This window comes from Schistocerca americana, chromosome 9, assembly GCF_021461395.2.
Source record: "Schistocerca americana isolate TAMUIC-IGC-003095 chromosome 9, iqSchAmer2.1, whole genome shotgun sequence".
Taxonomy (NCBI): domain Eukaryota; kingdom Metazoa; phylum Arthropoda; class Insecta; order Orthoptera; family Acrididae; genus Schistocerca; species Schistocerca americana.
This window is the reverse complement of record NC_060127.1, coordinates 100,794,366-100,920,005: the sequence shown is the minus strand read 5'-3', so window position 1 is coordinate 100,920,005 and position 125,640 is coordinate 100,794,366. Positions and strand designations below refer to the sequence as shown.

At 44.6% G+C, this 125,640-nt stretch overlaps 1 protein-coding gene across 1 annotated transcript; it reads right to left on the bottom strand.

The window, feature by feature from the left end:
* Positions 1 to 15,941: 15,941 nt before the first annotated feature.
* LOC124551250 (organic solute transporter subunit alpha-like) lies at positions 15,942 to 101,441 on the bottom strand. Its single transcript, XM_047126246.1, has 7 exons — positions 101,309 to 101,441; positions 73,241 to 73,453; positions 46,583 to 46,734; positions 43,742 to 43,980; positions 42,105 to 42,201; positions 32,440 to 32,692; positions 15,942 to 16,621 (listed from the first exon to the last, which is right to left on the bottom strand). The coding sequence occupies exons 2-7, from the start codon at positions 73,356 to 73,358 to the stop codon at positions 16,467 to 16,469; spliced, it is 1,014 nt and encodes a 337-aa protein (XP_046982202.1). The 5' UTR covers positions 73,359 to 73,453; positions 101,309 to 101,441; the 3' UTR covers positions 15,942 to 16,466.
* Positions 101,442 to 125,640: the final 24,199 nt, after the last annotated feature.

Sequence of the window (125,640 nt, the reverse complement as noted above, 5' to 3'; positions counted from 1 at the left end):
GTTAGTCAAACTGTCACTGACATTAATAAATGGTTTAAAGCTAATTCACTGTCATTAAACTTTGAAAAGACCCACTATATGCAGTTCAGAACCTGTAAGAGATTTCTCCCAGCGTGTGTATAACATATGAAGACATGCAGATCGAAGAGACTGACAGTATGAAATTTCTGGGCTTACAACTTGATAATAAATTCAGTCCGAAAGGACATACCACAGAATTGCTGAAGCGCCTAAATAAGTCTGTATTTGCAGCGAGAATGATGTCGAATGTACGAGATATAAATATAAAGAAACTTCCATATTTTTCTTACTTTCATTCTATTATGTCATACGGAATCATATTCTGAGATACATCGTCAAACCGAGCAAAAGTTTTTAGCGTGCAAAAGCATGTAATAAGAATCTTTTGTAGTGTAAATTCAAGAACATCATGCAGAAACCTGTTCAAGCAACTTTGTATCCTAACCACTGCTTCTCAGTACATTTATTCCTTAAGGAAATTTGTTGCAAGTAATATGTCACTATTTCCTACCAATACCTCAATAAACGGTAGCAATCTTAGGAATAAGAATAATCTACATAAAGATATAAAATCACTTACCTTGATTCAAAAAGGGGTCCAATATTCGGGAACACACATTTTCAATAAATTGCCAGTAACCACTAAGAAGTTGGTTTCAGGTACAACACAATTTAAACAGATTTGACGGACTTTTTGATAGGCAACTCCTTCTACTCTGTAGATGAATATCTTAACAGGGACTGTTGGACCATCGTCTAACACGACTGTTAGATTTAGGTTTTGGCAGCTCTTGATCACAACAGTCAAGATCAGGTATTTAGTGTATGATAAATTTATCAAAAGTGCATAACTATGCTTCATTCTGACAGTGTATTAATTCTGTAAATATCAGCAGTTCCAGTTTACTCTCATGTATTCACCTACACTCAGGCTCATAAATTAAGGATAATTGCAAAATGCGGCGCCACACAACGTGGCACTACACAAAACTGGCGCTAATAGCATAGGCGCATGGGGAACACACACGACACAGATCTGTAAGTCCACGATATTGGTGATAAGTTGAGAAAACCATCCTCAAACACATGTGCTACAAAACGCCACTGTTTCCTGCCCATGTACCCCGACATAAATGTGGGATATGACCAGCATGCACACGTACACAGGCCGCACAACGGGTTGGCATACTCTGGATCAGGTGGTCGAACAGCTGCTGGGGTATAGCCTCCCATTCTTGCACCAGTGCCTGTCGGAGCTCCTGAAGTGTCGTAGGGGTTTGAAGACGTGCAGCGATACGTCGACCGAGAGCATCCCAGACGTGCTCGATGGGGTTTAGGTCTGGAGAACAGGCAGGCTACTCCATTCGCCTGATATCTTCTATTTCAAGGTACTCCTCCACGATGGCAGCTCAGTGGGGCCGTGCGTTATCATCCATCAGGAGGAAGGTGGGACCCACAGCACTCCTGAGAAGGCAGACATACTGGTGTAAAATGACGTCCCGATACACCTGACCTGTTACAGTTCCTCTGTCAAAGACATGCAGTGGTGTATGTACACCAATCATAATCCCACCACACACCATCAAACCACGACCTCCATTCAGGTCACTTTCAGGGACAATTGGGGGTTGGCATCTGGTTCTTGGTTCACGTCAGATGAAACCCGGCGAGAATCACTGTTCAGACTATACCTGGACTCGTCCGTGAACATAACCTGGGACCACTGTTCCAATTACCATGTACTGCGTTCTTGACATCAGGCTTTACGGGCTCTCCTGTGACCAAGGGTCAGTGGAATGCACCTTGCAGGTCTCCAGGCGAATAAACCATGTCTGTTCAGTTGTCTGTAGGCTGTGTGGCTGGAGACAGCTGTTCCAGTGGCTGCGGTAAGGTCCCGAGCAAGGCTACCTGCAGTACTCCGTGGCCGTCTGCAGGCACTGATGGTGACATATCAGTCTTCTTGTGGTGTTGTACACTGTGGACGTCCCGTACTGTAGCGCCTGGACACGTTTCCTGTCTGCTGGAATCGTTGCCATAATCTTAATATCACACTTTGTGGCACACGGAGGGCCCGTGCTACGACCTGCTGTGTTTGACCAACCTCCAGTCGCCCTGGTATTCTACCCCTCATAACGTCATCAATATGCGTTATTTGAGCCATTTTCAACACACAGTCACCATTAGCACGTCTGAAAACGTCTGCACACCTACTCGCTGCAGCGTACTCTGACATACAGCAGCACACCTCTGCGTATGTGGACTGCTGCCAGCGCCACCGTGCGACGACCGCAGGTCAAATGCACCTCATGGTCGTACCACGAGGTGATTTAAATCCGCAAACCGCCCACCGGAGCATTGTTTCACCACGTATCATTATTATCCTTAATTTATGAGCATAAGTGTATTTTGGCGATATCCTGACAAATGATCATGGGAGCCAGAATTACATTCACATGTTTCATTTTTTTGTTTTATCCTTTCTGACACGTTCCACATTCACGAGAATCATCTCATTTTTGGGTCTATTGAGCGAAAACTTAATCTAATCTAATCTAATCTAATGCATGAGGACGCACGATTTCGATGACGCACAGCTGTGCCTTCAGAGTTCCCTCAGTCACTACCAGCACATGGCGGCCTGGATGGTCACCCATCCAAGTGCCGGCCAGGCGTGGTCCTTACGCGCGATGTATGTTGGCGGGAGCAGAATCGACAGTCAGCTTCAAATGGCAGTTCTGTAAATGTTCTGAATAGTGTTTCCCGAAAAGAACGCCGCCTTCCCTCCAGGGATTCCCATTTGAGTTCCTGAAGCATCTCAATAACACTTAAGCACCCCTCCTCTGAATTGCATTAGTGTCTTCCTTCAATCCGACCCGGCACGGGTCCCAAACGTTCGACCAGTACTCAATAATAGGTCGCACTAGCGTCCTATACAAGGCCTCCTTTACATATGAGCTTTTTTTTTTTTTTTTTTTCGGTCATCAGTCTACTGACTGGTTTGATGCGGCCCGCCACGAATTTCTTTCCTGTGCTAACCTCTTCATCTCAGAGTAGCACTTGCAACCTACGTCCTCAATTATTTGCTTGACGTATTCCAATCTCTGTCTTCCTCTACAGTTTTTGCCCTCTACAGCTCCCTCTAATACCATGGAAGTCATTCCCTCATGTCTTAGCAGATGTCCTATCATCCTGTCCCTTCTCCTTATCAGTGTTTTCCACATATTCCTTTCCTCTCCGATTCTGCGTAGAACCTCCTCATTCCTTACCTTATCAGTCCACCTAATTTTCAACATTCGTCTATAGCACCACATCTCAAATGCTTCGATTCTCTTCTGTTCCGGTCTTCCCATAGTCCATGTTTCACTACCATACAATGCTGTACTCCAGACGTACATCCTCAGAAATTTCTTCCTCAAATTAAGGCCGGTATTTTATTAGTAGACTTCTCTTGGCCAGAAATGCCTTTTTTGCCATAGCGAGTCTACTTTTGATGTCCTCCTTGCTCCGTCCGTCATTGGTTGTTTTATTGCCTAGGTAGCAGAATTTCTTAACTTCATTGACTTCGTGACCATCAATCCTGATGTTAAGTTTCTCGCTGTTCTCATTTCTACTACTTCTCAATACCTTCGTCTTTCTTCGATTTACTCTCAAATCATACTGTGTACTCATTAGACTGTTCATTCCGTTCAGCAGATCATTTAATTCTTCTTCACTTTCACTCAGGATAGCAATGTCATCAGCGAATCGTATCATTGATATCCTTTCACCTTGTATTTTAATTCCACTCCTGAACCTTTCTTTTATTTCCATCATTGCTTCCTCGATGTACAGATTGAAGAGTAGGGGCGAAAGGCTACAGCCTTGTCTTACACCCTTCTTAATACGAGCCCTTCGTTCTTGATCGTCCACTCTTATTATTCCCTCTTGGTTGTTGTACATATTGTATATGACCCGTCTCTCCCTATAGCTTACCCCTACTTTTTTCAGAATCTCGAACAGCTTGCACCATTTTATATTGTCGAACACTTTTTCCAGGCCGACAAATCCTATGAAAGTGTCTTAAAATTCTTCCAATAAACGGAAGTTGCCCATTCACCTTCCCTGCCACAGTTTTCACATGCTTATTCCATCTCACATCGCTTTGCAGCGTTACGCCCAGATATTTAAACCACTTGACTGTGTCAAGCTGGAGACTAGTAATACACATCCGAACATTACAGCTTTCTTCTTCCTACTTATCCGCATTAACTTACATTTTCCTAAAAGGGATCGGTTGGTAGGATATATTCTGAGGCATCAAGGGATCACCAGTTTAATATCGGAGGGCAGTGCGGAGGGTAAAAATCATAGAGGGAGACCAAGAGATGAATACACTAAACAGATTCGGAAGGATGTAGGTTGCAGTAAGTACTGGGAGATGAAGAGGCTGGCACAGTATAGAGTAGCATGGAGAGCTGCATCAAACCAGTCTCATGACTGGACCACAAGAACAATCCGTATGCTAGGACTTTCGTTAACAGCCTGCAAAGGGGCACCGAGTCAAATGCTTTCCGGAAATCTAGAAACACGGAATCTGCCTGTTGCCCTCCATCCACAGTTCTCAGTAAATCATGTGAGAAAAGGTCAAGCTGAGTTTCGTACGAGCGATGCTTTTTAATACCATGCTGATTCGTGGACATAAGCTGCTTAGCCTCAAGAATGTTTATTATATTCGAGCTGAGAATGTGTTCAAGGATTCTGCAGCAAACAGAAGTTAGGGATATTGATCTGTACTTTTGCGGATCCGTTCTTTTACCTTTCTCATACACTAGAGCCGCCTGCCCTTTTTCCCAGTCACTTGGGACTCTGTGCTGGGCGACAGGTTCACGACAAATGCAGGGTAGGTAAGGGGCCGATGCCGTAGAGCACTCTCTGTGAAATCGAACTGGGATTCCATCCAGACCTGATGATTTATTTGATTTCAAATCTTTAAGTTGCTTCTCTACGCCAGGTATGCTTATTTCTATGTCGTCCATACTATACTGTTTCTCCTGGGTGGACTTCGGATCAAAAAAAATGTAAACTAAATATTACGATAAATTTTATAAATAGTCGACAAGTACGCCAAAGAAGAAGAGATAGAACTACAATGGACATGTTATTCCATGGACTCTTGCGCTTATATGCATGAACTATCTTTCCTTTGTCTTTCACTTATCTTATCTGCTTGGATTCGGAACTAAGAGGACGTTCTTGTGTAAAGCTCATCTTGCTGTACCAGCTGATAATGTAAGTTGTACGTAAAACCCGAAAAATATAATGGTTATTTTGTCAAAAGAATTTGTGTATGTGGTCAATCAATTGGTAGTCTGATACCTGGATTGTCTTACGTGGATATGGGCCTTAACAAAGAATTTTCATTGTTAGGCGCCATCTTAGAAACATCTTTAACATTTTTCTTTTGGCTCATCTACGAGACGTGTCGTCGGTTAGGACAACTAACTTTACTTCAGATCCCACGTGACCGGTGGCAGCTACTGATAATTTAACAATTTTAGTTACATATTTTCTTTATATGACGAGATAACATCCCAGGCAGAAAAGATCTGGTCACAGGATTCCAGTTCCATTATAGGATTTCATTTGTAGATGCTACTGTTGTTATCTTATATTGGGGAATCGAGACGAAACCACGATGTTAAGTTACGCATTGCAGTAGTGTACATCGAACAGACTTGGCAAATATTCTTTGGTGCAATAAGCACACGACTTCTCACGAGCCGGCCGGGGTGGCCGAGCGGTTCTAGGCACTACAGTCTGGAACCGCGCGACCACTACGGTCGCAGGTTCGAATCCTGCCTCGGGCACGGATGTGTGAGATGTCCTTAGGTTAGTTAGGTTTAAGTAGTTCTAAGTTCTGGGGGACTGATGACCTTAGAAGGCAAGTCCCATAGTGCTCAGAGCCACTTGAACTTCTCACGAGCCTGGAATAATACCTGTAGTGTTGGGTAAATAAGAAAAGGACAATTAATTATCGACGATTACGTAACTACCCTGAGAACTGAGCTAGTTTACTGAGTGCTTATACATGTCGGACTAAATTAAACAACATATAACACTGTTAATAATATTCCTACTTTAGTTATTTCTCTTTTATGCTGAGCCATTGCATTAATGTGAGTTTCTTTTTTATATAAGTCACGGCTCATATTCATTCTATTACATTACAATGATTGCAAAGAAAAAGAGTCACAAATAATTTTTATTTTATTACATTACAATATGGGAGTCTGCCCGATGATCAAATGACGGTATGTTGGTATGGTTCTCCTGCGTGAACGATTTCTTGAATGTGAAATTTAAAACTTCGGCTTTCGTTTTATTATCTTCAACTGCGACACCACTGTACTCACGTTCTTAAGCAGTCGAACATTGGGCCACTGTCACATCCGAATATCCCACAAATCTGGATGCTGCACGATTCGACCAGCTGGCCAGGTAGAGAGCCGCGATGAGGCTGCTTTCAAACTCTGTCAGGCGCTGATAACGCTGTCTCACACGAGTACACAGCATCTCCGTGTCCATCATAGTGATCACTCAACGCCTGAAGCTGTTCACGCCTGTTATACACGCTACCAGGCCTGGTAACAACATTAAAGGCGAACAACACTAATGCAATGCAGTGGATATTATACCTGTCATGGAGAATTGCAGCTCTAATCAATTACTTACCCATTGACGGTGCGTTCGTATACAAAGCTACATTCACATCTGAGCATGTCTTCTAGGTGGTTCACTTTTTTGGTCAGAAACTGTACAGTCTGTGGTACTTAGAATAATTTGTCTTCTACATATCTGTAAAACGCCGTGCTCAGCCTAAATCGGTCTTCTTCTTCTCTCTTTTTTTTTTTTTTTTTTTTTTTTTGCTGTGAATAGGCCATCTGAAGACCACGTTCTGATCTTAGTTCTCCATTCTTTGTTGTTTTCTTTTCTTCCAGTACGCTTTGATCTGTTCACAACGTGTCTTCTTTCTGTCTTCAGCTACCCTGCTTTGTAATCCTTCCACTTTCAATACTTTTTCCCGAAAGGCTTCTGTTGTTTACATCTTCTGTTCTTATATTGTTTCTTTCTAGATCCTTTATCACTTCGTTGACCCAGCTTATTGCGGACTTCTTGCCCCACAAATATTTGAAAACATTGCAATTTAATCTACTGTTTTGCATCCGAAATAAAAGTCCAAGGAACATGAGTCTTCTTTTCAACTTCCTGGCAGATTAAAACTGTGTGCCAGACCGAGACTCGAACTCGGGATCTTTGCCATTTGCGGGCAAGGGGTCTAGCAATTGAGCTACCCAAGCACGACTCACACCCCGTCCTCACAGCTTTGTTTCTGCCAGTACCTCGTCTCCTACTTTCCAAACTTTACAGAAGCTCTCCTTCACAGGAACCGGAATAACATTGCTGTGAGCGGAGCTTGTGTAGTACGCATACCTGCCGCTAGGCGTGTATGGCACAACTCATTGGGAGGTCGGTACCGCCTGTGTTGTCGACCTGGCTTGTTCTGTTCATCTGCTGTGATTGTTTTTGTTAGCGCTGTTTTGTTCTTGTTTCGTCTTTCATGATGCCAAATTTAAGTGAACGACGTGCAGCTTTGAAATTTTGTTTTCAACTCGGTAAAAATGCTTACAAAACTATTTTAGTGTTAATAATGAGCGTATGGCATTGGTGGCCAGGAGACCCCTCGCGGGGGGGTTCGGCCGCCGCTCCACAAGTTCTTTCACCCCACTACGGCGACTTGCGAGTGAATGAGGATGAAATGACGATGAAAGATACACAACACCCAGTCATGTCGAGGCAGAGAAAATCCATGACCACGCTGGGAATCGACCTCGGAACCCCGTGCGCGGGAAGCGAGAACGCTACCGCAAGACCACGAGTCTGACAACAGCTTACTGAGATGACGCTATGGGATAAACTCAAGTGTATGAGTGGTTTGCTCGATTTGAAAATGGCCACATGTCGATTGATGACAAATCTCGTTGGAAATCCATCAGCTAGCCGAATAGATGAAAATATTGAAAAAATTCGACAGCCTGTGCTCACAGACCGTCGACAGAGAACTGATCAACTGTCAGAGAACAGTGGGTTATCCTGGAGCTCGGTTCAGCGAGTTTTAACAGAAAATTTGGGAATGAAAAGGGTTGCTGCTACCGTTGTTCCTCGGGGTCTGACTGACAACCAAAAGAAATGTCGAGTTGAAACATGTGCTTTGTAACATCAGCTTGAAAATGATCCACATTTTCTGTCAAAGGTCATTACTGGAGATGAGTCATGGTGCTATGGCTACAACCTAGAAACAAAGCAAACAGTCAAGCCAATGGAAGACGTCTTCGTGACCCCATCTCATCGTTACCACGTCCAAAAAAGTGTCGTAAGTCAAATCAAGCATCGAAACAATGCTGATCTGCTTCTTTGGTACGAAGGGTGTAGTTTATTCAGAGTTTGTTCCCCCAGGTGAGACCATCAATCAAGCCTTTTATTTGGAAGTTTTAAGAAGATTGTGCGACTGTGTTCGTCAAAAAAGACCCGATTTGTGGCAGACAGGAGACTGGTTCTTCCACCACGACAACGCATGCGACACACAGCCATCTCTGTTAGGCAGTTTTTGGCTAAAAATGGCAGGATTCCGCTGCTCACGTACCTTACTCGCCTGATATGGCTCCGTGTGACGTTTTCTTATTTCCACGCATGAAAAGGGGCATGAAAGGACATCGATTTGACAAGATTGAAGAACTCAAGAAAAAAACAAGGGAGGAGCTGTCAGAAATTTCTAAAGATGGCTACAAAAAACGTTTTCAACAGTGGAAGCACGGGTGGGAAAAATGTGTTAGTTGTAATGGAGAGTATTTTGAAGGGGATAAGGTTGTTTTGTAAACAATTTCAAAATGTATAGCTTTTGAAAAATACGTGGGTTGACTGAAAAGTAAAGCCTCCACCTTCGTAACTCTTCAACAGTTGGCAACATTGATATGCGGCAGGTACTAGCTTGTTCCGTAGCCTCTTCTCTACAGCTCCAGTTGACGGAAAGCCTTAACATTGAACGGTTGCGTTGTTACAGTGTAAAGCATGAAGCTCTGCGCAGACGGTCGGTCAATGCGATTTAAGCAACGTGCAGTCATTGAATTCTCGACAGGAGAAGGTGTCACTCCAAAGGAGATCCATCAGGGAATGAAAGCAGTTTATGGTGATTGTGTTGATGTGAGTACCGTGAGTCGTTGGGTGAGTAAGTTTAAAGTTGTTGGGGCGGGAACATTTGACCTGCATGACAAAGAAAGAGTTGAACGTCCTGTGACAGCAACCACCGAGTTTCACAAGCAAAATGTTGATAGTTTGATTCAGGACAATCGTCGCATCACTTAGAGAGAAACTGAAAGCACAATCGGCATTTCACAAGAACGTGTGGATCACATTATTCCTTTGCTTGGCTATTGGAAGATCTGTGCACGATGGGTACCCAAAGATGGTGACTCCTGAAGTGAAAGCGCACAGACTTGAAATTTGCGAGGAACTCCTCTCGCGTTACTAGAATGAAGGTGACGCCTTTCTCCATTCTATTGTGACAGGAGATGAAACGTCAGTCTATAGAATGTCGACACAAAGACTCGCCCCAGAAAGAGAAATTCAAGACGCAGCCCTCAGCTGGAAAAATCATGGCCACAGTGTTCTGGGACGCAGATGGTGTTATCCATGTTGATTTCCTTGATCGTGGAACAACAGTAAATTCAGAGCATTACATCACAACAATGCGAACCCTGAAACGACGGCTAACACTGACCGGAAAGGAAAAGGGAAATGTTTTCCTGCAGCATGACAGTGCCAAACCACACACTTCACGTGCCACCACAGCAGAACTTCAGAGACCGAATCTCACCACCGTATGGCTTCCTCCATACTATCCAAAGTTAGCAGTGTCTGACTTCCGTCTGTCCCTGATAATGAAAGACGATCTGCGAGGATATCATTTTGCTTCTGATGAAGACGTTGAGGGAACTGTGAGAGTGTGGTTGTGGAAACAGAGTGTCGACTTCTTCCGTGACACCTTCAGAAAACTTGTTCATCATTGCCAGAAATGTATCCAATTGGCTGGTGATTATGTGGAAAAGTGACTATTAGTAATTAAAGATCACATTCAAATGATTATTTCTACGTTTGATTTATTAAAATATTTCCATCCAGACCCGGTTAACGAAGGTGGAGGTACTACTTTTCATTCAACCCTCGTAATTCCAGCTTTTTGGGTACCCACTTGTATTTGCTCCTGAACTAAGTGGTCCATTTATGTAATTCTTTGGTCATAAAAGCGCCATGAAAAACGCAGTCGTTGAGAAGAGTGTTGTTCTCGTCAGACTGCCACGTGATAAATGCATGTTTTGCTGCTGTGAACCATGATGTTCTTTTCACGTGATCAGGGCGTGACTAGCAGGCGGAGACACCGCACAAAGGTAAGCGAGTGCGATAGTCCGAAGGTCGCAGTCTGGAGGAGTCGGGAGGCGACGGTGGACGAGGAAGAGGCAGCAAGAACAGCGTGTGATCACAGTTGTGTGTGTGTGTGTGTGTCTGTGTGTGTGTGCTGTGTGTTGAACTGACAAAATTAGCTATTCTAAAAGTACTGTCGAGGATGCAAAAAGGACGTGAATGGCACGAGAGAACAACAGGTGAAGTGCTGTGTTTATTCCTGTGTTCACTGAAGTATCTGATGCCATTGACAAAGATGATGTAATTGGTAGGGGAGAGTGTTGTACCTAGTGGATATTGTACCTAGGAATTCACTATGTTTTTCGGTCGGTACTTCACTCTAGTGACTTCATTATAGAATCGCATGATGGAATGTGCACTAAAAACCACCATAAGCAGTTCTTGCCATTTTCTACAGTCTCTGTCGCTGTTAGAGATGAGGTCTTGTTTTGTGGTGTATTTCTAAATATTTCTCATTTTACACATTTAAATGCTGTATAATACATTTAAGTTATTTGGATATGTTGTTATTTCTTCATGTTCAGAATATTTTGGTGAGTAAAATGCTATACATCTTCAGAAGCACTTATATAACATGTGGACTCTTAGCTCTTTAAGGGACAAGTAAACGCCATAAAAATTTATGCTAGAGGGCATGAACAATAATTTACATACTTAGAATTTGATCCACTTGTAACACTTCAGTTTTATTTTTATGATATGTTTCCTACAGTAGGTTTGTAAAAATTCACCTTAACAACTACAAAATATTAGCATTAAATGTGGTCACCACAGCTAATCATCACCCCATTGCAGTAAACAAGTTCGGCAGTTGTTGGTTCAATTTTGGTATAACTTTTTTTAATTTTCATGGTATCTCTTGAAACAGTTCTTGCCTGCTCTCAGGCAGAATGGTACTTTGCACTCTGAACACATCCACACAGTACAGGCGAGAGTTTCTTTGAAGTGTAAACTGCACCTTTCGTTTCGAATGCCTTCAACTACGTGTGACATTTGAGATGGTAAATTATTTTTGTATACAGAGGATGAAGCAGTAGCCACTGAAACTATCTTTTTTTTTAGCCAACGAACGCTTTTACATCTATCAACAAAAGTAAATGTTGGATCATAGTCATCAATTTAATAACTGTCAACATTGTTATCACCAGAAGGAATTTCATCAAATAATATTCAGTAACATTGTTCCTGCGGAATTGTTTTTTGGCGGGACATACTCGGTGGAGAAGGAAGGCGATGGTCACCACTAAAAATACAGAAATCCATCTGTGAAGTATAGAAAATCCTAGTCGAATAAAAAGTAATATTACTTTTAGATTTATGGAAGGTCAGTATAAAAATATAAAGAATTACTATCAAAAGTAGCTGTATGAAGAGGAGGTACTGAGGGAAATGCATACCACTTCCACAAACAACACCAACGATACATAAAATATCATCTTGTGTCGTAAATACATGGCAAAAGTACTGCACTGTGATTGAATTTAGTCAACAGTTAGTTGATTAGTTGAGGGAAGTTCCGCCCATGAGCGGTAAGCTCAGAAAAATTATGGTGATAGCCACACTGACCACTGCCTTTCCAAAGCGTCTGCATAAGTGGTATGTTACAATGAGGCCTGCACTTCAAATACTTAAGCATACTTCGTTCAAATGGTTCAAATGGCTCTGAGCACTATGGGACTTAACATCTATAGTGATCAGCCCCCTAGAACTTAGAACTAGTTAAACCTATCTAACCTAAGGACATCACACAACACCCAGCCATCACGAGGCAGAGAAAATCCCTGACCCCGCCGGGAATCGAACCCGGGAACCCGGGAGTGGGAAGCGGGAACGCTTCCGCACGACCACGAGCTGCGGGCAAGCATACTTCGTCAGTTGTGTTTCAACATAGGAAGGTCTTTTAGCATGGAACATATAATACTTGCAAATGAATTGAGTTTCTTTAATGTCTGAGTAATTCTACCTCTCTTGGTTTTAGTTTCCAAAACCTTCTACTTTAAAATGTACTTAACGTGTAAACTTGTAAATCTTTGATAATACTTTGACTTAATTTGATTTCACGTACCGATTGTTGGTGTGTAGTAGTCTAACAATGTAACAAATAGATTGCTTAAATACAAAACTGATCAGAGTTTCTCGATTTCAGTGCTTTTAAATTTGGATAGAATATTTGTTCCTAGGTAATTTATCTTGTAACATATTTCCATGTTTGAAAGAAACTTTAATTTTCGTGAGAAATTATTGTAATATTAGAAAAAGACTGCAGCACATAAAAATTGAATGATATGATTTTTTAAAAAATTTTAGCGTTCTCGCTTCCCGAGTACAGGGTCCCGGGTTCGATTCCCGGCGGGGTCAGGAATTTTTCCTGCCTCGAGATGACTGGGTGTTGTTGTGTCGTCTTCATCATCATCATTCATCCCCATTACGGTCGGAGGAAGGCAATGGCAAACCACCTCCACTAGGACCTTGCCTAGTAAGGCGGCGCGGGTCTCTCGCGTCACTCCCCTACGCTCTGTAAAGGAGTATGGGACTCATCATCATCATCAAGAAGATATATTAAACTTGTATTTTAGGGCTGGCTAGAGGCAGAAGTCTTGAAAGTGTTCCAATATAGGAGATTCTCCTCTACTATCCTGTATATTAACAGGAGGTGCAAGAAATATTCTCTTCTTCTTCTTGTGCCTTTTCCTATTTTGACAGAATAGCATTGTTATAAGGGTTTGGCACTTTTGGTGGTATCTGGTGGCTGTATTGCTTCCTGATGCCATCAGTCTCCCTGGGACAGAATGCGTGTACTCCATTTGCCTACATCTAGAGAAAACTTGTGCTCAAGTGAGAGAACGTTTGCTAAATGTCTGACTAGCGTGTGTCTGAAGTTGGTTGTGGCTACCAACCCTTTCACTGCCACAGACAAACACTCTGTATTCTGTGCTTAAGCTGCTTTTGTTATGGCTGCACTGCTCGCCAATTGCTGGTACATGTTCTGAGGGACGGCGTTCCAACCGATATGAAATAGTTATCATCCGAGTTTTCGAACAACTAGGTGAAAAAATTTGATTTTTGCACATCTTACAGTCTGATGTCTTCACTCAATGAAGGACTAGATTTCTCTTTGTTACATGCCATATTTACTGTGCTACATCAAATTGAGTGTAACATTTCGCGAAATTTTAAAGATTTTTGCGGAGGCAAAAACACATTGAAGTAAATGAAATGTAGGTAATAGATCTAAATTTCATTTAAAATTAAGAGCAGTTGATTATCTCATTTAATTCTTGAGTTATTGGGTTCTGTATCTGAGGGATTGTAGACTCAATGAGCCCATTTGATTGCATAGCTTCTCTTATAAAATGTGAAAACTAACCCATTCCTTTTATGTATTAGAAATGTGTGCTATGTTTTTTTAAATGTATTATACGTAATTTCCTTATATATCTTAGTTGTAGTTGTTATAGGCTTATGTTCCTTGCTGCTGGCACAACAACATGACATACATGTAAATGTGATTCAGTAATTGTAAATTATCAATCTGTCAACCTGTGTTTAGGGTATCGCATAATATGTGCATTTTTATGTCTCATGGAACTATGATTCTATAAAGAAGATATTGAAATCTGCTAAACCAGTACTAAATAGCTTTCTGTAATTAACTTTTGATAATATTCGTAAATATACAGACAAGGTCTAAATACTTATAATATTCCTAATTTTGTAGGCTTCTGAAGAGGATAAATTAACCAGTCGAAACCTGTAAAGGAAAATAAAAATATGTTTGCAACTGATGGCTGAATTTTAATACATCAGTCACTTGTGAATAGCTATTATGGTACTACGTATCACTTCAGAAGAGTGCTGTGGAACACTATGTATACCTTTCTGACGAATGATGCTCATCAACAAATGCGATTTTGTTGTGCATTCAGTATGGGACGAGTCATCTCGAGGGACGTAATTAGTTTTTGAGATGAGACAGTTATCAAAGTAACTTCGCGACAAAAAGTACCTGTGGGTGCATTTCTGCATGCTTCGTGTATCATCAGCCAAGGCTGGAGTGGAGCATCAGTCCTGGAGCAAGAGCGACAGTCGACAATGTTGAAATCGGATGGAGGACACAAGCAAAGATTTTGAAATTTTTGTTGTCGTATATGGATCTGTCAAGTTAATGTTTACTGTTCATACTTCAGATCTGTTAAGAGAAGTTATGGTAATGTTCTTGTAGAAGGAATGGCTTATTATGAAAAATTAACTAATTTTTACTCAAAGATAATTTGTGGCTACATCTGCAAAAAATCGTCGCATTTATTCCAAATGTATCTGATAATGTGCTACACAATGTAAGTTTCAGCAATATTACAGATTGCAAAATCTGGTGAGGAAAAAGTCTGTAAAGGTATACAACCACGGCCATAGGTAAATAAGAACGCGAGGTGAATATTATCCAATAATTACAGCTCACAAGAGAATTAGTCATCAATAGGACAACATTACACTTCACAGCCAAAACTGAGCTGTAGTGAAAAATAAAAATAAAACGATATTATAAACTATGTAACGACAATCAGTACAGCAGTAAGTGGCACCACACATCCATACATGGTTGTACCGTGGTAAGTGGCGCCCCACATTGGACGCTACTTATCATGGTGTAGCTCTGTGTGGATGCACTTATCATGGGATAATTATATATTTTATTACTTGTTTTGGGTGACTTTAAATATTGTGGGACGGCATGAGACTTTTAATTAACTTATACCGCGATAACACTCGTACAGACATCGGCTGCCCTGAAGTACATACGATATAATAATTTTCAAACACAACGCACGACTCACCGCCTTCTAATAAACAGTTTGCGTGAGCGCTGCTATTTAGAAAAGAAAATATGCATATTCTTACGCAAACTGTAATTATTAATGTGGGTCTCAGGGGCTACTGGTTATTTATGTAGCAAACTGCACAAAGATTAACTGAGATATTGCTGAGCTTATTGACTAGAATAATTTTCAATATTTCTTGTTCATTATTTGCAAGGAAAAACTGGAGAGAATCTCATCTGCCGTTAAGTGGCCAAAATGAACATAGTGAACTCATTAAGTGCTGTGAATTTTGGTAAATGAAATCTATCACTACTCTTTTTAACTTTGAAATTAATGAAAGATCAAAACTGAGAAGTCTCTCGCATTTGCATTTAATAACGTGAATCGTCTGTGTAATGGCCGACCAATTGCTGCTAGGGGAGAAGAGCTCCCCACATCTCGAACTTCTGAAAAAAACTTTGTTAATTATAATTAATGATTACTATCATGAGAGGTGCCCACTAAGTCAATAATACACACTTTCTAATAACAATTTCTATTATGTTTTGCAAAAATACAGAAAAACTTACATTAATTATTATCCAATGCTACAATGGCGGTCTACCTCTAGACAAAACAAAAAAGGAGAGAGTTCAGTCAAAGCATTGTCTCTGATCTTTATGGCCTATGTTACACAGAGATTATACAAAAAACGGTGTTTTGTTAATTACATCGATATTTATGTTTTGATGATAACTTACATTGTTTACTGTTGCTATACATCGCGCAGACGTACTTAGTCTTAAGACAATTTATGGTTCACACGTCACGTAACAAAAACTTCTCTCCTCTTTCTCCAAATGTTCATTTATGTGATGTACCGTCACAACTGCCGGAAGAGTCTTTGCTCTCTAAGGGGATTCAATGATTCCCCACAGAAAGCTACCTCAGTAACAGCTTCCAGCTGGTCATCTGCTGGCACCTCCTGGAGACAGTAAAATGGAAGTTTGTCCTCCAGCATAGTCCTACTAGGCCAAAACAGGCCCATCAGATACCATTTGTGGCAGATCGTCTGTCAGTTCATCCTGCAGACAATCAAAGTGGGCTGTCCTCTCGTGTCTAGCCGTTCTGTTAGGCTGAAGTTGCCTCACCAGAGGCCACCTCCAGCTGGTTGGGCTCCGGTTCCTCTTCCAGGTGGTCAAATGGGGCCGCATCCGTGCAGTACAGCCTATTGGCCCACAAGCTGAGCGCCACCAGTTCCAGTAGGGTCAGCACGTTCACTCCCACTGTGGACAAAAGGGCAGAAATCCCACACTGCTTGTATCACAAATGGCTCAACAGGCTGAGATTTAAATGCACCACAGATGCTTGCCACTAGAAGTGAGTTGTATAAAAGATCAAAACACTTTCATCAGATTTGTTCAAGCCAGGGAAAGCACTGAACAATGTCATTTGTGCAAAGTATTTAACATCTGCACAAAAATGAGTGTACATTATAGAGTGAGAAGGTTTCCAAGAATTCGTAATGAATAATTACAGGATGGGGATGGAATGTTATGAAACTCATTGACTTATTCAAGGCTGTAAGGCGAAAATGCGTAAATTTACAAAAAAATCGATGTTGGTTGATAATTAATAATTAACTGACTATTACTATATTTTGTAACATGCAAGTTACTTGAAAAGCTCAAATTTTTGTTCTGTTTGCCACATCTACTCAAAAAAGCTACAATAAAGAATGTGCACTGCCTGACCAAACAAAATTAAGCACCCAAAACATGTGTTGGGATGTCAATGTAACTTCACCCAGGTACATACCATCGATATGTGTGTAAATGATTAGAATTTCAATTCTCTGTGCCATGTAGAATGGCCACCAGAGTGTCTTAAAGTTGTTCATGTTTGGTGTTGTGAAGAGACCTGGTTGGGTATATAAGGGGCGTGAACAACGTCAGATGCTGAATGACCACTGTGGAGGACACATGCCACATACTCGTGTGAGACAGCATTGTCAGCACCTGTTACAGTTTGAAAGGGACCTCATTGTGGTTCTCCATTTGGTCGGGTGGTCGAATCATGCAATATTCAGATTTAATTTTATCCACATTTTGCAGCTTCAAACGTGACTGTACTCAATACACTCGAGGTATGAATTAAAAAACTCCTTCAGTCAAAATTTTTCGTGTTTTATTCAGTACACGATGCATTTAGGACCCTGTGGGTCCATCTTCAGGTGTAACTCGTCTTATACATGCTTTATTTGTTCTCTTGAATAAGATGAAATGCTTATTCCTGTCACGAAAAGGTTTGATGTTAAGTTGCGAATTTCGTAAGTCAGACACAGAAAGTATGTGTGAAATACTGGAAAAGATGAATAGTGTAAACTTATCAAATAAATCAAGAAAAGCGTTTTTAACGTTTTAGCAACAGCATAAGTTTTTTTTTCCTCCATCATTTTCAAACATATTACTTCATTCAAGAGAGACATTCGCATGCCCCAGTTGTCCTGCCTGTCAGACATTGCACAACATATGTTGGAAACGAAACATGTCATCAACACTCTAGAGAACAATTTGGAAGTAGAACATAATGAAGCCGCTGGTAGGACACTAAATCTATTAGAACAACTGGAGATATACCTCCACAAAATCAAAAAACCAGGATCGATGTTAAATGATTTCGCAAGCCACAGCTATTTCAGTAATTTTAAAGATCTGTTCTAAAGTTATTTCCTGCATATGTCAATTGTTTCCTGCATATGCCAATTGTTTAATAATTATATCATTAGTACTATGAAAAATTCATCTTTGACTATACCATGCACAAAACTTCTGTGAAATGTTTACAAACATGTGTTTGCGAATGTGCCACTTGAATGAAGTGATATGTTTGAAAACGGTCGAGGAAAAGAAAAATTTATGCTGTTGCTAAAACGTTAAAACACTTTTCTTGGATTATTTGGTAAATTTACACTATTCATCTTTTCCACTATTTCGCACATATTTTCCGTGTCTGACTTACGAAATTTGTAACCTAACGTCAAAACATTTCGTGACAGGAATAAGCATTTCATCTCATTCAAGAGAACACTATGTTCCATACATCCTCCTAAACCACTGGACCAATTTCAACCAAACTTGGTACACATATCACTTACCGTCTAGAAAGGATCGCTATGTGGGTACGATCAAGCTACCTCTCAAAGATGTGGGAGTGGAGGTGAAAAATCAGTGTAACCCACTATGGGTGAATTCCCATACTGCAGTATTGGCGAATCAGAGCACTTAGTGAAATGCAACAATCTTTACACATAATTTCAAAGGTTTACGAAACTTTTTAACGCTGACAACCCCAATAAAATGATAAAAGCTGAGAAGTTTATCGGTTATTACATTTTCGCTGTTCATGCAGTAAAACTGACGCATGAAGCATGACGTTTTAATTTATTAGACCCTACTTTTTTACTACTGGTTGTTTTCGCGACAAATTTGGCAGACAATATTTACATATACTACTGAAAGTACCAGCAAAATTCAATCGTTGAAAGACAGATCGCTCAGGAGATATGTGTCATAAACAATGAGATGCACGAGAAACTACCGCATCATGCAACACTTTTAATTTATTACCTTTATACAAATAACTATATTCACAAAACATTCCGCAGACGGTAGTCACAAACACCATTGGATGTACCTGCAATTGTAACATTCTACATCATATAGTTCAGGAAATACGACGTCATAAACATGGAGCTGCCTGAAGATGAAACTACACGGCGAAATTTGTTAGAGATACAGATGAAATATGGCTATAAATACCAAGTGTAAGAAGCTCATCCTAAACCTTTGGAACAATTTTAACTAAATCTGGAAAAAAATACACTACTGGCCATTAAAATTGCTACACCACGAAGATGACGTGCTGCAGACGCGAAATTTAACCGATAGGAAGACGATGCTGTGATATGCAAATGATTAACTTTTCAGAGCATTCACACAAGGTTGGCGCCAATGGCGACACCTACAACGTGCTGACATGAGGAAAGTTTCCAACCGATTTCTCATACACAAACAGCAGTTGACCGGCGTTGGCTGGTGAAACGTTGTTGTGATGCCTCTTGTAAGGAGGAGAAATGCGTACCATCACGTTTCTGACTTTGATAAAGGTCGGATTGTAGCCTACGGCGATTGCGGTTTATAGTATCGCGACATTGCTGCTCGCGTTGCTCGAGATCCAATGACTGTTAGCAGAATATGGAATCGGTGGGTTCAGGACGGTAATACGGAACGCTGTGCTGGATCCCAACGGCCTCGTATCACTAGCAGTCGAGATGACAGGCATCTTATCCGCATGACTGTAACGGATCGTGCAGCCACGTCTCGATCCCTGAGATGGGGACGTTTGCAAGACAACAACCATCTGCACGAACAGTTCGACGACGTTTGCAGCAGCATGGACTATCAGCTCGGAGACCATGGCTGCGGTTACCCTTGACGCTGCGTCACAGACAGGAGCGCCTGCGATGGTGTACTCAACGACGAACTTGGGTGCACGAATGGCAAAACGTCGTTTTTTCGGATGAATCCAGGTTCTGTTTACAGCATCATGATGGTCGCATTCTTGTTTGGCGACATCGCGTTGGACGCACATTGGAAGTGTGTATTCGTCATCGCCATACTGGCGTATCACCCGGCGTGATGGTATGGGGTACCATTGGTTACACGTCTCGGTCACCTCTTGTTCGCATTGACGGCGCTTTGAACAGTGTTACGACCCGTTGCTCTACCCTTCATTCGATCCCTGCAAAACCCTACATTTCAGCAGGATAGTACACAACCGCATGTTGCAGGATCTGTACGGGCCTTTCTGGATACAGAAAACGTTCGACTGCTGCTCTGGCCAGCACATTCTCCAGATCTCTCACCAATTGAAAACGTCTGGTCAATGGTGGCCGAGCAACTGGGTCGTCACAATACGCCAGTCACTACTCTTGATGAACTGTGGTATCGTGTTGAAGCTGCATAGGCAGCTGTATCTGTACACACCATCCAAGCTCTGTTTGACGCAATGCCCAGGCGTATCAAGGCCGTTATTACAGCCAGAGGTGGTTGTTCTGGGTACTGATTTCTCAGGACCTATGCACCCAAATTGCGTGAAAATGTAATCACATGTCAGTTCTAGTATAATATATTTGTCCAATGAATACCCGTTTATCATCTGCACTTCTTCTTAGTGTAGCAATTTTTATGGCCAGTAGTGTACTTAGGGGGTAAGAACCACCAGCCTGCAATTGGGGTTAGTGTCATAACATGAAGAGAGAAGGACTGTGGAGAGATGGACAGGCAGCAAGGGGGCAAGAAGGGATGCCCACAGATGGGGAGGGGAGGAGGAGATGAACAGAGAGAGTGTGAGGAGGAAATGGACATAGAAGGGACAGAGGAGCTGGTGGGCAGAGAGAGGTGAGAGGAGGAGATGAACAGAAAGGGTGGTGGAGAAGGTGAATAAAGGGAGGGGTTGGAGGAGATCGACAGAGAAGGGATGAAGAGGAGATGAACAGAGGAAGGGGGAAGGAGGAAGTGGACTAATAGAAAATTGGAATAAATATATACCCGAACAGCTAATAAGAATGCAGAGGAAGGTATTTCTGCTAAGGAAGAGCGACAAGAGATGCATTTCAGATGGTCTCTAGCAAACCGATGTTAAGCGTATTGGTCTGTAATTTGTCGAGTCCCGGCTTTTATCTTTCTTATATAGGTTGAGGCATTTAAAACAGTTTTTGCGAATATCTGGAAAACTACGAATCGGATTAAAAACAGGTCGTAATAAAATTCGCCTTGAAGGTGACAACCAAAGTAGAGCCCCCTGCTCCACTCCCAGGGAGCAGTAGTGGACTTAACCTTGAAGTCTTAAATAGATTCGGATTTTCTGGGAAAAAATACATAAATGATGTTTTTAGCGTATTTCTCATTGCGCAATAGTGGGCGCTGTAATCGACAAAAATCAAAATGGGTTAAAAACCGATGGAAAATGATAATATATCAAGAAATACACATCAGATTAGCATCCCAAATGGTTGTAAAGGCGGTTAGAGGTTTGACAGGCAGTTATGCTAAAATCTTTAATGATAAACCGAATTTTGTAGGAAAAATAAATTGGTTCTCGATATATCGCAACAGGTTCAGGAATTTCGCAAATTTCGCAAATAAGTGTTCTGCGGATACTGCATGAACACAAATTCCATTCACATAACTTATGATTGCATAAAGAACTACATGTCGTTGACTTTCCAAACAGTTTAGCATAATATGCATTATTGGTCAGTGGGGAATCGCCATTGGTTAAGGTGAGTCGATCATCATCTGCGAAAGAAATTGCACCATTGTGTAACGAAAGTAATGTATTGTGTCCTGGAGAATCAAGTTTCTTTTCTACTATAAAAAATCGATTTCTCATCAATATATTATAGAATAACTGCCTTTCTAACCTCCTGGCATCCTTATCTGGTGTGTATTTCTTAACATCATAGAATGATGGCTTTCACGACCGGATGTTTCAGCTGCCGAGAATTCTTCCGGTTTGAATGACCATGGTCCATGGAACTCTTCTATCACTGACGTTTCGTCCAAAACTGCGTTGGACATCTTCGGAGGTTCTCCTGATTGTGCTGAGTCTTGCCGAAACGTCAGGGATAGAAGATTTCCATGGACCACCGCCATAAAACCCGGAAGTGTTTCTTAAGATATTAGGATTTTTCAACGGTTTGTAACTCAATTCGCTTTAGCCTAGATCGGTCTATTATTGTTTATTGAAATGAGAAAAACAAATCTATTTATGTTGATTACAACACTATCACGCAACAAAAAAAAATGTTAAACACCAAATTTAAGTATTTTCTCCCGGAGAATCCGACTCTGCAATACAACATGGGGGTTCATGTGGTGTCGTCTACATCTCCATCTACACGTCTATTCTGCAATGCGCACTTAAGTGCCTGGCAGAGGGTTCTTCGAACTAACTTGATACTATCTGAGCACTTAAATCTTTCGGTACAACTTCTGATTTATCTTTTTTTATTATGATTATCATTTCTATGTGTGTTGGTTGGTGACATTAAAATATGCTCACATTCAGAGGAGGAAGTTGGTTCGAAGAACGATGTCCCATGGCAAAATTGGTACCTCACGACGGGACCACAAGTAAGGGCAGTCGCTGCATCAGGCAGCGACGAATCAGAGACGTCGGCGCAGACACGCCCTCAAGAAGTTCAGCATACCGCCGCTGCTGGAGGATTACTTACGTCAGAGCGCAGCGACGTTCAGCCGCAGACCGCAATCATAGCCCAGGACGACAGTGTCGCCTTATTTCAGATCCGGCAGCGCTAATTGTATTACAAGTCACAACTGGATAACAAGTCATGACTATTTCTGTATTGCATCAAGTGAAAAAAGACACAGAGTCCAGCGACGTAACAAATACGTATGAGGCATGATGAAAAAATACGGTAAATGATTTTATTTGAAACAAAGTAATAACCTTACATGGAATTTGCTTTAATCTCCTTCAAATTACTGTCCTTGGTAAGCAATGTGCTTATCCCAACGTTGAATCCACGACTGGAAGGCTTCTTTGGAAGGGCGTTCAGTTGCTCTGTCGTGGCCCTGTCAGTGTCAGGAATGGTGTCAAAACGTTTACCTTTAAGCACGGTTTTAACTGTTGTGAAGATACAGAAGCCGCACGGTGCTAAATCTGGTGAGTAAGGCGGATGTGGACAGACAGGAACTCTCTTTCCAGCCAAAAAAATAGCGAATCAACAGTGAGGTATTGCACGGAGAGCTGTATTGATGAAGAAGGAAGCCTTTGGCCCATTTTTCTCCTCTCTTTCTTCGTGCATCGTTTCCCAAATATTGCAGTACGCCCTTGTAAAACTCGGCGTTCACAGTCGCTCCCCTTGGAACGAACTATGATCACACTATGCCCTCAATATCGAAAAGAAACCCAACGAACATGACTTTGATATTTAATTTTGGCTGACGTGCCTTTTTATTGTGAACCGTAAATTTTGGTTTCAGGATAATACCAATAGACCAGCTATAATTTTGGACATTACGTCCAGATACGAATGCAGACGACCCTTCAAGTCTGTGCAAAATGACACACAATTTTCCTTCTGTTCATCACTCAAAAATCGGGGAACAAATTTTGCACTCACTCGTCTCATTTGCAAATTATCGGACCCGTGCAAGGCGCTAGTTTCTTCGGTAAGCTCTTAAATAGTTATTCAACTGTTTGAACCGACAATTTTTGCTACTTTTTGTGCGTTTTTTCTGTCTGAGGTTAATCTAGGTCCCGAACGGTCTTCCTCTTGTACCGACTCATTTCCACTTTTAAAATCGCTCATCCTACTTGTAAACAGAGTTACAGCATTACTGCCATAAATCAGTTTCAACATTTCATTAGTTTCTTTAGCACTCTTTTGCAACTTGAAATGTAACTTAATGTTAACGCGTTGTTCGAAATCCAAGATGCGCGACAGACACAGAATTCACAATCTCATTCGAGGATCTCTGGACATTGTGTGTCAGAACGCGTTCCAGCTTGCCGCTGCCTGTTTCAGCGGATCAGGCTGTCGGCAAATTACGTCAAATGGTTGTAGCGTCAGCAGTTACTGCTAAGAAATTTTGTTCGCCGTATTTTTCGATCATACCTCGTAGCTTCCTGCGGACATAGTTTGTAGTTAGGTGTTACAGATTGTTCAAGTTTTAATAAATTGATCTAGTATTTCGTGTATGTTGCAGTATCCACTCCACCTCTTCCAGAAGTAAGTCTAGGCTTGCTAGAACCCATTACAGTGCCGACTCAAATACCTTTAATGTACTTTAGTTCGGCGCTATAGTTCCTATTTGAGATTTCAAAGTTGACCTCCCCCTTCTGCACCTTCGCTGTCGGGCCGAGGGTCGAGTTTGGTCCCGCTGAATGTCCCCTTTCAAGACGAAAATCTTTTGCACTACTTGACAATTGCTAAATACCAGAGACAGTGTTTGACAAGAATAATCACAGGGAATGATGGACGAAATGAAACTCAGCAGATACGTAATAGAGGTTGAGCGCTGTATTTATAATGAAGAATGGTACATATTTCACCTGATGGGAAAGCAGAATAACAGAAACAAATAACTTTCAAGTCAGACTCCCAACATAAAGGTCAATATCGGACTCTCAGTGGGGAATATGCCCTACACGGGCACTAATGCACATTTTCCACCTGTTATTCGTGCTGATTACCACATTGTTGAGGAGTCCTTAGGAGATATTGTCCCAGTCCTCTCTCAGAGCCGTTTTCAGTTCTTGCACTGTTGGGGCAGAGGTTTCGTTGAGAGACACGCCTGCCAAGAGAATCCCAGGTATCCTCTATAGGGCTTGGGTCAGGAGAGTAACTGGGCCATTCCATATGTTGAATATCTTCAGTTTCCAGAGTGTCTGACACCTCAATGTTACTGTGTTGGTGGGCACTGTGGAGGAAGTAAACTGGAAGTCGGGACCTATTACACCCCTAAACAGACGGACTTGGACCAGAATAACCTCCATGTAATACCGCTGTGCTGTGACGGCAAAGATAAGCAGCGGTATTTGGCCTTTGTGCAGAATGCCTGCACACACCGTGACACACAGGCTGTACCAAAGACTTTCATGAATATTCCGTGATGTGTAAAGTGTTCCTGTCTCTCTCTACACTAACTGGTGACCAGAATCACTTGCCACGGTGAAGCGAAATTCGTCGGAGAACATCACTCTGGACCACTGTTGCTGACCCAAATTAACATGCGCCTTACACAAACGGACGATGGCATGGTTGAAGTGGTATGCATTTTACAGACTTCTGAGCATACAAAACCATGCTGATTTAATCGCTACGAAATGGTTCTGGCGGAGATATGCGTTCCAGTATTGGTTGCAAGGTTTGCAACGATCTGTCTGAAGGTGGAAGGACTGTTTCTTTTCGCCACTAGTGGTATGTATCGATTCTCTTGCAGTGTGATAGTCCGCCTACCAGCAGCGGCATGTTTTCGCATTGCATTTTCACCATTAACGGCTTTTTCCCAATCCCGAGATGACAGTTTTGGACACATCCATGACCGTGGCCACAGTAGTGACACTTTGACTGCCTTTTTAGCCGTCCAGCACAACACCCTTCGTTCAACACTATACTGCGTGAACTGTGGAATGCTAAGAGGATTCATCCACTGGCTTCGCTGCATTAATAAGTCCCCCCATCTATATATTTTTTTGCTAACATTGGTTGGGTGTTGTAAAGCGAATTGACGGCCGTTCAGTAGCAAATGACTATTGTTTCTTAGCAAGTGTCAGCAGTTCCTTAGCAGCTGCCGAGAATTCTTCCGGGTTGTATGACCGTGGTCCATGGAACTCTTCTATTACTGACGTTTCGTCCAAAGCTACGTTGGACATCTTCGGAGGTGCTCCTGGTTGCCGACAAGATTCAGCACAACCAGGAGCACCTCTGAAGATGTCCAGCGTAGCTTTGGACGAAACGTCAGTGATAGAAGAGTTCCATGGACCACAGTCTTACAACCCGGAAGAATTCTCGGCAGCTGAAACATCCGGTCGTGAAGGCCTTCACTGTACCTTCCGTAACAGTTGTAAAGTAGTGTACAGTGAGGCAGTATGGCGTACACGAGAATAAAAAAGGGCAGTGCACTAGCGGAGCCGTCATATGTACTCAGGAGATTCATGTGAAAAGGTTTCTGACATGATTACGGCCGCACGACGGATTAACAGCCTCTCAATGCGGAATGGTAATTGGAGCTAGACACATGGGGCACTCCATTAGCGAAATCAGTTCAAATGGTTCAAATGGCTCTGAGCACTATGGGACTTAACTTCTGAGGTCATCAGTCCCCTATAACTTAGAACTACTTACACCTAACTAACCTAAGGACACCACACACATCCATGCCCGAGGCAGGATTCGAACCTGCGACCGTAGCGGTCGCGCAGTTCCAGACTGTAGCGCCTAGAACCGCTCGGCCACTCCGGCCGGCTGGGAAATCAGTATTTTGGGATCCACAGTGCCTGGGGTATGCCGAGAACACCAAATTTCGGGCATTACATCTTTCCACGGACAATGCAGTGGCGATGGCCTTCACTTAATGACCGAGAGACACGGCATTTGCTTAAAGTTCTCAGTGCCGACATACAAGCAACAATACATTACATAACTGTAGAAATGAGAGACGTACGACAGTCGTATGCGTTAGGACAGTGCGGAGGAATTTGACGTTAATGGGCTGTGGCAGCAGACGACCGAAGTGAGTGCCTTTTTTTGTAGCAGCACGACTTCGCCTGCAGCGTCTTTCCTGGGCTCGTGACCATATTGGTTGGATCATAGACGACTGGAAAACCGTGGCCTGGTCACATGAGTCCCGATTTCAGCTGGTAAGAGCTGATGGTAGGGTTCGAGTGTGGCAGAAACTCTATGGAGCCATGGACCCCAGTTGTTAACAAGGCACCGTGTAAGCTGGTGGTGGGTACATAATGATGTGGGCTGTGTTTACATGGCCCAACTGAACCGATAACTGACTGGCCACTTGGACACCTTCTGCAGCCATTCATGAACTTCACGTTCCCAGACAACAATGGAATTGTAACCGGGCCACAATTGTTCACGATTGGTCTGAAGATCGTCCTGGATGGTACAGGTGAATGATTTGGCCGCCCGACGTGAATCGTAACGAACATTTTCAGGACAACCGAGAAGTCCGTTTCTGCACAAAATCCTCCACTGGCAGCACTGTCGCAGTTATGCACGGCTTTAGAGGCAGCATGGTTCAATATTTCTGCAGAGGACTTCCAACGACTTGTTGAGTCCACGCCAGGTCGAGTTTCTGCAGTACGAGGGTCTCTCCAAAAGAAATGCGCGGTATTTTTGTAAAAATACAGTTTTCATTCTGCATGTGTGAAAGTCTTACAGTGTGTAGATACATCCTTCCCGCTTGTTTTCAAACTTAGTTCAACCTCTTCCCGCGAGTGGCGCCGTCACAGCATGTCTTCAACAGGGCTGCTACACTTGAAGTTCGTCAGAAGCAACGTTATGTCATTCCTGTGCTGTGAAAACGAGACAGTTGGAAACATCCACAAGAGGGTCAAAAAGGTGTACGGAGATGCTGCTGTCGATCGCAGTACAGTTAGTCGGTGGGCAAGGAGGTTACGTGATGAAAGCGGGCACGGCAGCATTGAGGATTGTCCTCGCAGCCGCAGGCCTCGTACTGCACACACTCCAGACAATGTGCAGTGAGTTAACGAATTGGTGACTGCTGACAGACGCATCACAGTGAACGAATTGTCACGCTACGTTGGGATAGGGGAAGGATGTGTTTGCAGAATACTGAAAGTGTTGGCGTTAAAAAAGGTTTGTGCCAGGTGGGTTCCCAGGATGTTGACAGTGCCTCACAAAGAAACAAGAAAAACGGTATGCAGCGAACTTTTGGAACAGTACAAGAACGGCGGAGATGAATTTCTTGGAAGAACTGTGACAGTTGATGAAACATGGCACCATCATTTTTCACCAGAAACGAAGAGGCAATCAATGGAGTGGCATCATGCAAATGCATCCATGAAAAAAAAATTCAAAACCACGCCTCCTGCTGGAAAAGTTATGGCTACGGTGTTTTTCGATTCCGAAGGACTCTTGCTTGTGGACATCATGCCAAGTGGAACCACCATCAATTCTGATGCATATGTGACGACACTGAAGAAACTTCAAGCTCGACTGAGTCTTGATAGAAGAGATAGAGAAGATCCAACGGAGAGCAGCGCGCTTCGTTACAGGATCATTTAGTAATCGTGAAAGCGTTACGGAGATGATAGATAAACTCCAGTGGAAGACTCTGCAGGAGAGATGCTCAGTAGCTCGGTACGGGTTTTGTTGAACTTTCGAGAACATACTTTCACAGAGGAGTCAAGCAGTATATTGCTCCCTCCTACGTATATCTCGCGAAGAGACCATGAGGATAAAATCAGAGATATGAGAGCCCACACAGAGGCATACCGACAGTCCTTTCCACGAACAATACGAGACTGGAATAGAAGGGAGAACCGATAGAGGTACTCAAGGTACCCTCCGCCACACACCGTCTGGTGGCTTGCGGAGTATGGATGTAGATGTTCGACCACATCGGCAAAAGCAGGATGTTTTGCTGTTGCACGACAATGCACGGCCACATGTCAGTCAAAAAACCATAGAAGCAATCAAAAAACTCGGATGGACAAAACTGAAACACCCGCCTTACAGTCCTGACCTGGCTCCATGCGACTATCATCTCTCTGGGAACCTGAAAGACTCTCTTCGTGGAACAAGGTTTGAAGATGGTGACTCCCTTGTGCACGCTGCCAAACAGTGGCTGCAACAGGCTGGTCCAGAATTTTACTGTGCGGGTATACAGGCGCTGATTTCAAGATGGCGTAAGGGTGTTGAGAGGGATGGAAACTATGTGGAGAAATGAAAATATTGTTCCTAAAGGATGTATCTACACACTGTAAAACATTCAAATATGTAGAATAAAAGATGGATTAAAAAAATAGTGTGTATTTCTTTTGGAGTGAGCCTCGTTGTTGTTGTTGTGGTCTTCAGTCCTGAGACTGGTTTGATGCAGCTCTCCATGCTACTCTATCCTGTGCAAGCTTCTTCATCTCCCAGTACCTACTGCAACCTACATCCTTCTGAATCTACTTAGTGTATTCATCTCTTGGTCTCCCTCTTCGATTTTTACCCTCCACGCTGCCCTCCAATGCTAAATTTGTGATCCCTTGATGCCTCAGAACATGTCCTACCAACCGATCCCTTCTTCTTGTCAAGTTGTGCCACAAACTCCTCTTCTCGCCAATTCTATTCAATACCTCCTCATTAGTTATGTGATGTACCCATCTAATTTTCAGCATTCTTCTGTAGTACCACATTTCGAAAGCTTATATTCTCTTCTTGTCTAAACTATTTATCTTCCACGTTTCACTTCCATACATGGCTACACTCCATACAAATACTTTCAGAAACGACTTCCTGACATTTAAATCTGTACTCGATGTTAACAAATTTTTCTTCTTCAGAAACCCTTTCCTTGCCGTTGCCAGTCTACATTTTATATCCTCTCTATTTCGACTGTCATCAGTTATTTTGCTCCCCAAATAGCAAAACTCCTTTACTACGTTGTCTCATTTCCTAATCTAATTCCCTCAGCATCACCCGAGTTATCTCGACTACATTCCATTATCCTCCTTTTGCTTTTGTTGATGTTCATCTTATACCCTCCTTTCAAGACCCTGTCCATTCAACTGCTCTTCCAAGTCCTTTGCTGTCTCTGACAGAATTACAATGTCATCATCGAATCTCAAAGTTTTTATTTCTTCTCCATGGATTTTGATACCTACTCCTAACTTTTCTTTTGTTTCCTTTACTGCTTCCTCGATATACAGATTGAATAACATCGGGGATAGGCTACAACCCCGTCTCACTCCCTTCCCAACCACTGCTTCCCTTTCATGCCCCTCGACCCTTATAACTGCCACGTGATTTCTGTACAAATTGTAAATAGCCTTTCGCTCCCTGTATTTTACCCCTGCCACCTTCAGAATTTGAAAGAGAGTATTCCAGTCAACATTGTCAAAAGCTTTCTCTAAGTCTACAAATGCAAGAAACGTAGGTTTGTCTTTCCTTAATCTAGTTTCTAAGGTAAGTCGTTGGTTCCGTATTGCCTCACGTGTTCCAACATTTCTACGGAATACAAACTGATTTTCCCCGATGTCGGCTTCTACCAGTTTTTCTATTCGTCTGTAAAGAATTCACTTTAGTATTTTGCAGCTGTGACTTATTAAACTGATAGTTCGGTAATTTTCACATCTGCCAACACCTGCTTTCTTTGGGATTGACTATCGTATCTTTGGGAAACTGAAAGACTCTCTTCGTGGAACAAGGCTTGAAGATGATGACTCCCTTGTGCACGCTGCCAAACAGTGGCACCGACAGGTTGGTCCAGAATTTTACTGTGCGGTTATACAGGTGCTGGTTCCAAGATGGCGTAAGGCAGTTGAGAGGAATGGAAATTATGTGGAGAAATGAAAATATTGTTCCTAAAAGATGTACCTACACACTGTAAAACTTTCAAACATCTATAATAATAGATGTATTTTTAAAAAAATGGTGTGCATTTCTTTTGGAGTGACCCTTATACACACCTGGAAATGGAAAAAAGTACACATTGACACCGGTGTGTCAGACCCACCATACTTGCTCCGGACACTGCGAGAGGGCTGTACAAGCAATGATCACACGCACGGCACAGCGGACACACCAGGAACCGCGGTGTTGGCCGTCGAATGGCGCTAGATGCGCAGCATTTGTGCACCGCCGCCGTCAGTGTCAGCCAGTTTGCCGTGGCATACGGAGCTCCATCGCAGTCTTTAACACTGGTAGCATGCCGCGACAGCGTGGACGTGAACCGTATGTGCAGTTGACGGACTTTGAGCGAGGGCGTATAGTGGGCATGCGGGAGGCCGGGTGGACGTACCGCCGAATTGCTCAACACGTGGGGCGTGAGGTTTCCACAGTACATCGATGTTGTCGCCAGTGGTCGGCGGAAGGTGCACGTGCCCGTCGACCTGGGACCGGACCGCAGCGACGCACGGATGCACGCCAAGACCGTAGGATCCTACGCAGTGCGGTAGGGGACCGCACCGCCACTTCCCAGCAAATTAGGGACACTGTTGCTCCTGGGGTATCGGCGAGGACCATTCGCAACCGTCTCCATGAAGCTGGGCTACGGTCCCGCACACCGTTAGGCCGTCTTCCGCTCACGCCCCAACATCGTGCAGCCCGCCTCCAGTGGTGTCGCGACAGGCGTGAATGGAGGGACGAATGGAGACGTGTCGTCTTCAGCGATGAGAGTCGCTTCTGATTTGGTGCCAATGATGGTCGTATGCGTGTTTGGCGCCGTGCAGGTGAGCGCCACAATCAGGACTGCATACGACCGAGGCACACAGGGCCAACACCCGGCATCATGGTGTGGGGAGCGATCTCCTACACTGGCCGTACACCACTGGTGATCGTCGAGGGGACACTGAATAGTGCACGGTACATCCAAACCGTCATCGAACCCATCGTTCTACCATTCCCAGACCGGCAAGGGAACTTGCTGTTCCAACAGGACAATGCACGTCCGCATGTATCCCGTGCCACCCAACGTGCTCTAGAAGGTGTAAGTCAACTACCCTGGCCAGCAAGATCTCCGGATCTGTCCCCCATTGAGCATGTTTGGGACTGGATGAAGCGTCGTCTCACGCGGTCTGCACGTCCAGCACGAACGCTGGTCCAACTGAGGCGCCAGGTGGAAATGGCATGGCAAGCCGTTCCACAGGACTACATCCAGCATCTCTACGATCGTCTCCATGGGAGAATAGCAGCCTGCATTGCTGCGAAAGGTGGATATACACTGTACTAGTGCCGACATTGTGCATGCTCTGTTGCCTGTGTCTATGTGCCTGTGGTTCTGCCAGTGTGATCATGTGATGTATCTGACCCCAGGAATGTGTCAATAAAGTTTCCCCTTCCTGGGACAATGAATTCACGGCGTTCTTACTTCAATTTCCAGGAGTTTATATGTCCAGCAAAATGAGGTCCGAAACGATACATGGAGGTACAATCTCAGTTAATTATGACCTTTTTTGAATCTGATTTATAGTTCTCCAGATATTTCAAAAACAATTTTAAATACTCAACCACGTGTGCAGGGAACCCCATGCGCTTTTTTCCAGTCGCGATAGGCGGCCAGTGTGGCCGAGCGGTCCTAGGCGCTTCAGTCTGGAACCGTGTGACCGCTACAGTCGCAGGTTCGAATCCTTCCTCGGGCTTGGATGTGTGTGGTGTCCTTAGGTTAGTTAGGTTTAAGTAGTTCTAAGTTCTAGGGGACTGATCACCTCATAGTGCCCGTAGTGCCCAGAGCCATTTCAACCATTTGAACCAGTCGCGATAACTGAAAGGTCCCCCTCCATGGTCTCCCCCTCCCAGAAGAAAGAAGAGGCGTTAGTGGGTACTGACTGCGGCTCCAGAAGGACGGCGAGAAGGCCCCAGAGCAGGGGAACAGCGCCGCGATGCTGTCCGCTGCGGCACCCTGCAGCTCAGCCGCCAGCATGGTGAGCTCGAGGGCGAGGAACTTGTGCGAGGCGTTGCCTCCGCCGGGCAGCTGGAGGCGCGCCAGCAGCTGCACCACCATCTGCGTGCCCCAGCCCGCCACCAGCACAGACGCCACCTGCACGGGCTCCATGTACGGCCACACCCTGTCCAGCAGCCTCTGCAACACACCGTGCACCATGGGCTGTCGGATGGATTGTTTGGGGGAGGAGACCAGACAGCGACATCATCGGTCTCATCGGATTGGGGAAGGACAGGGAAGGAAGTCGGCCGTGCTCTTTCAAAGCAACCATCCTGGCATTTGCCTGGAGTGATTTAGGGAAATCACGGATGTTATAACCAGGAATAACACAATAACCTCGTCAGTCTGGTTTATTAAATCACAAATCACTTTTTAACAATTATGTTAGCCAAGTGTCTACCCAGGCTCACACTCAGAAGTAATGCATAATTAAAGTTTGGTTATACCAATGTCCAAATGTGCATAGTGGGGTGCACGTCCCGTAATTATTCCCAAGTCCAGTGAAGTTCGTTAGATTTCCGCCGAGCAGCCAGGTAACCTCGAGTGGTGTGGGGAGTCATCCACAAGCAGCTGGAACACGGTGTACTGCACTTCCCGATGAGAACTGTCGTTTGCGGCGGCGGCCGGGTTTATATAAGGCTTGCTAGTTAATGGAGCCGTCGGCTGGGGCGCTGTTTTCCAGGGAAAACCAATCGCAATGTTTCCTGGCGTAGCCAGTTGCTGTGTGCTGACAAACGCGCGCGCGCGAAGGCGGCCAGCGATGGTAGCCGCGAGCCGCCCGGAGAAGTGCGGCCAGCGATGTATTTGGCGGCCGCGTACTGGAGCGCGTTGTTCGGTGTTTGTTAGAAGTGGTGTACACAAATCCGGATGGCTGGACCCGGGATGGAACCGTCGTCCTCCCGAATGCGAGTCCAGTGTGCTAGCCGCAGCACCACCTCGCTCTGTCCCATGGGCTGTGACAATCTTGTATGGTAGGTGCTCTCCAGTATGTAAGTACATGGTGGACAAAATTAAAAGGCGGGTAACATTTACCCTAATGATGTGGGGAAATACTGGAGAGAAATAAATGAAAATAGGTATGGATGTGGTTTATTGTATGACAGTCATTTGTACAAAACAACAGTTCAAATGCTATTGGTTAGCATGAGTAATGGTTAAGAGTCCAGTGCGGTTCATACGACAGGTTGCAAAATACACTACTGGCCATTAAAATTGCTACACCAAGAAGAAATGCAGATGATAAACGGGTATTCATTAGACAAATATATTATACTAGAACTGACATGTGATTACATTTTCACGCAATTTGGTCGCATAGATCCTGAGAAATCAATACCCAGAACAACCACCTCTGGCCGTAATAACGGCCTTGATACGCCTGGGCATTGAGTCAAACAGATCTCGGATGGCGTGTACAGGTACAACTGCCCATGCAGCTTCAACACGATACCACGGCTCATCAAAAGAGTAGTGGCTGGCGTATTGTGACGAGCCAGTTGCTCGGCCACCATTGACCAGACGTTTTCAGCTGGTGACAGATCTGGAGAATGTGCTGGCCAGGGCAGCAGTCAAACATTTTCTGCCCGCATCTCGTGGTCGTGCGGTAGCGTTCTCGCTTCCCAAGCCCGGGTTCCCGGGTTCGATTCCCGGCGGGGTGACGGATTTTCTATGCCTCGTGATGGCTGGGTGTTGTGTGCTGTCCTTAGGTTAGTTAGGTTTAAGTAGTTCTAAGTTCTAGGGGACTGATGACCATAGATGTTAAGTCCCATAGTGCTCAGAGCCATTTGAATTTGAACATTTTCTGTATCCAGAAAGGCCCGTACAGGACCTGCAACATGCGGTCTTGTATTATTCTGCTGAAATGTAGGGTTTCGCAGGGATCGAATGAAGGGTAGAGCAACGGGTCGTAACACATCTGAAATGTAACGTCCACTGTTCAAAGCGCCGTCAATGAGACCAAGAGGTGACCGAGACGTGTAACCAATGGCACCCCATACCATCACACCGGGTGATACGCCAGTATGGCGATGACGGATACACGCTTCGAATGTCGCCAAACACGGATGGACCGGCCGTTGGTGGCCGAGCGGTTCTAGGCGCTTCAGTCTGGAACCGCGCGACCGCTATGGTCGCAGGTTCGAATCCTGCCTCGGGGATGGATGTGTGTGATGGCCTTAGGTTAGTTAGGTTTACGTAGTTCTAAGTTCTAGGGACTGATGACCTGAGATGTTAAGTCCCATAGCGCTCAGAGCCAAACACGTATGCGACCATCATGATGCTGTAAACAGAACCTGGATTCATCCGAAAAAATGACGCTCTGCCATTCGTGCACCCAGGTTCGTCGCTGAGTACGCCATCGCAGGCACTCCTGTCTGTGATGCAGCGTCAAGGGTAACTGCACCCATGGTCTCCGAGCTGATGGTCCATGCTGCTGCAAACGTCGTCGAACTGTTCGTGCAGATGGTTGTTGTCTTGCAAACGTCCCCATTTGTTGACTCGGGGACCGAGACGTGGCTGCACGATCAGTTACAGCCATGCGGTTAAGATGCCTGTCATCTCGACTGCTAGTGATACGAGGCCGTTGGGATCCAGCACAGCGTTCAGTATTGCCCTCCCGAACCCATCGATTCCATATTCTGCTAACAGTCATTGGATCTCGACCAACGCGAGAAGCAATGTCGCGATACGATAAACTGCAATCACGTTAGGCTACAATCCGACCTTTATGAAAGTCGGAAACGTGATGCTACGCATTTCTCCTCCTTACACGAGGCACCACAACAACGTTTCACCTGGCAACGCCGGTCAACTGCTGTTAGTGTATGGGAAATCGGTTGGGAACGTTCCTCACGTCAGCACGTTGTAGGTGTCGCCACCGACGGCAACCTTGTGTGAATGCTCTGAAAAGCTAATCATTTGCATATCACAGCATCTTTTTTCTATCGGTTAAATTTCGTGTCTGTAGCACGTCATCTTCGTGGTGTAGCAATTTTAATGGCCAGTAGTGTAACTGTGAGAACGTGGCTAGTATGGTGTGTGGTCGCCTGAGACAGACACACAGCATGCACTACAAATGGCCATACTGTTAACAAGCGAGTTCAGGAGTGCCTGTGGAAGTCGCACCCACTCCTCCTCTAGAGCTGAATGGTTTTGCGTTGAGTGCGGCATGTTGCAATTCAAAGAGCATCCCAAGCATGTTCAATAGGGTCAGGTCAGGTGACTTAGTCAGCCAAGTCATAAGGTGAATGTCCCCACTCTGCAGATATTCATTAACCACTTGGGCTCTATCTGGTCTTGTCGTTCAACCATAAAAATGAACTGAGGCTCACAGCACCACTGAAAGGTCACACATGACGCTCTAGGATCATACGGTGAATGTCCCCACTTTGCAGATATTCAGTAACCACTTGGGCTCTATCTGGTCTTGTTGATAATCCACAAAAATGAACTGAATCCAACAGCACCACTGAAAGGTCACGCGTAATCCTCTAGGATCTCTCGCCTGGACCTCTGAGCATTCAGAGAACTAACACATGTAGTGGTGTGCGGTTATCATGCACGATCCCTGCCAAATCAGCACATCACCAGCACCATATGTGTTCCTTTGCTTGATGTTGCAGGGATGGCATCGTGTCTGAAATTCCCTCCATATGAAGACTCGCGCAGAATCAACTTATAAACTATCTGGACTCAGCCATAAAGGGAACATTAGCCCACTGAAGCTGTGTCCAATGCCTGTGTTGTATTCACCATTGTAAATGCTCTCTTTTGTGCGAGGGTGTGAGTACGATGGACATGGCTGGCTTTCTGGTGTACGGCCCTGTCTAAATATGGAGCCTTCGGGCAACTATCTTCCTGGTTACTGTGGCAGCAGCAGGGTCGCAAGAGATTTGTGTGGCTGAAGTCCTCCTCCGGCACTTCGCTGAGAGCACGAAATTCCAGTCGCCATTGGCTGTTGTGGCTCTCGGGCACCGTTATCCTGGTCTTCTGGTGACTGCCGCACTGATTTTAAACTGTTTCCACAAACTCGAGACAAAACTTGGTGTTACATCCAGTTCTCTTGCAACCTGAGCTCGGGACTGCCCTGCCTCAATCTTTCGATGATTCACCATTTTATACCGTCGTTTAAGTAATCTAGCGCACTCATTTCACCTAAACAAACAGAAAGAAAATTACATTATTCACGGAAGGCAATAACAATCTCTACTGTACTGCAGAGCGGGCGTAGGCTGTAGCTACATAGACTTTCATACCTCCTGCTGGCGTTGGATTGCCCACACCAATATGTAACCTTATCTAAACAATTTCAGACCCACACTGTTTTCATATGACACCCACAGTCCCAGTTTTGTGAGTTTTTTTTCGGAGAAATGCGGGAAAATGTTACCCAGCTCTTAATTTTGTCTACCAGTGTATTTGTTAAAAGACGCTTTGTTGTACAACATGAGCTGTATGTAAAAATATTTATTTGCCAGACCAGTATTCGGGTACACAGCTTATCGTCAGTGGCCACTGATACAGCAGACAAACAACTAAATTAAACCAGAAAATAATCTCCAACGACGGAACAATGTCATCGCTACCAAATTTGGCAATTTCAACAATGTAGTTCCTTTGGACAAATGAGGTAGCACAAGTTTCGTGAGTTTACATTATTGTTTGGGGTTACTTACGATTTCCAATATTGCTAGTCCATGTATACGGCCATGGAGATGTATTCATTCGGTCTCCATATTCCAGCTGGCCTATTTCTGACGTTTTGCCCCCACATTTATTACAGCACAGCACTTGCACTTTTCATTGTGTGATCAACGTGTGAGTGTTTACAGTGTGTAGTGTTGCGAGCTGTCGTTGGGTGTCTATCTTTTGTCTTTTGTTTGTGTAGAGTGTAATATTTTTCGTTTGCTTTGTGTATGTGCAATTTTTTAATGTGTGTTTTACTTTCTTCATGTAAGTTGATATTCATGTGTGTGTATATGGAGAGGTGTGTGTGTGTGTGTGTGTGTGTGTGTGTGTGTGTGTGTGTGTGTGTGTGTGTTTGAGAGAGAGAGATAGGGGAGATAGGGTGGGAAGAGGAAGATTCATCAATTATTTATTACACACACACACAATTATCCACTCAAATAAGGAATAACACATCCACACATTTAAAAAAAGCAATCTTACAAATAATGACGTATTCACACACACACGCACACACATACACACACACACAAATGAGAACTATTAAGCCACACACGTTACACAAACAAAAGACGAGAGATAAACACACAGCGACAGCTGACAACACTAAACACTGTAAACACTCACATGAAAAGTGCAAGAGATACACTGTAATAAATGTGGAGGAAAAACGCCAGAAATCGGCCAGCTGGAATATGGATACCAAATGAATACATCTCCATGACCGCACACACGGACTAGCAACAATGGAAATCGTAACACCAAACGATAATTTAACCTCCCGAAACTTGTGCTACAAAAGTTGTTTCTAATATGAAAAACAAGAGAAAATCATGAGAAAATCTAGCGTAGTAACATGTTTGTAACCACTACTCAATGCATTTATTATATGTATAAAATCAGACATGCATTACAGGCCACTGAAGATGCTTCATAAATCAAAGAAGCGAAGATCATATGGCAAAAAATAAACTACCTTTCATTTAGTTGTAAACACAGAACTTACTTCCATGAATTTTGAAGCAACTATGGAACGACGGAAAACGGGAAAAAATGACAAAAGTGTGATTACAAAAGTGAACCAGTTCCTTGATAGTTCCGACTACTAATATCTACAAAAAGATCCGATTGTAGCTTTCAATGAACAAAGAAAAACCACCATAAAATCATGTAAAACTATTATGTCGGAAACCAACAGTCGTATGCTGGAGTATATGGCATATCCAAATTACATGAAGATAGTGTTCCTATACGCCCAGTAGTGTCATTCTTCTCTATTCTATGTTACCTACTAGGGAAAGGGATTGATTATATCATTAAAAAGAAAATCAGTTCTAAACCTATGGCTCTTCTTGACAAAACCCCACCCAGTTCTAAGCCAGTATTATTCCATGTCACTAGCTCTATAAACACATTAACACATCTTTTACACAAATCCAAAGCAAATCCTGCAGAATTACATGACACAATCGATGGTGCTCAAATGTGTGTAAAACAGAATTGCTGCTAGTTTCAAATCAAATATTATAATCAGTCTGATGTCCTAGCTGTGGGTTTAACTCTTGGTCCTATACTATCTTCAATTTTCATGGACAATTTTGAACAATTTTCCAACTGAAAGTGCCAATGAACTAGGAAATTATGTACAGGTTCAGATATATCGACGATGTGCTTTGTTTGTGGACCGGTACCACTACAATTTGATACAGTACTACAGCATTTGAACTTACGATATAAAAAAAAAATTTAGTTTACAATGGAGCTGGGAGGCTGTTTTACGAATATCTTTTTCCTTAATATAGATATTAGTATAAGAAAATACATATTCAGCGCTTACAGAAAAAATATAGCTACTGATATAGTAATCGCTGCAGGCTTTCAACATCCACACAGCCACAAACATGCAGTCTTCCATTCAATGGTGCGTCGTGTCATATCTGTTACATTATCCAATCGAGCTTTTGAAACAGAACTACAAACCATCAAATAAATCGCTTCTGGCAATGGCTATAGCTCCGCACTGATCGATAATATTCTACGAAAATAGAAAATGGGTAAAATTACACCAACAGCCCTCTGTAGTTACAAAGCCTGTTGCAAAATTCCACATATTGGGAACATTTCAGACAATCTTGAAAAAAAGGTATAGTCTCACAAGTACAGACCTGCACTTTATTAGACAGATAACCTATCAACATTTTTGTTCACTAGTAAAGACAAATTGCAGCCCTTCTCATAGAGTATTGTATACAAAATTACTTGCAAACCTTGTGATAAAGTGTATATTGGGCAGCTAGGCAGAGCTGTGGCAATTAGGCTACATGAACATCAGAGACCCTAGCGGTTAAGGAAGAAGAATTCGACCTTTGCTGATCATCTTTCAGCAGCAAACCATTTGTATGATGTAGAATGGGAAATTCTACATTCTGTCAAGAAAAGGAGAGAGATGACCCTACAGAAAACAAATCAACAAACTCGTGGCACAGAACGCCAACCTCAGTTTCCATGTACCCCTTTGTTAAATTAATTTTTTGTTACTGGATTCAAACTGTAAATTCGCCTTATTTCTCATGATTTGTTCAATGTATCTCCCATAAAAGCTTTTTTTGCCCCTTTTTAGCTAATGTAATGTTGTAATATTTTCCTGTGTAAACACTCTTTTATTTTCATATCTTCTGTTCAAATAATATCTGTGTTTCTGACATTCAATTGTCACCTGAATATCACCTGAATATGACCTGAGAAGCCGAAAGCCGGTTCCCTATCAAATAAATATAATTCTGCAGAACATTAGCAAATGTTTTTTTTCTTTATGGCGCTCTGCAGCTTTCAAATGTTTATTAAGGACATTTTCTATACTGCATGAGCAGCACTAGAAAAGTTTTATTTGTGAGTTGCACTAGAAATATTTTATTTACTAAGGTTTCCAGTTTCACAACCCATCATCAGTGGCATCTGATATATAGGAACAAACAACTGTATGTAGTTCGATTTCTACAAAATGATAACTGTATATATAGTAACAGTAATATAAGTCCTTTTACATTGTGTACCTCTATAGCAATGACACGCTTGTTATTTAATATGGCAGAATCTGAACTCTATCGTATAACATAGTACACAGCTTGTCACATATGTTACTTCTGTCAAATAATAGGCTGTGGCAATTCTTGATAACGTTTGACATAGCTGTTACATAGTGTAAAGATGGGAGTGACATACCGAAGAGTCTACATTACTTGTATTTTGTTATTTTTAAGGTAATATTTATATTTTTTAATTTTTTTCCTTGGCATTTGGTAAGTAGTGCCATACAGTTCACTCATATTAAATTTATGAAACATGGTAAAACAACAAACTCACACGTTTTTTAAAATTCCTTTCCAGAACAGCTAAGTATGATTGATTTAACTTCTACTGTAATTTAAACTGATGTTACAAATTTAAATATTGTCTTATATATATAAATATGGGCTTGCCCCGAAGGATACTTGGAAAACCACAAAGTAGCGGGACATGTGCTTTCTTTAAGTCTTCCACAACCACTTACATATGCATACTGTATATTGGACAACTGAAGAAAATATGGTTTAGATCTGCATAGGAGATTTTCTCACAGTTACAATAAGGAAAATTCGAGATACCTGTTTGGTGAAGATGGGCTAGAAAATATCCATGACTTAACTGCATCCCAATTACACTAGTTATTAATTTCCTTAAAAACTTTTTGTCTGGGAACCAAGGTTTACGTGGGGGAGACGCTTGCATCGATGCATACCGTTTACCTATACTATAAAATTCCTGCTGTAACTGTTGACTTTGCAAGCTGATCTGCCCTCATTCTATAAGATGCCTGAGTGAAATAAAATCCAAATGAAAAAAGAGGCGTTTCCTTTGTCATTCCTTTGCATCGCCAAGTGAAGAATCTCAGCTATATATATGTATGTATCACAGTTATATTTTGGGTTTTCAATGGATTGAACAACACTTTTCGAATCTGAAATAACTGCAATGTTGCAATGTGCTATTTATGTACATAAATCTGTGACATACATCAAATATGTAAATTACAATTTTTTTGACAGTTCATATATGAAGATAGAATATAAAAATGGTGTAAAATTGCGAAATAATGCAACGTATCGCATTATACTGGACAATTTTACATGTGCTACATAGACTAGAAACCAAAATTATTCGATTAAAACACTGTTGAAATTTAGTACGTACATCTTATTCTTGTTCGTTAAATTGTTGTCCAGTTGTTTTGTCATATGATGTATATTTCAGTTTCTTCTAGAATATTTAATAATCTACCTTTCTCTGCTTTATGGAAAATGATGACGCTTTTGTTACTGTCGTCAGCAGAATGCTTGTATTCTGTTAAATGTGTAGTGAATCCTGAGGCATTGGCTTCACTGACATTAATATGTTCTCTATATCTCGTTTTGAAGTTTCTCCCCGTTAGCCCAATATACAATTTATCACATTCGCTATATACTTCACACACATCTGACGTGATATATGTTTGGTTCATGTGTATATTGTGTAGAAGACATGATGTTACATTGTTCTCTGTCATGAAGCTAATGTGCACTCTGTTTTCTCGAAACAAACGGGTTAATTTGTCGGAAGTATGACTACAGTATGGTAAGGCTGTAAACTTTCTTTTTTTTTGTACTTGCTCGCTCTTTTCTAATGTGACTGATTTCTATTCTCATTATGCATTTCTGCTTTTTGTGTATAATTTCATAACTAGTTTCGGGTCATCCTTAATTATTACGCATCTAACGCAGTGCCATGCACCAGGACCTCGCTACATCGTTTCTATGGAAGAAAAAATTAAGTAAAACAAAACGCTAAGTACCTCATCCTCTGCCCACAGGACATAGCAGACTGTGTACAGAATCCACATCGCTATGGGCAGCTGTAGCACCAGGATCCGTAGCTTCAAGAGTGTCTTCCTGAAACAGAGAGAGATAATTAGGTTAACACTTTCTCTGCTCTTTCCACTTCATTCCATTATTCATATAGTTAGTAGTCAATTTGTTAGGCACACACTTCCAGGAATGTAATTTATGTGTAGATGGAGTTGTTATGATATCCAACTTGAATAACTAATTTACATTAACTTCATTTATCAAATGTAAACAATCAGTAACAGATCACTGTGCTAGGTGTGACACCTGCAGGACTGAAAACAGGGCAAGCCTAAACTCCTGGACAAAAACTGTAAGGCACTCAGTAGACAGGATCGGATATCAATGTAACTTCGCACGCCTGCACAGTATGGCGAGTATGTAAACGATTAGAGTTGATTTTCTGTTACTGGAAGAACGGCCACCATAATGCATTAGTGTTGTTACCAGGCCTGGTACGTTATATAAGGGGCGTGAACAATGTCAGATGTTGAATAAACACTGTGGAAGTTATGGAGATTCAATGTACTAGTGGAGACAAATTTATCAGCAACTGAAGAGTTTGAAAGGGGCTTCATTATTGGTCTCTATGTAACCTGCTGGATGGGGCATTCGGATGTGGCCATCGCGCATGGAAATATGCGGGCAGGTATACTCGTCGTCAAGGTTCTGGTCGACCTCATCTGACCACCTCAAGGGAGGATCGCAGTAATGTGTACCAAGCACACGGTATCCCTTTCACATTTGCTCCTGCTATAACAGAACAAATAATGGACACCCGACAACATTATGTTCCATCCCATACCATTGGTTGGAGACTAGCCAGCTGCCAGACTGGGGAGGCTGCCATTAACACAATGATGTACACAGCTCTATCTGGAATAGTGGTGTGACCAGGAAGAATGGACTGGTGCCATCGAGTATGGTCATGACTTGGAGAGAGGTTCAGTGTTTTGGAGTGGCTTAGTGGCATTTTTCAAGGGGTCAAACAACACAGAATGTACACAGCAGCTGACTGGATGCATTTATTCAAACGATGTAAAGTGCCGAGTGCACTGTCAGCTAGATGAGCGGTTTAACTGCAGAGTGTGGAGGGCCTAGTTCAAGATGGGTATGAAAATGTGATATACGAAGTGTTGCCTTTTTTTCTGCATCTTCGTGATGAGTGTACTGTGAAGAATCTCAAGATGGCAACAACTGTCTTCATAGAGCTGAGGGTATACATTTTTGGTGTGATGAACACCATGACTCCTTAATTGGTCACCTAATTCACCCAACCATACCCCCATACAAAATGTCTGCTACTATTTTGAACAGCAACTGGAACATATTAGTTAACAGTTCTGTAATTTGGTAGCTCTGAGGAGTCTAATCATCGATTAGTAGCTTCAGCTTGATACGGGTTACCTGAAGATTGTGGTCTCCCTTCATTGATGAACTGAATCTGTCTGAAGGCTAGAGGTGGTCTTACACGGTATTAGTGAGATGTCATCTCACTGTCACCAATTTTGTGTCCCATGTGCTTATCTGAAGCATGATCTTTGAATGGTCGCCTTGCCCAGTGTATCAAATAGACGAGACATACCAGGTTAGTGGCACAGGTCTGCAGAGCCAGTGACATCCTGGTAGGCAGCAGAGGGGCCCCGTGTTGAGCTGGATCATGGCCCCATGCAGCTGATCTCTGGAGCCCTCCTGCTCGCAGTAGGCGACCAGCAGGCAGAACATCTGATACAGGCATGTGGCATACAGGTCCTGGAGGCCAACGTCGACCAGGAAGGATGCGCGTGGGATCATCACTGACAGGTAGGCCAGCACTGCAGCTACCTGCCAACACATATTCCTGTAGCCTAGGCAGCTGAGTTGGACAACAGTCTGACATAGAGAAATTAATGGTACATCATCAAAATATGCATAAATTGTCAGTATGTGGTGTGGTGATTACACAGTCCTGTCAACACTTACAAACAGGATGAAACCATTGTTCTGTACAATATTTATGTGTGGGAGAACCCATTATGTTTCCATCAGTTATCCGTTTAACTTGCTCTTCAGACCCATGAGTGCTGTATAAACTATCCAGCAGGACAACAAACGCTCTTTATAAGAATGTATCTGGAAGAACAGATAACACTTGGAATCTGCAGCTGTGATACCTATGTAAATTGACGGTGGAGAGGTGAGGAAGGAAAGTAAATGCAAGGAACTATTGATGTCAGCTCCGTCGGAACTTTACACAGAATCAGGGGCGATTAATGAAAATGTGTGCTGGGCCCGAATGCAGGAACTTCTGTTTACTAGGCAACTGTATTAATCACTGCACTATCTGGACACAGTATTTATTGCAAATATTCGGACTATCTAGGCATGCTCACCAGCTGATTCACACACCCACCTATCACTACCTATCTGCAGACCCATCGACCTCCTGTAGGACTCTGTCATTAGTGAGCATAAAGGACATGGACCGCCACTGTGGATAGATGGTGGTATGGGGGAATGTGGGTCAGCTGGGGAGTGTACCAAGTTAGTCCGTGCATTTGGATTAAACACTTTGTCCAGATTGTGAAGTGGTTAACACAACTGCGTAGTAAGCAGGAAATCCTGGGCTCAAATCCCAATCCGACACACATTTTCACTCATTGCCAGTGATCCGTATAAAGTCCCGATGTAGCTGACATCAATAGTTCCTTTCCTTTCCTTTCATCTACATCTGCATCTACATGGTTACTCTGCAATTCAAGCTTAAGTGCCTGGCAGAGGGTTCATCAAGCCATTTTCATACTACCTCTCTACCATTCCACTCTCGAATGGCGCATAGGAAAAAGGAACCCCTAAATCTTTCCGTTCGAGCTCTGATTTCTCTTATATTATTATGTTGATAACTTCTCCCTATGTAGGTGGATGTCAACAAAATATTTTCACATTTGGAAGAGGAAGTTGGTGATTGAAATTTCGCAAATAGATCTCCCCCCTCCACCTTCAATTTACACAAACTCTTCTACTTTTTATATTTTATCTTCCTTCTTTCAATTTCTCTTTAGGTGCTTTTCTTCATGTCTAACATTTTCAGGTTGTATCATTTTATTTTATTTTCTTCTTTTCTTTTTTCCTACTCCTCAAATGATACACTGGTATTTGCGATTCCTTCTGCCCCACATTTTCTCTTCTTTGATCTTCATTCTCACCTCTTTTCCCTTGCCTTGCTTCTTCATTAACTCTTATCTCCCTTCACCTTCACCTCTCATCCACCTTCACATCCACTTTTGTTCTACTTACACCTTTGTTTCCTCTCTTCTACCTCCACTCTCATCTCTCATCCCTTCGCCTAAATTTCTTCTTCAGCCTCTCCTCTCTTCTACCCTTATTTTCCACCCTCTTCCACATCATCCTCACTTTTCACCTTTACCTTCACCTCTATTCTACCTTCACTGTTACCTCCAAACTGCCTTCACCATTCTCTCTTCCACCTTTATCATCAAAGCCCTTCCACCATGTCACAGTTCTCTTCTACCATTACCTTCACATTTCTTCTGCATTAACTCTCACCTTTCTTTGGTTCTAATCTTTTCACATTCTCTCTCACCTTTCTTTTACCTTTACCCTCACCCCTCACTTTCACCTCTCTTCTACCTTCACCTCCCCTTTACCTCTGTTCAAGCCTCACCTTTCTTCCACCTTCTCTTTCTCCTTCTTCTTAAATACTTTCACTTTCACTTGCAACACCTTGCCAACCTTTCCCCTTTGACAAAGAGCCTTGTCCAACATTCCTTCGTCTCTACCTCTTTTCTCCCAATATCTGTCACTTCCTATATTCCTTCCCTTCCCACCTCACTATTATTTCTCCTCTCTCTCTTCCTCTCCTTTCCCTTCATCTCTCTCACCAAGTCCCTCTCTCTCTATACATCTAAATCTACGTGTTTACATCTATACAGCTACCTCCAAATGTCTACTTCCACACCTCCACAGTTCCACACCTCCACATCTCCACAACTCCACGCTACCATACTACCACACCTCTTTCTCCACCTTCATCTCTACCTGCGTCACTCCCTGTCCTTCTCCCTGTCCTCCTCTTTGTCTCTGTCACCCTTCCTCTCCCCCCTTCTCTCTCTTCTGTCTGTCTGTCTCTCTCTCTCTCTTCCTTTCTCTTCCTCTCTCTCTTCCTCCCTTCCTGCCTCTTTTGCTTCCCTTCACCCTTACTCTCACTCCCATTCTTTTCCTCTCTCTCCCTTTCCTTCTCTCTCTCCCCATAGGTTTTGAAGAACAAAGTAATTTCTACTGGTGTACCACATTCCGGTAAGTTATCATAATGCCTTCTTTAACAAGCTTATTTGTAACAGTTTTTCCAGTCTTCGATAGGTTATCTGATTCTGTTGTGGGAATGCATGATCAGAGCTGTGGTAGACAAGAAGAGAGGATGACTGACCGGGTGGATGGTGAGTACCCACGCAGTGTGGCTTCGTAGCTGTGGGGCAGTCCTGGTCACCACGTGCCTCAGGCTGAGCGTGTACGTCACACACACGGACACCAAAGCCACTGTGGAGACTGCTATGGCCACGCTGAGCAGCGGTGTCAGGTCTGAAAGCAGAAGCAACACACTATGCATTAAGAAAGATAATACTTTGTGTCAGATATCTACGTAGCTACTGGGTATTTCAAGACGAATTTTGGAATTTTATGACTATGTACATATATTATATACACTGTTGTTCTCATCGACTGTACTGGTGATCACGCCCAGTTTGTTTTTATTGAATGATGGTACTTCCGTCTCCATTGTTCGAATAAGTGAAATGAACTGACGCAGTCTATATTACGCAAGCACTACATGCGTTAAAGAGGGGCTGTACATTACAGAGAACCGCGCTCTCAAAATTCTGAGAGTCGACGTTTCAGACAGATATTCTAAACTGCTCGAAAAACTTTTTGTACCCCTTGGATACCTATGATAGTTTCTGGGTTTAGTCTGGAAGTGAAAATGGAATGTAATAGCTAATTTTATGAAATTGAGAAGAAAATCTTTAATATTAAATGAAAAGAAAACAATGTGCAAAGTAAGAGCAGTCTGTTTGAAAGTACAAATTTTTGCACATTTCTGAAATTACAATCCGCTATTGGGTAAGTTTCAATATCATTGTGCCCCGCTCTGTGCGCTGCGACAAGCTTGGGTTCTGCTCAGCACGCTGTCCACAAGGTGGTCGGCTTGTGGCTGTGCACGCCATTCCAGTCTTCGACAGCGACCCTCCGAGAGTCATCCAAAGAGTGAGAAGGATTCCTACACTGACGTACTGCAAGTTTCAACTGGCCTGAAGCATGCTTAATCGGGTTCACATCAGCAAATACCGTAGGCCGCCCCATTTGGTTCATTCCAGCCATCTACAACAAAGAGCTCACGAAGTGAGTGCCATGTGGTCGAGCATTATGTTCTTGAAAGACGAACCCATCAATGTAACGTTCACCGTAGGGCTGCACAATAGGTTAAGGATCCTTAAATTAACCTCGATATCTATGAGACATCCGTACATGATTCTGGAACGAAACATGACTGACCCTTCTCTGTGCTCAACCCGTGGGAATCCATGATCAAAGCTGAATTGACAACAGCCGCCTCCACATGCTTCTATGACGAACATCAGGCAAATCCTGCACTCGTTGGTGAGGAGAACTCGATGTCATTCGTCCAGGTTCCCAGCCATGTGTTCCCTAGCTCACCTTCTTCGCGCACCACAGTCGGGAGGTTTGAGCTGTTGCTCCTAATGGGCGCCAGAAAGTGAACCTGAACTAGCGGGGGCAGTTAGTAACGTCTCGGTCGACACAGTGATAATCCTCCTAGCTGCCTATAAAAATGCAAAAAGTAGTTCTGCTGCACTCTTCTCAGGGTACATCCCAGCCATAACGCAGTCTCTTGTCAAAAGTATCTGGACACTCCTACGTAATGCAGAATTGACAACTAGATGTCCCGACAGGTGGACTGACCACTATAAAAGCAGGCGGAAGTATTGTGTTGTCAGTAGAGAAGCAGTAAAAGGAGAGTTTAGTCAGTTCAATTGTGGACTAGTGACTGGATGTCACCTGAGTAAGAAATCCGTTGGGGAAGCTGCAACCCTTCTTAAGCTGCCCAAATAGACTGCTGGTAATGTGACTGTGAAGTAGAAACGCGAAGGAACAGCCAAAGGTACACCAAGACCAGCCTACCTTGTGTGCTGATGGATAGGGATCGTCGAGCATTGCGGTAGGTGGTTGTAAAAAATCGCGTGAAATCACCAGAAGGAATCACTAGTGAGTGCCAAAGTGTTACCAGCAGTCCAGCTAGCATTGGGAGTTAGGGAGTTAAGAAGAATGGGGTACAATGTCCGAGCAGGTCCTCATAAGTTACACATTTCCTTAGTCAACACTGTAAAGTGGATAACTGGAAAAGTGTGATTTGGAGTAATGAATCACGCTATACCCTGTAGCAATCCAATGGAAGGATTTGGGTTTGGCCAATTCCTGGAGAATTGTATCTAGCATCTTGTGTACTAACAGTGAAGTACAGAGGACGGAGTGTTATCGTATAGAGGTGTCTGTCTTGACTCGAATGTGATCCCCTTACTGTGCCCAAGAAAACCCTGAATGTGGAAGGATATGAGCATATTTTTCAGGATTGTGAATTGTGGATGGTAAAGGAACAGTTGCGAGATGAGAACTGTAGAAGCATGACAATGCATCCTGTCGTGAAGCCGCACTTGTGAGGCAACGGTTTGTGGCCGACAACATTCTATGGCGAACAGGTCTTTAAGAGTCCTGCCTGAACCAGAAAACATTTGGTATGAGATAGAACATCAGCTTCGGTTCAGATCTTGGCGTCCAACTTCACTACGTCCTCTGGTTTCGGCTCTTGAGAAAGATTGAGCTGCATTTCCTCCACAGACATTCAGACGCCTCACAGAGTCCCCAGCAAAGTTCAATCCGTCATAAAGGTGAAGTGTGCACACACCTCATATTAATGTCCACTAACAGGTGTCCGAACGCTTTTGATCAGCTAGTATATGTACACTATGTTATCAAAAGTATCCAGACCCTCCCGCACCCCCCACCCCCCCCAAAAAACATACATTTCTCGTATTAGGTGCATTGTGCTGCCACCTACCGCCAGGTACTCCATATCAGCGACCTCAGTAGTCATTAGACATTGTGAGAGAGCAGAATGGGTGCACCACGGTACTCACGGATTTCAAACGTGGTCAGGTGATTGGGTGCCGCTTGTGTCACACGTCTGTACGTGAGACTTCCACACTCCTAAACATCCCTAGGTCCACTGTTTCCGGTGTGATAGTGAAGTGGAAACGTGAAGGGGCACGTACAGCACAAAAGCGTACAGGTCGACCTCGTCTGTTGACTGACAGAGACCGCCGACAGTTGAAGAGGGTCGTAATGTGTAATAGGCAGACATCCATCCAGACCATCACACAAGAATTCCAAAGTGCTTCAGGACCCACTGCAAGTTCTATGACAGGCGGGAGGTGAGAAAACTTGGATTTCATGGTCAAGCGGCTGGTCATAAGTAACACATCACACCAATAAGTGCTAAACGACGCCTCGCTTGGTGTAAAGAGCGTAAACATTGGACGATTGAACAGTGAAAAAACGTTGTGTGGAGTGACGAAATACGGCACACAATGTGGCGATCCGATATCACGGTGTGGGCATGGCGAATGCCCGGCGAACGTCATTTGCCAGCGTGTGTAGTGCCGAAAGTAAAATTCGGATTTTCATGAAGGGGGCTTGCACCCCTTGTTGTTCTTGCGTGGCACAATCACAGCACAAGCCTACATTTAGTTTTAACCACTTTCTTACTTCCCACTGTTGAAGAGCAATTCGGGGATGGCGATTGCATCTTTCAACACGATAGAGTATCTCTTCATAATGGACGGCCTTGTAATGGACTGGTATGCACAGAGTCCTGATCTGAATCCTATAGAACACCTTTGGGATGGTTTGGAATACCGACGTCGTGCCACGCCTGACCGACCGACATCGATACCTCTCCTCAGTGTAGCACTCCGTGAAGAATGGGCTGCCATTCCCCAAGAATGTTTGCAGCACCTGACTGCGAGAGTGGAAGCTGTCGTCAAGGGTGGGCCAACGCCATATTGAATTTCAGCAGTACCACGAACTTGTAAGTAATTTTCAGCCAGGTGTCCTGATACCTTTGATCAAATAGTGCAGATAGCATTCATTAGTTACTGTTCCTGGCTGCAGACGACCAGTATGACACAAGTCTTCCATGTCTTATGTCGCACGTCAGCACCTGAATGTTGGAATGACATCCCAATGGTGGGCAATTGCCTGTAGAGACAACACTTAGAAACGATGCTTTCATTATTTTAATAGTTTTGGTTTCAGTTAACTCGCGAGCTGGACTTGTCCAACAATCTGTAAAGACGTTCTGTAATCGGTATCGAATTTCAGTGTAGGTTCTTTCAGTTGGCTATCTCTGACGTGCAGCAAAAATGGTGTCACCTCTAGTCATTTCCGTACACTCCTAGCGAATCGGATCGCTGGCATTTAGATCGGCATCCTTGCGAATAAGTTTGAAATCCAATTGTTCCGCGAGACACAGGTCAGAAGCGGCATAAGCATGTTCGACAGATTTGGTGAGAGAGTTCCGTTTATTCAAAGTGGTTGCTCCCAGGCAAGTTGTTGCAGTCAGTACTTCTGCGTCGTATTCGTATCGCACAGGCTATTTTTGCTACAGTTGAGCGTGTTAAACTTGTGATGAATTGGAAGGCGAGATGATATTTAGGCGTGAGGTGTAACAAAAATACACTCCTGGAAATGGAAAAAAGAACACATTGACAGCGGTGTGTCAGACCCACCATACTTGCTCTGGACACTGCGAGAGGGCTGTACAAGCAATGATCACACGCACGGCACAGCGGACACACCAGGAACCGCGGTGTTGGCCGTCGAATGGCGCTAGCTGCGCAGCATTTGTGCACCGCCGCCGTCAGTGTCAGCCAGTTTGCCGTGGCATACGGAGCTCCATCGCAGTCTTTAACACTGGTAGCATGCCGCGACAGCGTGGACGTGAACCGTATGTGCAGTTGACAGACTTTGAGCGAGGGCGTATAGTGGGCATGCGGGAGGCCGGGTGGACGTACCGCCGAATTGCTCAACACGTGGGGCGTGAGGTCTCCGCAGTACTTCGATGTTGTCGCCAGTGGTCGGCGGAAGGTGCACGTGCCCGTCGACCTAGGACCGGACCGCAGCGACGCACGGATGCACGCCAAGACCGTAGAATCCTACGCAGTGCCGTAGGGGACCGCACCGCCACTTCCCAGCAAATTAGGGACACTGTTGCTCCTGGGGTATCGGCGAGGACCATTCGCAACCGTCTCCATGAAGCTGGGCTATGGTCCCGCACACCGTTAGGCCGTCTTCCGCTCACGCCCCAACATCGTGCAGCCCGCCTACAGTGGTGTCGCGACAGGCGTGAATGGAGGGACGAATGGAGACGTGTCGTCTTCAGCGATGAGAGTCGCTTCTGCCTTGGTGCCAATGATGGTCGTATGCGTGTTTGGCGCCGTGCAGGTGAGCGCCACAATCAGGACTGCATACGACCGAGGCACACAGGGCCAACACCCGGCATCATGGTGTGGGGAGCGATCTCCTACACTGGCCGTACACCACTGGTGATCGTCGAGGGGACACTGAATAGTGCACGGTACATCCAAACCGTCATCGAACCCATCGTTCTACCATTCCTAGACCGGCAAGGGAACTTGCTGTTCCAACAGGACAATGCACGTCCGAATGTATCCCGTGCCACCCAACGTGCTCTAGAAGGTGTAAGTCAACTACCCTGGCCAGCAAGATCTCCGGATCTGTCCCCCCTTGAGCATGTTTGAGACTGGATGAAGCGTCGTCTCACGCGGTCTGCACGTCCAGCACGAACGCTGGTCCAACTGAGGCGCCAGGTGCAAATGGCATGGCAAGCCGTTCCACAGGACTACATCCAGCATCTCTACGATCGTCTCCATTCGAGAATAGCAGCCTGCATTGCTGCGAAAGGTGGATATACACTGTACTAGTGCCGACATTGTGCATGCTCTGTTGCCTGTGTCTATGTGCCTGTGGTTCTGTCAGTGTGATCATGTGATGTATCTGACCCCAGGAATGTGTCAATAAAGTTTCCCCTTCCTGGGACAATGAATTCACGGTGTTCTTATTTCAATTTCCAGGAGTGTACATGGAAGCTGATTACAAAATTATGCCATGGTCGTTTAATCTGAAGCATTGCGCACTCACTTTCGTTACTCTGTCCTGCAGTTTAGGTCTTCCTAATGTAATGGTGCAGAGCCACAGCCCAGTACCAGCTCTGGGACATTCACAGCCCCTCTGCCTGCCGAGTGAGGTGCTTCCACGTCGCCAAGCTACTGCGAGTCAGCAGTCTGGAACGTTGACCGACCTTCAGGAAGTTTCTGCTGTTCGACCCACTGCTGTGAGACAACAGCTGGATCTCGGTCACTGGTCCCTGTTCCAGACACTTCACTTTGCGTCAGAACCGCGGGCTTTTCCACACTGTCAGCGCCGGACAGTGCTATTTAAACCCCTCGGAAATACCCCATTTTCATTGAGCAGTGGGCGGTAGTATGACACGCAGTCTGTGCTAGTCAATGTCATACCAAAGATGCTGCCCTCACTCCATTACCATTGGACCGTGCTGCGGCTCGCGTTGGTGCCGTGTGTAGGTTTCTGCCAGACCGTATTGTTTACTTGGCATGGTTGCGTTGTTTGTCATGTTCTCGTGTTCACTGACTCCACTCGTTTTCGTAAGCGTTGCCTGTCTGCTAGTGGCAGCAGCTGCGCTTATCGATATGTAGTACTGTTGCCCCTATCTTTGGGGCGACCTCGTGCTTCTTCCATGTGATGTGGGTCTGGCGGTTCAGTTGGGGACGCAGGAGCAGCGAGGTCCGCGCAGAGCGACAACACGCCAGGACCGCGGGCGGCGTGAATGGACTGCCGGATCGAAGGGCGGTGGTCACGAGGGTGTACGACCTTGTCGAAACCGTATCCTGCATGTTTACGTTAAGTGCATTGCAATTAGCGTAGAGAAACCTCCACCATTGTGAAATCTCGCGATTCTCCAGTGACTTGGGTTCGTGTTGCTGCTCGTAGTGTCGCCGAGGCGGAAAACGGCGAGTGGAGTACCTGGGGAAGGCGGATCTGAGTAGCCTTCCTGAGCTTCTAATTATTATATTCAGCTTCTTACATGGCCGCTAATGCCCCAGTTACCTGCCCTGGGGGTTAGTGTATGTAACGGCAGTGTAGATTTCCTCGCCTTGCCACCGCTGTCTGGTGAGGCGTGTAAGTTTGACAGCTTCTTGACTGTAGGTTGGTTGGCGCTTTTCTACCTTAGTCATTGCTTCTTGTTCCGGGCGCTCTAAGCACAGTATTCTGTGGGCAGAGCCCAGGCCACCGGTTACGGCTTTGGCGTAATTTTACATCTTGCATTCGTTTTGTTGGATGTCAGGTAGCTTCACCAAGATTATCATTAATCGCTCGTTAGACTGCCACTAGTCCGAGTTACTATCTTGTGATCTGAATGCAACTCTTTGCTGCCTTTCTCTTCACCCGTGAAAGTGCTTTTGGTATGACCTACTCAGAGGTCGATTCCTGGAGCACCGTCTGGCACTGACCCTTGTGGTTTATTATTGTGTTATTATTTTATTATTGTAGTATTAAGTTACCATAATTTGTCTCACCTGTTTGGTGATATGTTGTTTGTTTTTTAAAGTTAACTTTTGCTATGCCATTCGCGAGTTTGACAGCATATTTGTTAAATTTTTTTATAATTGCCATTTTGGCGTAAAGGCCTTCAGCTGTGATTGTGGTTATTTGCCTTAAAATTCTGATTGCGACCACATTGGCTCATCTTCAAAATTATTGGCTGTCTATATTTTATGCATTTGTTAAATTTTAAATTTTTCGTGTTAAAGGCCTTCAGCCGTGATTGTTGTTCATTTCCTTAAAAGTCTGACTGCGACCTCATTGGCTAGTTTTCAAAAATTATTTATTAATATAAATGAGTGAAATTGCAAAGCAAACCAATAGTAAATTATTCGGGCCTTGTCCACAATCATAACCCAATCCTGCTATCCTTAATTACCAGGTATCAACCACACCTCAAATCTCTATGCGTTTCCTCACAACCCAGGGGTTCAGGTAGCTCAGTACTCTACCGCCTTCACGGGACTACGATGATGGGTGTCCAGCCACCCATGCATCTCCCGAGGTCGTAACGGGGGACTCCTTCAACCTGCGTCACTGGGGGCGAGACACAGTGTCCCATATTCCTGGTGACAGCAGCCTACACCACAACCAGCATGCTATGGCTGGAAACAGGAGACGTCATCTAACGTGGCAGTAGGTGCTCAACACTGCTGCCAAAGCGAGGCAGGCCGCTGTGGCCGAGCGGTTCTAGGTGCTTCAGTCTGGAAGTGTGCTGCTGCTACAGTCGCGCAGATTCGAATTCTGCCTCGGGCATGGATGTGTCTGATGTCCTTGGGTTAGGTTTAAGTAGTTCTAAGTCTAGGGGACTGATGACCTCAGATGTTAAGTCCCACAGTGCTCAGAGCCATTTGAAACATTTTGAGCCAAAGCGAGGTTAACACACCAATGTTGGTATATTACTGACAGATGTGAATAGCCTGCGATAAAGAACTTCTTGCGACCACAAGCTCCTTCTTCCACTGTCCCCACATGCATATCTGGCAGAGAATCACCGCCGACAACAAACCATCTTGGATACCCCATTATACACTCTGAGACAAAAAAAGGACACTCCAGTTAGTAGTGTGTTCCACTGCTCCGCCAGTGCGGCTGACAACTGTTGGATGGTCGTTGGAGCATATGGACATGCTGCAATACATCTCTGCAAAGCATCCCACATGTGCTCCATGGGAATGGGCAGGCCAGCCTATTCACCGAACATCCTTTTGTTCCAGGTGTTCCTTCACCCGCGGCGTCTGATGCTGCTGTGCACTTTCATCCATGAAAACCATGTGAAGGCCGAATACACCCTTTAAAAGATGCACTTGGGGAAGGAGTACAATGCGACACCTCGACCACAAAAACGATTGTGTTTGACAATGCTGGATGTACCTCCATAAGGCGGCAGGTGGAAACATGTTATACACCAAAGGACATTGTCAAGCACGATCGTAATGGTGGCCCAGGCGCTATAGTATGGGGAGACATAATGTTGCAAGGGTATTATGACCACGCTCACTGGTCAATGCTATTGTGACACTATGCTCTGAGCCGTGCGTGGATCGTGTTCCCGCCATCATCTATTTTCCACCCTGTTTTTAACGTACTTCCACCTCGATACGTTAATTTAAATTACTACTTTCACATTGCCGCTTTGCCTGACCGTGAGCGGCGTTATCAGCGCGTGTCGATGTATGCCCTCTCGTAGTATCTTCGCTCGGCTGCTATTACTACCCGCTCGTTGTCTGTCGTAAGCGAGGACGGGTCGCGAGTTCGGAATCGAAGTTCGGGTCTGCCAGACAGTTGGAACGCGTCTGGAGCGCAGTCCCGGCCTGCCAATCAAGAAGTTGCAATGCGGCGCTAAAGTGCGCGTCATATATCTTGGCGGCCGAGTTTAGATCGTTCTGCGCATCTGACGTCACAAAACACAGTCAGCCAATGAACAGAGAACGACGTTGCCAGATCTCGACAGCAGTGCAGAGCACGGACGAGTGTCTTAAGTTTTAGAAACGTTCAGTCATAAACAAAGTAATAGAACAAAAGCAATGTCTTGATAGCAGACTTTCTTTTACAGAAAGTTTGGAAAAAGCATTCTTTATACCAATTGATTCATATTCTATTAATTAATTAAACCAAACAAGCAATAAGACTCCTAATTCAGCCGATAGCAAGGAAAGGTGTTTGTTTCAATCTCACGAACTGCTTTTTCGCTATAAAGAACAGCGGTAATTGTTTATTTCCTATTGTACTTCGACAAAGCGTGAGTAATTCATAGTCATACCAACAGTGTTTATAAGTGGTTGCCTGAGATGTTAGAGTCCGTATTGAGTTACACTGTTTGATGAGGTGAGGTAGCGGAACGGTTAAGGTGTTGGGCTCAAACCTTGTGCGGTGCGTAATTTTTTCTTTATTTAAAAACAATATTGGAGTGCCTTACTTCACGAATTTTATTAGTTTGAATGAAATTTCTAGTGCTTTGCCTCTTCATTAACTTTTTCGCTGCTGCAGACACGTGCTCCCCGCATTCCGCACTGTGCGCGATTTTGTCATCACTGCACTTCTCGCCTGTGCAGACACATGGTGTTCCCACTGCTTTGACACACTTATCATTCGATTTCACAAAAACTATTTGGCCAAAAAATTTGATTTTTACACGTCTTCTTGCCTGATACCTTCCCCCCATAAACGACTTAATTTTGTTTTGATGTGCAGCATTAAATGTGGTAAACCACTGCACGAAATTTTGAAGAGTTTGCAGAGGTAAAAGTCCATAGCGTATACTTTCCGTATGGTCGATTTTAGTTGCCACAATGTTGAGAATGAAATGTGGACAAGATACCTAAATTTCATATAATATTTACTGTATAACAATATCTCATTTAATTTAAGTACCACATAGGTGTCGTATGTAATATTGAGAAATATTCCGTCTTTCGCGACTGTAATAAAAGTTTTATATACACACGGCGCGTTTGGCTTTATTTTAAAGCACTTCCATCGATGAAAGGTATGGCAAATACACAATGGTATTCATGTTCTATTTCTTGTTTTTGTTCCACAGTCGCAGTTTTACCAATGGTATTGAAATATATCCCTCTTCTGCAACTGTAATAAGCGACTTATTTAGACCAGACGCTTTTCTCTCTTTTGAAGCATCATAAGAGGACTGTATTTTGTGTCCTCCATTGTCAAGTCACCTTTCGTAGTTTTGTGCTGCGGTAGCACAATATTCAACGTTTGTGTTGGCTCATCAGTGTTTTAGCAAATAAATGCTGTTTGTGTGTGCCACACACAAAATTATATTTGACATAGCTCTGAGCACTTCACTGACAGACGGTATATTCAAGTCCTAATGTTTTTGTAAGTCCACAGTTTTGTTTAATCTATTTTGTCTACTTCCTTTTGATTGATTGAAGTGCTTTAAAATAAAGCCAAACGTGCCCAGTGTAAGTAAAACTTTTGTTACAGTCGCGAAAGGTGGAATATTTCTCAATATTACATACGACACTTATGTGGTACTTAAATTAAATGAAATATATAGGTATCTTGTCCACATTTCATTCTCAACATTGTGGCAACTAAAATCGACCATACGGAAAGTATACTCTATGGACTTTTACCTCTGCAAACTCTTCAAAATTTCGTGCAAAGGTTTACTATATTTAATGCTGCATAATAACTGCGTTGAACATCGAAACAAAATTAAGTCATTTATGGGGGAAGGTATCAGTCAAGAAGATAGGTAAAAATCTAATTTTTGAGCCAAATAGTTTTTGTGGAATGGAATGATAAAGAGTGTCAAAGCAGTCGGAACACAATGTGTCTGCACAAGCGAGCAGTGCAGTGACAAAATCGCCCACAGCGCGGAATGCAGGGAGCACGTCTTCGTAGCAGCGAAAGTGTTCATGAACTGCGCGCTCCCCCCTACACGTAAGCTTGCGAACTATGCTATACTATGGCGCTGCTTCTATTGGCGCGTGCGTCGTGTGCAACTGCCAACGCGGCAATCTCCAGCGTCTGGGCGGGCATGCGCGAGCCGCCAAGATAGAAGAATTGAACTACAGTGCAGTCGGGTTGGAGCAGCAGTGAGGCCTGCGTCGACATGGCTCGCCCGACCATTGCCGCCACGCATCACTTGAGCCGGGCCACGGTCTTGGTGGATCGTCGGTCGGTCCCCCTACCGCACGACGCGTTTTTTTTTTTTTGCTCATCAGTCTACTGACTGGTTTGATGCGGCCCGCCACGAATTCCTTTCCTGTGCTAACCTCTTCATCTCAGAGTAGCACTTGCAACCTACGACCTCAATTATTTGCTTGACATATTCCAATCTCTGTCTTCCTCTACAGTTTTTGCCCTCTACACCTCCCTCTAGTACCATGGAAGTCATTCCCTCATGTCTTAGCAGATGTCCTATCATCCTGTCCCGTCTCCTTATCAGTGTTTTCCACATATTCCTTTCCTCTCCGACTCTGCGTAGAACCTCCTCATTCCTTACCTTATCAGTCCACCTAATTTTCAACATTCGTCTGTAGCACCACACCCCAAATGCTTCGATTCTCTTCTGTTCCGGTTTTCCCACAGTCCATGTTTCACTACCATACAATGCTGTACTCCAGACGTACATCCTCAGAAATTTCTTCCTCAAATTAAGGCCGGTATTTGATATTAGTAGACTTCTCTTGGCCAGAAATGCCTTTTTTGCCATAGCGAGTCTGCTTTTGATGTCCTCCTTGCTCCGTTCGTCATTGGTTATTTTATTGCCTAGGTAGCAGAATTCCTTAACTTCATTGACTTGGTGACCATCAATCCTGATGTTAAGTTTCTCGCTGTTCTCATTTCTACTACTTCTCATTACCTTCGTCTTTCTCCGATTTACTCTCAAACCATACGGTGTACTCTAATGAGTACACAGCAGATCATTTACTTCTTCTTCACTTTCACTCAGGATAGCAATGTCATCAGCGAATCGTATCATTGAGATCCTTTCACCTTCTATTTTAATTCCATTCCTGAACCTTTCTTTTATTTCCATCATTGCTTCCTCGATGTACAGATTGAACAGTAGGGGCGAAAGGCTACAGCCTTGTCTTACACCCTTCTTAATACGAGCACTTCGTTCTTGATCGTCCACCCTTATTATTCCCTCTTGGTTGTTGTACATATTGTATATGACCCGTCTCTCCGTATACCTCACCCCTACTTTTTTCAGAATCTCGAACAGCTTGCACCAATTTATGTTGTCGAACGCTTTTTCCAGGTCGACAAATCCTATGAAAGTGTCTTGATTTTTCTTTAGCCTTGCTTCCATTATTAGCCGTAACGTCAGAATTGCCTCTCCCGTCCCTTTACTTTTCCTAAAGCCAAACTGATCGTCACCTAGCGCATTCTCAATTTTCTTTTCCATTCTTCTGTATATTATTCTTGTAAGCAGCTTCGACGCATGAGCTGTGAAGCTGATTGTGCGATAATTCTCGCTCTTGTCAGTTCTTGCCGTCTTCGGAATTGTGTGGATGATGCTTTTCCGAAAGTCAGATGGTATATCGCCAGACTCATATATGCTACACACCAACGTGAATAGTCGTTTTGTTGCCACTTCCCCCAATGATTGTGTGTGTACTTGGCGTTATTTCCACTGAAGACTATTTTAGATGTTGTCTGCATTCTGAGGAGTCGGTCGGTTGCTGCGGACCAGGGAAGTTATCTCCTCGCGGTGCAGTCGGCTGGGTCCGCTGGCAGTCCCCGCCCAGTGTCCGATCGCTACGGGCTTCTTGGTTCACCGATCCAGGACATCAAAGTTGAGTAGTGGTTTCACTACCCAAGCCACGTGCATTCATGTTGTGGTGGTTCGTTTGGGTGGTTCGCTGTTGGAGAGGTTTTCCTGTGAGTAACACCGAGTGTTTCTATTGCTGAAATTTAGCCGCCATGCGGTGCAGTTATTGGTTGACTACAATTGACTACAATTCGAATGCACTAGCGGAATTTTCTGCCTCGTGGCCGTTAGTGTTCCGGTTACCTGCCCTGGCCACTAACGTAATTTCACGCAGCGTCCTTTCCTCACCTGTTGTCGCTGTTCAACATGGTGTGTAATTCTGACAGCTAATAAATACATCATTGTGGATTATCACTTTCGTAACCTTTGGCGTTTGAGTTCTCATGTAGTCATTGATGGCAAGCAAGTCGTTGTGTCGGTCGGCCCTTAGCTGGCCCCTGGTTGGCTTCCGACGGATCGAGTGTAGTTGGGCTCACCACCTGTCTCACCTAAGTGAACGAGGTCAGACCGACCTCCCTGGAGGCTTCTAAGTGACATTGTCTTTATTGTCTTTCCCACTGGTGTTTAGTGATCTGTTTTCAGCTATTTAAAATTTAAGTCTTATGGTTATATTTTTTTTTAAATTTTGGAAAATTAATTGTGGGCTTTCAGCCTTGCAACTTTATTCTTAAAATTGTCTTTCAAGCTTAAACATTGCGGCCTTCTGCCTTTGAAAGATTGTGGTAACATGTTTTAAAATTTTGAAATTTAATTGTGACCTTCAGCGATTTGTATTACTGCTAGCATATGTTTGTTCTATCTACTTTGCCTTGAGGCTTTCCACCTAGCTGTGATATATGTTTTTTTAATTATTTTATTTGCTATTTCAACTGCATTTTTATCTTGTTGATTCTTAAGATTTCTTGTTTGGAGGTAAAGGTTCAGCTATGTGCTGTTTTGGTTGTAAATGTGTTATTAAATTACAATAAGTTACAATTAGAAGGTGAATCTGACCTCAGTTTTATTTGGCCCTTTCCTCAGTCTTAATTACCTGTTCTGCCCAGTGGGCTTAGCGGGCGTTTCATGCTCTTTTCCCCTGAGAGTTTTTTCCGGCGTGAATCAACCTCTGACTTCGTTTTTATGGATGGCAGTGGGTGACAATTAAATACGTAGATGAAGGAGCTCCTGGAACTAGAGGATATTCGGCAGGTGAAATGGATTGCCTGTTCCTCGTGCTGAACTCCCATTGAGCACGTGTGGAGCGCATAGTGGAAACGCGTTACAGCATATCGACCTGTACCAACGACCTTCCAGCAGTTGTCATACACACTGGTGGAGGAATAGAACGCCCCACCACCACAACTTACCAATCTTGTGGCCAGCATGGGAGAGCGTTACAGAGCTTTCTTTGCTGTCCTTAGTAATGATATGGCAACGGCCTTGCCGCAGTGGATACACCAGTTCCCGTCATATCACCGAAGTTACCCGCTGTCGGGCGTGGTCGACACTTGGATGGGTGACCATACAGGCCGTCATGCGCTGTTGCCATTTTTCGGGGTGCACTCAACCTCGTGATGCCAATTGAGGAGCTACTCGACTGAATAGTGGCAGCTGTGGTCAAAGAAAACCATCATAACGACTGGGAGAGCGGTGTGCTGCCCACACGCCCCTCCTACCCACATCCGCCACTGAGGATGACACGGCGGTCGGATGGTCCCGATGGGCCACTTGTGACCTGAAGATGGAGTGCTTAGTAATGATACACCCTGTTAAAAACCACGTCTCGCCTGTTGTAATGTCCACGGGATGACTTCAATGTAATTATTGTTTCTGAATGAAAGGGTCATTTCCGTTCATCTCACTGCATCTTTGTTTCATTTACCTCCAGTAATATACTGAAACAGTTCTTCGTTTGTGTGGTCCAAGAGTCATTGTGCTATATCACTTGACAATGGCAGATCACACGCAGGTTTTGCACGAGTCTACTTCCTCAGTCATTTATTAAATATTTATGTATACAGGGTGTTACAAAAACGTACGGCCAAACTTTCAGGAAACATTCCTTACACACAAAGAAAGAAAATATGTTATGTGGACATGTGTCCCGTAACGCTTACTTTCCATGTTAGAGCTCATTTTATTACTTCTCTTCAAATCACATTAATCATGGAATGGAAACACACAGCAGCAGAACGTACCAGCGTGACTTCAAACACTTTGTTACAGGAAATGTTCAAAATGTCCTCCGTTAGCGAGGATACATGCATCCACCCTCCGTCGCATGGAATCCCTAATGCGCTGATGCAGCCCTGGAGAATGGCGTATTGTATCACAGCCGTCCACAATACGAGCACGAAGAGTCTCTACCTTTGGTACCGGGGTTGCGTAGACAAGAGCTTTCAAATGCCCCCATAAATGAAAGTCAAGAGGGTTGAGGTCAGGAGAGCGCGGAGGCCACGGAATTGGTCCGCCTCTACCAATCCATCGGTCACCGAATCTGTTGTTGAGAAGCGCACGAACACTTCTGAAATGTGCAGGAGCTCCAACGTGCATGTACCAGATGTTGTGTTGGAAAAGCACATGTTCTAGCAGCACAGGTAGAGTATCCCGTATGAAATCATGATAAAGTGCTCCATTGAGCGTAGGTGGACGAAACTAAAATGAGCTCTAACATGGAAATTAAGCGTTTCCGGACACATGTCCACGTAACATATTTTCTTTATTTGTGTGTGAGGAATGTTTCTTGAAAGTTTGGCCGTACCTTTTTGTAACACCCTGTATTTCTGTTGCCCACTCTGTACACTAATTTTGCGATATATATCATTTTGTCTAATGACTGTAAATAGTGCAGATAAATAAAAAGTTCCGTTCTCACGTACTAGCTTCTTCGCATTAAAGTGATAAATACCTTATTCTCTTAACCCAAATTTTTAGGTTTGAAGGTAAGTCTTGTAGTTGGCGACTGGTTGCAGAATTGCTGTGGCAGATTTTATACAGTGTGTGAGCGGTGCACGGCTCGTGTTCATGCCATTTATTGTTTGTCATCTTCTATTTCGGTATTGCCGCCTCTTTTTCTTATTCCATTTACTGGCGTCACTAACTTCCTGCCTTACTCGCCTGTGAGTGGCAGCAGCAGCGCGTATCGATAGTGCACTGTCACACCATCTCTGGAGCGATCGATAGTACACTGCTGGAAATTGAAATAAGAACACCGTGAATTCATTGTCCCAGGAAGGGGAAACTTTATTGACGCATTCCTGGGGTCAGATACATCACATGATCACACTGACAGAACCACAGGCACATAGACACAGGCAACAGAGCATGCACAATGTCGGCACTAGTACAGTGTATATCCACCTTTCGCAGCAATGCAGGCTGCTATTCTCGAATGGAGACGATCGTAGAGATGCTGGATGTAGTCCTGTGGAACGGCTTGCCATGCCATTTGCACCTGGCGCCTCAGTTGGACCAGCGTTCGTGCTGGACGTGCAGACCGCGTGAGACGACGCTCCATTCAGTCCCAAGCATGCTCAATGGGGGACAGATCCGGAGATCTTGCTGGCCAGGGTAGTTGACTTACACCTTCTAGAGCACGTTGGGTGGCACGGGATACATGCGGACGTGCATTGTCCTGTTGGAACAGCAAGTTCCCTTGCCGGTCTAGGAATGGTAGAACGATGGGTTCGATGACGGTTTGGATGTACCGTGCACTATTCAGTGTCCCCTCGACGATCACCAGTGGTGTACGGCCAGTGTAGGAGATCGCTCCCCACACCATGATGCCGGGTGTTGGCCCTGTGTGCCTCGGTCGGATGCAGTCCTGATTGTGGCGCTCACCTGCACGGCGCCAAACACGCATACGACCATCATTGGCACCAAGGCAGAAGCGACTCTCATCGCTGAAGACGACACGTCTCCATTCGTCCCTCCATTCACGCCTGTCGCGACACCACTGGAGGCGGGCTGCACGATGTTGGGGCGTGAGCGGAAGACGGCCTAACGGTGTGCGGGACCGTAGCCCAGCTTCATGGAGACGGTTGCGAATGGTCCTCGCCGATACCCCAGGAGCAACAGTGTCCCTAATTTGCTGGGAAGTGGCGGTGCGGTCCCCTACGGCACTGCGTAGGATCCTACGGTCTTGGCGTGCATCCGTGCGTCGCTGCGGTCCGGTCCCAGGTCGACGGGCACGTGCACCTTCCGCCGACCACTGGCGACAACATCGATGTACTGTGGAGACCTCACGCCCCACGTGTTGAGCAATTCGGCGGTACGTCCACTAGCCCTCCCGCATGCCCACTATACGCCCTCGCTCAAAGTCCGTCAACTGCACATACGGTTCACGTCCACGCTGTCGCGGCATGCTACCAGTGTTAAAGACTGCGATGGAGCTCCGTATGCCACGGCAAACTGGCTGACACTGACGGCGGCGGTGCACAAATGCTGCGCAGCTAGCGCCATTCGACGGCCAACACCGCGGTTCCTGGTGTGTCCGCTGTGCCGTGCGTGTGATCATTGCTTGTACAGCCCTCTCGCAGTGTCCGGAGCAAGTATGGTGGGTCTGACACACCGGTGTCAATGTGTTCTTTTTTCCATTTCCAGGAGTGTATTTCCAGGTCGTCGTGTGTCGGGAAGTAGGTGGGAGACGGACCAGCAGTGCAGTCGAGAAGCAGCAGCAGCAGTGAAGTCGGGTACGGAGCGCCGGTGAGGCGCCGACAGCCAGTGCTCGCCGACCGCTGGCGACACACATGAACTGTCCGACGGAGGGAGAGTGGAGCGGAACGACCGTTGGTCGCTCGTTCGGCTGGTCGTCTCATCGGCCGACGTGTATTTGGTCCTTTGTTTCCGGGCAAGGCAGTTGGTAGGTTGGCGCAGAGCAGCGAGGAGGTTGCTGTCGCGCGGAGTCGGGCCGAAGCTGCTGGCAGAGTTGTGAAGTGCTTCTTGCGAGGGTTACGACGTTCGTCGCCCCAAAAAAAAAAAAAAAAAAAAAAAAAAAAAAAAAAAAAAAAAAAAAAAAAAAAAAAAAAGTTCAAATGTGTGTGAAATCTTATGGGACTTAACTGCTAAGGTCTACTTAACCTAAATTATCCTAAAAATGGTTCAAATGGCTCTGAGCACTGTGCGACTTAACTTCTGAGGTCATCAGTCGCCTAGAACTTAGAACTAATTAAACCTAACTAACCTAAGGACATCACACACATCCATGCCCGAGGCAGGATTCGAACCTACGACCGTAGCGGTCGCTCGGCTCCAGACTGTAGCGCCGAGAACCGCACGGCCACTCCAAATTATCCTAAGGGCAAACACACACACCCATGCCCGAGGGAGGACTCGAACCTCCGCCGGGACCAGCCGCACAGTCCGTGACTACAGCGCCCTAGACCGCTCGGCTAATCTCACGCGGCGCCCACCAATCCTGGACACTAAAGGTGAGTGCTCACTTAGCCTACTATCAAGCCTCAACTGCTATCACTTCTCTTCGTTTGATCCTGGTTGTTGTTTTCTGCGAGATTGCCGCTAGCAATAACGTGTGTGCATTGTAGTCGGCTAGAATTGCAGCCGTTTTCTTGGATGGGTTTTAACTTATTTAATTGACTCGTTCACTAGTGAAGTGCACCAACGATATCTTCTGCCTTGTATCCGTTAAAGTTCTGGTTACCTGCCCAGGGCGTTGCCGTAGTTTTGGGCAGTGTATTTTTCTCGTCGTGTCGTTGCTGTCCAGCACGGTATGTAGTTCGACAGCTGAGATGTTGTTGGTAGTTTTGGGCGTTTATTCTGACTTGGCTGGATTGGGCAGCAATATCCAGAACGTTGAGCTATTGACATCTTGTTGTCGTTTTGCTCGTCAGGTGGAGCAGAACTGATTTGGTTGGTTGGTTTCTCGGCTGGCATTCGGTTGGGTTGCCTTTTGATTATGAGGTTGTCGGTCTGGCTGCCTGTCTCACCTAAACGGTGACTTCCCAGGCCGACCCTTGGAACCTTCTGATCGCTGCTCCTCGTGTTTTACGTAGTGATTTCCTTTTATTCTTAAGTACTCTGTGTGGCCTTAAGCCGAGTTTTAGCTTATTAAAACTGTAAGTTTTTTTTTCTCTTTAGGCCTTAAGCCGTGAAATTGTTTTCTCCATGGCGTGTGGCCTTCAGCCGAGTTTTAAACTCTCTTAAACTGAAAATTTAAAATCTTGCTCTTGCCATTAAGTAAGAACGTTGTTTTTTTTGGGGGGGGGGGGGGGGGGAGGGGGTGCTATAAGGCCTTCATCCGTGTTTGCATGAAATATTTTAAGCTAAGGGGCAGCCTTTTAAAACTGAAAGCTCTTCTTCCTAGGCCTTAAGCTGTAAAATTATTTTGACATGGTGTGTGGCTTAAAGCCGAGTTTTAATCTCTTTTAAATTAAAATTTCAAAATTTTGGTCTTGCCCTTAAGTCATAAGATTTTTATTCTTTAGTATGTGGCCTTCAGCCAAGTTTTAATCTCTCTTAAACTAAAAATTTAAAATCTTGCTCTCCCCTTAAGTCAAAACATTGTTATTCTTTAGTATGAGGCCTCCAGCCGAGTTTGCATGAAATGTTTTAAGCTAAGGCCCTCAGCCTGTTAATTTGAAAGCCCTTCTTCCTAGGCTTTAAGCCGTTAAGTTGCTTGGTTGATATGCGGCCTTCAGCCAGGTTTCAGCCTATTTGGAATTAACAGTGAAAATCTTTGTTTTGGCCTTAAGCCGTAACACTGTCCTTGCTTAGTGTGTGGCCTTCAGCTTATTTTTATTGAAGTAAATTTTTTGTTTTTTTTTGTTTTTGAAAGAAGTGAACTTCCAGGAGAGCTCTTGGACCTCAGTTCCTTGCTTAGGCCTTGGGCCCTGGATTTTCGTATGCGGCTTTCAGCCACATTAAATCAAAGGAGCTCTTTCGTTAAAACCTTGAGAGATTTTAATTCTTGCTTATGTTATTGTGTGTTTTAACTAACAAAATTTATGTGTTGAGTGTAACTGATTGCAACTTATTTTGGCCCCTTTCCACAAATATAACCTCACCCGCTCTGCCCCGCTAGTCCAGGTATTTCAGTGTGTGCTTTTATGTTCCAAGAAATAACTTACACAGAGCGTTTATTTACGTGTTCATTTCTTCTGCACTGCATCGCTATTCAATTGTTTCGGAGCAGTATTATTTGGGCTAGCCATTTTCATGTCTAAGTACAGTAGTTACAAGCAAGGGGCTTGTTCCAGTGTTCATTTATATGTTGGCCACTACTGCACTATTGTAAGCCCGCATCTCGTGGTCGTGCGATAGCGTTCTCGCTTCCCACGCCCGGGTTCCCGGGTTCGATTCCCGGCGGGGTCAGGGATTTTCTCTGCCTCGTGATGGCTGGGTGTTGTGTGCTGTCCTTAGGTTAGTTAGGTTAAAGTAGTTCCAAGTTCTAGGGGACTGATGACCATTGATGTTAAGTCCCATAGTGCTCAGAGCCATTTGAACCACTATTGTAATTTTACAGGACCTTATGTGTTAGCTGTCCAGTTATACAAACTATCCACATCGGTTATTAGTTGCGCTCTTTGTTGTAAGTGTTGCGGCAGTACTTTCACATATTACTAAACAACATTTTTTGCTACGAGTTGATAGTTATTTTCGTGAGAGTACCAGACAAGTGGACTTGGCAGAAAGGTTTTGCCCTTTTTGCACTGGGAAGACGTACTTCCGGTGTGGTCTCTGCGTCCTATTGTCAACAGAAGGCAGTCTGTGAATCTCATTAGGATAGGTGAGAGTCCCCAGGGAGGTGGGCAGTTCTCACGGAAGCGAAGCCGCGGCCTGCTTGAACCTATTGTGAGCAGACCCTGTGTCTGATCTGGCTGAGGGCAGGACGTGGCATGACTGCTGTCGCCAGAGAATGATTGAGGTCCACATTTTTGCCATTTCTGCACAAAAAAACGAAATGATGGTCTGGCATTGTTGGCCGGGAGGCACCATTCGGGTGACGCCACACTGGGCGTCTTGCGCGTCGGTCATGATGAGGAGAGCACAACACCCAGTCTCCGAGCGGAGAAAAATCCCCAGCTCGATCGGGAATCGAACCAGGCCCGCTGCATTGTAGGAAAGCACATAACCACTGAGCTAGACAGGCGGACTGGACACTTTTTCTGGACAAACATCAAAGGTCGAGACACGGCTATGTTGTCCAGCAAGCGTGAGCAAAACGTTTGCATTCACTCCAAAGTTTTGGTCATCCAGTCGGACTGAGTGAGTCCACCAATAGGCTTGACGCGAAGAAGATGACCAATCGTGAAGACACTGCAACAACTCAGTACCAACCGTGAATTTGGTAATGTGTGTCTTGTACGCCAATATTTTGCTGTGTTCCCTTTTTTTTCATGAAATATGCGATATGCTCGTCCATCACATCGGCAATAGCAATGAGTCATCTCCTGCATGTGGAGTTTTCAAAGTTAGACAGTTGAGGGCCATGAACTAGGATTCTGGACTATTTTGCTCCCTACTGCTGAACTGGGCATTTCCTCTGCGGGCTACCATCTTGACCTCGTCGGCGCACGGTACCTGTTGTTCGGGAAATATAACAATTCTGGTAATATTTTAAACAAGGGGAACTCCAGTATTGTTCGTCTAAATTTGAAACCGCTTTTTGTTATTGTATATTGATTTCAATCACAGAGTGATCGTCTTCAATACAAGACTACGTCCAGTGGACTCTTAAATCCGTGCATAAGATATGGCTTCAAACATAGGTGCTTACAGAGAAGAACACGTCAAGCAGCAGATAAGACTCAGAGTTTGAATCTTACCTGCTAAATGGCACGTTATTGGCAGTGAACACCTAGGTTTCAAATGTTCGTCTGTGTGTACTCTTAAGGGATCAAACTGCTGAGGTCATCGGTCCCTAAACTTACACACTATTTAATCTAACTTACGCTAACGACAACACACACACCCATAACTATTTTCAGCCATAGTGGCTTGTGTTGTGTGCATAACGACGAAGCAATTTGTGCAGTGAATTACGTTGGCAATCAGTGACAAAATAGAATGTGCAATAGTGTAATGTCAATCAACAGCTCCGCCATTACACCAGTGATGCAAGTGAAGCAGCAAGATGATGAAATCGCTGTGATATCGTACATAGTCAACCACAAGGAAGAAAACTAGCAGAAAACATCACTGATTTCGATTTCTAGCCATACACTGCCCCCCTCCCCCAACCGAAATGCCACACCAGCCGCTACAGTAACAAACAATGGACAAAGAATTATAGATTAATGTAGTTTAAGACTGTTTAACTTTAAGTAACATTTCTCTGTATGTATGTATGTATAAACGCCTGAAGATGAACAGAACATGTTTGAAACGCATTGTATTATGTTAGATTAAACAAAACATAAAAAGGTGACCGGTAGCAGAAACTAGAAATAAATAAACACACACCCATGCTTGAAAGAGGACTCGAACATCCGGCGGGAGGGGCCGCGCAATCCGTGACATGGCGCCTCTAACCGCGCGGCCACCTACGTTTTAGGTTATGCGAGGTCTGCTCAAAAAATTCCGGAACTTTGTCCACAAAATTTTTCTACACTTACCTTTTACTTCTTGCGCGTCGTCTCCTTGAAATACCGTCCTCCACAATTGATACAGTTCCCAACTCCGTTTGCACTTACGGAAGCAATCTCGGTACGCCTCTTGCTGGATCGCGACAAGCGCCATCTGCGAATTTTCTTTTATTTCCTCCATCGTTGCAGATCTTCACACTTTCAACGGGGTTTTCAACTTTGGAAATAAAAGAAATGTCCACAGGGGCCAGGTCGTGAGAGTACGGACCATGAAGCAGCATAGTAATTTCGTCTTCTGTGCGTTAGTCACGCACCAACAGGGGTGAGTGTGCGGGTGCGTTATCGTAAAGCAATACCCATACATCGTCTCGCCTCATTTCAGGCCGTTTCCCTCTCACAGTTTCTCGCAGGCGTTGCAACACGTCCCGATAGTACCATCAATTAACAATTTGTCCCTGTGGCTGGAATTCATAATAAATTCAATATCCACTCCGTCTTCAGACCACAAGTGGCCCATCGGGACCATCCGACCCCCGTGTCATCCTCAGAGGAGGATGCGGATAGGAGGGGCGTGTGGTCAGCACACCGCTCTCTCAGTCATTATGGTGGTTTTCTTGACCGGAGCCGCTACTATTCGGTCGAGTAGCTCCTCAATTGGCATCACGAGGCTGAGTGCACCCCGAAAAATGGCAACAGCGCATGGCGGCCCGGATGGTCACCCATCCAAGTGCTGGCCACGCCCGACAGCACTTAACTTCGGTGATCTGACGGCAACCGGTGTATATCCACTGCGGCAAGGCCGTTGCAATTAATCTTCAAAGTCAAAGAAAATTATCAGCATGGCTTTGACATTTGACCTGACGAGCTTTTTTTCGTCTTGGAGAACCTTTCCCGACCCATTGCGAAGACTGAAGCTTGGTCTCGACAACATAACCGTAGACCCATTTATCATCACCAGTTATGATTCTCTTAGTTCTCATTTGCGCGATCTGTAAGCTCTTTACAGATTGCGAGGCGAAGTTCTTTGTGGTCTTGACTCATGAGCCGTGGGACGAATATGGGGCAAGAAGATGCATTCCAAGACTTTTGGTCAGGATTTCATGACATGATCCAACTGAAATGTTACATTCCTCTGCAATCTCTCGGATAGTCACGCGCACAACTTCGTTGACGTTCCTGACACGAGTGTCGTCGGTAGATGTTGAAGGGCGTCCTGGACGAGGCTCACTTTTAACTTCCGCCTGGCCATTTTTAAACAGTGTGATCCATTCGTAACACCGATTGCGGCCATCGCGGTAGGCTTCCTGCATCATTTGGTGTGTGTCTGTAAAGGTTTTCTTGAGCTTCACGCAAAATTAAATGCAAACGCGTTGGTCGTCTAACTCTCCCATCTCGAAATGCGCAAACTGTGGGACACAACGTTCCAGTGAATACAGCAAAGAATGACAGCCAGCAGACATACAACAATGTAACTTCTTGAAGTAACATACGAGGCTGAGTCAAATGAAAACCTTAAATATTTTTTTAAAAATCTTATTTATTGTGCAGAAGTGGTACAAAGCTGTATCACTTTTCAACATAATCTCCCCCACGCTCAGTGCAAGTCCTCCAGCGCTTACAAAGTGCATAAATTCCTTTAGAAAAAAATTCATTTGGTAGTCCGCGCAACCACTCGTGCACCGCGTGGCGTACCTCTTCATCAGAACCGAACTTCTTTCCTCCCATTGCGTCTTTGAGTGGTCCAGACACATGGAAATCACTTGGGGCAAGGTCTGGTGAGTATAGTGGATGAGGAAGACACTCGTTTCTGGTTGGTGGAAGTGAGTCAGCTTTCGTCCCCAGTAACGATTCTTGCAAGGAAGCCATCACCTTCTCGTTCAAAGCGCCGAAGAAGTTCTTCACAAGCATCAACACGTTGTTCTCTCACTTCAGGAGTCAGCTGCCGTGTCACCCATCTTGCAGACACTTTGTGAAACTGGAGCACATCATCCACAATGTGGTGTCCTGACCCATGACTAATCTGTAAACATGCTGCAATGTCATTCAGTGTCACTCGGCGGTTTTCCTTCACTATGGCTTCAACTGCCGCAATGTTCTGCGGACTCACAACTCGTTGTGCCTGACCTGGACGTTTCTCTGCCTCGTGATGACTGGGTGTTGTGTGATGTCCTTAGGTTAGTTAGGTTTAAGTAGATCTAAGTTCTAGGGGACTGATGACCATAGATGTTAAGTCCCATAGTGCTCAGAGCCATTTGAACCATTTGAACCTGACCTGGACGAGGAGCATCTTCCACTGAAGTCACACCATCTGCGAACTTCCTACTCCATTCGTAGACGAACATGCATCACCGTACTGAACCTTTATTCGTCGATGGATTTCAATAGGTTTCACACCTTCACTACGCAAAAACCGAATAACAGAACGCTGTTCTTCCCTGGTGCAAGTCGCAAGTGGGGCGGCCATCTTTATGCTGATACTGCGACGGTATGTGTGCATCTGCACTATGCTGACACCTACAGGCCATTCCGCACGCTGTTTGTAGTACGTTTACCAACTTACAGGACAGCGGCGCGAAATTTCGATTTGTTATTACAAATTTAAGGTTTTCATTTGACTCGCCCTCGTATTATAGACGTAGGCATTTGCAGGGATGCCAACCGTATTTCGCTTCAACGCACCATTGGCGCGAAATCACAAATGTTCCGGAATTTTTTGAACAGACCTCGTATATGAGTCTGGATTTAGTCTTGCACTGAAGATGATCACTCTGTGATTGAGATTAGTATGCAATAATAGAAAACGGTTTCAGATTTATACGACCAGAGCTGGAGTTTCACTTGTTTAAAATACTTGTTGTGTTGTCGTAGTGCACAAATTTCCTAATTGAATCCAGTGTGGTGGTGCGATTCACACTCTAAGCAGCTTGTTACTTGCTTACTTTGCCACACAGCTTCTATGGCTTAATTTGGTTATAACTTGTGGCTTCTTGTTGTAACGATAAATTTGATTTCCATAGCTGTCCATATGAGTGGATCTTTTTGTGCTTTATGTAGTCTTCAATATTTTTTGGTACCTCCCAACGGTGTTAGCTTGATTTCGTAATTTGATTTTAGTTTTAGATAACTTCGTTCTTCGGTAATTTTATTGTAATTTATATCAGTCATTAGAGCAAATAAACATCTGTTAATCTATGTCCTGAGTTAGATTTAAAGATCGTTTAAAGTGTCCTACAGCTTTTCCATGGTTCGGCGACCCACTGATAATAAATATAGCCGGGTGCACACCTAAGCTTGTTGTTCTCAACACGACGGGGAGTTATCAGTGTGTACAGTAGCCAAACTCAACGACCATTCTCTTAATATTGATTGAAAGTAACGAGCGTTGCAGTCGCTTGTCCTGTTTGATTGTACATCTTTTTGTTGACTAGGAAGAGCTGTGTCGATTTTCCCTAGAATTATAAGTTTGCTGGGTGTTGTTTTATGACTGTTAACTGACATCTTGCAGTGTTCAAACGTAGTAAACAACAACTCTGCTTACAAACTTCGATCAAAAAGAAACTTTCTTTGTCAGGTACTCAGTTAATTTTTTATTCAGTTTCTCTCAGATAAAGTTACAAAATGATTATTGGTTCATGACCTTGTGTATAACAAAGTATTGTTTTACTACATCACGGTCTAATATTACCATGGAAATGTTACTACTTGCTTTAGTAGTCAGATTTCTAATAGAGTAGCGACATTGTAGCATCTCGCCGTAAAGTGATAGTGCTCACGGGGGGATGACCTTGAAATGACCCTCAGAGACACATTGGTAGACTGAAGAACGTACACAAACCGCATTGTGCGTTGGCGTTTGGCAACACCGCTGGACTAGACGGAGAAGGTACGTTTACATTCCAGTAACCAAAAAATGTCGAGAAAGGTGATTTTCGACTTAAAAACAGCAAACAGACTATGCAGTTAATCGCGGTGGAGCACAACCTTGTGTGAACACTATACCTTGCCCAGCGAGCACGTAGTTAAACTGAGGGACACTTACTGGAGTAGAACTCTTCGACTGTCGGCAGCTGACTGTGAGCGCATCCTTCTCCAGGCTCCAGACGGTCCCCCTGTGTGCTGGAGAAAACGCTGAAAACCGACGAGAACTCCGTGACCATGCTGGAGCGGTTCGGATCTTCTTTGCTAGCGGTGACAACCGCTCATCGGAAACACTCGTGCCCCGCCTTTAAGTTCTCTCGCCCGCTGTCGAAACCTGCAGAGAAATGGGCGAGAACTGATCAAGGACACATTCTGAGGCATCAAAGAAAACTTGTTAATGTGCAAAACCCTGTGACGATGAATTTCCCTGAACCCTCCAACTGATTCTTTAAGAACTGATCCCTAAATGGTTGTGCATGAAGTTAAATGGATAACGCGAAAATTATGGCCTTAGGTATAGCTAAAATGGGGAATTTGGGAAACAAATATCTCATTATGACTAACGCTACCTGATTGGAGTATTGTATTGGTGATTATTTTAAGATGATTGCCAATATCTTCCAGTATATACAGGGTGATTATAATCAAAATTAAACTTTCAGACCACTGCAGAAATAACACCACTGGTCAGAATGACGTCAAATTGCAACGGAATATTATCGGAGAAGCGGGAAAATGTATGGCAGAAGAAAAATAAATAGTTGCAAAATATAGCAATAGATGGCGTTGTAAGTAGAAAAATTTAATAGTGGTCGACTACAAATGACAAACTTATCATACAGGGTGATTCAAAAAGAATACCACAACTTTAAAAATGTGTATTTAATGAAAGAAACATAATATAACCTTCTGTTATACATCATTACAAAGAGTATTTAAAAAGGTTTTTTTTTCACTCAAAGACAAGTTCAGAGATGTTCAATATGGCCCCCTCCAGACACTCGAGCAATATCAACCCGATACTCCAACTCGTTCCACACTCTCTGTAGCATATCAGTCGTAACAGTTTGGATAGCTGCTGTTATTTCTCGTTTCAAATCATCAATGGTGGCTGGGAGAGGTGGCCGAAACACCATATCCTTAACATACCCCCATAAGAAAAAATCGCAGGGGGTAAGATCAGGGCTTCTTGGAGGCCAGTGATGAAGTGCTCTGTCACGGGCTGCCTGGCGGCCGATCCATCGCCTCGGGTAGTTGACGTTCAGGTAGTTACGGACAGATAAGTGCCAATGTGGTGGCGCTCCATCCTGCTGAAATATGAGTTGTTGTGCTTCTTGTTCGAGCTGAGGGAACAGCCAATTCTCTAACATCTCCAGATACTGTAGTCCAGTTACAGTAGCACCTTCGAAGAAAAAGGGACCAAAAACTTTATTGGCTGAAATGGCACAGAAAACGTTCACCTTAGGCGAGTTTATACCAACGTTTAATACACCACCTATCAGGAGGTTTAACACCATACGTCGTTCGAAATGCACGCTGAACAACTGTCGTCGATTCACTTCTGCCGTACTCAATAACACAAAAAGCTTTCTGTTGAGCGGTCGCCATCTTAGCATCAACTGACGCTGACGCCTAGTCAACAGCGCCTCAAGCGAACAAATGTACAACTAAATGATACTTTATAGCTCCTTTAATTCGCCGACAGATAGTGCTTAGCTCTGCCTTTTGTCGTTGCAGAGTTTTAAATTCCTAAAGTTGTGGGATTCTTTTTGAATCACCCTGTATAACAATGCCTAAGGTGTACCGTTTGACGTTTAACAAATGTACTACTCAGTGTGCATGGGTGTACAGGTGTGAATGCTGTTAGTTACGTAAGCCCATCCACCATGGCAAGGCCATATCACACCGGATGGGAAAGATCGGTTTTTAATTGCCCTGAGGCCAAAAGCCTCATAAAAAGCATCAATCACATCGGTTTTTAATTGTCCTGAGGCCAAAAACAGCATAAAAAGCATAAATCAAAATTAAATTGTATTATTAATTTCCGTGTGACTGGCGCAAAACATGTTCAGTATGCTGTCCATCGTTCTGCAACAAGATGAAATCGAGAAACAGCATGTTCCACAACTGATCGAAGTGTTTCCGGCGTCACCTTCAGAATATGTTGCGCAATGCTTGCCTTCAGTGCAGCTAACTTTGCAATCGGAACACTGAACACAACATCTTTCAGATAGCACCACAGCCAGAAGTCACACGGATTAAGATCACACGGATTAAGATCAGGTGATCGGGACGGCCAGGCTGTCGGGACATGGCGGCTGATAATTCTAGCGTTTCCAAAATGGCGTTTCAGCAGCTACTGAACTAGGCTTGAAAAAAAAAAAAAAAAAAAAAAAAATTATCTCACGCACATATCCACGCTGTTGGAGAGCTGGAATGACGTGGTTGCGTAAAAGACACTCATAGCGCTTACCAGTGACGGTACAAGTAACAGGAGCGGAAGTATCTGTCTCTTCGAAAAAAATATGGCCCTATGATAAATAAAGCTGTAAACCCGCACCACACAGTCACCTTTTCAGGATGAAGTGGTACTGGTTGATTTGCGTGTGTATTTTCCGTTGCCCATATTCGACAATTCTATGTATTGACATGTCCTGTCAGATGAAAGTAGGCTTCGTCTGTCCGCACCTCGTGCACATGGGTAATTTTGAATGGATAGCAAAGAAGGATGTTCCGTAGGATTTTACGCACCGTGCTCACAGGTATGTCCAATGTTGGGGCAATTCTCCGTGCACTACACGTTTGCACACCACCACTCGTCTCCTCCCGCACTGCTGCGGCCGTTACTTCCACAGACGTCGAATCAATTCGTTTCCTCCCTCTGCCAGGCTGCACACCAAACGAACCCGTCTTTTTGAATTTCCGAGTCATTTTCTCCCTACCCACGGCAGTCATCGGACTAACGCCTTTTTTCAAATCCTTCAGTGTCTGGTATTTCTGCAGAGCGACGTGTGCACAGTCATCATTCTTGTAATACATCTTCACAAGCAGAGCGCGATCCTGCATTTAGACAGTCATGGCAAACGTCGCAGACGCAAATGGAGGAAAACCCGTGTAGCTGGCGTGTTTATACAAACATCAATGAGTCGTGTGCATGACAGGTGTTTCCATTTACGTACTCTGACACATACAGCGTCATCTGTTAATCAATTTTTACACTATTTTTTTTTCTTCAGCCGTACGTTTTCCCCCTTCTCCGATAATATTCCGTTGCAATTTGACGTCATTCCGACCAGTGGTGTTATTTCCACAGCGTTTTGAATGTTCAACTTTAATTATAATCACACTGTAGATCAGAAGCCTACAGCTCGATGTATGTGAAGAAGTCGAACAGTAACACACATTAAACTCACATTCACATTTATTCATAAACACATTTATGAAATTAACATATGAGTGAATAACCAAAACCTGTAATAATTAGCTCTATCCTAATTTATACAGGGTGGTCCATTGCTAGTGACCGGGCCAAATATCTCACGAAATAAGAATCAAACGATAAAACTACAAAGAACGAAACTCGTCTAGCTTGAAGGGGGAAACCGGATGGCGCTATGGTTGGACCGCTAGATGGCGCTGCCATAGGTCAAACGGATATCAACTGCGTTTTTTTTAAAATAGGAACCCCCATTTTTATTACATATTCGTGTAGTACGTAAAGAAATATGAATGTTTTAGTTGGACCACTTTTTTCGCTTTGTGATAGATAGCGCTGTAATAGTCACAAACGTATAAGTACGTGGTATCACGTAACATTCCGCCAGTGCGGACGGTATTTGCTTCGTGATACATTACCCGTGTTAAAACGGACCATTTATAAATTGCGGAAAAGGTCGATATCGTGTTGATGTATGGCTATTGTGATCAAAATCCCCAACGGGCGTGTGCTACGCTGCTTGGTATCCTGGACGACATCATCTTAGTGTCCGGACCGTTCGCTGGATTGTTACGTTATTTAAGGAAACAGGAAGTGTTCAGCCACATGTGAAACGTCAACCACGACCTGCAACAAATGAGGATGCCCAAGTAGGTGTCTTAGCTGCTGTCGCGGCTAATCCGCACATCAGTAGCAGACAAATTGCGCAAGAATCGGGAATCTCAAAAACGTCGGTGTTGAGAACGCTACATCAACATCGATTGCAATTGTACCATATTTCTATGCACCAGAAATTGTATGGCGACGACTTTGAACGTCGTGTACAGTTCTGCCACTGGGCACAAGAGAAATTACGGGACGATGACAGATTTTTTGCACGCGTTTTATTTAGCGACGAAGCGCCATTCACCAACAGTGGTAACGTAAACCGACATAATATGCACTATGGGCAACAGAAAATCCACGATGGCTGCGACAAGTTGAGAGGAATGTCGTTACACGTATTGCCAAATGCATTGAGGTTGACGGACGTCATTTTGAGCATTTATTGCATTAACGTGGTATTTACAGGTAACCACGCTGTAACAGCATGCGTTCTCAGAAATGATAAGTTCACATTGGTACATGTATCACATTGGAACAACTGAAATAAAATGTTCAAACGTATCTACGTTCTGTATTTTAATTTATAAAACTTACCTGTTACCAACTGTTCGTCTAAAATTGTGAGCGATATGTATGTGACTATTACAGCGCCATCTATCACAAAGCGAAAAAAGTGGTCCAGCTAAAACATTCATATTTCTTTACATACTACACGAATATGTAATAAAAAATGGGGGTTCCTACTTTAAAAAAAACGCAGTTGATAACCGTTTTACTTATGGCAGCGCCGTCTAGTGGGCGAACCATAGCGCTATCTGGTTTCCCCCTTCAAGCTAGACAAGTTTCCCGCTTTGTCATTTTTTCGTTTGATGCTTATTTCGTGAGATATTTGGCCCAGTCACGATCAATGGACCACCCTGTATAACGATTTAATGGAAAGCTGTGTCACTTCCCTATCAGTTATTACTTCTTGCCCCCTTAAGAATTTACTCTCTCCCGATGTTTGATGATGACTGACAACTTTTAAATTCAACAATGCTTGATTGGATCTCCCCTCCCTCACGCGGATCCCGTATGACCTTATTCCGTTCTCCCACCTCCTCCTTTTCCTCGAACGCATACGGATCCTCTACACCTCCCGCAAGCTCAATCCTCCTCACCCGCTGGTCTCTCCCATCGTCTCCCGCCCCTGTCTTCTGCCACGCCTGTATTCCCACGTCCCACCTGCTCTCCATCTCTCCACTTTCCTTACCCTCTCCCAAGGTGGCTACCAACAGCTCCCCCTCCCTGATGATGCCCTCCTCCCCTCCATCTACCCGTCCTACCAACTTTGATCCTCCCCTCCCCCTTCCTGTGTTTTTTCCTTTGGGCACCCTCCTTCCCTTCTCTCTCCTTTTCCCTCCATCTCCCCTTCCTCCACCCCTCTCCTCCCAGGCTTCCCCTACCCCCCCCTTCTTTCCTCCCCCCTACCTCCCCTGCCCGTGGCATCTCTTCTCTCCCTCTCCCACCCCCCTCCCCTCTCTTAGCAGGTCCCTGGGCTCGCACACATTAAGTGGACATTCGCGCGCCGGAGATCATCGCCATCAGTTTCTCGTGTGTGTGCCATCGTGTTTGTGTTTAGTGTTCTTCGCTGTCACGCTCCTTCGTTCACCTGTGCTGTCGAAGTTGTCAGTGTTCGTGCGCTGTGCCGACAGTTTTTAGTGTTTTTTTTTTTTCGTCGAGTGTGAACAGCTTCATGTTCTTTGTTTCTGTGTCTACGGTATTTTTGCCCACTGCTTTGTATTGTATCTTCTGTGTCTCCTTTGTATTTTCATTGTACAACTTGAGGCTGAAGAGCAGCATAATATGCTGCTGCCAGCCCACCTTATGTAAGGTGTTAAAATGACAATAAAGGAAAAAAAATACTTGATTGGAACAGTGACTAGAAGGTGGTGACTAAAATCAAGATGATCAGACATTCATTATCAGTGCAAAGGAGATGAGACAGGCGATCATCCTGGATTCTCCAAATGTGAAATCAGTTTAAGTATTCTAATGGTGCTGACAATTATACGCAGTATAAGACTGGGATGCGTCTAGGTGCACGGTGACGAATCGTCAGCGACTGTGGAGGACACCCAAGATGCGGCACCCTCAACCGCGTTTCTACGCCAAGTAGATCTGGACACTCTCTCATCCCACCTGCAAGTGCTTCTCCGATGCGCACACCTTCGTATCCTTCCACCCAGCGACTGTCATGTGGCGCTCACTTCCGCCCTGCGTATTCCTTGCCACTGAAATGCTGCCAATCGCCAATCGCTAAATTACGGACCACTGTGGCTCAATGACGTGAATTCCCTCCAACAAAAATTGCCTCCGAACATAGCGCGCACGTCTTCTCCAACCTCCAACGACAACATGAAACTCTCCCCTGCTACCAAAATACACTGAAGAGCCAAGGAATATACCTTCCTAATATCGTGCAGGGACATTGCGGGACGTAAAAGTGCCGCAACACGACGTGGCATGCACTCGATTAATGTCTGAAGTAGCGGAGGGAATTGACACCGTGAATCCTGCAGGGATGTCCATATGTCTGTCAGAGTACGAGGAGGTGGAGATCTCTTCTGAACAGCACGTTGTAACGCATCCGAGATGTGCTCAATGATGTTCATGTCTGGGGGCTTTGGAGCCCATCGGAAGTGTTTAAACTCAGAAGAGTGTTCCTGGAGCCACTCTGTAGTAATTCTGGACATGTTGGGTGTCGCACTGTCTTGTTGGAATTGTCCACAGGCACTGCTGCCCAAAGGACAGGGAGTATTCGACTACAATCAACTACAGCAGCAGATGACCGCCACATTGTGCAACAGGCAAGAAAGGACGCGGTGCGACTGTGACCACATTGAACAGGACTGCAAGACACTCTGCTGTGGCATGGAGAATCCTAAAAGGTGGTCTCCATGCCCGACGGCCAATCGGTAGTGTTCCATTGGCACCCTCACATCGGCGGTACCGTTTACGATGGTGCCAACAACACAGAGACTGGACCAACGAGGAGTCGACTCACGTACTCACCTTTGATAGCAGAGTCTGTCTGAGTAGTGATTCTCGTCGTACCCTCACATGGCAAGATGCGGGAATAAGTAATGCACCCGGGAATGTTGTAGAACCTGATCATTTTGGCATTCCAACGTGTTATAGTATGAGGGGCCATTAAGTTGCGTGGGTGTACTCACCCCCAAATCTTCGGACATGGGACACACCAGTCAACGTTATCGTGATGCAATTGTAGTATTACCCTTCCTCTGTCATTTTTGTTCTTAGCACAAGTGTTTACTCGTAACCACCCGAGTTATATATAGCTCAAAGACTCATTCCCACTGCGATAGACAAACAGATTATCTCTGACTCATGATATAAAAAGTCTGTGGATAGAATGTGGAATATTACGTGTACCATGGACGTACCTACTTCTGATTTAGGATTGCAGAGAGTAGCACCACAGCAGAACTGTGATTAGCGGCATTGTTGTAAGCTGCCATTTTGAATACTGGATGTAATTTGTTCAAAGAGATTTTTTGGGATTGTAGCCAGTCGTCGTAATCTTCATTCCATGATATTTTGGCTGGAAAACTGCCAGCCATCTTTAGGCGAGCTGAACGAGGACTAACAAAGAGGTTCTTTTTTCCCTTTATTGTGGTTTCATGCCTCAGCTGAGGTGGGCCGGCAGTGGCCTACATACGCCGCTCTTCGGCCAAAAGACACAACATAAATACACGGAAGGCATAGAAAACATGAAAAACATGGTAAACACAAGATGAACACTGCACAAGAAATCAGAAGTCGTTCGACTGAAGACACTGTTGTGAAGGGTGGCACCAATTGAAAACAGATGAAGACGTCTAGGTGGAGGCACGAACGTAGTAGAAAACACAGATGAAGACACTGTACACAAACGGAGAGACACTGGTGACAATCATTGGCGAAGCACTCACAAAGAAGGGGGGGGGGGAGGGACTGACTCCAGGTGAAAGGGAGAGGTAGGAGGGCAGGAAGGGGGGTGGAGCCAGTGGGAGAGAGAAAGGAGAGTGGGGGGGAGGAGAGAGGGGGGATTGGAAGCCTGGGGAGGGGGTGGAAGCGACAGACTTGGGAGAGAGGAGGGGACAAAAGGAAGGTGAGGAGGGAGAGAGGGAACTGTGGGGGAAAAAAGAGGGGGAACGGGAGGGGAGAGTCAGAGCTGGTAGGAGGGGTAGATGGATGGGACAAGGACATCATCAGGGAGGGGGAGTTGGTGGAAGCCACCTTGGGAAAGGGTATGGGGGGTATGAAGATGGAGGGCAGGTAGGGATGCAAGAATACAGGTGCGGCTGTTGGCGGGGATGGGCGAGGATGGGAAGACAAAGAGGTTCTCTGCTCTGTTTTATATAGTGCGCTGATGGTACTGCTGCGCATGCGTTGAAGTCGCGGAGACAGAAGGACCACACCGCCCAGTGGCAGTGCCCTCGCTGGTGGAACTGCAAGACTCAGCTGCCGTCGGTATTGTCGCTGGCCACAGGTATCGAAGTCTTCTGGTGTCTTCGTCTCGAGCAAATTGCGGAGATGACGGGATTCCACGCGTTATTCAATTGGTAACCACTGTCATGGTACATCAGATTACCTGCAATGCGTATTTCTACGGATTCTTTGATGATGGAGTCCCAAAAGATTGTTGCTGTGGCCAAAATCGAAGTTGTGTCATACTTCATTGAATGTCCGTTGGAAATACAATGTTCCGCAACTGCAGACTTACTGGGTTGAAGTAGGCAAGTGCAACGTTGATGTTCCGTACAACGCTCTTCCACTGTAAGCGTTGTGTGTCCTATATAGGCCATTCCACATTGACACGGTGTTTTGTAAATTTCCGCCTTCCACAGTAACAAATCATTCTTCACCGATCCCAGCAGATCCGAAATCTTAGAAGGTGGACGAAAAACCACTTTCACATGAAAATTATTAAGAATCCTCACTATTTTAAAAGGACATATTTCTAACAAAGGGAAGAAAAGCTAGGGATTTGGTTGGCTCGTTCTCCTCTTTATCCACTTCCCGGTTCCTGGCTTTAGTTGAGAAGGCCCTGTTAATTTGCCAGGTCGAGTATCCATTGTCTCTGAACATTGTCCTTAAATGTGCAAATTCCTTAGGCAAATTCTCTGCATCCTATTTGATCAATTATGATTTCATCTCATACCGGCTGTTCAGAAAGTAACTATGCAGTCCCATGTTGTGGTGTGCTAAATAATGACTCGTGTGATTGTCAATTAATCATACAATATTTTCCATTGTTTAACGTATTTGAACCTTATCTAAACCATATTTGACCAGGTATTTGTATTTTTTCGCAGGTCCGGTTTGCATGAAGGCCAATGTCTTGTGTAACATCACTGTGATCCAGGTCATCATGCTGATGATTGAACAAAGAGTGTTTCTTGTGGATCATGTGATCCGCAATGGATACAAGTTTACCTCAGCAGTAAAAGCTGCAGTTTCAGCAAAGTTCCCAGGAGTGAAGACGCCTAACCACAATGCTGTATGGAACCTCATCATCAGGTTTCGAAAGACCGGAAGCCTTCATAATGCTCCAAAATCATGCAGGCCATCCACATCCGAAGAGAAGGTGGCGCAGGTCCAAGACATGATGGTGCAAAGTCCAAAGTAATCGGTTAGCCAACTAGCTCAGCAGGCCAACGTGTCCGTGTGTTCCACTCACAGGATTTTCCAGACGTCATGTATCGGTAAAAATGTCGATCGTGCATGAACTGAGACACACCGATCACCCAGCGTGTGTGAACTTTTGTAACTGGTTTCTGTCCTTCCTGCAGGATAACGAAGTGGGAAATCTTGACACAACGTCGGCCGCTTTGGCCGAGTGCTTTTAGGCGCTTTAGTCTCGAACCGTGCTGCTGCTATGGTCAGAGGTTCGAATCCTGCCTCGGGCATGGATGTGTGTGATGTCCTTAGTTAGGTTGAAGTAGTTCCATGTCTAGGGGGCTGATGACCTCAAATGTTAAGTCCCATAGTGCTTAGAGCCATCTGAACCATTTTAATCTTGACACAACGTTTTTCAAGGATGAAGCATGGCTTCACCTCTCCAGTTACATGAATAGCCAGAATAGTTGTGTGTGGACTACGGAGAATCCACACGAATTTAAGGTGTCCCCACTACACGATCAAAAGTTTGGTGTTTGGTGCGCCGTGCCTCGTAAACGCATCACTGGGCCAATCTTCTTTCTTCTTCTTCTTCTGTAGTGGTCAATCCAAGGATTGGTCTGCAACAGCTACAATGGCAGCTTGTCTCCATTCTGTGCGTCTTTCAGCTTTTCTCTTCATTTCTTTATAGGTGTTACATCCCACATGTTTCACGATTTGATCCATGTACCTCAGTCGTGGTCTTCCTCTCGGTCTTTTTCCCTTGACATTTTCCCTCTATGATTGTGTTCAGGAGTCCTTTATGTCTTAATAGATGGCCTGTAAATTGCACTCTTCTTTTAACAATGAAACTCCAGAAGCTTCTCTTCTCACCTGCTCTTTCCAGAACCACTTCGTTTGTGACCTTGTTGATACATTTTATTTTGAGCATGCATCTATAGCACCACATTTCAAAAGAACTTAGCTTCTGGTTTTCCTCTGTCCCGAGAGTCCATGTTTCACACCCATAGCATGCCACACTCCACGCATATGATTTCAAAAATCTTTTCCTGATTTCAAGGCTGATGCTCAAATGCAGAACGGTACTGCACCCGCTTTCTGGAGGCTTTCCTAGATGCACTGAATGAGGACGAAATTGAGTATACCTGGTTCCAACTGTTATTGGGTGGCTGCACATACTGCCCACAAGGCAATGAACTTTTTAAAGTACATCTTCAGCGACCGCATCATCTCTCGAGGACTCTGGCCTCCACGTTCACCCAAATTGGCTCCACCAGATTACTATTTATGGGGTACTTTGATGAGAAAGGCCTATGAAGGTAATCCGCACACCACGGAAGATCTACAAGCTGCACTGACATGTCACATTTGGAACATCACTCCCGATGTTCTGCACAACGTCTTCAGGAACATGCAGAAATGTATGCAACTGCGTCTTCAAGTTCAGGAGGATCACTATCAGCATCTCTTATAACTTCCATGACTTTAATACGGGAAATTATGAACTGCATAGCTACTTATTGAACATCCTGTACAAGAGGATGATGTATGATTAAATGTAGCTACGATGATCATTTACGCAAAAAATACGAGGGTTGTTTTTTAAGTAAGGCCCGTTTTTATTTTTTAAAAAAGATACAAATACTTTTGTACAAAAACTTTTATTTTCTGATTCTACACACTGTTACCTCTTTTTATACATAGTTGCCTTGTTTATTTAAGCACTTGTCATACCGTGCAACTAAGTTTTTAATTCCCTCTTCAAAGAATTCGGCCGCCTGCTCCGACAGCAAGAGTTCAAGGCCGCTTTCACTTCATCGTCGTCACTGAAGCGCTGCCCGCCAAGATAGTGTTTCAGGTACCGGAAAAGGTGAAAATCGCTAGGAGCAAGGTCGGGGCTGTGTGGTGCATGGTCCAAAACTTCCCAGCCAAAAGAATCAATCAAATCCCGAGTCTTTTGAGAGGTGTGAGGCCTAGCGTTATCGTGCAGGAGCAAAACTCCTTTTGTCAGCATGCCGCGCCTTTTGAATTGCTCTGCGGTGCTTCTTTAGAGTTGCACAGTAGGCATCTGAGTTGATTGTCGTTCCTCGTGGCATAAAGTCCGCTAGCAAAACATCGCGCCAGTCCCAGAACACAGTTGCCATAATCTTGCGCTTTGACAGCGTCTGTTTGGCTTTGACCTTGACAGGTGAGGTTGTGTGTCGCCATTCCATCGATTGTCGCTTGCTTTCGGGAGTGATATGGGATACCCATGTTTCATCTCCAGTGACAATTTGACTCAGCATGTCATCCCCTTCTTCCTCATAACGAATCGAAAAGTCCAATGAAGTGGCAAATCTCTTCCCTTTGTGGTCCTCTGTGAGGAGTCTCAGTACCCACCGAGAACAGTTTCTTAAAGTTTAGGTTTTTAGACACAATTTTGTACAAAACTGATCTTGAAACTTGTGGCAATTCCAAAGAAAGAGTGGAAATTGTGAATCTTCTGTCCTCACGAATCTTTGTTTCGACTGCAGCCACCAAATCATCAGTCATCACAGAGGGCTGGCCTGAGCGTTCTTCGTCATGGACGTTTCGACGGCCATTTTTAAACTTATGAAACGTCCCCTTTGAACAATTATACATAAGACTGTGCTTCAACTGACACACAATATTTTTAGCGCAACGCAATCTGACTTTCAAAAATCCCTAAAAAAGAATGGCCCTGACTAACATTAACCTATACGTTTCACAAATCACTTACCTCACAAAAATCTTCGTTACTCGAACTACTGCAGTACAGCGAGCGCCACTACTGCCAGCTAAATAAAAGATTGAAACTACGGAAGGCACTAACTACTAATAGGCATAGTTAGGAAATGAAAGATTTTGACAGAGAACAAACAATGTATTTACCTTAATATCATCAAAAGTCATAATATATATAGGAGTTCATAACATCCATTTTTACAAATATCAAAACTCCGCCATTTCTCTCTCCACATCCACCACCGCTGGCGGCTCACCTCCAACTGCGCAACGCTACGCGCTGTTCACATCCAGCTGCCGCTGCCCAACACTACAATGGCGAGTATTACAACAATGCAAAGCAGCCACAGACTGCACACAGCACAGCCAGTGATTCTCACACAGAGCGTTACGTGGCGTTACCAATAAGAAAACCTAAACAGCCTACTTACAAACTCTCTAACCCATTGACGCACTTTACCTTCACTCACTGCATTCAAGTTATAAACTTCTGTTAACTGACGATGAATTTCTGCAGCTGATAGGCTTCTCGCGGTCAAAAAATGTATCACCGACCGTATCTCACACGCGGCGGGCGATTCAATAATCGTAAACATTATAAAGTAGCACAGCGATGCGTAGACGTCAGCTATAGAGCTGCAACTTGCATCAGTGTGAACGGGAAGGATGCCGGCAAGTGGCGCGGTGGCTTGTTGCTGCGTCCGCGCGAACTACGGGACTATACGCGCGAACGGCCCTTACTTAAAAAACAGCCCTCGTACAATTTTAAGAACATAAAAGGTTGTTTTAACTTTTCTCTTGCATGTGGCTCGGGATATTATTTGGCGTCGTAACTCGTAGAGAAAATTGGAAATTTGTGGTAAAATCTTATGGGACCAAACTGCTGAGGTCATCAGTCTCTAAGCTTACACACTACTTAATCTAACATAAACTAACTTACGCTAAGGACAACACACACATCCATGCCCGAGGGAGGACTCAAACCTCCGATGGGGGGAGCCGCCCGGGAACTCGTAGAGAACTTTGTATCCTGGGAAATCAGCAAAGCCTGAGCCACGGTCGTTTATCCTCTATTTTTAGAGATTAATTTCTCGACTTTTATCGAAATTAACACACAGCTTGGACACTGATTGCTATGCTGCAGAGTGAGTACGTGCTCAAGAAGGCTTCCTCCATGGCGTGCCTCTGACTACTTAAAGAATTTTCAGAGTCGACGATTGATGAAATTCTGCAGAGCCACAGAAATTTTATTCCGAGCTCTCACTTCGACATTGCGAGGTCAACAAAGTATGATTATGAACTGTAACTGCATAACCACATTGTTGTCCACCCCTGGTAGCTGAGTGGTCAGTGTGACGGAATGTCATACGTAACGGCCCGGGTTCGATTCCCGGCTGGGTCGAAGATTTTCTCCCCTCAGGGACTGCGTGTTGTGCTGTTCTTATCATGATTTCATCCCCATCGACACGCAAGTCGCCGAAGTAGCGTCAACTCGAAAGGCTTGCACCAGGCGAACGAACGATCTACCCGACGGGAGGCCCTAGCCACATGGCATTTCCACTTTATCATTTTGTTTTATACACTTGAGAATTCAAATAGTAATTAATTTGATAAATGCGAGTGTGCGAGATATTTGTGTTAAAATCTTGGGGAGTGACGGCCGACAATGAGTGACTGTCGCCACATCCTCGATCGACGGCTTCAAACCTTCAATCAACCAACAAGGAAGACTGGAAGCACGTAAAGTTTTAGAACTGTATGGCAGACCTCAGCTTTTCAAACTTTTAAAACTGTTCAAATCACAAAATTACAGCAACGTAGCATGAACCTTTGTTGCTCATTGTCCCAATTGCATTGCCAAGCAGGGTCCCTTCCTTTTCCGAAATGAACCCGAGTGTCGTTGAAATTCAAACGCCAGCATAATTCCATTTCACTGCTTTAATTTCAAAGTTCACTTTAAGTATTCATAGCTGGCTACAATATTTAGATTACACAAGCACAAATTAAGAGTGCGAGTTTGTTACCGTATTTTAGCTTACCTGTGACTGCAGCTCAGCTTGGTACGTACTAAATTTTACCATTGTTAATTGTTCAGAATCATTTAATTCAAGTTCAAAGTAAAATCTCTTATTTCTAAATTGCGTAGATTCAAGTTGCTTTTGAAATGATTGTTGAGGTAGTCCAAGACTAACCGTATTTTACTGAGCTTCGATGTGCTTCAGAAAGAAAGCTCACTATTAACTTCAGTCACTAAATTAACTTTCGATTTTCCGGTTTTGTTAATTCTTTTGCTAAATTAAGTCAAAGTGTAGCGAAATTTATTACTTCTGACAAACTTTCAGTTTTCACACTACACGTGTCAACCTTCAGTTGCCATGCTTCTAGTGCTAATTATATGTGTAACTACCTTTCTTTTTCAGTTACTATAGTAATTGTCCTTAGGACTGGCGACCGTAATTTCCCCCAAATCTCAAATATCTAATTACCGCTAGTTAATTGTTAACGTAACGGCCGCACATTTACTTTCTTCATTAACTTTACCCCTTTTCAAAATTAATTTCCACCAGTTTCATTTGCTTTTTTCCTTTCATTTAGATGTAACCCTTTCCTCCCTCTTTACCGACAGATTAACTTCGGTGACGATTGCTTTTCCCAAATTTCCACTAGGTACACGCGGTTTAATTTTTCACTGTCATTAAGGTCGATAAGTGAGGGGGAGGTTACAAACCAACGCTGTTATTGCCGAAAACGTAAGAAATTTGTCATCACATCAATATTATACCCTAAAAAATGAAGACTTCACTGAAAGAAGTTGTGAGAAACATTGCGGAAAGACATAAAAGATTTACTACACTTGTGACTCCGAAGAGTACGACGAGGGTACTGATAGTCAATTGTATCCTGTAGAACTGTCACATTCATTACATCCGACCGGATTACTGCCACATAAACGTATACTACGAAAAAACGCTATTGTCATATTGATAAGAAACGTGAACGATCAACATGACTGTCAATGGAATACACAAGGTTGTAACAAAAGTAAATGAATTTACAATTAATGCTCAGCTGATTGACACCGGGAAAACTGTTGTAAAACCACGAATAAACTTAACACCATCCGATCCAAGCGTGTCTTTTCAGTTGAGAATGAGGGGGTTAGTGTTTAACGTCCCGTTCACTACGATGTCAGTAGAGACGGAGCACAAACTCGGATTAGGGAAGGATGGGGAAGGAAACCGGCCGTGCCTTTTCAAAGGACCGATCCCGGATTTGCCTGAAGTGACTTAGAGAAATCACGGGAAACCTAAACCAGGATGTCCGGGCGCAGGTCTGAACCATCGTCCTCCCGAAAGCGAGACCACTGTGCTATCCAATGCCGGCCTGGGTGGCCGAGCGGTTCTAGGCGCTACAGTCTGGAACCGCGCGACCGCTACGTTCGCAGGTTCGAATCCTACCTCGGGCATGGATGTGTGTGATGTCCTTATGTTAGTTTGGTTTAAGTAGTTCTAAGTTCTAGGGGACTGATGACCTCACAAGTTAAGTCCCATGGTGCTCAGAGACATTTGAATCATTTTTTTGCCAACCACTGCGCCATTTCGTTCAGTGCATTTTCAACTGACAAGAAGACAGTTGGCTATTACAACTGCATTTGCGACCACTATAAACAAGTCGCAGGGACATACGCTTCAAAGAGCAGGATTGTATTTACCAAATCCCGTCCTTACTCTGGCACAATTATATATAACCTTTTCAAGGGTAACTAAACCAATTAACATTTTTGTATCTCTTAAAGAATACGAAAAAAACAAAAAGTATAAGAAGATTACGTTATTCTTACGGCAAATAACGTATTGCAATGCTCTGTAAAGAATTTTGCTCAAAATTACATGTATGAAAATGTATGTACAAGGATGTATCATAAATTCATCATACCCTTATCCCAACAACTACAGTTGTTCCAAATATTGCCGGCCGCGTGGGGCAGCCGCGCGGTCTAGGCGTCTTGTCACGGTCCGTGCGGCTCCCCACGTCGGAGGTTCGAGTCCTCCCTTGGACATGGCTGTGTGTGTGTGTTGTCTACAGCGTAAGTTAGGTTAAGTTAGATTAAGTAGTGTGTAAGCCTAGGGACCGATGACTTCAGCAGTTTGGTCCCATAAGAAAAACATATCTATATAAAGGGTATTCATTGGACAAATATATGTGATTACATTTTCACGCAATTTGGGTGCATAGATCCTGAGAAATCAGTACCCACAACAACCACCTCTGGCCGTAATAACGGCCTTGATACGCCTGGGCATTGAGTCAAACAGAGCTTGGATGGCATGTACAGGTACAGCTGCCCATGCAGCTTCAACACGATACCACAGTTCACCAAGAGTAGTGACTGGCGTATTGTGACGAGCCAGTTGCTCGGCCACCATTGACCAGACGTTTTCAATTGATGAGAGATCTGCAGACTGTGCTGGCCAGGGCAGCAGTCGAACATTTTCTGTACCCACAAAGGCCCGTACAGGACCTGCAACATGCGGTCTTGCATTATCCTGCTGAAATGTAGGGTTTCGCAGGGATCGAATGAAGGGTACAGCTACGGGTCGTAACACATCCGAAATGTGACGTCCACTGTTCAAAGTGCCGTCAATGCGAGCAAGAGGTGACCGAGACGTGTAACAAATGGCACCCCATACCATCATGCCGGGTGATACGCCAGTATGGCGATGACGAATACACGGTTCCGATGTGCGTTCACCGCGTATGTCGCCAAACACGGACGCGACCATCACGATGCTGTAAACAGAACCTGGATTCATCCGAAAAAAATGACGTTTTGCCATTCGTGCACGCTGGTTCGTCGTTGAGCACACCATCGCAGGCGTTCCTGTCTGTGATGCAGCGTCAAGGGTAACCGCAGCCACGGTCTCCGAGCTGATACTCCATGCTGCTGCAAACGTCGTCGAACTGTTCGTGCAGATGGTTGTTGTCTTGCAAACGTCCCCATCTGTTGACTCAGGGATCGAGACGTGGCTGGAAGATCCGTTACAGCCATGCGGATAAGATGCCTCTCATCTCGACTGCTACTGATATGAGGCCGTTGGGATCCAGCACGGCGTTCCGTATTACCCTCCTGAACCCACCGATTCCATATTCTGCTAACAGTCATTGGATCTCGACCAACGCGAGCAGAAATGTCGCGATTCGATAAACCGAAATCCCGATGGGCTAGAATCCGACCTTTATCAAAGTCGGAAACGTGATGCTACGCATTTCTCCTCCTCACACGAGGTATCACAACAACGTTTCACCAGGAAACGCCGGTCGACTGCTGTTTGTGTATGAGAAATCGGTTGGAATCTTTCCTCATGTCAGCACGTTGTAGGTGTCGCCACCGGCGCCAACCTTGTGTCAATGCTCTGAAAAGCTAATCATTTGCATATCACAGCATCTTCTTTCTGTCAGTTAAATTTCGCGTCTGTAGCACGTCATCTTCGTGGTGTAGCAATTTTAATGGCCAGTAGTGTATAAAAGTGTGAAAGTTTCGCACGGGTCCCTTGGTATTCTGCGAATCTCGAGGAGCGAAGGCCTTGCCACATGGCACTTGGAACTCCAGAGGGAAACACTCCTTCGCACTTCCACCATACGCCATTCAGTAACGAACGTTTGAAACATTTTCTCCAAGTTTTAGGACTTCGTAAATAATTCGAGAGATGTGTGACAAATGCCGAGAACACAACAGCACCGCCGACCAGTGTGACCGAGCCGTTCTAGGCGCTTCTGTCTGTAACCACGCAACCGCTACGGTCGCAGGTTCGAGTCCAGCCTCGGGCACGGATGTGTGTGATGTCCTTAGGTTAGTTAGGTTTAAGTAGTTCTAAATTCTAGGGGACTGATGATCTCAGATGTTCCCATAGTGCTCAGAGCCATTTACACAACAGTACCGACAACGCATTTTGTGAAAAAAAATTTCTCTTAGAACGTTTGAAACTTCCACCCTTCATTCAATCATTTCGCCTGCCCTATTATTGCCCGCAATTTAACCTACTTATACGAAGTTAATAGAACAGTAGTAGGGCAACGCGACAGTTATGTGGCCGTGTCCTTGAGTCCTACGGAGCCAGCTTCATTAACCCGTTTTACAAATAAAGAGTCTGAGTTAGTACATAGCAATGGCATCGTTTCCCGAAGGCATCGCCAAGCGAGGGCACTGGCCGATAGATGCCCAGGTGATTCTGTCGTCACCCCATTGGCATAGGCGGACGGATGCTCCACACCCGTGGTCTTCTTCGGCGGGAGTTCCACTGGACAGTAACCAGCAGGCCATCGTGCTTGTGCTGATGCGACCGACACTACCGATTCTGCGCTGCGGACTTCCGTATGTCGGCGATGCGGTCACAGAATGTTGCCGGTTTCTTCCCGTCGCACTTACTTATATTTCGGATCGGTTGTTGTTTGAAGGTTTGGAAGATATCTGACTGATTACGTAAAGGGGAGATTGTATGCCCTGTGCTGCCAATGTTAATACTTTGCCGTCCGTACGTCTCGTACAAGGTTCTTCGCTTGGCGCCGGCAGCGCTAATTCGAATTACTTGGCTTGTCGCCGGCAGTTTGTCACCTTTCCGTTGATGACAATCTTCAAACACACTGACTTTTGCGCGCTTTAATTTTTCCGGAAATCCTCTATTTTGCCGTATCGTTCCACAAACTCGAATTTTCTTTTCAAGTAACTTCTCTGCAAGTTCTACACTGTTATAATAATTATCCATGTAGAGGTGATGCTACTTTCCATAAGAAGGTGTCAATAGTTCCATGACTATTTTTGACAAAGGTTGTCCAGCGCCGAAATATTTCTTGAATGAGGAAATGTATCCCGTACTCGAATCACATAGCATCAGAATGAGTATGCCATATTTCGTAATTTTCGACGGATTGTAAACTTTAAAATTCAACTGTCACGCTACGGTATCACTCCTTCATCAATTGAAATGTTTTGACTTAGATTAAACGTTTCTTTGAACGTTTTGGACAAATAATCAATTACGAATTGCACTTTGAAAAGCCGGTAGGCATTATCCGGTTTACTGAGTAGTCGTAAAAATGTAAAAAAAGATAATTTGTCTGAATCGGTTGCGGGACATCGTTTTGCGAAATATCGGTGTGTCTATCAACGGATTCGTTGATCCTTGCTGTTTTCTACAATTCCCATCAGGATAGCAAACCCAAACCATTTTCAAAGCTCGACAAATTTGGCATTTTTTTTCATCCAGTTTCCTTCTATTGCAATTTTGACTGAAATACATGTTGGTTCGTTGCTAATATACGCAAATAGATAGTTCCCAATATATAATTCTACGACATCTACGACGCTCTGAGTATCTCTGGGAAATATGTGTGGATCCGGAGATCCTTCAAATTTACTACTGGTCTTCAGTAGATCATAGTCTGATTCATTCGAATCAGTTGCCAACCGTAGCGTTCGCCGAATCCTTCTTGGACGTATTTCACTATCTTCTGACGATTCTACTTCACTTTCATTTTTTTGATATTCCCTGTCTTCCTTCCCAATCGGCCAAGTCGTCTGGAACGTCAGACAAGAGGTCCGCGCATTCATCGTAAATAATCGCATCGTCTCTTTCGTCTCCCGTGATGAAAGTGCACAAGTACTCATAAAAGCAACAAAAAAAAAGAAAAAAAAAAACTTGTTGACGTATGTAATTTATTGTTACCTAAACAAAATACCAACAGAATGAAAAAGATACTAAAGTGCTGTCACCGGCCACTGAGCGGTACTATGCACAGGAAATGGTTCAAATGCCTCTAAGCACTATGGGACTTAACATAGGAGGTCATCAGTCCGCTAGAACTTCCCAGAACTACTTAAACCTAACTAACCTAAGACCATCACACACATCCATCCCCAAGCCTGGATTCGAACCTCCGACTGTAGCAGCCGGGTGGTTCCGGACTGAAGCGTCTAGAACCGCTCGACCACAGCGGCCGGGTTATACCCACGCCACCACTGTGGTGTCGCCGGACGACAAAGTGTTAAATAATCGTGACCCATTATCTCGGAAGGTTTTTAAGACATCGACTTCCAATTTTTCAAATTAATGAATATAGGTTTGTAGATATACTGAACTACAATTATTGTAAACATTGTTTTACGAAGGCTGTTGTGATTTTTTCGCAAACTTTTAATTTTTCTGGCAGATTTTTGTAAATAAATGAGCGTAATGAATGCAAAACAAAGGATATTTTTTATTTTTCTAGTTCCATATGTGTTGAATCATATTCTTGGCATGCTGTGAAAATTTCATGTTTCTACCTTCAGTAATTGTTAAGATAGTGGGTCATGTATAACAAAATAGTAGTTCTGAGACACTAAGATTGAAAGCTGTTTTAATTACAAAATTTTATACAGGCTTAGAGTTCTGATTCTTTCATGGGCTACAATTGTCCTTGGTCATCTTTTGGGTCCTTTTCAGTGCCACAATCGCTAAATGGTTGCCTTCTTCGGATCTTTCTCGATTCCTTTGCTATTTACTCAGCAACAAACTCTGCTTGGACTACACGAAGCACATCCAGTTCTCGCAGACGTCTAGCTATATTCTACTTTAATCTCACCCCTGCGCTCCCTGGAACCTTCAGTCTTTTATAGTTCCATCGTCTAAAGTTAATACAGCATCAGACACTGCTAGCTTTAGAATCATGAAGCCGACAAAAACATTTTTAGGTACATGTCACCACACAACATTACTAAAGGATTCATTCACTTTATGAGTCTTCCCTTACAAACATTTCTTTAATACCTTTGGACTTACCAAATTTTTGATCATAGGCTTGACTCCCACTATTACTGCCAAAGATTACTAGAAAATTCAGCTTCCTTATACTTACACCAGGCACTACAGTGCGTGGTCACTCCCCTCCCAAACAGGCCATCAAGGCTCAAAAGTACCGACCGGTCGCCGTGTCATCCTCAGACCATAGGCGTCACCGGATGCGGATATGATGGGGCATGTGGTCAGCACACCGCTCTCCCAGCTTCCGAGTCCGGATCCGCCACTTCTCAATCAAGTAGCTCCTCAGTTTGCCTCACAAGGGCTGAGTGCTCCCCGGTTCCCAACAGCGCTCAGGAGACTGGATGGTCACCCATTAAAGTGCTAGCCCAGCCCGACAACCCTTAACTTCGGTGATCTGACGGGAACCAGTTACACTATGTCGGCGATTGCTGCACAAACACTGTCTCCATGTACGCGTACACCATAATTATCTACCACGCAAACATTTGGGGCTACACTCGTCTGGTATGAGACATTCCCGGGGAGGGGGGGGGGGTGTCCGATGGGGGCCCAACCGCCCAATAACCCTGGGTTCGGTGTGGGACGGCGGTGGGATAGGTGGACTGCCGTGGCCTATTGTGGGGCTGTGAACCACTGAGGGCTACAGCAGGACGAAGCCTCTGTAGTTTCTAGGTCCCCGGTTTCATACACAATACACGCACACGAATTGCCACCCTTGCTAGTCCCGTGCACAACGTTATTTTAGAGTAATGAAACATTTTTTATAACGGCTTATATACACTAGAACACCCTGAAGTGGAGGGGGAAACGAAATGAAACTTCACAGGTTGAGAGCGTATGTGATGTTATTTTAATGATTACAATATCGAATCAAATCTACAAAACGGCATGGTTGTACCCGCTGTGGGCTGAATGCGCGCACTATTGCAGTTGTGAATGGCGTCATAAAGTTGTTGTATCCTCTCCTGATGCATGCTGGTCTACAACTGTTGTAACTGATTCTTGATATCGTGCATACTGACACAGGGGTGGATTTGACGTCCAAGTTGGGCACAGAGGTACCTCACCATCACACAGGCAGTTCGCAGAGATAGCTGCCATTGTGGTCGAGCATTATCCTGTTGAAAAATGACGCCATGATACTCTCGCTTGAGAGGTAACACTTCAGGACGCAGGATATCTGTAACGTACCGATATAACGTCAGAGTTCCCTCAATCACTATCAGCTATGAGTCATGGGCAGGGGCTCCCCACACCATAACGTCAGCAGTAACACCGCTGTGCCCCTCCAAAACTCTGTAAGAATGGGAGCTCTTTCCATTTCAGAGCCATACTCGGTGATGATCAACCAGAGCAGTCAAGAGCTATAGTTCATCACTGAACACAGTGCAATGCCATTCATCAGTAATCCGTTCTTCCCAGACAAGACATCAACTGCAACAGCTTTTATGTGAATACATGGTATCCGTTCTTTCGGACATGTCCTAAAGAAATCCGTTCTTTCGGACATGTCCGAAAGAACAGACACCATGCTTTCACACAACTGAATCGCCTCAATGGGCAATGAAGTCACCACCTTCAGTGCAGATCCACAATTACGTCTGAACTCTGCGGGAATCTCAAAGTGGCGAGCACGGAGGACATGCACGGGGATTGCCGACAGGTGGATGCAGGTGGGAGTGTGGGTGGCCAGATAGTCGGCGGATGGCGCAGTGGTTAACGCAAAAGGTCCCGGGTTCGAATCCCAGCCTGGCACATATTTTCACTCGTCGCCGCTGATTCCGCATAGTGTCCCGACGCAGCTGACATCAATATTGACTTCCCTTTTCTTTCCTTTCTTTCCCATACACCTTCAATTTACGCAACTGTCTGTCTTGTGGCGTTAATGGCAGTCCATACTCCAGTTGCTGTTAGTCTCAGAGCAGTGATGCAGGATGATGCAGTGAGTCCATTACTGGTTCTCGGATGACAGGCGGAGACGTGAATGGAGTAATGTGCTTGGCGCACAGTGCAGTAATTCTCCCTCGTGGTGCTCAGTTAAGGTCAAATCGAGCCTTGACAATGGCTATGCCATGCTTCACGTTCCCACGCGGTCCAATATTGGGCCACTATCACCTCTGAATTCCCCTTAAATCTCCATATTGCTCGATCTAACCACCTGACCAAATGGAGACCCGCAACGAGGCCCTTTTCAACCTCTGTTAGTGGCTGATAACGCTCTCTCGCACCAGTACGTTGCATCTCTGTCCTCTACATGATCACTCAACGTCTACTGCTGAACACGTCCCTTATGTACTCTACTAGGCCAGGCAACAACATTAAATACCTACACTAATACACTGTGGTGGGCATTTTGTCACACAAAAAAGCAGCTATAATTACTTATATATCTACTGATAATGTGTATGCGTAAAAATTTACGTTGACTTTAGACCATGACTTACAGGTGCCTTAGTTTTTGTTTTTTTTCATGCAGAGTATTTTGATTCGTTTCAGTGTTGTTGTTGTTGTTGCTGTTGTTGCTGCTGTTCTTGTTATTCGAAGACTGGTTTGATGCGGCTCTCCATGCCACTCTATCCTTTGCAAGCCTCTTCATCTCTGAATAACTACTGCAACCAACATCCTTCTGAACCTGCTTACTGTTCTCGTTTCTTGGCCTCTCCCAACGATTTTCACTCCCCAAACTTCCTCCAATACTAAATTAGTGATCCCTTGAGGTTTCAAAATGTGTCCTATCAACCGATCCCTCCTTTTAGTCAAGTTGTGCCACAAATTTTCTGTCTCCCCAATTCTACACTCCTGGAAATTGAAATAAGAACACCGTGAATTCATTGTCCCAGGAAGGGGAAACTTTATTGACACATTCCTGGGGTCAGATACATCACATGATCACACTGACAGAACCACAGGCACAAAGACATAGGCAACAGAGCATGCACAATGTCGGCACTAGTACAGTGTATATCCACCTTTCGCAGCAATGCAGGCTGCTATTCTCCCATGGAGACGATCGTAGAGATGCTGGATGTAGTCCTGTGGAACGGCTTGCCATGCCATTTCCACCTGGCGCCTCAGTTGGACCAGCGTTCGTGCTGGACGTGCAGATCGCGTGAGACGACGCTTCATCCAGTCCCAAACACGCTCAATGGGGGACAGATCCGGAGATCTTGCTGGCCAGGGTAGTTGACTTACACCTTCTAGAGCACGTTGGGTGGCACGGGATACATGCGGACGTGCATTGTCCTGTTGGAACAGCAAGTTCCCTTGCCGGTCTAGGAATGGTAGAACGATGGGTTCGATGACGGTTTGGATGTACCGTGCACTATTCAGTGTCCCCTCGACGATCACCAGTGGTGTACGGCCAGTGTAGGAGATCGTTCCCCACACCATGATGCCGGGTGTTGGCCCTGTGTGCCTCGGTCGTATGCAGTCCTGATTGTGGCGCTCACCTGCACGGCGCCAAACACGCATACGACCATCATTGGCACCAAGGCAGAAGCGACTCTCATCGCTGAAGACGACACGTCTCCATTCGTCCCTCCATTCACGCCCGTCACGACACCACTGGAGGCGGGCTGCACGATGTTGGGGCGTGAGCGGAAGACGGCCTAACGGTGTGCGGGACCGTAGCCCAGCTTCATGGAGACGGTTGCGAATGGTCCTCGCCGATACCCCAGGAGCAACAGTGTCCCTAATTTGCTGGGAAGTGGCGGTGCGGTCCCCTACGGCACTGCGTAGGATCCTACGGTCTTGGCGTGCATCCGTGCGTCGCTGCGGTCCGGTCCCAGGTCGACGGGCACGAGCACCTTCCGCCGACCACTGGCGACAACATCGATGTACTGTGGAGACCTCACGCCCCACGTGTTGAGCAATTCGGCGGTACGTCCACCCGGCCTCCTGCATGCCCACTATACGCCCTCGCTCAAAGTCCGTCAACTGCACATACGGTTCACGTCCACGCTGTCGCGGCATGCTACCAGTGTTAAAGACTGCGATGGAGCTCCGTATGCGACGGCAAACTGGCTGACACTGACGGCGGCGGTGCACAAATGCTGCGCAGCTAGCGCCATTCGACGGCCAACGCCGCGGTTCCTGGTGCGTCCGCTGTGCCGTGCGTGTGATCATTGCTTGTACAACCCTCTCGCAGTGTCCGGAGCAAGTATGGTGGGTCTGACACACCGGTGTCAATGTGTTCTTTTTTCCATTTCCAGGAGTGTATTCAGTAATTCCTCATTGGTTACGTAGTCTACCAACCTCATGGTAGCATTTTTCTGTAGCATCACATTTGAAAAACTTCTATCCTCTTCTTGTCTAATCGTCCATGTTTCTCTTCCATACGTGGCTAAAACCCAGAGAAATACCTCCCGAAAAGGCTTCCAAACACTTAAAGTCTATATTAGATGTTAACAACTTTCCCTTCATCAAAACGTTTTTCTTGCCACTGCCAGTGTAAATTTTATATCATCTCTACGTCGGCCATCATCAGTTATTTTGTTTCCAAAATAGCAAAACTCATCTACTATTTCAAGTGTCTCGTTTTCTGATCTAATACTCTCACCATCACCTGATTTACTTCGACTACATTCCAGCCTTGTTGTTTTGCTTTTGTTGATGTTCATCTTACATCCTTCTTTCAAGACACTGCCCATTCCGTTCAACTGCTCTTCCAAGTCCTTTGCTGCACCTGACAGAATTACATTGTCACCAGAAAACCACAAGTTTTTCTTTCTTCTCCCTGAGCTACAATTCCTGCTCCAAATTTTTCTTTACTGTCTTGTACTGCGTGCAAAATGTACAGCTTGAGTAGCGTCGGAGATAGGCTACAACCTTTCGCAACCACTGCATCCTTTTCATGCCCCTCGACTCGTAACTGTGGTCTGGTTTAGGTACAAGATGTAAACAGCCTTTCGCTCCCTGTATTTCCCCTCGCTACCTTCAGAATGTCAAAAAAAAAGCATTCCAGTCAATATTGCCGAAAGCTTTCTCTAAGTTGCTTTTTCTTAATCTGTCTTCTAAGAGACGCCATAGCGTCAGTATTGCTCACGTGTTTGTACAATTCTCCGGAATCCAAACTGATCTTCCCCGACGTCGGTTTCTACTAGTTTTCCATTCTTATTAAATACACTACTGGCCATTAAAATTGCTACACCGCGAAGATGACATGCTACAGACGCGAAATTTAACCGACAGGAAGAAGATGCTGTGATATGCAAATGATTAGCTTTTCAGAGCATTCTCACAACGTTGGCGCCGGTGGCGACACTTACAACGTGATGACATGAGGAAAGTTTCCAACCGATTTCTCATACACCAACAGCAGTCGACCGGCTTGCCTAGTGAAACGTTGTTGTGCTGCCTCGTGTAAAAAGGAGAAATGCGTAGCATCACGTTTACGACTTCGATAAAGGTCGGATTGTAGCCTGTCGCGATTGTGGTTTATCGTATCGCGACATTGCTGCTCGCGTTGGTCGAGATCCAATGACTGTTACAAGAATATGGAATCGGTGGGTTCAGGAGGGTAATACGGAACGCCGTGCTAGATCCCAACGGCCTCGTATCACTAGCAGTCGACATGACAGGCATCTTATCCGCATGGCTGTAACGGATCGTGCAGCCACGTCTCGATCCCTGAGTCAACAGATGGGGATGTTTGCAAGACAACAACCATCTGCACGAACAGTTCGACGACGTTTGCAGCAGCATGGACTATCAGCTCGGATACCGTGGCTGCGGTTACCCTCGACGCTGCATCACAGACAGGAGCGCCTGCGATGGTGTTCTCAACGACGAACCTGGGTGCACGAATGGCAAAACGTCATTTTTTCGGATGAATCCAGGTTCTGTTTACAGCATCGTGATGGTCGCATCCGTGTTTGGCGACATCGCGGTGAACACACATTGGAAGCGTGCATTCGTCATCGCCATACTGGCGTATCACCCGGCGTGATTGTGTGGGGTGCCATTGGTTACACATCTCGGGCATCTCTTGTTCGCATTGCCGGCACTTTGAACAGTGGACGTTACATTTCAGATGTGTTACGATCCGTGGTTCTACAGTTCATTCGATCCCTGCGAAACCCTACATTTTAGCAGGATAATGCACGACCGCATGTTGCAGGACCTGTACGGGCCTTTCTGGATACAGAAAATGTTCGACTGCTGCCCTGGCCAGCACATTCTCCAGATCTCTCACCAACTGGAAACGTCTGATCAATGGTGGCCGAGCAACTGGCTCGTCACAATACGCCAGTCACTACTCTTGATGAAATGTGGTTTCGTGTTGAAGCTGCATGGACAGCCGTACCTGTACACGCCATACAAGCTCTGTTTGACTCAATGCCAAGGCTTATTAAGGCCGTTATTACGGCCAGAGGTGGTTGTTCTGGGTACTGATTTCTCAGGATCTATGCACCCAAAATGCGTGAAATTGTAATCACATGTCAGTTCCAGTATAATATATTTGTCCAATGAATACCCGTTTATCATCTGCATTTCTTCTTGGTGTAGCAATTTTGATGGCCATTTGTGTAATTTGTGTTAGTATTTTGCAACCATGACTTATTAAACTAATAGTTCGGTAATATTTACACCTGTCAGAAATGTTTCATTATTGAATTCTCAGTCTGGGGCGAATAAGGCAGGCCTGTGTAAATGTTTCAATTAGCTTCAGTAATGTTTACTAAACCTGACGTGAATTATCGTAAAATATAGTACACACTATCAGCACAGTTCTGCCACTCGCGTTTTGGCCGGTATCAGAAATATTCGAAGCCTTTCCGAATAATAAGAAACACGACGTCAATCTTAGCACCACTGCCCACTGACTTCTAGATCTCATGAACGAGCAGAACAGACTGGGTTTCGCACAATCTGGGCTTGCAAGACGTGAGGAAAATTCCACCACTAACGAGACGGAGATAGCAGTGCTGTAACCCACCTTTAAGACTCCCGATGCGCGTCGGAGCAGCAAACACACGAGTTGGAGCTGCTTCACGTCTAGCTGCATCGGCGTATCACCGTGCGTAGACGCACTCAGAAGCAGGTGGCTTCGCGGACGCCATGATACACAGGGCGTGCGTCGGCATACTGCCGCCTTTTGCGCTACGTTATCATTATCAGCTGACTTCTGACGCGCTAATCCTCCAGAACAGATAGTTGCGTGAACGATCCATGGCCGCTGGTAGAGATTTCGAAAAACACTGTTTGCATCGACACTCCCTTCCGATCGCTATGTACTTTTATAGTCACATTTCTGCCTGTTTCTTGGTCACAAATTTTGCGATTGAATTTAAACTAGCTGCCCGATGAACTAGAGATTTGAAACCGTCAACATACCTCAGAACTGGATGAGAATGCAATATTAACGCGCTTTGTTGCCTGGTGTGTGGCGGAGAATTGTGTACACTATTATTTTCCGATGAGCTAGGGGTTTGAAACTTAGAACATACTCGTAGCTCAGAACTGAATGGCAATGCAATATTAACCCGCTCTCGTGTCTGGTTTGTGGCGCAGCGTACTTTGTTTATCATTATCATTTCATGATGAGTTAGAGACTTGAAAGTTTCAGAAAAGCTCAGAACTCGATTACCCTGCAGTATTAAACCTCTTTCGTCTGGTGTGTGGCGGAGAGTACTTTTCATACCACTCCCACTTCCTTTCCTCCTGTTTCACTTGCGAACGTTTCGTGATAAGAACAGTTGCTGATTAGTACCGTGTGAGCTCGACTCTCTAATTTTTACCTTAGATGTCTTTTGCGGGATAATCACAGGAGGAAGCAATGTACTGGTTGACTCAGGTGAAGAGAAACTGAAATAATTCTGAAATTTATCACATGTCTCTGTTACAATCTCATAAAAAAATTTAAAATCGACTAAAAAATTTGACACACTCAAGATTAAAAAGCAGAAAATAATTATTGCAATAAAAAACTTTTTAATATGACATGTTTTTAAAACTGAACACATAGAATAAAATAATTTATCCTAGCCCTATACAGATTTCTAAACCCATGCAGTTAGTACTGAAAATGTGAGCTTGGGAATTTTTAATAGCTATGAAAATACGTAGAAGTCAAAAAGAAAAAAAGTAGAGTACAATAAATAACTGATGCATCAATGTTTTACCTACTTACTTATAGTTGTTGCATGTCCTACACATTTTTGTTTTAAATTCTACAAGTATTTTCATAGCTATTAAAAATTCACAGGCACAGATTTCCAGGAACATGTGTGCCGCGTTAGTAATGTGTATGTCGCTAGGATGAACTATTTTATACTCTTTAGTCTATTTTAAAAAGTGTTATATTAAAAACGTTTTTTATTTAAATAGTTATTTCGAGATTCAAATCAAATGGTTCAAACGGCTCTAAGTACTATGGGACTTAACATCTGAGAACTACTTAAACCTAACTAAACTAAGGACGTCACAGACATCCATGCTCGAGGCAGCATTCGAACCTGCGACAGTAGCAGCAGCGCAGCTCCGGACTAAAGCACCTAGAACCGCTCTGCCACAGCGGCCGGGATTTCGTGATTCAATACTTGGGGCTGTCTATGGTGCGCAATAGTAGTGATCATTCTCCACTCTTTGAGGAACAAGGGTATCTGATGTATACACCTACATCTGTATTCACTACGCGCAAACCATCTTGAAGTGCATGGCCTAGGGTACGTCCCATTGTACCAGTTATCAGGGATTCTTCCCGTTCCAGTCATGTATGGAGCGCGGGAAGAATGACTGATAAAAAACCTCTGTGCGAACTGTGATTGATCTAGTCTTATCCTCACGATATCTATAGGAACGAATAGATTGTAGTATATTCCTAGATTTGCCATGTAGAGCTGGTTTTTGGAACTTTGTAAGTCGCCTTTTTCGGTATAGTCCGCATCTTCAAGAGTCTGCCACTTTAGTTCTCCAGAATCCCCGTGACCCACGTCCACTGGTCAAATAAACCTGTGACCATTCGTGCTCCCCTTCTTTGTATACGTTCAATATCCCCTGTCGGTCCTACTTGGTAAGGACCCCAACCACTTGAGAAGTATTCTAAGATGGGTGGCACGAGCGTTTTGCAAGCAATCTCCACTGTAGACCGATTGCATTTTCCAATAATTCTGCCAATGACCCGAAGTTTGGCACCGGCTTTGCCTATGAATGAGCCAATGTGACCGCTCTATTTCACATTTCTACAAATTGTTTCACCTAGGTGTTTGTACGAGCTGACCAGTTCCAACTGTGACTCGTCGATACTGTCCTCATAGCGTACTACATTTTTCGTTTTGTGAAGTGCACAGTTTTACATAAATGGGCATCTAAACCATCTCTACATATCTTCCAATTCTTTCAAGATCCAAATGAATATTTGTGGAGCTTTTCCTCTGCCTTTAGGGAAGACCGTTAATTGTCTGAAGCTCTACACAACATTTTTCGTTTTATTTTTAATGCTATATAATCATCTTGATTTGTATAATAATTCCCTTTATGCAAAGTTAACTCTTTTGGGCAGGCTTGGCCTTTATATTGGGAACACACAAAAACTGGCCTAATTTATGTTTACAGTAGCACTAGTACTGGGGACGCGATGGTGGAAGAAAAATATTGATTTTCTACTCACGAGTAGTGTTCGAAGACTTGTAGCGTACTCGCGAAAGTATCTGAAGAAAACCTTGGGCGAAGGGGATATTGGTGCAAATGGCTCTAAGCACTATGGGACTTAACATCTGAGGTCATCAGTCCCCTAGACTTTGAACGACTTAAAACTAACTAACCTAAGGACATCACGCACATCCATGCCCGAGGCAGGATTCGAACCTGCGACCGCAGCAGCCGCGTGGTTCCGGACTGAAACGCCTAGAACCGCTCGGCCACGAAGGGGATATGCAGGCGTCTATAAAATGAAGTTGGCAGAAGGTACAGTGTAACAAAGCAAGAATGGCTAGACGATAAATGCAGAACTGTAGAATCAGGAACGAATTCAGAGAAAGTAGATCCCATGTATAGCAAAAGGAAAGAAATTTTTGGAGAAAAGAGAAGCAATTGTGTGAATATCAAGAGCTCAGACGTGAAACCAGCACTAAGCGAAGATGGAACGGCTTAGAGGAAAGAAATCTGAAGTCAGTACTATAGAAAGTAATGAGGCTAATGAGATTGGGTATGTGACATCGCGAGATTAATTTGACAGAGTACTAAATGACCTAAGTTGAAACAAGGCATCAGGAAAAGACACAATTGTCTCAGATTTATTAATATTTGGAAGAACTAACCGTGACAAAATTATTTTGTCTCGCGTGCAATATACACTCCTGGAAATGGAAAAAAGAACACATTGACACCGGTGTGTCAGACCCACCATACTTGCTCCGGACACTGCGAGAGGGCTGTACAAGCAATGATCACACGCACGGCACAGCGGACACACCAGGAACCGCGGTGTTGGCCGTCGAATGGCGCTAGCTGCGCAGCATTTGTGCACCGCCGCCGTCAGTGTCAGCCAGTTTGCCGTGGCATACGGAGCTCCATCGCAGTCTTCAACACTGGTAGCATGCCGCGACAGCGTGGACGTGAACCGTATGTGCAGTTGACGGACTTTGAGCGAGGGCGTATAGTGGGCATGCGGGAGGCCGGGTGGACGTACCGCCGAATTGCTCAACACGTGGGGCGTGAGGTCTCCACAGTACATCGATGTTGTCGCCAGTGGTCGGCGGAAGGTGCACGTGCCCGTCGACCTGGGACCGGACCGCAGCGACGCACGGATGCACGCCAAGACCGTAGGATCCTACGCAGTGCCGTAGGGGACCGCACCGCCACTTCCCAGCAAATTAGGGACACTGTTGCTCCTGGGGTATCGGCGAGGACCATTCGCAACCGTCTCCATGAAGCTGGGCTACGGTCCCGCACACCGTTAGGCCGTCTTCTGCTCACGCCCCAACATCGTGCAGCCCGCCTCCAGTGGTGTCGCGACAGGCGTGAATGGAGGGACGAATGGAGACGTGTCGTCTTCAGCGATGAGAGTCGCTTCTGCCTTGGTGCCAATGATGGTCGTATGCGTGTTTGGCGCCGTGCAGGTGAGCGCCAAAATCAGGACTGCACACGACCGAGGCACACAGGGCCAACACCCGGCATCATGGTGTGGGGAGCGATCTCCTACACTGGCCGTACACCACTGGTGATCGTCGAGGGGACACTGAATAGTGCACGGTACATCCAAACCGTCATCGAACCCATCGTTCTACCATTCCTAGACCGGCAAGGGAACTTGCTGTTCCAACAGGACAATGCACGTCCGCATGTATCCCGTGCCACCCAACGTGCTCTAGAAGGTGTAAGTCAACTACCCTGGCCAGCAAGATCTCCGGATCTGTCCCCCATTGAGCATGTTTGGGACTGGATGAAGCGTCGTCTCACGCGGTCTGCACGTCCAGCACGAACGCTGGTCCAACTGAGGCGCCAGGTGGAAATGGCATGGCAAGCCGTTCCACAGGACTACATCCAGCATCTCTACGATCGTCTCCATGGGAGAATAGCAGCCTGCATTGCTGCGAAAGGTGGATATACACTGTACTAGTGCCGACATTGTGCATGCTCTGTTGCCTGTGTCTATGTGCCTGTGGTTCTGTCAGTGTGATCATGTGATGTATCTGACCCCAGGAATGTGTCAATAAAGTTTCCCCTTCCTGGGACAATGAATTCACGGTGTTCTTATTTCAATTTCCAGGAGTGTATATGAGACAAGTTCAGCTGTAGAGATCCAGGTAGTAACGCGCCAGGCGTTGTTATTCCTGTGGCTTATTTTAGAGGGTTAGTTAAGGAAAGGAAAGAAAGGGTTTCTAGAATTTACAGATTTAGAGGAAGTGTTTGACAGCGTTGACAGGCATACATTCTTGGAGATTCTGGAGGTGGTAGGGATAAAATACAGAAAGGGAAATGCCCGGGTTCCCGGGTTCGATTCCCGGCGGGGTCAGGGATTTTCCCTGCCTCGTGATGGCTGGGTGTTGTGTGCTGTCCTTAGGTTAGTTAGGTTTAAGTAGTTCTAAGTTCTAGGGGACTGATGACCATAGATGTTAAGTCCCATAGTGCTCAGAGCCATATATATAAGCCAGAAAGGGAAAGGTTGTCTACAACTTGTGTAGAAAACAGACCACAGGTATCAGAAACGAAGTATCTGAAAGAGAGGTAGTAACCTAGGCGTGAGTATGTCTGGATAGTAGTGTCTACCCGATGCTGTTCAATCTGTACAATGGGCAAGTATTAAAGGAAGCCAAGGAGAATGGAAGGCGAATTAATGTTTTGGGAGAAGAACTAAAGCAACTGAGGTATTCTGATGGTTCTGTAATGGAATGGATACTGTCTGGCAAAAACCAACTAGAGTAAAAAGAAGTGTAATAGGAAACAGCCGAATAAATCAGGCGATCCTGAGAGAATTACATTACGAAATGAGAATCTTAATATAGTAGAACAGTTTTATTGTTTGGGCAGCAAAACAACTATTGAGGTGAGAAGTAAAGAAGATACACTCTCCAGTCACATTAACTTGACAGTCGGTCAAAAGCCTGAAGAACTGCCTTTTTGCATGGAGGACCACAGCGAGACGTGCAGGAAGAGTGTCAGTGAAAAATGGTTCAAATGGCTCTGAGCACTATGGGACTTAACTGCTGAGGTCATCAGTCCCCTAGAACTTAGAACTACTTAAACCTAACTAACCTAAGGACATCACACACATCCATGCCCGCGGCAGGATTCGAACCTGCCGCCGTAGCGGTCGCGCAGATCAGGACTGTAGCGCCTGTAACCGCTTGGCCACCCCGGTCGACAGAGTCAGTGAAGTTCTGGGATGTACCGACAGAGATTTGAACACGTGCAGTGGTCAACTGCATTACCTTTCTCGATTGAGGATCCATGGTGCGAATGGCCTGATCGAGATAATACCACGGATTCTCGACTACTTCCATAGCTGGGGAGTTTGGCGGTCAGGGTTGTGACGGGTGCACTTGTACGTGGAGCCCGATTTTGTAATACATTTCATGAAAAATGACATGAAAGGGGTATTACATGTAGAAGAGATTGTATCTTTGACACCACTGAACCAAAGATGTTGCCTGAGTGGCAGAATCGATTGTATGTAGGGGCGCGCGGAGCGCAATAGCAGTTGCCGTTAAAGGTAGGATGTAAAACTTAAAGCTAGTTGCTAGCTGTGACAATTTAGTTGTTGGTCTATGGACACAGCATAATACAGTATTGTAAGCTAATGAAATATTTAGTTTTAAATATGCAGCAACGCTATGAGAATCTTGTTAATTTTACAGTACTGACACTTCAATGTAGGAACCAAATATTTGCCATCGCGTTTAATGTATAGGTTGATTAGGTGTACCCGATTTGTAATATTTTGTGTGTTTTGTTATGCTGATCCAGGAAAGTTAAAATGTGGAAGCTATTATGTTAAGTGATGTTAGACTTTTTGTCATATAACAATCTAAGGGTGTTTAATTGCGTCAGTAAGTGAGAATTGTAGAACAGTTGAAAAGTTCAATGATTTTGAATTTAACGTCAATGTTTCATATCAGATTTTGTAAAGGAGAAATTTTATTTTCAATCCAATTTTTGAACTAAAGTATTCGGTCTTAGCATATCCCCTTATCAGTACCTCATCGACTTCCATGTCGTGTTTGTTTAAACCTAATGAGTATTTTTTAAAAGGAATGATTTTTCAATCACAGTCATAAAAAAATTAATGTGCCAGACTCAGAAAAGAATTAATGTTTGTAAGAGCCTTAATGCGGGCAGCACTGAGCCAATATCCAAAATCACTGAACATTTGCAAGGTTTTTCATTTATCAACTAATCTACTGGCATTATATATATGAAGCTATTTTACGGTCGGGATTGCACTTCGCTGAGCCAAGATTGAATTTTTTGTATGCCTACTATGGAGAGAACAAAATACCAAGATTACATCGGTTGCAACTCAAGAGCTAAAAAAAATGTATTTCATTGTTTACCTGCATAGGGCATTTTATCATTTTATTGCTCAGGGCCATAGAACTCGGTGCTTATGAGACTGAGTAAATTTCAGAGGGATTGATTTCATTACAGGTATTACTAACTGGTGTTCCAGATTAAGTTGTTTAATTTTTCTTTGGTTTATAGTAAAACTGATTAGGCACACCATTTGCACAACAACACAACACACGGTAAATTTGGATACTACAAAATATTTTTTTAAAGAACGTTACAGGGTATAAGATTATCTGTAAATGGCTCATCTAAATTTTTTATAATTTTTTTGCTTTAAAATTTTCGGATATTGGTTATATATTTTCTATACATGTAAAGTAAAGTGTACTATACTGGAGGTTGAAGTTCTTTGCATTGTTTGTGAATAATGTACGTAAAATACTATGTAAATTGTTTATTACGTTAAATAATTTTCTGATCACATTTCGTATTTAAAAATATTTGCGTGTATAAACTGTTCGTGTTGACGTAAATTTTGACAATTGTAATAAATGGTAACACTTAGGAACAATGTAAGAAATAGGTGTTATGTAAAAGCTTTTGTTTGAAACGAAGTCGCTTTGGGGAGTGGAAAAGGTAGGAACGGCAAATTGGCGCGCTGCCTAGGAAGTAAGTCACACAGTCTGTAGGTAGCACTGATTGAGGCAACACCGTTGTGGAGCAAGAGAAGCTTTCCCTGCAAATTTGCACAAAATTGACTCGGATGAAGACTGCAAATGGCTTACGGCATAGCTGCGCGTTGTTGGGCTACCGAATGTAAAATTGAACGACGCCAAGAAGAGAAATAGAGCCCAAACAGCAAGATATTTGCTGGCCGTACTGTGGGTAGTGTAGCCGTCATAATTATTCGCCACACCCAAGCTTACAGCCACAAGATAAGATTTCTTTGGGTATTTTACGTTTGTGCAGCGTGAACCATTAATTTAAACTGTGTTTTAATAATCATTCTTGAACTTTAAAGAAACTGGTTCACCCTGTTATTTCATCCTAATCATACACCTATATAGTGTTCCTTCCTGGTGTTTGATTAATCCGAGTATCCTGTTTTACAGACTTATGAAGTGCCAAGTTAATATAAAGAGGCAGCATTTAAATTGTTTTTGTGTAAATAATGAGATATATGTGAGAGGGACTAAATCCTGTAGTAATGAAATTACGTCTTAGTAGTGGAAGAGTGTTAATTGAATAGGGTGAATTTAAATGTAATTTTGCATTATAAAGTTAAAGAGATCATAAATATTTTCGTCTTGAGTAACAGTTAAAGAAAAGTTGTCTTAGTTGTTTCACTGAAAGGCGTAATGAAAATTTTAATTAGAGTAATAACAAATCTATGCTTTAGTACATTACAGAGAAATAAAGTTAAACTCTTCTTGTTTTAAAAGATTTCTTCACTATTGCAAAGTAGTATAGTAAAAGTTTGCTTACGTAAAATTCAGTGAGGGTGAAGCAAAGTCACTAGAATCTATTAAATGACTATACAGAGTTAGTTCAAAGAGTAATAGCTTTTGAAAAAAAGTTCCAGTAACAAAGAGATTTTCTTGAAGTGACATGGTCAGTACAAAAAGTGTGTGCTTTAGTATCTAAGTATGTTAGTATTTAAGTTTGTTGGTTATGGAAAGTGCTTTTCTAAATGTCCCCCTCGCCAATTTTTTTTAGTTTTCTACTGGGCTTTTTCTCTTTTAAAAACGTAATGTATAAGGGCGTAGTAGTCAAATAATTCCATTGTCCCGCACCAACATTGTTTACATGGAGTAATTTTTATTTGAAGAAGCAACTTAAACAGTAGCAAAAAAGTAGGCAAAATTCATACTTCTGCTTTTCCAATACTTCACTGTTTCGTTGCCTGGATAGGTTGGCGACCGTTAGTATATATTTTAAACCATTAAATGAACTTGGAACTGAGTTGTCCTAGCTTCAATTGCATACTATTCATACTGCGTTTCTTTCTGACCGTTGGATAAGATCTTAGGAAAAGGACAGTCAGATTTACTTATCCATTAGTCACAACACACGGTCAAGTCCTGATTAGATTAGATTTGATTAGATACTCTGAAAAAAGAGTAACTCTATTGATCAGATATTCCTATTAACATACCGAGCGAGGTGGCGCAGTGGTTAGACACTGGACTCGCATTCGGAAGGACGACGGTTCAATCCCGCGTCCGGCCATCCTGATTTAGGTTTTCCGTGATTTCCCTAAATCACTCCAGGCAAATGCCGGGATGGTTCCTCTGAAAGGGCACGGCCGACTTCCTTCCCCATCCTTCCCTAATCCGATGAGACCGATGACCAAGCTGTCTGGTCTTCCCCAAACCAACCAACCAACCAACCTATTAACAGTGTTATCCTCTCATAGTGTACTTTATTTGAAGTTAGTAAGAAAGTTATACGTGGCAACATAGAGACAGGATTTTCTGTTATTTAGGTAAAAGCATACTAGATTACAGTAGTAGTGGTCGGGTTATAAGGGATGTACGTTCAACTCATCCTGGCGCTCTTCGAACAACACACTTACACTGAGAGCTGTGTGTCGCATTGTCCTGCTAGAAGGTACCATTGGGCTCAGGAGAAATATACTGCATATAGGTGTAGACATGGTTCTCAAGGATAGGTGCATAGCTGTGTTGATCCAATGTACCTTACAGAACAAGGACGTCACCCACGGAATGCCACAAAAACATTTCCCAGACCATGACGCTCCCTCCTCTGGTTTTCGGCCTTCCGACGATTATTGCAGGGTGTTCAGACGTTTCACACCGTACTCGCCAACGAATGTCTGTCCAATGGAGAATAAAACATAATTTGTTGAGTCGTGCCTACACGTCGAATATTGAGTGCCTAGGAAACTTTCTTTCTCGGATCGCTAGACAACAATTCAAGCAAATCGTATTAATGATTTTTTTATTACAGTAAGATAAAAGACAATACATTTGAGAATATACAATGATGTGTCACAACCAATGGGCGACAGACAAAGTAAGAAATCTCATCAGTATAGACAATGCCTAGTACACACATCAAAAAAAGTTTTGCATCACCTCAGTTCTGAGAGTTCCAGGACCTCTACATAAAATTGGAATAGAGGTCAACATAAATATCATTTACGCCCTTTTTATTGCTCACGAAAACCACACATTGCATGTTATACCACCATACAGCGAGACCTTCAGAGGTGGTGGTCCAGATTGCTGTACACACTGGTACCTCTAATATCCAGTAGTAGTCTTGCGCATAATAGTTAGCGACTGGGAACGTTCAGTTTAGTTCGCGGTTCCCTCGCGAACTAGGTCGCTCTTTTAGTTCGTTAGCTCCCATCTCGATTTCCAGAAAGACAGCTCGCTCGCTTTGCTACTGCTACTGCACACGCTCTTTTATTGGTTATGCTAGTCTTTTAAATAATGACCAGTGCTGCCAATGCCTGTATTATTACAGTTTTATGTCGAGTAATTAGACTTGGAAAGGGCAAATAAACCAGTTATTTACACAAATGGGTAAAATGGGGTAGTCAGCTACTTTACTTTACATACAGTGCACTTGTAGTTTTTAATTTTAAAATATATTTATTTATTAGTTCATTGTAGGAATATTACTTACAGAATATGCTAAATGCGTTTTTTTGTGAATAAAAATACACTTTCATAAACAATCGACTTTTTGGAAAGTTTTGGAAATAACAAAAAAAAAAATTCTGCTTTAGGTACAGGTTAAGTACTACACTCCTGGAAATTGAAATAAGAACACCGTGAATTCATTGTCCCAGGAAGGGGAAACTTTATTGACACATTCCTGGGGTCAGATACATCACATGATCACACTGACAGAACCACAGGCACATAGACACAGGCAACAGAGCATGCACAATGTCGGCACTAGTACAGTGTATATCCACCTTTCGCAGCAATGCAGGCTGCTATTCTCCCATGGAGACGATCGTAGAGATGCTGGATGTAGTCCTGTGGAACGGCTTGCCATGCCATTTCCACCTGGCGCCTCAGTTGGACCAGCGTTCGTGCTGGACGTGCAGACCGCGTGAGACGACGCTTCATCCAGTCCCAAACATGCTCAATGGGGGACAGATTCGGAGATCTTGCTGGCCAGGGTAGTTGACTTACACCTTCTAGAGCACGTTGGGTGGCACGGGATACATGCGGACGTGCATTGTCCTGTTGGAACAGCAAGTTCCATTGCCGGTCTAGGAATGGTAGAATGATGGGTTCGATGACGGTTTGGATGTACCGTGCACTATTCAGTGTCCCCTCGACGATCACCAGTGGTGTACGGCCAGTGTAGGAGATCGCTCCCCACACCATGATGCCGGGTGTTGGCCCTGTGTGCCTCGGTCGTATGCAGTCCTGATTGTGGCGCTCACCTGCACGGCGCCAAACACGCATACGACCATCATTGGCACCAAGGCAGAAGCGACTCTCATCGCTGAAGACGACATGTCTCCATTCGTCCCTCCATTCACGCCTGTCGCGACACCACTGGAGGCGGGCTGCACGATGTTGGGGCGTGAGCGGAAGACGGCCTAACGGTGTGCGGGACCGTAGCCCAGCTTCATGGAGACGGTTGCGAATGGTCCTCGCCGATACCCCAGGAGCAACAGTGTCCCTAATTTGCTGGGAAGTGGCGGTGCGGTCCCCTACGGCACTGCGTAGGATCCTACGGTCTTGGCGTGCATCCGTGCGTCGCTGCGGTCCGGTCCCAGGTCGACGGGCACGTGCACCTTCCGCCGACCACTGGCGACAACATCGATGTACTGTGGAGACCTCACGCCCCACGTGTTGAGCAATTCGGCGGTACGTCCACCTGGCCCCCCGCATGCCCACTATACGCCCTCGCTCAAAGTCCGTCAACTGCACATACGGTTCACGTCCACGCTGTCGCGGCATGCTACCAGTGTTAAAGACTGCGATGGAGCTCCGTATGCCACGGCAAACTGGCTGACACTGACGGCGGCGGTGCACAAATGCTGCGCAGCTAGCGCCATTCGACGGCCAACACCGCGGTTCCTGGTGTGTCCGCTGTGCCGTGCGTGTGATCATTGCTTGTACAGCCCTCTCGCAGTGTCCGGAGCAAGTATGGTGGGTCTGACACACCGGTGTCAATGTGTTCTTTTTTCCATTTCCAGGAGTGTATATGACGTTTATCATTAACAGAAGAAACACTAACACTTATCATTTGTTACCAAACAATTAGACATATAAAAAATAACTATGACCCTTGAGTGAGGTCGCATTCTAAAACATACTTTTTGTGCTTTGCGTTATCATTCTTTAAATAATCAGTCTTCTAACTTTCAAGTGAAATATTACAAAAAATTATATATTGTTATGTAAAAACATTAATTTGGAAACTTTGTTCGTTGATAACAGTGTTCTTCGTTCATTAAGGATTTGTCCCGTCGCCGAAGAAACGCGCTCGCAGGGCACTGATGTCGCTACTATGCAAAATCTCTTTAACACACATGCATATACATGAGGATATAACTGACGACGCTCGAGCCACCACTCAAGCACGTGATTTTTTAAAGCCTACTGCGGGCTCTCGCTCCGTCTCGCTACTGTCCGTCGGTCTTCGGAAAAGAGCGAACGAACTAAGTAGCGAGGTTATCCGTGAACTAGTTCGCATAGTTCGCCTGTGGGAGTGGTCTTCCGAACTAGTTCGTTCGCGAACTACACAAGACTACCCAGTAGCACGTCCTCTTGCATTGATGCATGCCTGTATTCGTCGTGGCAAACTATCCATAAGTTCATCAAGGCACCCCGGTCCGGAATCTCCCACTCCTCAACGACGATTCTGCGTAGATCCCTCAGAGTGGTTGGAGAGTCACGTCGCCCGTAAACAGACCTTTTCCATGTATCCCAGGCATGTTTGATAGGGTTCGTGTCTGGAGAACATGCTGGCCACTCTAGTCGAGCGATGTCGTTATCCTGAAGGAAATCATTCACAAGATGTGCACGATGGGGGCACCAATATGGTGCCGATATGATTGCACTATCGGTCGGAGGATGGCATTCACGTATCATACAGCCGTTACAGCGCCTTCTATGACCACCAGCGGCATACGTCGGCCCCCACATAATGCCACCCCAAAACAGCAGGGAACCTCCACCTTGCTGCACTCGCTGGACAGTGTGTCTAAGTCATTCAGCCTGACCGGGTTGCCTCCAAACATGTCTCCGACGATTGTCTAGTTGAAGGCATATGCGACACTCATCGGCGAAGAGAACGTGATGCCAATCCGGAGCAGACCATTCGGCATGTTGTTCGGTCCATGTGTACCGCGCTGCATGGAGTCGTGGTAGCAAAGAAGGATCTCGCCATGGACGTCGGGAGTGAAGTTGCGCGTCATGCAGCCTATTGCGCACAGTCTGAGTCATAACACGACGTCCTGTTGCTGCACGAGAAGCATTATTCAACATGGTGGCGTTGCTGTCAGGGTTCCTCCGACCCATAATGCCAAGGTAGCGGTCATCCACTTCAGTAGTATCCCTTGGGCGGCGTGAGCGAGGCATGTGATTGACTGTTCCTGTCTCTCGTATCTCCTCCATGTCCGAACAAGATCACTTTGGTTCAGCTGGAGACGCCTAGACACTTCCCTTGTTGAGAGCCCTTCCTGACACAGAATAACAATGCGGTCGCGATAGAACTGCGGTATTGACTAGGCATGGTTGAACTTAACTGAGCACGAGCCGTGTACCTCCTTCCTGGTGGAATGGCAGGAACTGGTCGGCTGTCGGACCCCCCCTCCGTTTAATAGGTGCCATCCACGGTTGTTTACATCTTTGGCCGGGTTTAGTGACACCTCTGAACAGTCAAAGGGACCGTGTCTGTGGTACAATACCCACAGTCTACGTCTATCTTTAGGAGTTCTGGGAACTGAGATGATGCAAATTTTTTTTTGATGTCTCATCATCATCATCATCATCATTTAAGACTGATTATGCCTTTCAGCGTTCAGTCTGAAGCATAGTCCCCCTTATAGAATTCCTCCATGATCCCCCATTCAGTGCTAACATTGATGCCTCTTCTCATGTTAAGCCTATTACTTCAAAATCATTCTTAACCGAATCCAGGTACCTTCTCCTTGGTCTACTCCGACTCCTCCCACCCTCTAGTGCTGAACCCATGAGTGTCTTGGGTAGCCTTGCTTCTCCCATTGATGTAACATGACCCCACCATCTAAGCCTGTTCGCCCTGACTGCTACATCTATAGACTTCATTCCCAGTTTTTCTTTGATTTCCTCATTGTGGACACCCTCCTGCCATTGTTCCCATCGGCTAGTACCCGCAATCATCCTAGCTACTTTCATATCCGTAACCTCAACCTTATTGATAAGGTAATCTGAATCCACCCAGCTTTCGCTCCCATACAACAAAGTTGGTCGAAAGATTCAACGGTGCACATATAACTTAGTCTTGGTACTGACTTCCTTCTTGCAGAAGAGAGTAGATCGTAGCTGAGCGCTCACTGCATTAGCTTTGATACACCTCGCTTCCAGTTCTTTCACTATGTTGCCATCCTGTGAGAAAATGCATCCTAAGTACTTGAAACCGTCCCCATGTTCTAACTTTGTTCCTCCTATTTGGCACTCAATCCGTTTATATCTCTTTCCCACTGACACTACTTACGTTTTGGAGATGCTAACCTTCATACCACAGTTCTTACATTTCTGATTTAGCTCTGAAATATTACTTTGCAAACTTTCAATCGAATATGTCATCACAACTAAGTCATGCGCCTATGCGAGACTGCTTATTTTGTGTTCACATATCTTAATCTCACCCAGGCAGTCTATTGTTTTCAACATATGATCCATAAATAATATGAACAACAGTGGAGACAGGTTGCAGCCTTGTCTTACCCCTGAAACTACTCTGAACCATGAACTCAATTTACCGTCAACTCTGCTGCCTGACTATCTATGTAAAGACCTTTAATTGCTTGATAAAGTGTGTACAATTGAAATTATAATATTCCTAAGTCGCTGCTGTAGAGCTTGTAGGACGGCTGGTCCACAACTGGGCTGCGGCCAGGCGGCGCCGCGCTTATATTCTCTTCGCCTAGAGGCCGCTGCTGTGTCGATGTCGTCCTAGAGAGGGGTCGATCTGCGTACTATTTGCCGACGTCGTCACCCCCCGCCCCTGCTGTAATGCTCCTTCCCGGCGCACTGGCGCTTGAATTTACGCCGGAACATGAGTCATCCGAAAAGGCCACCTGTGCCAGTCAGTGGATGTCACTGTACAAAATCCAGCCTTCGCAGCCCATGAACAGCAGTCATAATGGGTGCATGATCCGGGCACTTCTCGCAGAGGCCCATATGCAGCAACGTTCGCTGAATGGTCGTTGCAAGATACTGTAGGTAGCCCATTTGTTAATCAGGGCGGTCAGTTGCTCAACAGTTGCACACCTATTCGCCCGTGCACACCTCCACTGCCGCCTTCCACTCCTGTCATCTATGGGCCTAGGTGCCGGTTTTGTACAGCGCCATTTTGCCATGCAAGGTATACTTTAACCACAGTGGCACACGAACCCTTTACAAACATAGCCGTTTCGGAAATGGTCCCACCATTGGCCAGAAAGCCAATGATCATTTCGGATGTCTGGTAAATCGCTCTCTTTCTGCATTGCGACAATGACTCCATTGTTTCTGTGTTATTACTGCCAGTTGCCGTACATGTGTAGTAATTGCACACGGACGTGGAACATAGTCGGTAGTCACGTTAACGTCACTGGGCGCCGGCCTGGGTGGCCGAGCAGTTCTAGGCGCTTCAGTCTGGAACCGCGCGACCGCTACTGCCGCAAGTTCGAATCCTGCCTCGGGCATGGGTGTGTGTGATGTCCTTAGGTTAGTTAGGTTTAAGTAGTTCTAAGTTCTAGGGGACTGATGACCTCAGATGTTAAGTCCCATAGTGCTCAGAGCCAGTTGAACCAGTTGTCACTGGGCTGTGTGTAACATGCAGACTGACAGTAGCAAGTAAAGCTCTTCTGAAAAATAGACGTATATTAACATGGCTTCCAGTCTCCAGAATGAGATTTTCACTCTGCAGCGGAGTGTGCGCTGATATGAAACTTCCTGGCAGGTTAAAACTGTGTGCCCGACCGAGACTCGAACCCGGGACCTTTGCCTTTCGCGGGCATGTGCTCTACCATCTGAGCTACCGAAACACGACTCACGCCCGGTCCTCACAGCTTTACTTCTGCCAGTATCTCGTCTCCTACCTTTCAAACTTTACAGAAGCTCTCCTGCGAACCTTGCAGAACTAGCACTCCTGAAAGAAAGGATACTGCGGAGACATGGCTTAGCCACAGCCTGGGGGATGTTTCCAGAATTCTGCTCGGCTCATATGGTAGAGCACTTGCCCGCGAAAGGCAAAGGTCCCGAGTTCGAGTCTCGGGCACACAGTTTCAATCTGCCAGGAAGTTTCATATCAGCGCACACTCCGCTGCAGAGTGAAAATCTCATTCTGGAAACATCCCCCAGGCTCTGGCTAATCCATGTCTCCGCAGTATCCTTTCTTTCAGGAGTGCTAGTTTTGCAAGTTTCGCAGGAGAGCTTCTGTAAAGTTTGAAAGGTAGGAGACGAGATACTGGCAGAAGTAAAGCTGTGAGGACCGGGCGCGAGTCGTGCTTCGGTAGCTCAGTTGGTAGAGCACATGCCCGCGAAAGGCAAAGGTCCCGAGTTCGAGTCTCGGTCGGGCACACAGTTTTAACCTGCCAGGAAGTTTCATGGCTTTCAGTCTTTGTAACTGAAAGTCTAAGAAGCCAACCTTGTGTTGGGCATTGGACGGATCGCAGATGGCGGATAGTGAATGTTCCATCAGATATGGTAGACAGCTGCGAATACATAATAAGCAGTCTTGGACCAACGCAAAACAAACTAAAACCTAATCCACTTTGCGTCTGTCTTGTAGCAAATGGCAAAGTGATCAGCGTCTGTTCAACAGTGGTGTGGCTGAAATGCATATTCTGGTACTAACCCATCCAGTCTTAACATTCTGAGTTCATTCAGTGAGTCTACACAACACCACCTGATTCCAGATACAATCATCATGGAGCATTTTTATGATCACCATATTACCCCAGGTGGTCAATCCGCCATCAGTTGTTGTGGTTGTGGTCTTCAGTCTGGTCAAGTTGTGCCACAAACTTCTCTTCTCCCCAATCCTATTCAATACTTCCTCATTAGTTTTGTGATCCACCCATCTAATCTTCAGCATTCTTCTGTAGCACCACATTTCGAAATCTTCTATTCTCTTCTTGTCCAATCTGGTTATCGTCCATGTTTCACTTCCATACATGGCTACACTCCATACAAATACTTTCAGAAATTACTTCCTGACACTTAAATCTATAATCGATGTTAACAAATTTCTCTTATTCAGAAACGCTTTCCTTGCCATTGCCAGTCTACATTTTACATCCTCTCTACTTCGACCATCATCAGTTATTTTGCTCCCCAGATAAGAAAACTGCCCTCAGTATTACTGGCGCAACTGGTCTCTCGGACTCTGGGACGGCCAGGTTAAAGTGCGATGTGATTCAGCAGAGGAAGTCTGACCAACTTAAAACCAAAACAATACATTTTTTGCGACACTTAAGAGTACAAACACTTTTGCAAACCAAGTAGACTTCATAAGTTGGGAGATACACTTAAAGACCAGAAGGTTCTAATTTTGGCACCTCAAGAAACATGAATGACGGACAATAACACCATGGATTTCGGCAGTTATCGTCTTTTTAAAAGTAAAACTGATAAAAAAATGCTTAATAATTCACCACACATGGGAGTTGCTTTTGCAGTCTCCAAAAATATTTTAAACTCAATAGCGGAGGATATAGTGGAAGGCTTCATGATGGCCAAGTAGTATCGTACACTGCTGGTTGCAGACCACGTTCACCTGTTCTTGGTAATCGTGTTTCTCAACAAGGTGATGCGCCATGTTACAAGGCCAGGAGTGTGATGGAGTGGTTCGAGGAACACAATGGCTAGTTCCAATTTATGTGCTGGACCCCCATCTCGCCAGATCTGAACCCAAGCAAACACATCGGGGATGTGACTGAATTAGGCGTCAGAGCTCATCGCCCGTCCCCCTCCCCCTTCCCAGGAATTCACAGGAGTTGGGTGCCTTGTGTGTGCCAAGTCCCTCCAGTGACCTACCAATTCCTCACTACTCCCATGTCACGGTGTTATCCGTGCCAGAGGTGGACATACCGTCTATTAGGTAGGTGGTCATAATGTTCTGGCTGATCAGTCTATATCGTCAACGAAAATACGAAGGCGTGCAGAATAATAAAGCTGAATTTTTTATGTGATCACAATGAAAACTTTATTAATAAAAAAGCTTTGTTAACATTTTACATTCTTACTTCTTACCTACAAATTTATTCCTCAACAGAGTCACCCTGGCGACAAACACATTTCTCCCAAAGAAAGTCCAGATTGTTGATACGATCACTGTAGAACGTTCGACTTTGTTGACGGAGCCATAACATCACCTCCGCTTGCTCCTCTTGAAGGTGATATCCTCAAAGGTGTTCTTTAGGTATTGGAAATCCAGTCGCGACTGTACGGAGGAATGATCGATGACAGTGTACGCAAGGCGTGGGATTGTTGCAGATGTCCCAGCGTGCGTCTGTGGTCTTCTACTGTCGTGATGAAGGAGAGGGTGTCCATATGCAGGCGAACTCTTCGAATTCAAAATATCGGTCAGAGCACGTTCTTTCTCAGGCACCGAAATAGTTACGTTACGCGCTACCATATTACGTGCTACAATTCGGAACCCTCTAGCGGCAGACGGTTGCAGCTAACGACGGCGAAACAATAAAGTCGACCGAGTAATACGCATGACCTGTAATACCTCGAACGACATTGAGAAAAAAATAGAAAATTCGGTGGTATCACTTTTCAGCACACCCTCTTACGTTAAGGACTTTACAAATATGCTTCCGGAAAATGTAATACACCAGCAAAACCGTGGCAATGAGACAAGCTCATTACAACCTCAAAAGTTACTCTAGTATTACTGTTATAATAGATGCTACAGTTTTTATCATTTTAGATTATTAAATTAATAACACATAAACCTGATCATATGATAGCTGACAACGCTAGTGAACAGCACAACCTACTACTTTTTAAATCATGCACACTTATATTGAATTACAGACCAGTTTACCGACAGCTGGTATACAAATTTGTCAATACTATAAAACCTCAAGACTCACACGCAGTATGAATACAGAATGAGTTTCTCATCTCCTTACGTAATTTTCCAAGACGACGAGTACTCTCTATTTATTTCTTTTATAATTATTTATACCCGTCCCCATCGGGGAAAGTACCCCAGATACGGATGGCATCGGGAAATTCAACTTGGACGGCGCCTTTACTCCGGAGGAGCTACCAGCCAAATGCTTCTGTATTTCACGCTAGGGGCAGATCGCCAATCCGTTCTCAAGCAAGCGAGGCGATTATGGTTCTCACCTTTCAAGCGTGATGTGCGACAATAAGGTAAAATGTTCCGGAATTAAATTAGCCTCACAATCGGATCTCTGGGTGAGAGCTACTTTAGTGTCACAAAATCCTAAGTCTACTAAACGAGGGAAGCCATGCTCTCAAATATGCGCATATAACAGTCGTTTGCTAATGGGAGACGACAGATTGACGGAAATAGAGGAAGAATAGCATTGTTGACTTAAGTACATCGTAAAGGTCAAAACTGCTTTCTACTGAATTCAGGAAATCTCTTCTGTTACTGTACTGAACCAAATGGAAACCTGAATGGAGTCTAGTTCTTAGTAAACAAGACAAGATAGCAGTATTAGCAGGAACAAGATAGCAAGTGTGGTGTCACCGCCAGACACCACACTTGCTAGGTGGTAGCCTTTAAATCGGCCGCGGTCCGTTAGTATACGTCGGACCCGCGTGTCGCCACTATCAGTGATTGCAGACCGAGCGCCGCCACACGGCAGGTCTAGAAACACTTCCTAGCACTCGCCCCAGTTGTACAGCCGACTTTACTAGAGATGGTTCACTGACAAAATACGCTCTCATTTGCTGAGACGATAGTTAGCATAGCCCTCAGCTACGTGATTTGCTACGACCTAGCAAGGCGCCATTACCAGTTACTATTGATGCTGTAAAACATGTACCGTCAAGAGCGATGTTCACCATTTATTGATTAAAGTTAAGTATTCCACAGCTACGTCGTTTTTTGTTAGTCTACGAGGTGCATTCAAGTTCTAAGGCCTCCGATTTTTTTTCTCCGGACTGGAAAGAGATAGAAACATGCACATTGTTTTAAAATGAGGCCGCGTTCATTGTCAATGCGTCCCAGAGATGCCAGCACCGTACGGCAGATGGAATTTTACCGCCAGGGGCGAGAATGAGAACTGTTTTAAATACTTAAAATGGCAACACTTCCTTACTTGAACAGCGTGCAATCATTCGTTTTCTGAATTTGCGTGGTGTGAAACCAACTGAAATTCATCGACAGTTGAAGGAGACATGTGGTGATGGAGTTATGGATGTGTCGAAAGTGCGTTCATGGGTGCGACAGTTTAATGAAGGCAGAACATCGTGTGACAACAAACCAAAACAACCTCGGGCTCGCACAAGCTGGTCTGACGACATGATCGAGAAAGTGGAGAGAAATGTTTTGGGGGATCGCCGAATGACTGTTGAACAGATCGCCTCCAGAGTTGGCATTTCTGTGGGTTCTGTGCACACAATCCTGCATGACGACCTGAAAATGCGAAAAGTGTCATCCAGGTGGGTGCCACGAATGCTGACGGACTACCACATGGCTGCCCATGTGGCATGTTGCCAAGCAATGTTGACGCGCAACAACAGCATGAATGGGACTTTCTTTTCGTCGGTTGTGACAATGGATGAGACGTGGATGCCATTTTTCAATCCAGAAACAAAGCGCCAGTCAGCTCAATGGAAGCACACAGATTCACCGTCACGAAAAAAATTTCGGGTAACCGCCAGTGCTGAAGAAATGATGGTGTCCATGTTCTGGGACAGCGAGGGCATAATCCTTACCCATTGCGTTCCAAAGGGTACTACGGTAACAGGTGCATCCTACGAAAATGTTTTGAAGAACAAATTCCTTCCTGTACTGCAACAAAAACGTCCGGGAAGGTCTGCGCGTGTGCTGTTTCACCAGGCCAACGCACCCGCACATCGAACTAACGTTACGCAACAGTTACTTCGTGATAACAACTTTGAAGTGATTCCTCATGCTCCCTACTCACCTGACCTGGCTCCTAGTGACTTTTGGCTTTTTCCAACAAAGACACTCTCCGTGGCCGCAGATTCACCAGCCGTGCTGCTATTGCCTCAGCGGTTTTCCAGTGGTCAAAACAGACTCCTAAAGAAAGCCTTCGCCGCTGCCATGGAATCATGGCGTCAGCGTTGTGAAAAATGTGTACGTCTGCAGGGCGATTACGTCGAGAAGTAACGCCAGTTTCATCGATTTCGGGTGAGTAGTTAATTAGAAAAAAAATCGGAGGCCTTAGAATTTGAATGAACCTCGTAATTTCCTTGACCTGTTCCAGACCTCACGCCAGCCTGCGTGAGCTAAAACGCGTGCCTTTCGGCTTCCTCTCATACCGGGTTGGCTCTCTTGCCAACCCACAACAGCAAGTACACAAGATAGCAGTATTAGCAGCACCTTCAAGGAGAATTCCACGTTTGGTTCTCAAACTATGACAAAGGCATAAAATCCTAAAGGATCAGGCAGATGCAACGACTTGTAGTCAATTGGATGAGGAGGTAGAATCCTCTACGAATGCCTAAAGGAAACTTGAAAAACGGAGAGATCGGCTTTATAAATTTACAACTGGCGACCTTAATGCCAGAGTTGGAACGTACCAGGAATGTGATTCAGTCATCGGCAAACATGGAACAGATGAAACAAATGACAGAGGTGAGAGACTGCTTCAATTTGCAGAATGCAAGAAAACGTTGTGAATACGTTCTTCAAGACCCATACCAGTCACAAACTGCAGTACGACAAGAATATCAAACACACGCAAAGTTGTGAAGTAGAAAATTATGTTTTACTCAGAACTCATCACAAATCTTCTCAGCTCAAACGAGAAAACAGAAAATTGGCCTTACTTTATGAAGGACCATATACAATGAAGAGCCGAAGAAACTGGTACAGCGGTTCTAGGCGCTCCAGTCTGCAACCGTGTGACTGCTACGGTCACGGGTTCGAATCCTGCCTCGGGCAGGGATGTGTGTGATGTCCTTAGGTTAGTTAGGTTTAAGTAGTTCTAAGTTCTAGGGGACTGATGACCTCAGATGTTACGTCCCATAGTGCTCAGAGCCATTTGAACCAAACTGGTACACCTGCCTAATATCGTATACGACCCCGCCAGCACGCAGAAGTGCCGTAACACGACCGGCATGAACTCGACAAATTTCTGAAGTAATGCTGGATAAAATTGACACCGTGAATCTTATTGGGCTGTCTGTAAATACGTAAGAGTACGAAGAGATGGAGATCTCTTCCGAACAGCTCATTGCAAGGCATCCCAGATATGCTCAATAATGTTCATTATGTAACGTCCCCATAGAAAAATGTATGAATGATTGTGCTGATAAACCTCTTACATTATTTGATTTTCAAACAGCTGAGCTTTTCATACAGAGCGCTATGAGGCGTTACCAATATAAAAACCTAAACAGCCAGCCTACTTACATCATGTCTGGGGAGTTTAGTGGCCAGCGGAAGTGTTTAAACTCAGACGAGTGTTCCTGGAGCCACTCTGTAGCAATTCTGGTGACTTGGGGTTTCGCATTGTCCTGCTGGAATTGCCCAAGTCCGTCGGAGTGCACAATGGACATGAATGGATGAAGGTGATTAGAAAGGATGCTTAGGTACGTGCCACCTGACAGAGTTATATCTAGACGTATGAGGGGTCCCATATCACTCCAACTGCACAACCCCCACACCATTACAGAGCCTCCAGCAGCTTTAAAATTCCCCTGCTGACATGCAGGGTCTGTGGATTCAGGAGATTGTCTCCATAACTGTACACGTCCATTCGCTCGATACGACTTGAAACGAGAATCGTCCGACCAGGCAACATGTTTCTAGTTATCATCAGTCCAGTTTTGGTGTTGACGGGCCCAGACGAAGCCTTAAAGCTTTGTGTCTTGCAGTCATCAAGGATACACAAGTGGATCTTCAGCTCCGAAAGTCCATATCGATGATGTTTCGTTGAATGGTTCGCACGCTGACACTTGCTGGTGGCCCAGAATTGAAATGTGCAGCAATTTGCGGAAGGGCTGTACCTCTGTCACGGTGAAAGATTCTCTTCAGTCGTCGTCGGTCCCATTCTTTCAGGATATTTTTCCGGCCGCAGCGATGTCGGAGATTTGATGTTTTACCGGATTCCTGATATTCACGGCACGCTGGTGAAAGGATCGTACGGGAAAATCCCCCTTTCATCTCTACCTCGTTAATGCTGTGTCCCATAGCTCGTGCGCCGACTATAACACCACGTTCAAACTCACTTAAATGTTGATGACCTACCACTGTGGCAGCAGTAATAGACCTAACAGCTGCGCCACACACTTGCTGTCTTATATAGGCGTTGCAGACCGCAGCGCCGTATTTTGCCTGTATACATATTTCTATATTTGAATACGTATTCCTATACCAGTACGCAGACAAAAATCGGAAAAAGTTTCAACATACACAGAACCAGCAAAGGAATGTTATGGAAGGTAGGTGCAAGTATCTCACATCCAAGCTTGGCTTTGGAATGAGCACTATATTTGTAACATGCACATGTATTAGTGAAACAGAAGCTACAGTAGGTGAAACTGTATTTATCCATTTGCATATGTACAAACGTATTAATTTGTAGAAAATGTGCCATAGTACCAACTCGCTTTTCTCTAAGGGTTTTCTAAATTTCTTAGAATGCTAAGTATTTTCACCTGCATAGGTACAAAGTTGTGTTCTCTGAGTGCACAGGTACATCACAGATTTACGTATCGTTGAATGCTCATTATTCTTAACGCATTTTAATACTATGCTATTTGTTTTGTGAAGAGAGCAGAAGATGTACTAGCCTATTAACAAAGTAAACATCAGTAGTATACTCAGACAAAACAGTACCAAGCAACATGGGTGGAAGTATTGCTAATGCGAATCTTGTAACTAGAGATTTTTCATCTGCTTCCTTTGGGTGAGCATTTGTGCGTTTTGTGCTTGCATCGTTTCTAGTAG

Bases quoted from the DNA above. Each gene is read 5' to 3' on its own strand.
- LOC124551250 (XM_047126246.1), bottom strand. From the start codon at position 73,358: ATGGTCACGGAGTTCTCGTCGGTTTTCAGCGTTTTCTCCAGCACACAG. The intron at 46,735-73,240 runs GTAAGTGTCCCT...TTCTGCTTTCAG, and splicing joins AGTCGAAGAGTTCTACTCCA to ACCTGACACCGCTGCTCAGC. The intron at 43,981-46,582 runs GTCAGTCATCCT...ATGTGTTGGCAG, and splicing joins GGGTACTCACCATCCACCCG to GTAGCTGCAGTGCTGGCCTA.